This window comes from Pelobates fuscus, chromosome 7, assembly GCF_036172605.1.
Source record: "Pelobates fuscus isolate aPelFus1 chromosome 7, aPelFus1.pri, whole genome shotgun sequence".
In the NCBI taxonomy this organism is placed as follows: domain Eukaryota; kingdom Metazoa; phylum Chordata; class Amphibia; order Anura; family Pelobatidae; genus Pelobates; species Pelobates fuscus.
Window position 1 is genome coordinate 120,254,956 of NC_086323.1, and position 144,179 is coordinate 120,399,134.

A 144,179-nucleotide genomic window follows, 5' to 3' on the forward strand; every position below is an offset into this window, starting at 1 on the left:
TTAAAAAAAAATTAGATCACAGTATAATACTGTGATCTGTATTTTGATCACTGTAGGCAGTGATAGACTGGCAGGCAAGGGGTTAATTTTTATTTGGACTGGGTAAAGTCTTTTTTTACTTTTTACTTAAACGTTATTAAAACTTTTTTTTTACTTAATTTTTTAACTTTTTAAAGCTTATTTTAAAACTTTTTTTAACGTTAACCCCTAGTTAGCCTAACACTAAATCCCCCAATTCCCCACTAACTTCCACCCTCCCCAGCTAGCTAAATTTATAATTTTAAAATATTAAAATTAATTAATAAAATAAATTTAACCCCTGAGGGTTAAAAAAAAAAAATTAACCCTCAGGGGTTAAAAAAAAATCAGATCATATTAAAATGTAATCCCTGCCAATTGATCACTGTAGTCAGTGATCAATTGGCAGGGAAGGGGTTAATTTTTTATTAATATGGGTAAAGGGGGGTGGGATTTTAATTTTACTTTTTTTTTTTTTAACACCAGGGGGCAGGATCACTGAAGATCTGTCTCCCTGCACTTCACACTGAACCCGGAAGTGCAGGGAGGCGGAGGTGAGTATACAGAGCACATGTGCCCGCTCTGACATGCTGTCAGAGCGGGCACATGAGCTGGGACAATAGTTACCAAAACAGCGCGCTAAAATAATCTGCAAATATAAAATACAAATAATAGTGCAGACTGTCTGAATACACTCCTATATATTTAGAGAAATCTTAGGGAAAAAAACTCACATGTCCCAGAGCCCTATCACCCCTGGCTCTGGGTTTGCAAGGCTCTTTAGGAGAGGGGATATCCCCACACCGCTGAATCCTTCAAAGGATATGTTCACTGCCGATCCCTGCTGTGCTGTGTGTGAAAACAGAAGGGGAGGACCTCCAATTGAATAATATCTTAAGTAAGTTTATTACATAAAAAAATTAAAACCCTTACTTGGGATGTGGTGGGTATAGACTCGCAGAGTCACCCACATAAAAGCATGAACAAATATTGTAAAAACGCTTCCTGATTGCAGTCCGATCAGTCCGATCACGTGACCGTTTCCGGGTCCGCCCCTCCAGTGACGTTCGTGTGACGCGTTTCGCCCGCCTCCACAGGCTTCCTCCGACGACGTCAGAGAGTTCCAGACAGTCTTTTAAGTCCACAGAGCCTCCCCCTTCTCCTCCCATTGGCCAGGGGGCGTGAATTTTGGTCATGTTTAATGGGCAATCAATTCTGCATATGCAGACTCAAATTATTCAAATTATTCAAATTATTCTAACTAGCTGAACTCCTTTTATCAACCAAAAAGGTGTTGATTCTATTTAAACATTCACAGTCAAAAAGCAACATCTGATCATTAGAATACAATACTATTACTCAGTATGTTCCTATACACAATGGGTGTCTTATAAGCTTAATCAGATTTAAATAGATATTTGCACAGGATCAATTGCTCTTGAGCATAAGTATACACATAAACATAAAACCTAAACATAAAAACAATAGCATCCTATTTGTTATTACAATCGTATTTAAACCAACTGGTATAGATCTTTCAGTTCTTATTGAGAACACATCTATCTTTGAAACCTACTTCAGAACAGGAGAGAAATTGCAAAATAATTCAACATGAGCTGGGACAGCCCGATCCTGTGCTCCCGGTCTGCCTCTAATGCAGAGGCAGACCGGAGCACCATTAACCCCACGATCGCCGCGATTGCGGCGATCTGGGGTTAATTTTACCGCGTGACGGACGAGGTCCGTCACCCGTCGTTAAGGGCATCCCCAGGATGACGGACCTCGTCCGTCACCCGTCGTGAAGGGGTTAAAATAGCTCAAACTAAAAACTACTTCCAAAAATATTCAGCTTTGATATTAATGAGTTTTTTGGGTTCATTGAGAACATGGTTGTTGTTCAATAATAAAATTAATCCTCAAAAATACAACTTGCCTAATAATTCTGCACTCCCTGTATGGTACATATTAATGACATTTCTCTGTGTATTATGCATATATAAATGTACATTAATATATGTGTAAATATAATAGGCATAATACCAGTGGTGGATCCAGATCCTGATCCCGGGAGGGGCACTTGTAAATTATTTAAAGAAAAAAATCCATGCACAATAACCACTACTGCTCTGTGTAGTGGTTATGGTGCAAGGAGTGTCGGGACCCCTCCCAGAGTAAGTAGTCAAACCGTTTAAGAACAGTTTGACAACTTACCTGGGGTCTGCTCGGATATGGGGCTGTAGTAGGGTATAGGAGCAGTGGTGCAATGGGGGGTGCAGTGTGTGTGAACGGTTCAGTGTATGTGTGTGTGTGGGGGGTGTAGTGTGTGAATGTGTAGGGTGTGTGGGGAAATGTGTGTATGAGGGGGTTGTGTATGTGCAGCAATGTTTATATGGGGGGCTGTGTATGTGTGTGGGGGGCAATGTGTGCAGGGGGGAGTGTGTAAATGTGTAGTGTGTGTGTGTGTGTGTGTGTGTGTGTGTGTATGGGGGGGCAGTGTGTGTATGGGGGGCAGTGTGTGAATGTTTATGGTGTGTGTGTGGGGGCAGTGTGTGTATGGGGCTAGAGTTCACTCTCAACACTGTGACCACCAGGAATTCATGGTGGTCGCAGTGGTGAGAGTGAACTCTAGCCCATAGCTCCAGGGCTAGAGTTCACTCTCGTGAGAGCCGGAGCGTTGCCGTGGTAACCGCGGCAACGCTCTGTGCTCGCGCGAGAAGGACGCAGAGGAGCTGCAGGCTGAGCTCCCGGGTCCTCTCTTCCTCCCTCCCCTGCCGGCTGCCCACACGGTGCCTGTGGAATGGGGAGGGAGATCGGCTGGCAGGGGAGAGCCTTGTGGAGGGGGGAAATTGCCCTATTGCCTCCCCCCCCGGATCCACCAGTGATATATACAGCCCCTATGTGTGTCTCTTTATCTCCAGCCCCTCTGTGTGCCTTTTTGTCTCCCCCAGTCACTCTGTATGTTTCTTTCTCCCCCTCACTGCTCATCTGTGTCCATGTCTCCCCTCTCCTTCCCAGTCTCTCTCTTCCCCCTCGGCCTCTTTCTCCTCTGCCTCTTTCTCCCACTCCCCTTGTGTGTCTCTCTCCTTTCCCCCTTGTGTCTCTTTATTCCCCATCTTCCCCCTCCCATTTACCTGAGAGGAGTCAGGGGGCCAGCATTCCACGCTGGAGCCGCTGGTCTGGGTGGCAGCCTCGCTGGTCCAGCGGCACTCCTGTCAGGCTGTCTGTCACTAATGCTTACTCGCTGAGGGCTGAAGGAGGAGGGAGGAGCATGTCTCGCTACCATGCTCCCTCGCGGTTTCTGTGCTGGGAATTGTGGGAACCACCCGGCGACTCCAGCGTGAAATGTGGCCGCCGGCCGCCCCCCTCAGAGTGTGTGCCACCGGACCGGCCACCCGGTGGCACATACATGCTCCGCACAGTCCCAGATGCCGCAGCCCACCGGGAAATTTCCCGGTATAACGGTGGGCCAGTCCGGCCCTGCCAACGAGTCTCATCTTTACGAATGATTATTGCTGTTAACCGTTGTAATGATTCATGCAAAATATAATAAAATTATATTTACAAAAAAATACAAATAATCAATTCCATTCTCGGTTTTAGGACTAGGAACATGTCCTGCTTTATCACAAAAGGCTACAAGACTAGTTTGGTTGTTTCGCTGATGGTTTCTCTAATGCTAGGCTTCACATATCACCGCATAGTAATCCAGGTATGTTACTCAATCATTGCACTCCGAAAAATAATTTTACAGATGAGACAGTTTAGTCAGTATATAATTGTTTTATTGCTATTTTCCCAACAGTCTTTGAAACCTGATATTCCTCAAATATATTCAAAACACACTGCTTCATTCATGGACTCGTATGGATCCAACGTCAGTCATATTTCTGAGAAAGACTTTGAAATAAACCAGGTTTTTGAAACCATAAATAACAGTATCACAAGTGTCCCTTTTACACATTTCAATCTGACAACGAGTGCTAAAAAGAGCAGAGCAACTATATTCCATTACGGACAACAGTATTGTAACGGAGATTCTTTAACTGTCCGTGTTGATATGTTCAACTATTTGGGACAAAGGAAGACATATGGAGGAGATTTCTTAACAGCACGCATCTATTCCACCGATCTTGGAGCTGCTGCTTCTGGAAGAGTTGAAGATTTTAATAATGGATCTTATAATATCCATTTCATTCTATCTTGGGAAGGAAATGTGAAAATATCAATTATTTTATATCATCCAAGCGAGGGTGTGTCTGCTTTATGGAGAGCTAGGAATATGGGATACAAAAATATTATATTCACTGGAAAATTTCTCTATAAATCTCAGGAGATTGAGACATTTTGTGGATTTAATTTAGAATCACAAGAAGATAAATGTGTGTATGCAGATAAAAGAGATGGTGAATTTTTCTACTGCATCAAACCTCCAAATGTACCATGTGAGGCATTAATCTCAATGAAGTCTGACAACCATCATTCATATCTTACCAAATCGGAAATGGCCATTTTTACCCGGTAAGTAGTTCTTTTGGATAGATATAACATAGATATAAAAAAAAAAAAAAAAAAATCATAGTTCCTGTATGATCCTTTATACAATAATTTCTATGCCGGGGGAAACTTAAAGGAACACTCTAAGCACCATAACTACTTGATATCATTGACGTGGTTGTTGTACCTTGAGCTCTGGTAATGTCCAACTGTTCAGTGTTAAATATTTTTTATTTTTTTTTTAATCTGTTTGACACTACATGAGGGTCCCTGACAACACTTTGATTAGCCTATGCTAGGCATAGGCAACCTTCGGCACTGCAGATGTTTTGGACTACACCTCCCATGATGCTTTGCCAGTATTATGTTTGTAAGAGCATTATGGGGGATGCAGTCCACAACATCTGGAGTGCTGAAGGTTGCCTATCCCTGGCCTATGCATTAACCATGCCATCCACTTTGAGGACAGAGACATTCTACTGATCTGCAAGAGGATAGGCTCAGAGTGCTTAGCTGATGTTCCCAGCCTATCACTGCTGTTAATACCATAAGAATTAATGGGTTAAAGGACCACTCTAGTGTCAGGAAAACATACTCGTTTTCCTGGCACTAGAGTGCCCTGAGGGTGCCCCCACCCTAAGGGACCCACTCCCGCCGAGCTCTGGGGGGAGGAAGGGGTTAAACTTACCTCTTTCTCCAACGCCGGGCGGGGAGCTTTCCTCCTCCTCTCCTTCTTCCTTGCGACATCATCGGCTGAATGCGCATGCGCGGCAGGAGCCGCGCTCGCATTCAGCCGGTCGCATAGGAAAGCATTTACAATGCTTTCCTATGGACGCTTGCATGCTCTCACTGTGATTTTCACAGTGAGAAGCACGCAAGCGCCTCTAGCGGCTGTCAATGAGACAGCCACTAGAGGTTTTGAAGGCTGGATTAACCCTCAGTATAAACATAGCAGTTTCTCTGAAACTGCTATGTTTATAAAAAAAGGGTTAATCCTAGAGGGACCTGGCACCCAGACCACCTCATTAAGCTGAAGTGGTCTGGGTGCCTAGAGTGGTCCTTTAAGAATTCTCAATCAGCAGAGAGGTGGAAAGTTTTACATTGCCAGCATGAACCTAAATAATATTACTCATACTTAGTTGGTGCTAATGAAACCTGGATCCCACCTGGTTCCCCCATATAGTAGATAGTAGCAGTTAAAAAAAAAAAAACAAGCAGCAATATTTAAATCTTAGTTTAAGCTTAGTGTTATGAAATAAAATGACTATGCTGTGCCAAATCGCAATACATTTCTGGGATTTGTTTCCTTTCTGAAAGAAATCTGTCAAAGATTTTCCATTAGCTTGACCGGTGTATAGTCGCCATATGGGCTGTCGGAACCTTGGACAAAACCCCCCACATACCTAATCAAATAACACACTGACACTATGGTATATGGGAAAAATTGTCCACAGCTTTATTAAACAAATATGATAATATAACAATAGTACTGCTTAATAATAACAATCATAATAATGATAGCAATAAATTAACATATAAACATGGGTCATTGCCCCCACCTTCCACCCCTCGTATCCGTATCCTTCTTTTTAATAAGGGCAATGACCCCAACATAGCTAATACATATATATAAATAACAGTTTCCAACCTCTCCAACCTGAACCAAATAAGTGCCAACCATAAGTAACCACGGCAGGGGTATACCCGGATACCCCTGCCCCACCAGGTTCTGAGCCACCTCCAGGACTCGAAACCTACCAACCACCAGTGACCACAATTCTCCATGTTCCTGACGTTCCTCATTGAGCCTATGTCCTCTCTCTCAGCTCCCTATCCCGCCGCTGTGACAAAACGGGATAACCCCCATAGAGCATAAATACAGGGAGGGTGGGCGGGACAAACTACACCGGGTAGGAAATTAAAAGTGCACATTACAAAATGGCTACTTATTTAAATAGCCAAACCCCCAAATCCCACAACCCACCAGTCCTGTCTGTTCCTCCTAAGCCCGCCTCCTAACCCCTGTCAAGGCCCTGTTTCGCTTAAGCTGCGCTGGGGCTACATGGGGCTACATGGGGCTACATGGGGCTACATGGGGCTACATGGGGCTACATGGGGCTACATGGGGCTACATGGGGCTACATGGGGCTACATGGGGCTACATGGGGCTACATGGGGCTACATGACCGGTGTATAGTCGCCATATGGGCTGTCGGAACCTTGGACAAAAAACCCCACATACCTAACCCAATAACACACTGACACTATGGTATATGGGAAAAATTGTCCACAGCTTTATTAAACAAATATGATAATATAACAATAGTACTGCTTAATAATAACAATCATAATAATGATAGCAATAAATTAACATATAAACATGGGTCATTGCCCCCACCTTCCGCCCCTCGTATCCGTATCCTTTTTAATAAGGGCAATGACCCCAACATAGCTAATACATATATATAAATAACAGTTTCCAACCTCTCCAACTTGAACCAAATAAGTGGCAACCAATAGTAACCACGGCAGGGGTATACCCGGATACCCCTGCCCCACCAGGTTCTGAGCCACCTCCAGGACGCGAAACCTACCAACCACCAGTGACCACAATTCTCCATGTTCCTCATAGGGAGCATATGTCCTCTCTCTCAGCTACCAATTCCGCCACAAGCTCAGACCTTGACCCCTTAAGCTGTCTGAGCTCCGCCACCCCGGAGAAAGAGCGCCCTCTGCATCCCCTCCTGTAAACCCAAGTTCAGCAGGTCCCAACCCACCGCCGAAAGATGGACACCGTCCGGGCGGTAGTACCCCGACAACCCCTCTTCGAATTCCCTATGTCTCACTATCACTCCCCCCAGTTTCCTGACAAAGCTCGCCATCAGGCTGTTGACCTTACCCCTGCATCTGTCCATAGCTACCGGGTCCCGTGCATGCCGCCACCGCCACCTCGGAACGATCTCCGACCACACCAACATCACCCCAGGAAGCAGATCAACCAACCTATTGAGATCCTGCTTCATCCATTTAACTAACCTACGCTGCGGGATGAGGCCCAGGTCGTTACCGCCCGCATGCAAGACTAGCATATCCGGCCGTGCCCCGCCTGCGACCATTCGAAATATCGCCCCGCAGACGTCCCCCCAGCAGAATCCCCTATACCCCCACCAGCGCACCACAAGCTGGTCCTCCGGAAAGCCCAGCTGTTGGCCTTGAGCTCGAGCTGCAGCCCTCCTTCCGGCCCATAAAACAAAGGAATGACCCACGATCCATGCGACCCGGCCTGGGGAAGAAAGAAAAACCGTATAAAACACACTCGCACCCCAAAGCCCCCCCCCCTCCCCCCCCAAGGCCCACTCTAGTGATCCAACAGGCCCAAACGTACATAGGAGCAGAACCGAACAGACTCCCATCTCCCAATCCTCTTGACTATCTCGTCCCCCACCCAGGCGCGTGGCCTCCGTGGCCGCCCCGATACAAAAAGAATGGGTACCGTAGGTGCCTGCATCCAGTCCCATCCGACCCAGGCCCAAGCTGAAAACTTTGTTAAATTGGAAGCGAGAAAGCGACGAGCCATCCGCATGAACTAACAAGGACCCGCCAAACGCGGGTCTCCGATCCAAATACTCCGTTATCGCAGCCACTGGGCACAATATGGAACCCGGCAGGGCACCCAGCGTAACATCCCGGCCTTTTCCCTCAACATCCGTCTTGGACCTGGCCAAGTGCACCACCAGCCTCCCTCCTAGTACACGAACCCCTGACACCTGTAGCCCCCCTGCGGCAGCTCGCGTGGCGCTCACCAATTCCCCGATTCGGAATGCCAAGAGAAACGCTACCCGGAACAGGGACACCTCAAAATCGTCAAAACAAATGTCCGGTAACACCTGGATAAGCCCTCCCAGCACCCGCACCGACACCGGGCGCCTAGCACATGCACACACTGACAAAGACTGGCGTATACACACACAGCCACATACATAAATACACATGCACACACAGAGATAAAGACACTGGCACATCCACACACAGATACACACTTACACACACTGACACAGATATATACACAAATACATATGTATTTGTGTGCAGTGTTGGCGTAGGAATGCTGAGATGTATGCATTGTCACACAGATGCACTCTCACACAAACAGTGCTACACACAGGAACACAGATACACATGCAGTGGTGTATTTGTGTGCATTGTTAATGTTGGAATGCAGGGTTGTATTTGTGTGCAATGTTAGATGGGATGTATGCATTGCCACACGCACAGATACACACTTACACATACTGACACTCATACACACACAGGTACATATACACACTGACACAAAGGTACATGTACACTGACACAAACACAGCCAGATAAACACACACTGACACACAGCCAGATACACACTTACACACACAGTGTCAGATACACACACACACACACAGTCAGATACAAACACTGACACAAACACAGCCAGATACACACAGTCAGATACACACACACACACAGCAGATACACACACACACACACACACACACACACAGTGAGATACATACACACAGTGAGATACACACAGTCAGATACACACACACTCAGATACACACACACAGATACACATACACACATACAGTCAGATACACATAAACATACACATACACAGTCAGATACACACACACCCACAGTCAGATATACACACAGTGAGATATATACACACACACACACACACATACAGTCAGATACACATACACATACACAGTCAGATATACACACAGTGAGATATATATACACACACACACACACAGATACACACACACAGTCAGATACACATATACACATACACACATACAGTCAGATACACATACATACACACACACAGTGAGATATACACACACATAGTCAGATATACACACAGTGAGACACACACACACACAGTCAGATGTACACACAGTGAGATTCACACACACACAGTCACACACAGTCAGATACACACACAGTCAGATACACACCCGTACAGTCAGATAAACATACACACACAGTCAGATACACACACACACACACACACACACACACAATCAGATACAAACACACAGTCAGATATACACACATATAGTCAGATAAACATACATACATACATACACACAGTGAGATACACACACACACACACACACACACACACACACACACAGTCAGATACACATACACACACAAACATACACACACACACAGTCATATGAATTCACATAGTTTAGCCACCCTCCTTACCTTTACAGAAGTGTGGCTTCCCTGTAGTCCAGTGGGAGCTGGATGGCTGAGATTGATGGGAGTCTTCTTCTTGGTCTGTACCTCCTCCTTCTCTCCATGTATGTCTAATCCTCCCCAGCGGCACTCTGTTGACCTCACAACACTTCCTCCCAGCAGGCTGGAAGACAGGGGCTCGGTCAGGAGCTCTCTTAAACGGCCGGGGGCCCCTGATTACATCACCTGCTGCAGCCCACTGGGATATTTCTCAGTATTCCGGTGGGCTGGTCAGACCTGGCTGCGGACAGGGGGCCCACAGGGCAGCTGCTTTGGGCCCCCCAGGAGCAACTGGGCCCGGGGCAGCTGCCCTGTTTGCCCCTTGTTAAAGACGGCCCTGACGCCAAATGGCAAATGATTTAGGTAAACTAGAAAAATGGTCAGAGTTGTGGCAGCTGACATTTATAGTGGATAAGTGCAAGAAAAAAAAGGGCAGAGTACAGACTGTTTGATAGAGTCCTGACCTCTGAGGATGGGGATTTAGGGGTGATTATTTCTGATGACTTAAAGGTAGGCAGACAATGTAATAGAGCAGCAAGAAATGCTAGCAGAATGCTTGGTTGTATAGGGAGATGTATTAGCAGTAGAAAGAGTACAGAACATTGTACAGAACACTGGTGAGACCTCACTTGGAGTATTGTACGCAGTACTGGAGACCGTATCTTCAGAAGGATAAACTGGTTCATGGTTTGCAGGATAAAACTTACAAGGAAAGGTTAAAGGATCTTAACATGTATAGCTTGAAGGAAAGTGGGTGAGAGAATGGGTGAGAGAGTGAGTGGGTGAGTGGGTGAGTGAGTGAGTGACTGAGTGTGGAGGGGTGGCTGAGTGTGGGTGAGTGAGTGACTGAGTGTTGGTGAGTGAGTGACTGAGTGTGGGTGAGTGAGTGACTGAGTGTGGGTGAGTGAGTGACTGAGTGTGGGTGAGTGAGTGACTGAGTGTGGGTGAGTGAGTGAATGTGAGAGTGGGTGAGTGAGTGACTGAGTGTGGGTGAGTGAGTGAATGTGAGAGTGGGTGAGTGAATGTGAGTGAGTCAGTGTGAGTGAGTGATTGTGAGTGTGGGTGAGTGATTGTGAGTGTGGGTAGGTGAGTGATTGTGAGTGTGGGATGGATCCATCAATCCCTCTCTATCCATCCCTATATCCATCCCTCTCTATCCATCCATCTATCCATCAGTCCCTCTCTATCCATCCATCCATCCCTCCCTCTCTATCCATCCATCCCTCTATCCATCCATCCCTCTATCCATCCATCCCTCTCCCCATCCATCCATCCATCCATCCCCATTCATCCATCCCTTTCTAATTATCCCTCTCTATCTATCCATCCATCTATCTCTATCTATCAATCCATCCATCTCTTTCAATCCATCCCTCTCTATCCATTCCTCTCTATCCATCCATCTATCTATCCCTCTCTATCCATCCATACATCCATCCATCCCACCATGGATGGATAGGGATGGATAGGGATGGATGGATAGATAGGGAGGGGTTGGATGGATGGATGGGGAGGAAGGGTGTGGCGGAACCAACCTCGCCACTGGAGGAGCCTGGTTGCTTGCCTGCTCTCTTTAGATTATGGCCCCATGTTTAACACTGTTCTTTTTCCCTGCAGAAAGGCTGGTTCGTGCCTTTCTGCGGACTGTTAAAGTCACGAACACCGCTGAGCCAACGACCTCTCTTCTCCTACCTGCAGTCAATTATCCGAACACTGGTCCATTCGGTACTTTGCTGTTTAAACCATGCTAGCCCAGATAGCTATGCCATGGAGCCCAGCCGTATACTGAAAGACTGTATGAAAGACTTTGGCTCCATGGCGATTGAACTGTATGTATGTGATCTGAGCACCATCCGGTAGTAATGGGCGCTCAGATCTAAGCTATCTGTGGATAGGTAAAATGTGTTTGTGATAAATTTAACAGTATGCAATTTTATGTATTTTATTGTCCTTTGTTTGCCATGTGGTTAATGGAGTTTTGCCTCTGTCCTTGGAGATAATTGGAGTACTTCCCAATTATCTCCAGGACAGAGAGGAGGGATTGTGATGCATTGTGGGATTGTAAGCTTGTGATTGGTCAATGTCCAATATGTTTCCCAGTCTTCCATCTGGTCCCCTAGGGGAGTGCCCACCAGGTGGGAGACCTGCATAAAAGCTGGGTAGGTAGCCCCAGTAAATCAGTTCTGCTTGAGCCTCAAACAAATTGTCATCTTGTTCTTGGGGGGAATTGGATTGTATGCTGTTACAGTGCAACTGCCAACTGTTCGTATGGTTTTTCCTGTTCGGCTGTATACAGCATTCGTGTGTTTCCTGTTCATGAGTTGGAGTTTTCATGTGTTTGCAGTTCGGGAGATTGGTTAATTCATGTGTTTGCAGTTCGGGAGATTGGTGAATTTGTGTGTTTGCAGTTCGGGAGATTGGTGATTGCAGTAGCAGCCTGTGCATCTGAAAAGGGGAATATCGCCTAAACGGTTTTTAACCTCTTGTGTGCAAAACGGTCCGTTATAGAGGGATGGATGGATAGAGAGGGAGGTATGGATGGATGGATGGATGGATAGAGAGGGATGGATGGATAGGGAAGGATGGATGCAGAGAGAGTGTGTGTGTGTATGTTTGCAATTTTTTCTATTAGTGTGTTTGTATACAAACACTATATATAGAGAGATCTCTGTATATAGTGTTTCTATGCAAACACACAAAGTTTGGGCTGAGGAGGGTTGCCATAGGCGGGGGGCGGGCATAGAAAGCAAGCTGAGCTGTCAGTCAGTTCAGCTTGTGAACGCGCATACTGCGCGGTAGAGCGCTGAGTTCATTCATAGGGCGGCATTCAATGCCGCTCTATGAAGAACGCGATTGGTGCAGCGCGAAGCCGTGCATGCGCACCAGATCGCTATGACCAGGGCCGGCCTTAGGGGTGTGCGAGCTGTGCGGCCGCACAGGGCGCCATGGTGCAGGGGGCGCCCTGCGGCCGCATAGCTCACACGGCATGTCTGTTAGCCGCAATGCTAACAAGGCATTTGCCTTGGGCGGCATTTTCCAGGGGGCGGCAAAAAAAGCCGCCCCCAAATGCCCAAGTCAAATGTCTTGTTAGCCTTGCGGCTAACAGACATGCCGGGCTGCTGGGCGGTCGGGCGGCGCTGGCGGCCGGCCGGCGAGGGAGCACTTCCCCTGAGCTGTTTGCTCAGCTCGCTCGCCGGCCGCAGAGTGAGGCTGGGAGGCGGAGCCGGAATATGACGTCATATTCCGGCTCCCAGCCTCACTCTGCGGCGCGCGAGGGAGCTGAGCAAACAGCTCAGGGGAAGTGCTCCCTCGCCAGCCGCGCCGCCCGACCACCCAGCCCAGCCCAGCAGCCACTGGACCACCAGGGAGGAAGAGACCCCCCCCAGCATTCCCAAAGGTAAGGAGGCTGGGGGGTGTCTAAATAAATTTAAAAAAATGTGTTAGATTTTTTGCACAGGGCGCCCAAATGCCTAAGGCCGGCCCTGGCTATGACGTTTCTCTAAGTGAAGCTTCGTCATTTTGATGAAAAATGGGGCATGGCCTGATGGGGATCTCGGTGCTGTAACGGAGGTAAGTTTATATCATAAAAAGGAATAAAAAATTATTGTTAATAAGGGGAAGTTCATATAAAAGCAAGGAAGACGGCTAAGGAGCCTGTCTTTCTTGCTTTTATATGTAGACTATAGTGCTCCTTTAACCCCTTAAGGACACATGACATGTCTGACATGTCATGATTCCCTTTTATTCCAGAAGTTTGGTCCTTAAGGGGTTAAATGCATGTTTTTATTGGTGGTATGTCAACTAAACAACTAAATAGTGAATATATTTGTGTTATTTTCCAGTTTGGAGAATGAAGTGTCCCTTTAAAGTGTGTATTAACATCCACCCCTCCCAGGGCCGTCTTTAACAAGGGGCAAACAGGGCAGCTGCCCCGGGCCCAGTTGCTCCTGGGGGGCCCAAAGCAGCTGCCCTGTGGGCCCCCTGTCCGCAGCCAGGTCTGAACAGCCCATCGGGATACTGAGAAATATCCCAGTGGGCTGCAGCAGGTGATGTAATCAGGGCCCCCGGCCCTTTAAGAGAGCTCCTGACCGAGCCCCTGTCTTCCGGCCTGCTGGGAGGAAGTGTTGTGAGATCACTTCCTCCCATTTAACAGAGTGCCGCTGGGGAGGATTAGCCATACATGGAGAGAAGGAGGAGGTACAGACCAGGAAGAAGACTCCCATCAATCTCAGCCATCCAGCTCCCACTGGACTACAGGGAAGACACACTTCTGTAAAGGTAAGGAGGGTGGCTAAACTATGTGAATTCATATGACTGTGTGTGTGTGTGTGTGTGTGTGTGTGTGTGTGTATGTATGTGTATCTGGCTGTATGTGTGTGTATCTCACTGTGTGTATCTCACTGTGTGTGTGTGTATCTCAATGTGTGTATATCTGACTGTGTGTGTGTATCTGACTGTGTGTGTGTGTGTATGTATGTTTATCTGACTGTGTGTGTGTGTGTATCTGACTGTGTGTGTGTGTGTGTATCTGGCTGTGTGTGTATCTGACTGTGTGTGTATCTGACTGTGTGTGTGTGTATCTGACTGTGTGTGTGTGTATCTGACTGTGTGTGTATCTCACTGTGTGTGTATCTCACTGTGTGTGTATGTATGTGTATCAGACTGTATGTGTGTATGTGTATATCTGTGTGTGTGTGTGTGTATATCTCACTGTGTGTGTGTGTGTGTGTGTGTATCTGACTGTATGTGTGTATGTGTATCTGACTGTGTGTGTGTGTATCTGACTCTGTGTGTATGTGTGTGTGTGTGTGTGTGTATCTGACTGTGTGTACATCTCACTGTGTGTGTATCTCACTGTGTGTATATCTGACTATGCGTGTTTATGTGTGTATCTCACTGTGTGTGTATGTATGTGTATCTGACTGTGTGTATCTGACTGTGTGTGTGTATGTGTATCTGACTGTATGTGTGTATGTGTATCTGACTGTATGTGTGTATGTGTATCTGAGTGTGTATGTATCTGTGTGTGTGTGTATCTGAGTGTGTGTGTGTGTATCTGACTGTGTGTGTATTTGACTGTATCTCACTGTGTGTGTGTGTGTATCTCACTGTGTGTGTGTGTATCTCACTGTGTGTGTATCTGTCAGTGTTTGTATCTGACTGTGTGTGTATATCTGACACTGTGTGTGTAAGTGTGTATCTGGCTGTGTGTCGGTGTGTGTTTATCTGGCTGTGTTTGTGTCAGTGTACATGTACCTTTGTGTCAGTGTGTATATGTACCTGTGTGTGTATGAGTGACAGTATGTGTAAGTGTGTATCTGTGCATGTGGCAATGCATACATCCCATCTAACATTGCACACAAATACAACCCTGCATTCCAACATTAACAATGCACACAAATACACCACTGCATGTGTATCTGTGTTCCTGTGTGTAGCACTGTTTGTGTGAGAGTGCATCTGTGTGACAATGCATACATCTCAGCATTCCTACGCCAACACTGCACACAAATACATTTGTATTTGTGTATATATCTGTGTCAGTGTGTGTAAGTGTGTATCTGTGTGTGGATGTGCCAGTGTCTTTATCTCTGTGCGTGCACGTGTATTTATGTATGTGGCTGTGTGTGTATACGCCAGTCTTTGTCAGTGTGTCCAGATGTTTGCATGTATCAGTGTGCTAATGTGTATGTATATCTGTGAATGTATATCATTCATCAAGGCATTCAAACACAACATGCAACCACACAAACACACCCCTGAATTCAAACTCAAAAAGTATATAGAAACACATCCCTACACTTAAACACCAATACTACACCCTACATGCACACACATACTGTATACAACAACATGCTCACATTCAAATGCACAAACAAATACAGCCCTGCAAGAATGGTCAAATGGTAGATCCCCAGCTGGCATAGCATCGTGGGAATTGTACAACAGATGAGGATCTATCTTTTCTCTGCTCTTGCGCTAGAGGGAAGGCTCAAAACAATGTCTTGCACCAGGGCACTGTCTACATTAGTACTGCCACTGTGTTGGGGTGGAGGGCATGATTGCATGCCAGAGAGTGAAAGTTTCGGGGGAGGGCGAGGGATGGCAGGATCCAGGGGGCCCAAACAAATGCTTGTTCAATCAATGTTAAAGACGGCCCTGACCCCTCCTATTCCCTCACACCTTGGCTTGATACTGTTAATATCCTGTGGGATAAGGGAAAATAGTTAAAGGGACACTCCAGGCACCCAGACCACTTCTGCTCATTGGAGTGGTCTGGGTGCCAACTCCCACTACCCTTAACCCTGCAAGTGTAATTATTGCAGTTTTTCATAAACTGCAATATTTACATTGCAGGGTTAACTCCACCTCTAGTGGCTGTCTATTAGACAGCCACTAGAGGTCACCTCCTGGGTTCTAGCACAGGTTTCCTGTGCTAGAGCGTCGCTGGACGTCCTCACGCTGTGTGAGGACCTCCAGCGTCGCTCAAAACCCCATAGGAAAGCATTGAAATGATTTTTCAATGCTTTCCTATGGGGAGACGTAATGCGCATGCGCGGCATTTCCGCGCATGCGCATTAGGTCTCCTCGGCCGGTGAGCGAGATTAGTCTCGCCCACCGGCCGACGTAATCATTAGGAGGAGCGTCGCGGAGGCGGAGACAGCGGCGAGGGACATCGCCGCTGTCCCAGGTAAGTGACTGAAGGGGTTTTCACCCCTTCAGTAACCGGGGATTGGTGGGTGGGAGGGAGAGGGACCCTCCAGTGCCAGAAAAACGGATCGTTTTTCTGGCACTGGAGTTTCCCTTTAAGGACCTGCTCAATTCGATGCCATTTTGGAGTTTAATCATGTTGCTTATTCAGCCCTTTAGGCACACATATGATGCACACACATTTAAATAATTTTAACACTGCCACTTGCTTTTAGCTAGAAATACTCTGTTTTACATAAACTTGATTGGTATGCTCTAATTTTGAGTGAAGTACCTTTCTATATAGGTGTGGCGAAACCAACTTCGCCACTGTGAACTGGAGAAGCCTGGTTGCTAGCCTCCTGCCCAGTGATTATGGTCCCTGGTAGATATTGCCCTTTAAGGGACTGAATTGGGGCTTATGGACTTCTACCATAATGTACTGACCCTTTAAGAACTACTTTTGGGCAGGTGGATTGTATTATACTGTCCCTAGCTCTTTAAATACTTTGGGGAAGGATTGGTACTTTTGTATATGACACTTCGGACACAGTCGAAGCTGTCGAAGTCGTTGAAGTGGCCGGCATCGGACAAAGGACCACGTGGCGGCGGCCATTTTAACTTCGAACCCCGCCAACCCTTAACATCAACTCCACTTCAACACTTCGAATACCGGCCACACTTCGAATGGGACTTAGCCGTTTTTATGCCAGAAATTGACCGACCGCACAGCCCAAATCCATGGAACTGTTTTGGGCAAGGAAAGGTGCTTGCGGTCGGTCATAAAAGGACTTCCGTGTAACTTTTTATTTACTGAAGGGATTGGTATGATTTTTGAGAGTGTTTATGTTTAAAGTATGCTGAGTCTGAATATGTGGGTGCGATGTATGGTTTTAAAGTTATGAAAGTTGTGTAAAAGTATATTTTAAACTGTATGCATAATGGGATTATGTGTCACACTAAGGGGAGGGGATGTGTGGGATGTAACATCTATGTCATTGGTTATTTTATGCCTCCCCTGGGTGTGGCCTGTATGTGTACTCATGTAATAAAAACCAGGCTGGGTGCCCCAGCACCAGAGTTCCTGTTTAACCCTCAAAATGAAGTGTCGTCTCGTTCTTGGGGGGAATTGGATTGTAAGCTGACTGCCAGGAGTGTAAGCGGATTGTATGCTTTTCTTGTTCAGCTGTTCCAGTTCGGAGTGTTATCTTGTATCCAGTTCGGGAGTTTGGTGTTCTGCAGTAGCTGTGCCTGTCTCTCAAAAAGGGGATTATCGCCTAAACGGATTTTAACCCCTTATTTGCTGAAACGGTCCGTTACAATAGGGTTTCCGCCTTTCTTGCAAACTTGTATAATTTGTATAAATATGTATTCATCACATCAGAGAAACTGATGGAAGAGACAAAATAAGCGGCATGGAAGAGAAAATGACTAAATCACTAACAAAAAAATTCCAAGGAAACTGTAAATATCAGACCACTTGTATTCATTGAACAAAAGCTTAGCATGTCTGATAACTATCCATAATTGCAATTTATGCTGACTTCTTGAAAGACTGACAGGGGTTATTTACTAACTGAGTTAAATGCTAATTAAATCACATATTAAAAGGTAATACCCAGGCAAAAATAGCCAAGTTAGTTGTGACTATGGCTCAGTTGGAGTTGATTTGTGCAAATTCTAAATTTAGTGAATAACCTATCAGTTTTACAATAGGTTGCAATCAAAGTTGGTTGCCATACTTTGTTAGTCTGTTTTGCCATTGTCTATAATAAATAATTTTAGCTAAATATTATGATTGTGTTATGCTGTTGTGTAACTGAGCCGTCACTTTATGTTAAGAATTATATGAGCTGCCATGATTCTGCCCAGACTTATCGGATCCTCCAGCACACAGTCAGAGAAGGAAAGGGATATGATATCAATGAATTTTGTGTGATTATGCCACATCTCCATTCCAACACTCTCCTCCTGAGCGCACACCACCTGCACACAGTAGCTGTTTCGATGCCAAAATCTGGAGTTTTTAACAATGCTGCAGCAGCAGCAGCAGCAGCAGCAGGCAGCCAACAGTGTAAGGTCCAGGCAGTGAAATTAAAGGGCATGCAGGGTGTGGCAGCATCGTAATCACATTGTAAAATTAACTCAGTAAAAATATAACCGTTTCAGGCACAGCCTCTATCTGCTCAAGTCATTTTCACTATTCTCAGTGCCCCGCTGAGGACTATGATTTTATAACATGACAGGAGGATTCATATTTGCTAGAACTCCACAGCCGCAAAAAACACAGAGAGTAAACGACCAATCAGAAAACAGATAGGAAACCATATAACTCCCTTATCCACACTCTACTTCCTCTTTCTTTGCTGCTTCACACCAGTACAGGTCAGAGTACAACTGCCTCCTGCTTTGGTTGGTGGCTGTGTGAATTATTGCATATTTTCAGTGTTTGTCATACTTTATTTATCTAGAGATTTATTGATGTATGCAGCTTCATGCTATCTCTGCCTATATATTCTACTGGGGATCGTGGGGGTTTTTGTGTCCCCTCAGTCTTCCCTATCTCTGTATCTCCCTGGTTTTTCCTCCGATCCCCCCAAGCTCCGGGACCGCAGAGTACGTCTCCAGCTGGCTCAATCCACAGACCGCGTGTGTCCGACCGGGTGAAGGAGCGTGAGCTAGCTCATGCTAGGGGACCCGTCTGTTCACCGCTTGCCGGGAATCCGCTAGAGGGGTTGTTTCCCCCTCTGGGGGCCTGGGGCTACTCCAGACCACGGCCTGGGCGTACTGCCGGTCTGGTAGGGCCCTTCCCCCTGCATCAGGCCTGGTGTGTATATGTCCCACAATCTGTGTTTTTATGCATGTAGTTCTGCATGGTGGGCAGTTGGGGCGTGTTACACATATTGTGCTGCACTAAGTTATATGCAGCATGATTACAGAAGGTTGGATCCTATGCATTGGCTATTATATGCTTCTATACCAGAAGGTTTTACATTTTGACCATTTACCACAGGGTGCCCCCAGGATTTCTAATTTACATGTATAAGGAGCGCTTCCCATGCAGTGGACCTTGCTGCTATTCTACTCCGCACATATAAGTGACCTGGCCTGCTCTGTTCGTGCCCTCTGATTGGCCTGCTCTGACAGCAGGGCCGGTGCAAAGACTTTTGGGTACATAGGCGAAGATGCATTTTTACGCGCCCCCCCGCCCCAAAACATCTTCACCTGTTCCTCTTAACCTCCCTTTTGTGTTTCTTATCCCGTCTTTAAGTATCTGGCTCCCTTTAGTATATTTTATCTCCTATTTTTGCCTTTGTGTGTCTCCTATCTCTCCTCTTTGTATGACTCTTACATCCTCCCATATTTTGTGTGTCTTACTCCTCCCAGCCCCTTTGTGTCTTTTACTCTTCCCAGCTCCTTTGTGTGTGTCTTTCCTTCTCAAGCCCCGCTGTGTGTTTTTCACATCCAGCCCCTCTCCCTTAATGGTCCCCTCCCTTCTCTGACCCTTACTGTTCCAATCCCCTCTCTCCTCCTTTCCCTGTCCCTTAGTGTTCCTCTCCCCTCCCCCCTCTGTTCCCTGTTGCTTAGTGTTCCTCTCCCCCCTCCCTCCTTTTCCTGTACCTCAGGGTATCTCTCCCCTCCTCTCCCTGTCCCTTGGTGCGCCACCCACCCCCATAGTGGTCCCCTCCCCTTTCTGGTGTGTCTCCTACCTTTCTTGTAGCGTGGCTGAGTGGAGCGAATCCCGGTACAGTGAGCTTTTCCTGTCAGTCCTGCCAGGAACAGGAAACAGAAGTTCCTGTACCACGGTACACTCCGCTTGGCCACGCTACAGTCAGGGGTGTATAAACACTGACTGTCACACACACTCAATGACAAACACACAGACGTCTCTGACAGCCAGACTCACTTATCTGACACACTCATTCATTGACAGACACCCACACGCACACTGACAGACACACAAATACTGACAGACTCATTGACAAACACACACTGACAGACACACACACACACACAAACTCACAGACACACATACTCACATGCACACACACACACTGACAGACACACATACTCACACACACACTGACAGACACACATACTCACACACAAACTCAGACACAAATACTCACATGCGCACACACACACACACACTGATAGACACACACAAACTCACAGACACACAAACTCACAGACACACAAACTCACAGACACACAAACTCACAGACACACAGACACACAAACTCACAGACACACATACTCACACACACTCACATGCACACACACATACACACACTCTACCTGGAGAGCTGGCGTGGGTCTCTCATTGGTGGTCCAGTGGGGCTGCTGGGAGGCGTCCGGCTGAACTGGATTGCGAGGTGGCAAGGGAGCTCTGATCTCTCTGATCTGCTCCCTCGCAGGCTGTTTTCTGATGCCGCGGGAGCCGGAATATGACGTCATATTCCGGCTCCCGCGGCATCAGCAAAAGGCACGCGAGGGAGCAGATCAGAGAGATCAGAGCTCCCTCGCCACCTCGCAATCCAGTTCAGCCAGAAGCTGCACCGGGGATCCAGGAGATGAACTGGCAGGAGGGAGCACTTCCCTCCTGCCGGTCACTGGAATTTTGCGCCCCCAGAGTCGGTGCGCCCTAAGGCGGCCGCCTGTGCCGCCTTATGGACGCGCCGGCCCTGTCTGACAGTGCACTATGGATAAGCCGGCTTTTGTCTGTGACCAAAATCCCCTTCGGCCGCAGGCCTGGGGGACTATACTGGGAGTATTATACTAGGGGACCTCCCCAGACTGGGGACCTCCCCAGACCACACTATAGACACTAAGGTTTTGTGTGTCCGGATAAGCACTGCTCCCACATTATCTGGGGTGACACCTGTCATTTCTACCCCCAGGCTACGGTCCAGACAACTGCTATGGACGCTCCGACCCAAGGTAGCCTACAGGCAATGACCTACCTCTGTGGAGAAAGCGCTATCACGAACCCTACCCCTGGCGCCCCAAGATAGGGACAAAGCGGGGACTCCGCACACACAGGTAGAGTCCGATCCCGACTCACCAGACAGAGACCAGACGCGCACACCTAAATGCTATTGGAAGGGTGAAGGCCCTGAGGCACGTACCCGGAAGGGCCACCTTCTCACCAGCCTGACAAAGGCACTTCTCTGAAGAGGAAGAAGAATTCATTCTCCCCCCACCCCTGTCCATCCTGGATGAATGGCGGGCGGATCAATCCCCCTCGGAGGACGAAGGCGGGTGGGGTGAGGAAGACCCGGAGGATTCCGCTTCGCAGCACCTGCACTCCCCCTTAGGGGAGGACGTGTTCATGGACTTGACGGGCGAACCCCTCTTCGACCCGCGTACCATTCGGCAACCACAGGTCTCCTGAGTGGTCCCTACCCGAACATCTGGCGCAGTTTGTCCCTTATTGGATTCGCAGACCCCTCAATTGGACAGTTCAGAAGGGATTGAGGGCAGAGTGCCCCAGGCCCACCTTGCCAGACAAGGTCGCTATGACACCTGAATTCGACCCGATGGTCTCCACCTATCCTCACGATGGCGTATGAAGCTGTCTCACAGGGCTCGTCCCTGGACCCAGCGGCCATAAGAGATTGGGTGTTAAGCTCCATTTGCCTGCTGGGCAACTCCAACGTGGCGCTATGCATGGAGCGAAGGAAGGTGGTCCTTATGCGCATGGACGCAAAATTATCGAAATTGGGGTCCAAAGAACTGGGACCTTTGGCCAAAGGGCTATTGTTCGGAGAACCCTTCATTAAGGAGCTCCATAGACACGTTAATCTCTATGCTACCCTGAACAAGGCCCAATCCTCGATGAGGAGAGAGTGTTGCGCACTCACACCCCACGTGTTTTTGGCAGGGCTGCATGACAGCGGGGTCGTGCCTCCAGCCGTTTCTGGCCATCGAGCCACCGAGGTTCCCAGACACTGACTTTCTTCCCCAGCGACCATCCTGGGTCCTTCGCCTCCCAGAGGTCGGATTGTGGCAGAGGAAGCCAGGCTCGTGGAAGAGGCAGAATGCCTACAGGTGAGACATGTTACACGAAATATTTCCCCCAATCTTTTGCATGCCAGCAGGTTACGTTATTGTCTCGACTGGTGGCGGGACATTTCCTCGGACACGTGGATACTCCAGACGGTCCGGGGTTATGTTATAGATTTCCATTTTCCTCCGGCTCCGGTATCATCGAGGGAACAACAGGCTCTGGTGGACGCCGAGATACAAACCCTTTTCGACAAAGAGGAGGTTCAATGGGCGCCGGATGAGGGAGGTTTGTTCAGTTCCATATTTCTAGTCAGGAAGAAAACGGGAGATTTACGTCCAGTTAAAACCAGAGAACCCTGAACGCCTTCATAGTCTACCAACACTTCAAGATGGAGGGCATCCATCTTCTGAGAGACTTACTTTGCCTAGGGGATTGGTTCACGCGCCTGGACCTAAAGGATGCTTACCTATCTGTCCCGGTGGAATCCGGATGTCGACGTTTTCTCTGCTTTCTCCGCTTTGTTTGGAAAGCCAATGCCAATTCACCTGCCCACCCTTCGGCCTCAGCACGGCACCATGGTGCTTCACCAAGCTCCTGAAACCGGTGACGGCACGGCAATGCTCCAGGGGCATTCAATGCCATATATCTGGACGATCTGCTTCTATTCTGCAAGGACACCTCCAGCCTGAAATCTCAGACACTTTATACGGTCTCTTTGTTCGAATCTCTGGGTTTTCTAGTCAACCGAGAGAAGTCGGCTCTCACACCGACACTGGTAGTTAAATTCTTGGGATTCGAAATAGATGCGACTTAGTGCATCCTACGCCTCCCTCAGGCCAAGATCACGGCCATTCAGAAAGAAATCCGATGGATCCTAGGCCAGGAACAGATACCAATCAGGGTCCTGGCACGAGTGGTGGGCCTCTTATCTGCATCGATCCAAGCCATCTACCCAGGACCCCTTTACTACAGGGCCATGCAGTGCCCGAAAGCACGCTTCCTAAGCAGGAAACCCTCCTATGATCAGCTGATTCCCATCACGCAGGAAGTCAGGACCGAACTTCGCTGGGGGCTGCTACACATGTCGACCTGGAACGGCAGGACGATCTTCGGCGTAACTCTGGAATTCGTCCTGAAATCAGATGCGAGCCTCTGAGGCTGGGGGGAGACCTGCGCAAACACCTCTACTGGAGGCCCCTGGTCACACATGGAAGCAGAGTATCACATCAACTGCCTGGAATTCATTGCGGGCTCGTTCGCAATACGGAGCCTTGTGGGACATCTGTCGGATTGCTGCATCCTACTGAAAATGGACAATGTATCAGCGGTACAGTATATCAACCGCCTGGGGGGGCCCGCATGCGGGCACTGGCGGAAGTGATTAAGGAGATTTACAATTTCTGCCTTCAGCGCAATATCACTCTCCAGGCGGAGTGTCTCCCAGGTGTGACGAACCTGACAGCAGACTGGTTCTCCAGACATTGGAGAGATTCCTCAAAGTGGCACTCCGCAGAGGCCCATTTACAGTGGATCTGCTCGCCTCCAGGACGAACTTCCAGGTTTCAACTTATTTCAGCTGGCTCCCGGACCCGACGTGGACAGCAGTAGATGCTTTTCTTCAGGACTGGCCATCACAGGGAGCCTACGCTTTTCCACTATTCACTATGATCTCCAGGGTCCTACTTCACTTACGGCGTCAACAGGTATCATTGGTGTTGCTGATACCGCTTTGACAAGGCCAGGCTTGGTTTCCAGAATTACTGCGGCTGTCATGTCGGGACCCGCTTCTCCTTCCATCCCCGCAGATGCTCCGTTCGGATTAACGGTGCAACCATTACCCTCTCGTACTGGAAGGCCACCTCCACTTGGTGGCTTGGACTCTTTCCAGGGTACCTGGAATGTCAATGAACTATAGGGATCAGCTAGAAACCTCCTCTGGGACTCTTGGGCCTTCAGGAATGTGAAGATGTTGATTGTCCGCCTGGAACATATGGTGTCGTTGGTTCCTGGAACGGAGTATCGATCCCTTTACAGCACCTGTATCCAGCATCCTGAATTACCTCTCTCATCTCTTCCACCAAGGGAGATCATATCGTTCTGTTAACGTTGCCAGGTCGGCCATTTCAGCGGCTCATGTCCCCCTTCGAGGGACTCCCATTGGACAGGACCCCTTGGTTTGTGGACTCTTGAGAGGCATCAGACTGTCACGTCCGCCGGCACCTAAATATGCATCTCTATGGGACGTGCACCGAGTTTTGGATTTCATACAAGAATAGCCAAATAATCATGATCTATCCTTACGACAGTTGTCGGCCAAGTTTGCACTTCTTTTGTGCCTTGTATCTTTTTGTCGGGTCTCCGACATCCGTGCTTTTGACATCAACGCGTTCACTTTTTCCCCGGAATGGGTGACCTTTTCGGTGTTGAGATGTACCAAGTCCGACTCCACTGCCATTTTCTATCGATAATTCCGAGAGGCTCCTAAGCTCTGTGTGGTGTCTACTCTGTCTCGCTATGTGATCGTTACTGTTCCGCTTCGTGGTTCCCAATCGGAGCAGCTATTGGTATCTTATGTGCGTCCACATAAACCGATTTCTTCCACCTTGGCTCGCTGGATCAGATGGTTACTGTCGTTAGCCAGTGTGGACTCTTCATTTGGTGCTCATTCGGTAAGGGGCACGGCGGCGGCGGGCACCCTGGTAGGGGGCGCTTTCCTTTCGGACATCTTACGTTCAGTAGAGTGGTCTCGAGAAGACACCTTTCGGCAGTTTAATTTCAGACGGGTGGAACATGCATCGTTTGCTTTATTGGCTGAGCGTTGAAACCGCAAATATGAAGCCCCCTGTCATGTTATAAAATTGTAGATTATGCTAGCTTTAGTGTACCTATAATCTTAATTTTATTAATGACAGGAGGCAAATATTTCCTACCCTTTTTTTCTCCGACCCTTGTTTTGAGTGTGTTCTCTTATGTTTGAGTATACTAGGTAAGATATGTTGCCCTTCATATGTTTCTTATTGTTTATTAGATCACCACTCTGTTTTCATTACAGCCTAGGGCGGGGATCTGTAAATTTGGTGGTGTTAACAATTTTTTGCACTGGGTGGCTGCATGTTTTTTAATACGTACATTTTGTTGGCTAATCACATTTTTCAATTCTGTTTCTCTCGTTTCAGTGTAAAGTTTCAAGGATGATACCACGTTCGAATTTCTAATTCGGTTGAAGAGTTTGTGAGAGTCGTTATTTTCCTTCATGAGACGGACGGTTTATTGTTATATATTTTTTTCTGACTGTGTTTGTTTATCGCAGCTTGAAAGAGGAAGCAGAGTGTGGATAAGGGCATATATGGTTTTCCTTTCTGTTTTCTGATTTGTTGTTTACTCTGTGTTTTTTGCTGCTGTGGACGGAGTTCTAGCAAAGAGAGACTTAACCCCTTAAGGACACATGACATGTGTGACATGTCATGATTCCCTTTTATTCCAGAGGTTTGGTCCTTAATTAAGGGGTTTAGCAAATATTCGCCTCCTGTCATTAATAAAATTAAGATTATAGGTACACTAAAGCTAGCATAATCTACAACTATAAAATAAAACAGAATAAAACATATGTGCAATTGTCTAATTAAACAAGAAATGAGATGAGATGTGTGTTATAATATTTAATCTGTTGGTTTTTTTTTGTCTTCAAATTAAAGGTCAAATATTGGGGTAACAATTCCCATGGACACTGGAAGCATTGCTGTTGCGAGTTGTCAAAGTAAGCTTGATCTCACTTTTCTTTGTTATTTTTCTGAAAGGAACACTTCAGGCACCATAACTACTTTAGCTTGTCATAGTGCTTATGGTGCCAGGAGTGCATTGGAGCCCCCTCCATTTGTAAGTAGTCAAACTGTTTTTGACTTCTTACCTGCGATCTGCGGGCAATCGCTCCCCTCCTCTACTACTAACACCAATGGATGGCTTTGATTGATTTCTGAGAGCAATCAGCTGACAGTTTTACTGCTTACAATGGGGGTTGCCAGGGCACTCCTGACACCATAATCACAAGGGCCGTCTTTAAAGGGGGGCAAAAGGGGCAGCTGCCCTGGACCCTGTTACTCCTTGGGGGCTCAAAGTAGCTGCCCCATGCGACCCCTGCCGGCATCAAAACCCTGTGGACTGCATCACCTGATGTAATCAGGGGCCCTCAGCCCTTTAAGAGTACTCCGGTCTGGGCCCTTTTCATTTTGCCTGCTGGGAGGAAGTGAGGTTAGATCACTTCCTCCCAAGTAACAGAGTGCTGCTGGGGAGGTGGAGGAGGCATGCACCGGAGGAGAAAAGGGACTGAGGAAGTCAGACTGACATCAGCCCTGGCTGTGTATCTAGCTGTGCGTGTATCTGTCTGTGTTTGTGTCAGTGTGTGTATCTGGCTGTGATTGTGTCTGGATGTCTGTGTCAGTGTGTGTATCTGACTATATGTGTCTGCGTGTCTGTGTGTCTGTGTATGTACATCTGTGTGTGTGTGTATCTTTATGAATGTATACCTGTGTATGTATACTAGTGTGTCAAAGTGTATGTGTACCTGCGTGTGTGTGTGTGTGTGTGTGTTATTGAGAGTGTGTGCATATATGTGTGTGTGTGTCAGTATGTGTAAGTGTGTATCTATGCGTGTGGCAATGCATTCATTGTTCCAACAACATTGCACACAAATACACCACTGCATGTGTGTCTGTGTTCCTGTGTGTATCTCAGTGTTTGTGTAAGTGTGCATCTCTGTGTATGTGGCAATGCATACAACCCAGCATTCCAATGCCAACACTGCACACAAATACACCCCTGCATGTAAACCTGTGTATCTGAGTGTGTGTACATATCTGTGACAGTGTGTATCTCTGTGTGTGGATGTGCCAGTGTGTGCATCTGTGTGTGTGCACCAGTGTCTGTATCAGTGTATGTATCTGTGTGTCAAAGTGTGTATCTGATCGTGTGCATGTGCTAGTGTGTGTATATGCCAGTATATTTGTGTTAGTGTGTATCTGTGTGTTAAGATGTGTGCATGTGTCCAGGTGTGTGCATGTATCAGTGTGATTATGTGTGTATCTGTGTGTCAATTTGTATGTATATCTGTGTTAGTATGTGCATATATCCAGGCAATCAAACACACCGCTGCAAACACAATCATTACATACAAACACACCCCTGAATACAAACTCCAAAGTTGTAAACAAACACACCCTTCACTCACCAATACTATACACAAATGTTCATCTGCATTTCAAATACAACACTAGATCCAAACACACCCCTGCATGCAATTACAAACATCACATATAAACACACCCTTTTATTAAAACACTAAAATAATATTCAAACACCAGCTTAATACACAAAAGAACAACTGCATTTAAAAGCCAATACTACATACAAACACCCCTGCATTCACCCCTGCATTCAAACGCAAACACTACACACAAGTACACCGCTGCATTCCAGTGGTGACAGTACATACAAATACACCCCTACATGCACACATATACTCTATACAAACACATGCTTACATTCAAATTCACAAACACTGCTCACAAATACAACTCTACAAGAATGGCCAAATGGTAGATCCCCAGCTAGCAGAGTATCGTGGAAGTTGTACGACAGATGGGTATCTAATTTTTCTCCACTCTTTTTTTGAACTACAGCCCGTCTCTACATTAGTTCCATCAGTAGTAGGTTGGGGTGGAGGCCGTGATTGCATGCCAGGGAGCTGGGGGTTGGAGGTGGGGGCAGGGTACAGGGGGCCCAAGCAAATGCTTGCCCAGGGTCCAATCGATATTAAAGACGGCCCTGATCATCACTACAGCGAGCGGTAGTAGTTATTGTGCTTAGAGTATTCCTTTAGGATGAACATACTTTTTCCAGTGACATGATAAAAAAAAACATATTTTTTTAAATCCATTAATTTTAAGTAGAGTTCTTGTATTCTGCCATTACCACCCTCAGCTATCAACTTTTTATCAACCTCTTCTGCATCTTTTGTACCTTTGCTATTGTTTACAAACCCTGTGCTGTCACAAATCTTTTTACTCTTCCAGGCCTCTTTCTTATGTTGGTTTCATAAGTGAGAGCGTCTTCCTGCATAGTAAGTTCCAGTTCACAAATCCCTTGATAGACAAAAAGCTCTACATGTTTAAAGGGACACTCCAGGCACCCAGACCACTTCTGCCCATTGGAGTTTTTATAAACTGCAATAATTACCTTGCAGGGTTAAGTCCTCCTCTAGTGGCTGTCTATCAGACAGTCCTCCTCTAGTGGCTGTCTATCAGACAGCCACTAGAGGGACATCCGTGTTCTTAGAACGCTATGTGAGGACCTCCAGCGTCGCCTAAATCCCCATAGGAAAGCATGGCATAATGCTTTCCTATGGGGAGGTCTAATGCACGTGCGTGGCCATTGTGCTGACATCGGCAGGGGAGGAGAGTAGGGACATCGGCGCTGGACTCCGGTAAGTCACTGAAGGAGTTTTACCCCTCCAGCAACTTGGGATGGGGGGTGGGAGGGAGAGGGGCACTGCAGTGCCAGGAAAACTAATACGTTTTCCTGGCACGGGAGAATACCTTTACGTGAAATGTACCAATGGTAGCCAACAAAAAGTTAATGGTCGACAGGTGTTTCCATCTTAACCCATTTGTATCCTCACAAGCAGTAGGTGATTTTTTTGGCACCAACAAAATGAGGCCTTAACGTTCTGCACAACGTAACAGGGTAAAATATTTTCTAAAACAAATATATTAACATCTGTGAGCAAAGTTTAAAATCTAAAGAAAGATAATGTGTAATATGTATTTGTATTTGTTTATGTATATTTCAGGAAACATTACAGATGTAAAACCAAAATGTAGAATTGGGATGCCTATGCCATATCCAAGTGGATATTTCTTAAATAATGTATGGCACTCAAACTTCTGCAACCTTTCTTCTTATGAACCATTGTCCCATATTGATGAATGTTTGACTGGAAAATTGATTTATCTTATGGGAGATTCTACCCTTCGTCAGTGGATTGAATACTTCCAAAAACATATGAAGAGTAAGTGTTCACTTTATTTGTTCTTCTACATATTTATAGACACCTGCTTTGCCTACACAAAGCATCTGTGTTTTAGTACATTATTGTTCAGTTTTGATTATTGTTGTAAGCTCCCTGTACCTGTGATATTTTCTTGCTATTTAGCCCCATCTTGTATAAGTTACCTAGTGCGTGTCTTTCAGTCCCCTTTTCGGGTCTCTTTTTTCCAAACCTTTTACCCTCACTATATTATCCTAGAACACTTTCCATGTCCTTTACCACACCACTGTGAAACACCTATCACCTAAGCAATGACTCTTGGCTAGGAAAAGATGCATTTTGCAACTCCACCCACGTAACAAAAAAAAAAAAAAAAATGCATCTTCATGTGTGTTTCTCTTAACCCCTTAAAACCGGAGGGCGTACTATTACGCCCTATTCTAATCGGCTCTAAACGCCGCAGGGCGTAATAGTACGCCCTCTGTTTTTTTGTTACTTACCCGGTCGCCGGCGATCCCGCGCCGGCGATCGCGGTTGCAGGGACTCACCTGGGATCCCAGGGAGTCCCCCGCGGCAGATCCTGCCTCCTCCAGACTCTTTCCCCCCCCCGGCCATGTGAGAGTTAGGTCCTTGCCTGTAATGACAGTTAGTCCCCCTGCTGGCTGGAAATCAAATTAATGTTAAAATAAGTGTAAAAAAAATGATATACTTAGATATATATATATATATATATATATATATATATATATATATATATATATATATAATCTAAGTATGTATATACACACACACACACACTGTCTAGGTGTATTTTAATATTAATATATATATATATATAATTATATATATATATATATATATATATATATATATATATATATATATATATATATAGATATATATATATATATTAATATCAAATTACACATAGACTGATACTGATTAAATATATATATATATATATATATATATATATATATATAATTATTGTTATATATATATATATTTATATATAATATAAAAAAAATATGTAAATACGTTAAAAAATAAAATTAGTATTTATGTAACATTTTGATATATTTTGCTTTTATTTTACCATTATTGGTTATAGTGTGTTTAAAGTATGACACATGAATGTTACTATGGATAGTTACAAAGTGTGTTGACTGTGACAGTCGAATTTATCCTTTAGCAGGTCCAATCTCCACATCGAACAAACTTTGGTATCCAGAACATCAGTCACTAACTTGTATCGTTATACCACTAATTTGGAGTCGTTTTTCTAAGTATTGGACTACTGAGTGGTATATTACACAACAGATGAGACTGTACAGATTTTTTTGCGGTCACTGAATATTTTAGGTCAAATTTTGATTTTTTACTTGATATTTGATGTCTGCTGATTATTGATTGTTTAGTCAACATTCCCCTCCTATGTAAGATCACTCAGTACTTAGCTGCCATCTAGTGTTCGTTTTTCAAATTGCATTTTACCTGTCTATCAGTTTGCTATTGCCAATTCCTCTATCTGTATTGGTTTTACTTCGCTCTTTATTTCTTATGGCTATTTATTTGTATATTAGACTTCACCTTTCACATTTGAATATTCACCTAGCATTTTGTGATTTTTCTGGTTGTACATAGAGACATGCATAACTTGGATAGAGTATTTTTTAACACTTTATGCACATGTTTAGCACTTGTGGCACCTTGATTGTATAGACACTAGTCACTTTAGGGTTTCTATATCCTCACTCTCCTGCTATATAAATATTAGTGCTTTGTTTAGGCCAGGGGTAGGCAACCTTTGAGAAGCACTGTGCCGAAATAAGATTATGATGTCCCATGGCGTGACGGTCCTATTTTTTTTTTAAATTGAGGTGTGTATGTTGCCGTATTCTGCTTGTGTTATTTATACTGCAGTTGCTTTGTATCTTATTTATGCGTATATGAGCTATTATATTGTATATGTTATTGAGTAGTTTGTGGTACCTATTAATGAGGGCTGTGTATGGGGGCTGCTTGTAGAATTGTGTGTGTGGGGGTATTACATGTGAGAGGTTGCAAGTGGGGTTGTGTGCATGTATGTGGATTGTTAGTGGTGTTGCGTTGTGTTTGTGTGTGTTTGTGTGTGTGCCATGCCATTCCGAGTGAGCACCAAAACAAGGATCTACGCCTGCTAAAGAAAACAACCAGTGAATCCATCTCACCAGAGTGGTGGATGTGACTGGATGGTGCATTTAGCGAAAGAAATGAGGAGCTGGCCCGATTGTGATGCCCAGAGAGGAGTGGAGAGGTGCTATGGCATGGTACCGCCCAAAAAGAAAACATTCAAGACTAAGGAATGGTCCGTTTTTAGTCCAACGTGAGATCGAAAAGGACATGCCTTCTAGAGTGAAGGAGAAACAGTCCACTTGAGTGCCCAAACACAAGACAATTCGGAAGGAAATTAGGCACAAGAGTAGTGTCAATTTCATAGAGTGGTGGCAAAGAGAAATTCTGTATTGTCTGTCCAAACCCGAAGAAAATGAAGAACTAAATCTACATTCCAAATGTGAGAATATTTCAGAGCCGGGGGTCTGGATAACTTGATACCTCTCAAAAGATGACAGAACAAAAAAAAGAGGTGGGTACGACTGGGCCAGTTACAGTAAAGGGATCGAGGTCCTTCTCCAGACATCAGCCATTCCAAGAGTTCAATGGAGAAATGTAGCTCTGTCTAGTGCTGGGGGCCCATGAATCCCATAATAGTTCCTTAGTTGATTGCGATAATGACCTGGATCCCCTGAAAGCACCCAGGCCACTAGGTCCAAGCGTTCTGGGAGGTCTAGTGGATGCAGTTCTCTTGAGGTTTTTTTTAGAAGAAGAGAGAAGGATGTTAGAAGGAGAGGGAGATCGTGGCACAAGTTCATCAGGTCTGGCAACCACGCGTGATTCATCCAAAGGGGAGAGATGAGAAGTAGTAAAATCTTCTGGATGCGATGAGAACTCGAGAATCCAACATCGAGAATCTCGTCCAATTCTGAAGAAAAGTATCTACCGCCTCGCACTCTGGATCTGGAAGCCAGGTGAAATACCTCAGAAGTTGCCTCTTAGTCTGAGAAGCAAAGGGGTGCAGCTGAAGCTGCCTCTGACTGTCCTCAAAGTGTCGAAGAGTGAGATGTCCAGTCACCAGTAGCTGCTGTCTCTCCAATTTCAGGAGGACCAGTCCTAAGTGAGATTGTTGATCCCTGGGAGACATCCCACTTGAAGTGGAGAAGGAGAAATCAGTAGATGTCCTTTGTTGCTTCCATCAGAACTCGGGACCAGGCTACTCCTAAACAGTTTATGTACTGTACTGCTGAGATTTTGTCCATTCGGAGGAGTATGCAGCATTTGGATACAACCTTAGCTAGATTGCAAATCGCGTAAGACCCTGCAATCATTTCCAGGCAATTTATGTGTAGGTTTGTTTCCTCCTCCGCCCAGGGGCCTCCCGTGGAAGCATGCGTGCAGGGTGCTGGAAATGTAGTGTGTCTGAGTGCTCGGGATGTAGTGTGTCTGAGTGCTCGGGATGTAGTGTGTCTGAGTGCTCGGGATGTAGTGTGTCTGAGTGCTCGGGATGTAGTGTGTCTGTGTGCTCGGGATGTAGTGTGTCTGCCTGATGTATTATGTCTGTGGATGTAGTGTGTCTGTCTATGATGGAGATGCAGTGTGTCTGTGTGCTGGGGATTGGCTTCCTGTGTGTGCACAGCAGCCAGTCATGACACCTACCTTTGTTGTATCTGTAGCTGGTGAAACATCCTGGTGGCCACCCCCTGCAGGTCATCGCCCCAGGAAAATACCTTATTCGCCTAATGGTAGCCCTGGCCCTGGCAGGACCAGCACAAGTCAAACACAGCCATGGCCAATTAGCATCCCCTCATATAGATTCATTGAATCAATACATCTCTATGAGGAACGTTCAGTGTCTGCATGCAGAGGGTGTAGACACTGAATGGCAGTGCTGCTTACTCTACAGCACTGCCCAAGGAAGCAGCTTTAGCAGCCATCTAAGGAGTGGCCAGTGGAGTTATCACTAGGCCATAATGTAAACACTGCATATTCTGTGAAAAGACAGTGTTTACAGCAAAAAGCCTGCAGGGAAGGATTCTACTCACCAGAACAAATGCAATAAGCTGTAGTTGTTCTGGTAAGTCTAGTGTCCCTTTAAAAAGTATTCTGGTACATCATATAAGAACAAAAGAGCAAACACATTTTTTTTAAGGAATCAAAGGGCTTTTACGGCTGTGGAAGTAGCAAAAAACATTTTATCAAATGTTTTAACCATTTATGTAACGGGAGTAAAATATTCCCTATTAAACAAGTTATTATCTGCTATTCCAAAAAGGTGATATACCTTATTAAATGCCGATGTGGTTTGCTTTATATAAAACACACTATACGCATGTTAAATGTTAGGTTACAGGAACATATAAGAAATATAAAAAATGGGTATGATAAACACAGCCTTTCATTGCATTATACGATTTACCATAATAAAGATCCACGTAACCTACAGGGAGTGCAGAATTATTAGGCAAATGAGTATTTTGACCACATCATCCTCTTTATGCATGTTGTCTTACTCCAAGCTGTATAGGCTCGAAAGCCTACTACCAATTAAGCATATTGGGTGATGTGCATCTCTGTAATGAGAAGGGGTGTGGTCTAATGACATCAACACCCTATATCAGGTGTGCATAATTATTAGGCAACTTCCTTTCCTTTGGCAAAATGGGTCAAAAGAAGGACTTGACAGGCTCAGAAAAGTCAAAAATAGTGAGATATCTCGCAGAGCGATGCAGCACTCTTAAAATTGCAAAGCTTCTGAAGCGTGATCATCGAACAATCAAGCGTTTCATTCAAAATAGTCAACAGGGTCGCAAGAAGCGTGTGGAAAAACCAAGGCGCAAAATAACTGCCCATGAACTGAGAAAAGTCAAGCGTGCAGCTGCCAAGATGCCACTTGCCACCAGTTTGGCCATATTTCAGAGCTGCAACATCACTGGAGTGCCCAAAAGCACAAGGTGTGCAATACTCAGAGACATGGCCAAGGTAAGAAAGGCTGAAAGACGACCACCACTAAACAAGACACACAAGCTGAAACGTCAAGACTGGGCCAAGAAATATCTCAAGACTGATTTTTCTAAGGTTTTATGGACTGATGAAATGAGAGTGAGTCTTGATGGGCCAGATGGATGGGCCCGTGGCTGGATTGGTAAAGGGCAGAGAGCTCCAGTCCGACTCAGACGCCAGCAAGGTGGAGTTGGAGTACTGGTTTGGGCTGTTATCATCAAAGATGAGCTTGTGGGCCTTTTCGGGTTGAGGATGGACTCAAGCTCAACTCCCAGTCCTACTGCCAGTTTCTGGAAGACACCTTCTTCAAGCAGTGGTACAGGAAGAAGTCTGCATCCTTCAAGAAAAACATGATTTTCATGCAGGACAATGCTCCATCACACGCGTCCAAATACTCCACAGCGTGGCTGGCAAGAAAGGGTATAAAAGAAGAAAATCTAATGACATGGCCTTGTTCACCTGATCTGAACCCCATTGAGAACCTGTGGTCCATCATCAAATGGGAGATTTACAAGGAGGGAAAACAGTACACCTCTCTGAACAGTGTCTGGGAGGCTGTGGTTGCTTCTGCACGCAATGTTGATGGTGAACAGATCAAAACACTGACAGAATCCATGGATGGCAGGCTTTTGAGTGTCCTTGCAAAGAAAGGTGGCTATATTGGTCACTGATTTGTTTTTGTTTTGTTTTTGAATGTCAGAAATGTATATTTGTGAATGTTGAGATGTTATATTGGTTTCACTGGTAAAAATAAATAATTGGGTATATATTTGTTTTTTGTTAAGTTGCCTAATAATTATGCACAGTAATAGTCACCTGCACACACATATATCCCCCTAAAATAGCTAAAACTAAAAACAAACTAAAAAACTACTTCCAAAAATATTCAGCTTTGATATTAATGCGTTTTTTGGGTTCATTGAGAACATGGTTGTTGTTCAATAATAAAATTAATCCTCAAAAATACAACTTGCCTAATAATTCTGCACTCCCTGTATTTTTATAAGAATACAAAAAGTGTAGATAACCTGGAGAGGCCTCAACATGTTTAGAAAAAATCGGACAAATGGAAATATGGATTTTCAGTTTGAGTACTTTGACACCCCATGGTCTCAATAATGACTTCAAACTCTATTTCTTCTAATACATTTTTCACTTCTATATACTTTGGTTCTGGATTTTGGATTATAATACAAGATGTGTAATATTTAGTGCCATATAAATATACTGATACTCCCCTGTAATTGTATTTCCTATGTGTTCTTGGTGATGAGTGATGAAGTTAACCTCTTGCTGGGGCTTCCAGACATTCTCTGACCCTGTTGCTGTAGACGCTATATATTGATTTCCCCAGTTGCTATGAATGCTATGCATCGAATATACAAGAAGTGGTTTGGCGCAGATCCTGTCACGTAACTTCCATTTTTTTCACGATCTGAGAGAAGTAGACAGCAGCAATGCCCAGAACAGAAAAAGAGACATAGTTAGGTTATAGAGATGATGCGGGAGGGATCCTGCCATGTCACTTCTGCCCAATGAAGATAAAGAATCAATCTCACTCGAACTTTAAAAAAAAAAATGACACTTGTATATGGAGCAGATTGTACGTATTGATAAAGCAATTTATAAAGGCAAAACGTGCCTCAGAGGATTGCAGCACCTTGGACTTTGTTTGTATACATTTTTTATTGAATTGTTTTATAGCGCTTTAATTACATTTTTAATAAATATTTGCCAGACTTTATAACATTATATGTTGGGCTGAAACTTTGGAATCTGCTTCAAAGAAAGGGTGGAGTCCCACTACAGTGACACATAAGCGATTAAACCTAGAGTAAGGCTTAAAGGCTCTAGTGAAGCTGGTCAGGGGGTGTATATATATATATATATATATATATATATATACCCCCTGACCAGCTTCACTAGAGCTTTTAAGCCATACTCTAGGATTACTAGCTTATGTATATATAGATATGTATTGGTTACATAGCACTGCTAACCTTTACCAGAAGCTGTTGATTCTGTTTGTTTTGTATCCCCTTTTCTGAGTACATCTGGATAAAGACAGAAGATGGTCTGTGTCACCTGAGGACACATCTGTCTATGTAACCTTAACTTGTCCTGTTTGGCTCTGAAATCTGTGAGCATGTAATAATATACTTTATACACAGTCTTCCCAACATACTATATAGCCAATGCATTCATCAGTTGTTTGACATTCCCATATTTAGCCCACTTGCCTCATATCTTTTCATTTTATTTAATTGAAATCACAAGAGTGCTGGCAATTTATATGCATGATTTTGATTCACTCTGTCTGTAACAGGTCAACATTGGAGAGTCACGCATTTTGCACCTTACGACTGTTTTAATTTTAACTGCTGCTAATACATGACTGATTAAAGCCTTATGAAACACATAATTTATTTATCAAGTATCATCAGAGAAAAACAATTTCATGGCACGTGGTACATATATGATAAATATTTGGATGCAGTATCTACTGTGCCACCAATATGGTATTAAATGAGGACTTGTCTACCAAACACGATAAAGAGTGCCTTTCTGCATAGCACATCTCTAGCATATAGAGTAATAATAATAATAAATGTTTCCCACGGGTGTCTCAGGATGAAGTACCTGCAGGGCGATTACAAGTTGTAACATCTCTTAATGCTTCTTTGCTAATCTATCATTTCCACTTCCTAATAAGTGATTGGACAGCACTGACTGACATTTTCAAGGCTTTGGGTCTCTTTTTATATCCTTTTCCATCTTTATAAAGTTCCATTACATTTTTACGGTGGTCTTTTGACAGCTCTTTTATGCTCCCCATGGCTCAGTATCTAGCCTGCTCAATGCATCCACGTGAGAGCTAACAAACTCATTGACTATTTATACACAGACACTAATTTTAATTTAAAAAGCCACAGGTGTGGGAAACTAACCTTTCATTGCCATTTTAACACGTGTGTGTAACTTTGTGTGTCTGTAACAAGGCCAAACATTCAAGGGTATGTAAACTTTTGATCTAAAAAAAAAAGCCAAAAACTATGTGATAATAAATGGCTTCATATGATTACTATCCTATATATGTATGTGTGTATAGTGTGTACACTGATCATCCACAACATTAAAATCACCTACCTCATATTGTGTAGGTTCCCCTCATGCTAAAACACCTCTCATGCATCAAAGCATGGACCTCAGAATGTATCCTTTGGTATCTAGCACAAAGACATAATAAGTAGATGATTTTAGTCATGTAAGTTGTGAGGTGGGACCTCCGTGAATCAGATTTTCTGCTCCAGCACATCCCACTCATGCTCAATTGGATTGAGATCTGTGGAATTAGGAGGCCAAGGCAACACCTTGAACACTTTATCATGTTTCTCACATCACTCCTGAACAATTTTCACAGTGTAGCAGGGTTCATTATCCTGCTGAGAGAAGCCACTGCCATCAGGGAACATATTGACATGAAGGGGTGTATGTGGTCAGCAACAATCCCTATGTCCTAGCCACATATGCAGAAATCTGATATGCACTATGTGTTCTGACACCTTTTTTTATCATGCTAGCATTATGTTTTTTAAAAATTCGTTTAGACGAGCCAGCCATTGCTCCCCATGCGCATTAGCGTGCCTTAGGCGCCCATGATCCTGATACCGGTTTACTAGTTGTCCTTTCTTGTACAACTATTTGTAGATACTAACCACTGCATTAAAAGCAAAGGAAATGGAGGAGGAGTGGCCTGACCGTTAGACGCTAAGGTAAAGAGCTCCGTCGCTGAAGCCCGTCAGACAGCCGCAACAGCAGTGACAGCCACGCAGACCCGGAAGAGGGAGCTTCAGGTGTAGTCCCTCGAGCAGCTGCTTCTGCAATTGACATCTCACTGCTCGAAGGCATACAGCGTATCCTGGCACAGATGAAGGAGGATAGAATGTTCCCTGCTGGGGAAATAGGGAGGAATGCTCAGGAGATCAGGATGGAGATTCAGGCAATTGGAACTCGGACTGCTACTTTAGAGGTGAAGGTAGAGGCCGTAGCAAAAGCACACAATACTCTTTTTTTTTTTTTTTACAGAGCTCTGAATGGGGTACATGGCTAGATGCTTTGGAAGTGGCTTTTGAGAACCTTATAAATCAATTCAGACGAAAGAATATCAAAATTAGAGGCATACCTGAAACAAGAGATGAGGGCCCAGTGCAGAATATGGTTTTAGAGATCTTTAAACCCCTACTACCAGATATCCCTGACCCTAGGTGGGAAATTGATAGGGCACATCCATGGGCGTCCGCAGGGGCGGGGGCAAGGGATGGGGGCACTTGCCTTCCCCCTGGACTTTCCAGCTCCTGCCGGTATTCTTCTTTTGAGATTGATAATACACTGCAATACCGGTTTGTATGGAAAAAGGCAGGGATAGGAAGCTACATCCTATGCCTTAGTCTACAGAACAGGCAAGTGAGGCATGGGGGGGGGGCAGCCTACAGATCAGGGAAAGTGAGGGAAGGGGAGACATCCTACAGATCAGGTAAGTAAGGCTTGGGGGGGGCAGCATACAGATCGGGTAAGTGAGGCATGGGGGTAGCCTATAGATTAGGTAAGTAAGGCATGGGGGGCAGACTACAGATCAGGTAAGTGAGGGATGGGGGCAGCATACAGATCAGGTAAGTGAGGGATGGGGGACAGCATACAAGAATGGTCAACAAGGAGCAAGAAGGTAAAGTAGGAGAAGGAGCAGAAAGCAGAAGGAACAAAAATGAGCAGGAAGGGACATTAAGGAGCAGAAAGGGTCAGCAATGAGATGGAAAGGGCAGAAGGAGCACAAAGGTAGACTAGGAGAAGGAGCAGAAATGGACAGGAAGGGTCAGCAAGGAGCAGGAATGGTCTGCAAGGAGAATGAAGGGGCAGCAAGGAACAGGAAGGGGGCAGCAAGGAGAAGGAAGGATCTGCAAAGAGAAGAAAGGGGCAGGAAGGGACCTAAAGGGGCATGAAGGGACAGAGGGAGCACAAAGGTAAAGAAAAGAAGCAGAAATAATTAGAAGGAGCACAAAGGTAAAGTAGAAGAAGGAGCAGAAAGCAGAAGCAACAGAAATGAGCAGGAAGGGACATTAAGGAGCAGAAAGGGTCAGCAATGAGCTGGAAGGGGCAGAAGGAGAACAAAGGTAGAGTAGGAGAAGGAGCAAAAATGAGCAAGAATGGGCAGGGAGGGTCTGCAAGGAGCAGGAAGGGGCAGCAAGGAGCAGGAAGGGGCAGCAAGGAGCAGGAAGGGTCTGCAATGAGAAGGAAGGATCTGCAAGGAACAGAAAGGGCAGGAAGGGACAGAAGGAGCACAAAGGTAAAGAAGCAGAAATAATTAGAAGGAGCACAAAGGTAAAGTAGAAGAAGGAGCAGAAATGGCCAGCAATGAGCTGGAAAGGGTAGCAAGGAGTATAAAGGGGCTGGAAGGGGCAGAAGGAGTGCAAAGGTAAAGTAGGAGAAGGAGGAGAAAGGAACAGAAATTAGCAGGAAGGGACAGCAAGGAGCAGAAAGGGGCAGCGAGGAGCTGAAAGGTTCAGAAGGAGCACAAAGGTAAAGTGAGAGAAGGAGCAGAAAGGGTCTGCAAGGAGCAGAAAGGGATCAGAAAGAGAAAGGAGCAGAAGAAGCCAATGAGGAGAGAAGACGGTGTCAGAAGAAGAAGAAGACTGTGTCAAATGAAGAAGAAGAAAAGGAAATTGGAGCTCTAAGGACAAGTTAAGTGATCCCTCCACTTCATTCTGGACACCACATCATAAGGCTTTGGTACATGGGCCTGGCAGGAAAACTGTGGACCTTCTCATCTCCCCAGGTAAAAAAAAATCTCAGTGTTCATGTGTTCACTTTTATTTGCTGAGTGTCAGGAAGCACAGAGTGGGTAGGGGTGTCGCTGATTTGTTAGAGCGGTCAGCTTCCACTCTAAGCGAATCAGTAGCTCCCCATTCATAAATAAGTAAAACATTTTTGTTAACTGGGAACTAGTGATTGGCTTAGAGCGTCAGCTGACCCTAGCCAATCGGTGGCACCCATGCCTGACGTCAATCTGCACTTCGTGACACTCCGTTTCAGAACCCGAAAACCACTGAGTAACCTGGAGATCTGGAGCTGGAGGAAGTCTTTGGGCTTAAACCATTTGAGAGCGGTTTAACCCCTTAAAGGAAAGAGAGCACCCAGAGGCCTCCTTGCATCCTAGCTTTTTCATTTAGATGAAGTTGTTATGGTTACCAGAATGTTCCTTTAATTTGATTAAAGGAATATAATAGTGTCAGGAATACAAACATGTATTTCTGACACTGTAGTTGTGAACACGCTATTCACCCTGGCTTTTTGTGATAATGACTATGCCCCTCCCCTTCATGACACTTTCAAAAATGGGCAAAGCATGGATGTCATTACAATTATGCCACCCCCCCAGAAATATTCCTGCGGAGTCCCATGGGCACATCATTCAGCCAGTGCATCACGTAGAAACGATGAACGCCCCAGAGATATAATAGTAACATTCCATTACTAAAGCACTAAGGATGCAATTGTATGTAAATGCAGAGGGTGGAGGTTATATATAGGGAGAAGGCGCTTCAGATATTCCAAGATCTATCTCCCACTACTCTCTTAAAGAGACGGCAATGGAAACCAATCCCTGAACATCTGTGACTTAATCATATTTTTTTTTTCTTGAGATCATCCCTTTAAATTACTTGCCTTCCACAATTACCAAACCAGAGCTCTATTGCCATAGGGGGATCCAAGTAGATTCTTCCAAACAATGGACCTCGATACCCCAGAGGGAGTACCACTTTTATTTCAACTAAAGACCTCTATCCCCTCTACCCAGGGAATAGTATAAGGCGAGGGAGAATTAAATTCACCATGAGACGCATGGCTCTCACTTCACTAATCCATTAATTTAGTGCCCTGAATTCAACAAATGAAAGGGAAGAGGAAAATTTATGGGGGGGGGGAGGGGAAGGGTCCTGAATAGGACATTATAAGATTTTGTAATAAGGATAACATGCTATGTTAATTGGATATAGTAGCGAAATGTGTTTTGTGGTTTACCGTATATACTCGAGTATAAGCCGACCCGAATATAGACCGAGGCCCCTAATTTTACCCCCAAAAACTGGGAAAACTTATTGACTCGAGTATAAGACTAGGGTGGGAAATGCAGCAGCTACTGGTAAATTTCTAAATAAAATTAGATCCTAAAAAAAATTATATTAATTGAATATTTATTTACAGTGTGTGTATATAATGAATGCAGTGTGTGCGTATGAGTACAGTGCGTGTATGAATGCAGTGTGTGTGTATGAATGCAGTGTGTGCGTATGAGTACAGTGCGTGTATGAATGCAGTGTGTGTGTATGAATGCAGTGTGTGTGTATGAGTGCAGTGTGTGTGTATGAGTGCAGTGTGTGTGTATGAGTGCAGTGTGTGTGTATGAGTGCAGTGTGTGTGTATGAGTGCAGTGTGTGTGCAGTGTGTGTGTGTATGAGTGCAGTGTGTGCGCGTATATATTAATTGAATATTTATTTGCAGTGTGTGTGTATGAGTGCAGTGTGTATGAGTGCAGTGCGTGTATGTATGAGTGCAGTGCGTGTATGTATGAGTGCAGTGTGTATGAGTGCAGTGTGTATGAGTGCAGTGTGTGTGTATGAGTGCAGTGTGTGTGTATGAGTGCAGTGTGTGTGAGTGCAGTGTGTGTGGGTATGAATGAAGTGTGAGTGTGTGTGATGCAGTGTGTGTTTGTGTATGTGTTGGTGGGGGTGGGCATTTTGATATATTATTAATTATTTTATTAATTATTATTTTATTTTTTATTTTTTAATATTATTATATATTTTTTTTATTATTAATTATTTAACTGAATTATTAATTTTTATTTTTTTTATTATATTTTTTTTTCGTCCCCACTCCCTGCTTGATTCATAGCAGGGAGGGGGGCTCCTTCCCTGGTGGTCCAGTGTCATTGGTAGTTCAGTGGGGGGAGAGGGGGGCTGGCAGAGCTGTACTTACCTGTCCTGCAGCTCCTGTCAGCTCTCTCCTCCTCCGCGCGGTCTGTGCAGCTCCCTCTGTCAGCTCCCAGTGTAAGTCTTGCGAGAGCCGTGGCTCTCGCGAGACTTACACTGGGAGCTGACCGAGGTGCTGAACGGACGGCGCGGAGGAGGAGAGAGCTGACAGGAGCTGCAGGACAGGTAAGTACAGCTCTGCCAACCCCCCTCTCCCCCGGTCTGTATTATGGCAATGCAAATTGCCATAATACAGACTCTGACTCGAGTATAAGCCGAGTTGGTTTTTTTTCCGCACAAAAAATGCGCTGAAAAACTTGGCTTATACTCGAGTATATACGGTATATGATTTATTTAGATCATGATACGTACATGGTATAGTATGGTACGTGCATGTATATGTATGTGTATATGCATATATGTAGATGTGTGGATGTGCGTCAAGGCTCTTAGGTGGGTCCTACACTAACAATTCAGCTTGCTTCCTTCAGCTTCAGGCTAAGAAATCTCTAATGAGACAGAGAGGGGTATTTTTTTAACCTGTTCATACGTATTAATCCATAATATGGAATTTATAGGTGGGCTTTCATCTACTGGCCAACGGAATTACTAAATAACCTCCATTTATATATGTATAGGAATTTGAGCTAGTGTGCAGGTAACCCTTTTTTTTTTTTTTACTGTATGTATTGGCGCTGATGTGTGCTATGGTCGTTGCTGCCACCCAGTATTAGTGGAAGTTTGAGCGCAGGAGTTTTTGTGTATTTGTACTAACCACTGCATACCTGGAACACCCTACAAGACTTGCAATTTAAGAGATGCTCTTAGCCAGTCATCTTGCCATTACTATTTGGTCCTTTTCACTCGCTTGCTTATTTTTCTGGTTTCCAAAATATTAAATTCAAGAACCGACTATTCACTTTATGTCTACTATATCTCACCCTTGACAGGTGCCATTGTAATGATAAAATCACTGTTATTTACTTCACCTGTCAGTGGTTTTATGTTGTGGCTTTTCAGTGTATGTGTGTGTATGTTACAGTATGTATGACTTTGTTCAGGAGGATAAATGAGTAGAGAGGTAGCAGCAGTGGTGTGCCTAAAGGAAAAAAGAAGGGAAAAATTGCCTTTGTGAATTATGTTCAATCCCAGAAATTAATATGAAGGTGTAAAGGAATATTATTTGAGCTTAATCAACCCAAAATTGTGTAAAAGGTCTCCAGATTAATGATAAAAAATGCAGAAAACAGATCTAACCAAGCAATAGCAGAGTCCTCCATACTTAGAGATGTCAAAGCTCTAGGCAGAGTCAGAATAACAGGCAGAGTAGGCACTTGTGGCAAAGGAATGTACTAGTAGACAGGTGTTTACTCTGCCTAACAGGAAATCCAGCTCTGAATAATTCAAACATAATGATCAAGACCGGGGTAGGCAACCTTTGGCACTCCACATGTTTAAAACTACATATCCCATACTTCTTAAAGTCATAATACTGTCAAAGCATCATGAGAGATGTAGTCCACAACATCTCGAATGCCGAATGTTGGCTATCCATGGTCTTGATAAATCGGACAAATTTGAGTGTACAGAGGAGTTGCCAGGGATGAAGAAAAACCATATTATTAACAATGCCTGCTATAAATATAGTAATATTTCCAAAGATAATAAGTCATGCTGAAGATGCAATTTCTCAAATCACTCCATTTATCATGCATAGTTTTAAATTCTGTTGTCATTTAAAATTATTGGTGTTTTAGATTCATACTATTAAATATATAATAAGTTATTGGTACTATAACAAATTTAACAAATTGTATCTTAAAATACAGGTTTTATTGTTTTTTTTTTGCAGGCCTCAAGTTTTTTAATCTTCCTGGACATGGCTTACATAAACGATATTTAGCTCTGGATATCGATCGGAATATATATATTCAGTGGAAGAAGCATGGACATCCATTTGTCAGCACTGTTGGCTACACTGTCAAAGACTGTGCTTACATTGCCCGTGAAATTGATGAACTTCCTGGTAGTCCAAACACCATCATTGTTATTACACTTGGACAACATTTTAGAGGTTTCCCTGTACATTTGTTCATCAGAAGACTACTGAATGTTAGAAGGGCCATTGAACGTATTTTTCTACGAAGCCCCGAAACCAAGGTCTTCCTAAAAGTAGAGAATTCAAGGGATATGAACACAGATGTTGAACGAATTAGTGATTTTCATGGCTACATTCAATATTTAATTCTTAAAGACATATTTAAAAGGCATAATGTTGGAGTGATTGATGCTTGGGAAATGACAATAGCCTTTGCTTCTTACAATCTTCATCCTCCTGAGACTGTCATTAGAAACCAAATCAACACATTCTTGTCATATTTATGCTAACTTGTCATTTACTTATATAGATAGAATGAGCAGCTCAATTATCCATTGGTCATGGGCATGCTAAGGGGATAACCCTGGGTGTAAATTTATTAGATCATGAGAGGTTGCCCTGACAAAACATAATAATTTAAAAATTAACATTTAATCACAGTAATATTACAATGAATTTATTCTTAGAGAAAATATTTACATTAAAATATACAGTGAACAAGATTAACCCCTTCAGGATGGAGTCAATAGTGCGCGTTTTGATCAAAACAAAACGTAAACAAAAACTGGAACTTGCGCTATATGTCTGTTCACTCGTAGTTCCCCTCTTTCATATTAAATGCACCCACACTTATTATATATCATTTTGTTCAGGAGAAACAGGGCTTTAATTTATCATTAACTATTCATATATGGAACATAATTTATTATGAATAAAATAAAAAAAAAATGTGAGAAAATACGATTTTTTTTTAAATTTATATTTCCGTCTGACATTTTAGCTGTGAATGTCATAATACTGTTTTTCATAAACTAGGTTTTACTGCACAAAAATGCACATATTTGTAATCAGCGATGTCTCACAAGTACAACAGTACCCCCAATTAACAGGTTTTATGGTGTTTTGGAAAGCTACAGGGTCAAATATAGTACGTTCCATTTTCAAATTGAAATTTGCCAGATTAGTAATGTTACCTTTGAGACGGTGTGGTAGCCCAGGAACGAGTATTACCCCCATAATGGCATACCATTTGAAAAAGTAGACAAGCCAAGGTATTGCAAGTGTCCAGTCTTTTATAGTAGCCACTTAGTCACAAACACTGGCCAAAGTTAGCGTTCATATTTGTTTTTGTGTGAAAAAAGCAAACAAATAAATATTTGGCCAGTGTTTGTGACTAAGTGGCTACTAGAAATGACTGGACATACCCCATTTGCAATACCTTGGGTTTTCTACTTTTGCAAATGGTAAGCCATCGTGGGGGTAATTCTCATTCCTGGGCTACCATACGCTCTCAAAGGCAGCATAACCAATCTGGCAAATTTCAATGTCAAAAAAATGAAATGCAAGCCTTATATGTGACTCTCTAACTTTCAAAAACGCCATAAAACCTGTACATGGGGTGTACTGTTATTCTCGGGAGACTTCACTAAACACAAATATTAGTGTTTTAAAACAGTAAAACATATTACAACAATAATATAGTCCATAAAAGTGCTGTTCATTTGTAAAAAAATGCAAAAAACTTTTATTTAGAATATCATCCTTGTAATACAAGTTTGAAACACTAATATTTGAGTTCAGCGAAGTCTCCTGAGTAAAACATTACCCCCTATGTACAGGTTTTATGGTTTCTTGGAGAGTTACATGGTCAAATATAGTGCTTGCGAATTAAATTCTCTGCACTTTCTCCCTGTGTTGTCAGGCATGTCAATCAAATTTTAATTAATCAAATCACATAATTAGGTTAAAAGATTACTTAAATATACATGTAGAATTTTAATATATATACATATATATGTATTTAAATTCTAAGTGTATACTAATGTAATCTTTTATGTAATTATATGTATTTATCTAAATATATATATATTTGCGGTTATTTGTATTTTATAAATAGATAGATATATATAGAATGTCATTCTAAGTGTATTTTGTTACCAATATATATATATATTAATAACAAAATACAGTTAGAATAAAATTACATATGAATATATAATTTATATTAAATTTTGTTTCAATATTTTATTTATTTATTTTATTATTTTATTTATTTATTATTTTAATTATACGTATATATATATATATATATATATATATATATATATATATAATATATATGTATATCTATTATATATATATAATAATATATACATATTATATATATGTAATGTCATTCTACGTGTATTTTAACACTAATATATGTACTTATATTAATATTAAAATACACTATGTATGACGTTACATATATATAATATGTGTATATATTATATATCTATATAATATATATACATCTATTATATATGTATATATAAATACTTTTAGATTATTTTTTAACGTGTTTAATTATTTTTTTTATTCTTCCCACCAGCAGGGGAGCTGTCTGACATTTTAGACAGTCCTCCTGCTGGCAGATCCACAGCCAGCTATAGGGGGCCATGTGATCGCTCTTTGCTGGGGAGGTCTGCCTGGGCTGTCAGGCAGCCCTCCAGAAGAGGATTGCGGCGGAGGTAAGTACGCCGGACCTCCTGGGGGCTTAAGCCATTACGGCGTTCTCTGCCGCCACAACGGCTTTAAAACCCTTTTAATGTGGGACGGCATAGAACGCCGTAAGGGCGTTAAGGGGTTAAGAAGTGAAACAATAGATACAAAATAAAGTATATACAGATTCTGCGCAGGGGCGGAACTACCACAGTCACAAGGGTCCCAGCTGCGACTGGGCCCGTTACTCCAGGGGACTCGGGCGCCCAGCTGACCCCTGTGTCTGTGAGCTGCCGAAGGTGGGGATGCCTAGATGAGCCCTCTCACAGGGGGCCCAGGAGGTGGCCATCTGCCCCCCTTAGGACACCCCCGAATCGGCTCCTACGCACTGAGGTAATGTGGGCACCTTCTTACATGCATGGCTGGTGCCTACTCCGCCGATTTATACTGAAAGATGGTGGGAGGAGAGGAGGCGGGCGGCGATGGAGGCTGATCTAGCCGTTCCTCTCTCCTCCCTCTTGCGTCCTCTGTGATGCCGGGAGCGAGAGTGTAACGGATCGACGGGCACCCCGACTGGGTACCTCCGTTGATGGATGCTCCTAGCGCTTCCTGAGGACTCCAAGCACTGCAGCAGACACCACAACCACCGAACCGGAGAAGCATACAAATGCTCTCAAGCACATGAATGCTGTAAACAGCTGAACAGGAAAAGCATACAATCAGCTTACACTCCTGGCAATCAGCATACAATCCAATTCCCCCAATAACGAGACGACACTTCGTTTTGAGGACAAGCAGAACTGACTGTACTGGCACATACAGCCTCTTTTATTCCCAATCCACAAACTTAGTACTGCCCACAGGGTTTTACAGAACAACCAATCAATCCGTACAATACACACAGACACTCCCACACAAAATCCTCCCCTCTGCCTGTGATGTGATTACTGAACACAATGGTTAATATAGTTATCACAGGCAGAGAAATACAGTTTTTACCAAATATTAATAACTTCCAAAATCTACATGCCACAAACATAAAAATCACATATTCGAACTCAGCACACTTTAATTGTAAACATAGTCGCAATTCAGCCAATTCCATCCAGAGGTTAAAAAGTTAAGGGAAAGTCCAATTTGACCAAATGAAGCATGGCTTTTCTGCCCAAAATCAGTTCCACAGAGTCTTCTATCCTGGAGATAATTGGGAAGTAATCCAATTATCTCCAAGGACAGAGGCAAAACTCCATTAGCCACATGGTAGCAAAATACAATAAAATACATAAAAATATATAACTGTGCAGCTATTGCATAAAACATATACATTCAACATATCTCCAGATAGCTTAGATCTGAGTGCATATTATGACTGAATGGCGCTCAGATCACATACATACAGTTCAATTGCCATGGAGCCAAAGTCTTTCACATAGTCTTTCGTCACACGAATGGGCTCCATGGCATAGCTATCTGGGTTAACACTGCTCACATAGGGAAAGTACAGAACGACTCGTCTTTTGGGTCTTTGCAGGGGAAAATCAAGCATTTTAACATGAGGCCATAGTCACAGGGCAGGAGGCTGGCAATCAGTCTTCTCCAATGCCTAGTGGTGAGGCTGGTTTCGCCACACAGAGTATGACATCATTCCGGCCCCGGCATACTAAACAGTGCACGAGAGGAGAGAGGAAATGCCAGATTACAGCACAGCCCTACATTGGACCCCAGGTAGAGGACCCACACCAGCTCTCCAAAAGGTAGGGAGGCTGGATGGGCCTAAAAAAAAAAAAATTGTGAGAGTGTGCAAGAGTGTGTGAGTGTGTCTGAATGTGTGTATGTGTGTGTCTGTCAGTCAGTAAGTGTGTGTGTGTGTGTCTGACTGTCAGTGTGAGTGCCTGTCTGTTAGTGTGAGTGTCTGTCAGTGTGTGTCTGTTTGTTAGTGTCTGTCGATGTGTGTGTCTTTCAGTGTGAGTGTCTGTTAGTGTCAGTGTGTGTGTCTGTCCATCAGTGTGAGTGTCTGTCAGTCAGTGTGAGTGTGTCTGCGTGTCAGTGAATGCGTGTGTGTCTGTCAGTGTGTGTGTCACAAATGAATGGGGGTAGGAGAGACACAAGAAGGGGGGGAGACATATGGGGGCTTGAGGGATTGGTGTAGCGGAGAGGTAGTATAATCCACAGTATCTCCGCTGGGTAACAGGAACAGCATAAAATAATCCAGGCAAATAAATACAGCAGACAATAATCCTGGTAGCGTTGTAAGAATCCTTCCTTCCCAAGAACTAGACGACACATAGGCTGGGAGTCAACTGAGGTCTTTATTCACAGTTCCAGTATTTATGTAAGTCCCCATGCAAGGGGTTTCCATACTGACATAGCAGGGGTAATACAGTAGGGGACTACATGGGGGACTTAACATTCTGAACATTTCTACCATCAGGCACTGCTGCGCGAGAGGGATACTCCCACTGGAATATACCGTTAAGTGGATTATCCCTCTGTGCAGCAGAACCGGCATTTTACATTAAAACACATAACTTTTATAATATTCCCTTTATTTGAATGAATGGATGTTCGGTAGATAGCTGGGGTCTGAGCACACATTTCGTGAAAGTGCTGCTCAGATCCCAGCATAAATAACCGAACGCCGCACGAAACAAGTATTACATTTAAGTTACCTTCAAACTACCGATTGACTTTAGGGAACCACTTAACCGAAGGACCGGGGCTCCCGAACGGCTTGGAAGTCCAACGGTATTCGTGTCGCCGAGTAGCTGATTTTAGTTCCAGGTGTTCAACGACAAAATACCGCTGGGCTAACAAAGGATCCAAGATGGCCGACCGCCGCTTGGTCGGTAGCCGAACGGCAGCCACCCTGAATCCCTCTAATTACCAATTGCAACAATGTTGCAATCTTTAATGGGAGCCACACGACCTCCTGTGTGTGGTCTCCCTTCGGTAGTTTGGTTGTTTCACGAACAGTGTTGAAATTCACTGTTCGTGAAACTATTGTATGAATGCTGGCGTTTTTTCATGCCTTCAGCATACAAACGCTATTGTTCGCATGGAACCTATGCAGCATACACATACTTGGTTCTTAAAGGGATACACACATCTTTAGGACAATACAGTAAATAGTGGCTAATTTGCCACAATTGGTAAGAAACATGGAGGGTCTGGGCGATAATGAGACGTGTGAAGGTGCTGGCAGAGGGAGATGAGATGTGTGGAAGGGCTGGGGAGGAGGGGGGGGAAGGAAATGAGGCACATGGGGGGCCCCAGTGCAGTTTTGGCAGGGGCCTGGTTGTTTCTAGTTACGCCTCTGATTCTGCAACTAAATGGTCAGAGAGAGCTCAATGTTTTAGGCAGCTGGCCAGGTTGCCTCAAATGTTAGGATATATATATCTCAAAATATATTTGTTGTTGCTATACAATATTAGGTTAGATTATATATTGCAACAGTATGTCCAATGTTGCAATTCTCTTGAAGAAAAATTTGGCGTTTTTGGAAATAGTAGCCACTACTAAATACTAAGAGCAAGCTTTGAGATTGATAAAAAAATATTATTAATTAATATATCGGAGCTTTGTTTTCTCTGCAGATTTGTAAGGAGTGGATCTTAAATTCCTGTCATAGAATAGAGCAGAACAGTAACTTAATAATTAACAACCAGGAATAGCTGCATGCATAGTTTCAATGTACTTCACTGTGCCTTTGAGGTCACCTAATAACATGACAATATAAATAGCTACCCTCCTTGGAGCTCTAACTGGGGTTAACATGGTGTCAACCTATATGTCTTATTTGTGTAACAGGATCCCCAAACAAATAAGTTGTATTTATGATGCTGAAGGGAAAACACACTTTCCACCAGACAGGCTCTTAGATCACCAGTTAGGCTCTTAGAAATTAGCTCAGTTCATAGCTTTTCTTATTTTGGCATTAGCGCCATTAGTAATTAAAAAATGTTTTAAGTCAATAATTTTTTGTATTCATTACTGTGACATATTGTTATATTTTGTAATCTTTCAAAATATTAGCAGATTTACAATAGAATGTTAAAGTCCACTTATGTAATAAGACTTGTAGTTTTACCTACTCTTCCAATTTCCTGCTCATTTGTGTACTCATCACTTATATAAGTAATTTTGATTATTGTAATAACATTTTAAACAAAAATGTTACGTTGTCTTCATGGCCCAAATATTGTTACTGTGTTTTATTGAACGCTAAGGGCCTGAATACAGCTCAGAAATGTACACTTCTGGTAGATCAGTTATGGGCAAAGAATGTCACTGTTGAATTTATACAAGACACACACTGGAAAATTGGAAATCCAAAAATAGAAAGTTACTATTAGTGATGTACTGAACTGTCCGCCGGCGAACAGTTCCCGGCGAACTTAGCGTGTTCGCGTTCGCCGCGGCGGGCGGACACATGCGCAGTTCGATCCGCCCCCTATTCATCATCATTGGGCAAACTTTGACCCTGTGCCTCTCGGTCAGCAGACACATTCCAGCCAATCAGCAGCACTCCCTCCCTTCCACACCCTCCAACCTCCCTCCCAGCATCCATTTTCGATTCATTCTGAAGCTGCATGCTTAGTGAGAGGAGGGAAAGTTTAGCTGCTGCTGATTAGATAGGGAAATTGATAGCTAGGCTAGGGTATTCAGTGTCCACTACAATCCTGAAGGACTCATCTGATCTCTGCTGTAAGGACAGCACCCCAAAAAGCCCTTTTTAGGGCTAGAACATCAGGCTGCTTTTTTTTTTCCTGTGTAATGTAATTGCAGGTGCCTGCCTGCCAGCTTCTGTGTGAGGTTCACATTGGATACTGTGCCCACTTGCCCAGTGCCACCACTCATATCTGTTTTTACAATGGGTTAAGCTTTAGATTTAAAAGAAATAATTTTTTTTCACTGTAATAGAAGAGCAGTTGCCTGCCTGCCAGCTTCTGTGTGAGGTTCACATTGGATACTGTGCCCACTTGCCCTGTGCCACCACTCATATCTGTTTTTACAATAGGTTAAGCTTTAGATTTAAAATAAATATTTTTTTTCACTGTAATAGAAGAGCAGTTGCCTGCCTGCCAGCTTCTGTGTGAGGTTCACATTGGATACTGTGCCCACTTGCCCAGTGCCACCACTCATATCTGTTTTTACAATAGCTTAAGCTTTAGATTAAAAAAAAATATTTATGTTTCACTGTAATAGAAGAGCAGTTGCCTGCCTGCCAGCTTCTGTGTCAGGCATGATGCCTTGCCCATTTGCACAGTCAGTGCCACCACTCATATCTGTTTTTACAATAGCTTAAGCTTTAGATCCTTCAGCGTGTGCTCTGCAGACCTGTGCCAGCGTGCTTTGACAGTTGCCAATCATATCTGGTGTCTCTTTAGCGTGCTTTTACAAAGAAAAAAGGTTTCCAGTGTAAGCTAATAGCAGCCAGTCAGTGTCCTTCAAGCGGCTCTGTCAGGCCTACAGTGTGTGCTCTCCAGAACTGTTCAAGTGCACATTGCCAATCATATCTGGTGTCTCTATAGCGTGCTTTTAAAACCATATTTTTTTTTCACTGTAATAGAAGAGCAGTTGCCTGCCTGCCAGCTTCTGTGTGAGGTTCACATTGGATACTGTGCCCTCTTGCCCAGTGCCACCACTCATATCTGTTTTTACAATAGCGTAAGCTTTAGATTTAAAATAAATATATTTTTTTCACTGTAATAGAAGAGCAGTTAGTTGTCTGCAAGCGTCTGGGTGTCAGGCCTCCTTCAGCGTGTGCTCTGCAGAACTGTTACAGTTCACATTGCCAATCATATCTGGTCTCACAGTAGCTTGCACGCATAGTACCATTAATCCCCCCAAAAATGACAGGCAGAGGCAGGCCACCACGCAGGGGCCGTCGTGGTCGTGGTGCTGTGATTCCCTTTTGCCCTAGAATAATGCCCAGTTTTCAGAAGCCACGTACCGTGAACTTGAAAAGTTCTGAGGACATAGTTGACTGGCTAACACAGGACACCCAATCTTGTACAGCCTCCGCTCGGAACCTTGACGCACCATCCTCCTCCAGCTTAGCTTCAGGCACCTCTCAAGATACCACTCACCCGCCTGCCGCCACCACCAAAACTAGCACCACAGCCGCTTTACTTGGTATGTCAGAGGAGTTATTCACACACCCGTTTGAAGAAATGAGTGATGCGCAACCATTATTGCTAGAGGATGTAGATAACAGGGATATGTCTCAGGCAAGCAGCATTAAACACATGGAGGTACGGTGTGATGATGATGATGATGTTGTACCCGCTGCTGCTTCCTTTTCTTAGTTGTCAGATACAAGCAAAAAGGTTGATGATGACGATGCGTCCATGGATGTCACGTTGGTGCCCGCTCGGCAAGAAGAACAGGGCGAAAGTTCACATGGGGACACTGGGCGATACATTCGATTAAAAAAGGCCTGATGAGATGAGCTGCCTTGGGCTAAAAATGGTCCACACGCTGCTGTATTTTAGCTCTGAATGAGAAGACGCTTAGCTTAGTCAGGTTGCTACTTTGTTACTTAGAAGCTAGACTTAGGCTGGGATAGAACTTTTGATTTCCACTTTTATTTCGCGAAGTTTTCCAGCCTAGTTAGGCATCCACTTTTCTACCAATACCTAGACTTAGGCTGAGCTCGTATTTTGTTTTGTTTTTACAATACAAGGGGTTGGGAATAAGTGGGCATCTGAGTCCTGGCTGGATGGGAGACATTCCCTGCATCTGAGAGACAGGGGCAGCTCCTGTGTCTCTGGGGAAAGCTCACAAACTAGCAACTTCATACTATTGTAACTTTGTATCTTTCCCTAATAGCACTACTCTGGGACCTTAGCGTTCTATCAATAAGCACTAACAGATTGTCCCAGCTACTTTGTCCACATTATTTTCGTATAAGCAATCCACTACCTTTGTAATTTGGGGCTGACTACTACTCAGTTAAATCGAACTACTTGGGTATCTTTACATACAGGGGGAAGTTTTCCAATTCTATTATGACTTCATTGTTTTTCCCCCACACTGTATGCCTTTGATCCCGATTTATCTCACCAGTGCAGTCAGCATCCCCACGGTTTACCATATACTCCAGGGAAGGACACCCTGGGGTCTGGGGTATCCCCCCTAGAATATACAGTTGGGCTACATTTTATGCAGACACTCTGACACTATAGGGTTGATCTGTGTTCTGGTGCTTTATACATTTAGGTAGATACTCTTTTACCGTATGCTAGTATGAGCAAATAGCCTCTAGGGGTTGTGGTACAGTACTCTCTACAGTGATCTGTCCAGTACCCCCCCCCCCCCCCCTCGTCAGTACAGCCATATGGACCAACCCCCACTCCTATACCCCATGATTTTTTTTTAGTCTCTGTACGTTTTTCTATTAAAGATTTATTATTTTCCTTACTCTGTACATCTATTACTCTGCACACCAAGGGAGTGAATACCCTATTGTGGGCACACCCTCAGTCGAGTGTGTTCTGGTAGATGGATTTTGCTTTCCTCTCCGAAAACCTAAATTCTTGGGATTTATTCTATTTTCTAATACTTATTGCCCTTTAGTTGTTGCCCATTTAGTCCTTGCCTTGGCTCCAGAGCTGGACCTTTCTAGCTCTATAGCCATCTTCCTTTTCCTAATATAGCTCTGAATGACGTTTAACTTGCATGACTTATCCGCCGCCAACTAGGGTTCAAGCCGCCATGTTTTAGGGCACTTTCTGCCTGTGAAACAAACATCAATTTTTCTGGCCGCTGCTACAGCAGCGGCTGCAACAATACCAAATTTTTCAGGCATGTGTACATGCCTAATTTTTAGGCCCACTGGTGCAGCACTGTGGCTTCAAAAACCAAACCAAAAAAAAATCCTCCAAGATGGCACCAATACACCAGTGGTCTAAGCATCTTCCCACCTTGGCCTAAAAAGGGGAGGTGATTCCACAATTAAAAATCGCTGCCATTTACACGTCCACTGATAGGAGACGCGGAAGGTATTAAACTGATATGAACAATACTAAACTCACCACTCCTATCTGGTGGTACATTAGCTTGCCCGCGCAGTGCCCCAAATTTAAAGTAAGAGGACCGACCAAGCATCTTCTTCCATCTCCCTGTTACATAAATCAATGCCATATCCATAGAAATTGTACATAATATCCAGGAGAGTTTTACAGGGCCAAATCTTGTCGCCTGTTGAAAGAGGTGACCTTGCTCGGGTCCCAGGTGTGCGGTTCCTAAAATGGCTGCCATATACACGTCCACTGATAGGAGACGCGGAAGGTATTAAACTGATATGAACATTTACTAAACTCACCACTCCGAGTGCTGTTATTTATTTAATTTTTTTGTGGTGAGGCTTTACAGGACAGAGTGCTTCTCCACGGGACATGTTAACTCGCGGGCAGCTGGCTCATCAAGGAACCAGAGCAGCTTTAACGAGCAGCTTGAACGGTGTCCCAATAGCTTGCATTTAAAAACCTGTTAAATGTTATAATAACATCAGATTGCTTTGCAGCAGGATATCCTTCCAGAAGAGATGTATTTGACAAAATGTTGTAATACCTTTAGTAAAAATTAGTGAAAAAATAAATCACAAGCAGGGTACAAATGGCTAATTAAAGCTAAGGATTTCAGGATTAACCATGTTTTAGAGAAGGAGATCCCACCAAAAAAAAACAAACCCTTGTTCGATTCTAGAAACCTGGTGTGTATGGTAATCTGACCCAAGTCAATGAGGCAAAACTGCAGATGGAGGAAACATGCAAACTCACAAGTTACATTAGCACCACCACTCAAAAAACACTGAAAAAACAGACGCAGAACTGTAGCCGTCTCTATATTTTAAAGTAAATTAAGTCATACAATTCACCACCCTCATTTTCTAAAAGGGGAAAAATTACTATGGGTCACTTTACCACCAGTGAAGTTCAGCCCACCCCCGGCTCCAACCAATTGACTGAAATCCTCCAAGATGGCACCAATATACCAGTGGTCTAAGCATCTTCCCACCTTGGCCTAAAAAGGGGAGGTGATTCCACAATTAAAAATCGCTGCCATATACACGTCCACTGATAGGAGACGCAGAAGGTATTAAACTGATATGAACAATACTAAACTCACCGCTCCTATCTGTTGGCACATTAGCTTGCCAGCACAGTGCCCCAAATTTAAAGTAAGAGGACCGACCAAGCATCTTCTTCCATCTCCCTGTTACATAAATCAATGCCATATCCATAGAAATTGTAGAGAATATCCAGGATAGTTTTACAGGGCCAAATCATGTCGCCTGTTGAAAGAGGTGACCTTACTCGGGTCCCAGGTGTGCGGTTCCTAAAATGGCTGCCATATACATGTCCACTGATAGGAGACGCGGAAGGTATTAAACTGATATGAACATTTACTAAACTCACCACTCCGAGTGCTGTTATTTATTTAATTTTTTTGTGGTGAGGCTTTACAGGACAGAGTGCTTCTCCACGGGACATGTTAACTCACGGGCAGCTGGCTCATCAAGGAACCAGAGCAGCTTGAACGAGGTGACCTTGCTCGGGTCCCAGGCAGTGGTGTATCTTGGTTTTGTGCTGCCCTAGGCAGGACAAAACTCAGACACCCCCCCTCCCCCCGCGCGCGCGCGCCACCCCCACCCCACCCTTCCCCCCTGCCCCGCCTTCTAAATACACACACATTCACTGAGAGATACGCATACACTAGCTAACACACACACAGTCAGACACACACAGTCGGGGACACGCACACACTAACAAACACACACAGTCGGACACACACACTAACAAACACACACAGTCGGACACACACACACTAACAGACACACACAGTGAGACACACACACTAACAAACACACACAGTCGGACACACACACACTATCAAACACACACAGTCGGACACACACACACTAACAAACACACACAGTCGGACACACACACACAGTCAGACACACACACACTAACAAACACACACAGTCAGACACACACACTAACAAACACACACAGTCAGACACACACACTAACAAACACACACACACAGTCGGACACACACACACTAACAGACACACACACACTAACAAACACACACAGTCAGACACACACACTAACAAACACACACACTAACAAACACACACACACTAACAGACACACACACTAACAGACACACACACTAACAAACACACACAGTCTGACACACACACTAACAAACACACACAGTCGGACACACACACACAGTCAGACACACACACACTAACAAACACACACAGTCAGACACACACACTAACAAACACACACAGTCAGACACACACACTAACAAACACACACACACAGTCGGACACACACACACTAACAGACACACACACACTAACAAACACACACAGTCAGACACACACACTAACAAACACACACACTAACAAACACACACACACTAACAGACACACACACTAACAGACACACACACTAACAAACACACACAGTGAGACACACACACTAACAAACACACAGTCGGACACACACAGTCGGACACACACAGTCAGACACACACTGTCAGACACACACACTAACAGACACACACATACACACTAACACACACACACACACACTATCAGACACACACAGTCAGAGACACACACACTCACATTAACACTTTTTTTTTTTATTTACTCCCCCCCCCCGCCTCCCTACCTTTGGGAATGCTGGGGGTGGGGGGGTTCTCCCATTCCCTGGTGGTCCAGTGGCTGCAGGACGGCACTGGCGGGCAGGCTGGGCGGCCGGCGAGGGAGCTCTTCCCCTGAGCTCTCTGCTCAGCTCCCTCGCGCGCCGCCCGCAGAGTGAGGCTGGGAGGCGGAGCCGGAATATGACGTCATATTCCGGCTCCCAGTCTCACTCTGCGGGCGGCGCGCGAGGGAGCTGAGCAGAGAGCTCAAGGGAAGAGCTCCCTCGCCGGCCGCCCAGCAACCAGCCCAGCATGTCTGTTAGCCGCAAGGCTAACAAGACATTTGCCTTGGGCATTTGGGGGCGGCGTTTTTTGCCGCCCCCTGGAAAATGCCGCCCAAGGCAAATGCCTTGTTTGCCTCGCGGCTAATACGCCCCTGGTCCCAGGTGTGCGGTTCCTAAAATGGCTGCCATATACACGTCCACCGATAGGAGACGCGGAAGGTATTAAACTGATATGAACAATACTCCACTCCTATCAGTAGGTCCGTCCCATTGTGAGTTATGCCCCCCACCCGCGCAGGGATGGGGGCTGGGGGGGAGGAAAGTAGGCCCCCCCATTGTGATTTATGGCCCCCACCCACCGCGCAGGGGTGGGGGCCGAGGGGGGGAGGACAGTAGGTCCCCCCATTATGATTTATGGCACCCACCCACCGCGCAGGGGTTGGGGAGGACAGTAGCTCCCCCCAGTGTGTATCATGGGCTTTGAGGACAGGTGTCAATCCATACCTGCCAAGTGACCCTATGTAGGGGGAACAGTCTCTATTCTGCTCTGTGTCAGTGTGTATCATGGTCTCTGTGGACGGGGAACAGTCTCTATTCTGCTCTGTGTCAGTGTGTATCATGGTCTCTGTGGACAGGGAACAGTCTCTATTCTGCTCTGTGTCAGTGTGTATCAGGGGTTTTGAGGACAGGTGTCAATCCATATCTGCCAAGTGACCCTATGTAGGAGGAACAGTCCCTATTCTGCTCTGTGTCAGTGTGTATCAGGGGTTTTGAGGACAGGTGTCAATCCATATCTGCCAAGTGACCCTATGTAGGAGGAACAGTCCCTATTCTGCTCTGTGTCAGTGTGTATCATTGTCTCTGTGGACGGGGAACAGTCTCTATTCTGATCTGTGTCAGTGTGTATCATGGTCTCTGTGGACAGGGAACAGTCTCTATTCTGCTCTGTGTCAGTGTGTATCAGGGGCTTGTAGGACAGGTGTCAATCCATATCTGCCAAGTGACCCTATGTAGGAGGAAAAGTCCCTATTCTGCTCTGTGTCAGTGTGTATCAGGGGTTTTGAGGACAGGTGTCAATCAATATCTGCCAAGTGACCCTATGTAGGGGGAACAGTCTCTATTCTGCTCTGTGTCAGTGTGTATCATGGTCTCTGTGGACGGGGAACAGTCTCTATTCTGCTCTGTGTCAGTGTGTATCATGGTCTCTGTGGACAGGGAACAGTCTCTATTCTGCTCTGTGTCAGTGTGTATCAGGGGCTTTGAGGACAGGTGTCAATCCATATCTGCCAAGTGACCCTATGTAGGAGGAACAGTCCCTATTCTGCTCTGTGTCAGTGTGTATCATGGTCTCTGTGGACGGGGAACAGTCTCTATTCTGCTCTGTGTCACTGTGTATCATGGTCTCTGTGGACGGGGAACAGTCTCTATTCTGCTCTGTGTCAGTGTGTATCAGGGGCTTTGAGGACAGGTGTCAATCCATATCTGCCAAGTGACCCTATGTAGGAGGAAAAGTCCCTATTCTGCTCTGTGTCAGTGTGTATCAGGGGTTTTGAGGACAGGTGTCAATCAATATCTGCCAAGTGACCCTATGTAGGGGGAACAGTCTCTATTCTGCTCTGTGTCAGTGTGTATCATGGTCTCTGTGGACGGGGAACAGTCTCTATTCTGCTCTGTGTCAGTGTGTATCATGGTCTCTGTGGACAGGGAACAGTCTCTATTCTGCTCTGTGTCAGTGTGTATCAGGGGCTTTGAGGACAGGTGTCAATCCATATCTGCCAAGTGACCCTATGTAGGAGGAACAGTCCCTATTCTGCTCTGTGTCAGTGTGTATCATGGTCTCTGTGGACGGGGAACAGTCTCTATTCTGCTCTGTGTCAGTGTGTATCATGGTCTCTGTGGACGGGGAACAGTCTCTATTCTGCTCTGTGTCAGTGTGTATCAGGGGCTTTGAGGACAGGTGTCAATCCATATCTGCCAAGTGACCCTATGTAGGGGGAACAGTCCCTATTCTGCTCTGTGTCAGTGTGTATCAGGGGTTTTGAGGACAGGTGTCAATCCATATCTGCCAAGTGACCCTATGTAGGAGGAACAGTCCCTATTCTGCTCTGTGTCAGTGTGTATCAGGGGTTTTGAGGACAGGTGTCAATCCATATCTGCCAAGTGACCCTATGTAGGGGGAACAGTCCCTATTATGCTCTGTGTCAGTGTGTATCAGGGATCATTAGGATAGGTGTCAATCCATATCTGCCAAGTGACCCTATGTAGGGGGAACAGTCCCTATTCTGCTCTGTGTGAGGAGGAGGAACGGGAAATGAGTAGCTCGGCAGCCAACCTTGTGCAAATGGGGTCTTTCATGCTGTCGTGCCTGTTGAGGGACCCTCGTATAAAAAGGCTGAAGGAGAACAACCTGTGCTGGGTGTCCACGCTACTAGACCCCCGGTCTCTATTCTGCTCTGTGTCAGTGTGTATCAGGGGTTTTGAGGACAGGTGTCAATCCATATCTGCCAAGTGACCCTATGTAAGAGGAACAGTCCCTATTCTGCTCTGTGTCAGTGTGTATCATGGTCTCTGTGGACAGGGAACAGTCTGCATTCTGCTCTGTGTCAGTGTGTATCAGGAGTTTTGAGGACAGGTGTCAATCCATATCTGCCAAGTGACCCTATGTAGGGGGAACAGTCTCTATTCTGCTCTGTGTCAGTGTGTATCAGGGATCATTAGGATAGGTGTCAATCCATATCTGCCAAGTGACCCTATGTAGGGGGAACAGTCCCTATTCTGCTCTGTGTCAGTGTGTATCAGGGGTTTTGAGGACAGGTGTCAATCCATATCTGCCAAGTGACCCTATGTAGGGGGAACAGTCTCTATTCTGCTCTGTGTCAGTTTGTATCATGGTCTCTGTGGACGGGGAACAGTCTCTATTCTGCTCTGTGTCAGTGTGTATCATGGTCTCTGTGGACAGGGAACAGTCTGTATTCTGCTCTGTGTCAGTGTGTATCAGGGGTTTTGAGGACAGGTGTCAATCCATATCTGCCAAGTGACCCTATGTAGGGGGAACAGTCTCTATTCTGCTCTGTGTCAGTGTGTATCAGGGATCATTAGGATAGGTGTCAATCCATATCTGCCAAGTGACCCTATGTAGGGGGAACAGTCCCTATTCTGCTCTGTGTCAGTGTGTATCAGGGGTTTTGAGGACAGGTGTCAATCCATATCTGCCAAGTGACCCTATGTAGGGGGAACAGTCTCTATTCTGCTCTGTGTCAGTTTGTATCATGGTCTCTGTGGACGGGGAACAGTCTCTATTCTGCTCTGTGTCAGTGTGTATCATGGTCTCTGTGGACAGGGAACAGTCTGTATTCTGCTCTGTGTCAGTGTGTATCAGGGGTTTTGAGGACAGGTGTCAATCCATATCTGCCAAGTGACCCTATGTAGGGGGAACAGTCTCTATTCTGCTCTGTGTCAGTGTGTATCAGGGATCATTAGGATAGGTGTCAATCCATATCTGCCAAGTGACCCTATGTAGGGGGAACAGTCCCTATTCTGCTCTGTGTCAGTGTGTATCAGGGACTTGACTATCTTTATTCAGATTCAAAAATTACAATTCCAGGAAAAATTTAACAAACATTTACAAGAACATGTTATGCACATCATAGAAACAACGTGTACCTCTTTAAAGCCACAAACTTAAGACAAAAAATACATACACACAATGTGTAAGGGTTTGAAAGAATATTCTGAAATCTTACATGTTTACTTTATCATTTGTTTGATTTTTGTGAACCATATATAAACTACAAGCAGCGTGAAAACTATAAAAACTCAAGTGGCCATGCTGATCAAATTAAAAAGTATGCTTTACACAGCGTATAAGGGTGATGTCACAGCACAACGGGAATCTAACAGGGGAAGAGGTGAAAGTCATCCTCCCCCCTCCCACGACCCCGCCATAGCTGCCAAGTGACCCTATGTAGGGGGAACAGTCTCTATTCTGCTCTGTGTCAGTGTGTATCAGGGGTTTTGAGGACAGGTGTCAATCCATATCTGCCAAGTGACCCTATGTAGGGGGAACAGTCCCTATTATGCTCTGTGTCAGTGTGTATCAGGGGTTTTGAGGACAGGTGTCAAATCAATCCATACCTGCCAAATGACCCTATGTAGGTGTAACAGTCTCTATTCTGCTCTGTGTCAGTGTGTATCATGGTCTCTGTGGACGGGGAACAGTCTCTATTCTGCTCTGTGTCAGTGTGTATCAGGGGTTTTGAGGACAGGTGTCAATCCATATCTGCCAAGTGACCCTATGTAGGGGGAACAGTCTCTATTCTGCTCTGTGTCAGTGTGTATCAGGGGTTTTGAGGACAGGTGTCAATCCATATCTGCCAAGTGACCCTATGTAGGGGGAACAGTCCCTATTCTGCTCTGTGTGAGAAATAGGAACGGGAAATGAGTAGCTCGGCATCCAACCTTGTGCAAATGGGGTCTTTCATGCTGTCGTGCCTGTTGAGGGACCCTCGTATAAAAAGGCTGAAGGAGAACGACCTGTGCTGGGTGTCCACGCTACTAGACCCCCGGTCTCTATTCTGCTCTGTGTCAGTGTGTATCATGGTCTCTGAGGACGGGGAACAGTCTCTATTCTGCTCTGTGTCAGTGTATCAGGGGCTTTGAGGACAAGTGTCAATGTTAGGTGATTTCTGCCCTTTATGGATTAAAAGCAGACTCTGCATCAACTGTGTAATTTTCCATGGGAGTTTTGCCATGGATCCCCCTCCGGCATGCCACAGTCCAGGTGTTAGTCCCCTTGAAACAACTTTTCCATCACTTTTGTGGCCAGAAAGAGTCCCTGTTGGTTTTAAAATTCGCCTGCCCATTGAAGTCAATGGCGGTTCGCGCGGTTCGCCGGTTCGCAAACAAATTTTCGGGTTTGCGACAACACTAGTTACTATTATCCAACTCTTGTCACCTCAGACCATAGCTTGAAAAAGAGAGGAGTCACAATTTTAATTTTAAAAAAATTCACATATAAAGAACTATGCAGATAAGTAGACAAGAACAGCAGAAATCTATTCTTGATCTGCGACCTACAGGGCAAACTCTTCTCATTACTCAACATATATCCTCCAAATAAACAACCTGAAAATTTTCAAAATAACATATTAAGTGTGGCGAAAATGACCTCGCCAATGGTTTTTGGAGGGGTCTGCTTGCTATAGCCCCTGTGTTAAACTGTGCTCCAGGGCTGTAAAAAGGCTTGCTCGTGCCTTTTTTCTCCATGGGGTTCGATAAATATAGTTTACCTAACAAACCGACGAACAGCCGACCACCCTGCATGTGGAGTGTGCAGCTCGTTGACCCCCCCAGAAGCTGTGGTTATCCGCAGCTTAATTGGCAAACGGCTAGGTGGTTGGCGTTCATATGAACCAACACGTGGCAGTGGCCATTTTGTTTAGCAGAACGCGCCCAGCGGTGTTTTGTCGTCAAACGCCTGGAACAATTTTCGGCTACTATTTCCACAAACACCGCTGAGACTTCTACCTTCCGTGCGTTTGGCTAAATCCATCTGAACGGAGCGCTTTTCTATGGAATAAACTAACGAACGAAATGATTTCAATTAAGTTATGCACGAATGGATCCATTCGTGCAAATGGTACCTGTCAAACCTCCTCGCGGTCCACGCTGCTCCGGTCCCGTCGTCCATCCTGCTCAGCCTGGCTCTACTGACATCCGGTCGATGTCGCACGCGTGCACGGGATACGCATACACGCCCTAGGGCCGTACGGCTTGTTCCTAAAATCTTAAAGCTACAGTACCACTCTTTCATGTGAACTGGTACTCTTTTTATATTATTCCCTAGCCTATCAGATCCATCTTAGCCCTATTTATACCTCCCTCCTGCATCACTTCCTTGTCCTGTCATGGTCTATTGTAGCCCGAGAGTGCGTTCTGTCTACTTGTGTTTTCTTGGTATCTGACTTTGGCTTGTCTCTGGTTATCCGTATTTCTGGCTTCCCTGACCCTTGGCTTGGTTTATCGTTTGTTCTTCCTTCTCTTATGCTGACCTTGGCTCGTCTGATTATTCTGTTTACTCTCCTTACTACTTCATGTTAAGTAAGGCCACTTTAAGGACTGGTAATTCTGTAACGGACACCTTCCATTAATGGACGCTTCCTAGCTTACGCCAAGGACCACAAGCACCACACTGGACACCACAACCACCGCAGACTCCACAACCGCCGTAGCTTAACTGGAGCCTTGTCATCTTCCGTCCACCCTAGATCAGCTTCTGTCCTCCAGGACTGTGTGGGGAATACCTCTCCTCCAGGAGAGCGTATCAGGAACAAGAGCTAAGTGATTAAAGCTCAAGGGAGTATGCAGAGCATAGCAATCCCCAGTGTGATATAGCAGTTCCCTCCAATAACGAGACAAGTCCACGTATTGAGGGTCAAGAAGATCTGAGGTTTAATGACACACACTGCTTTTATGCAATTCTCCCCTGCAAGGGAGACGCCCACAGACAATTATACATTACCCAATCACACAATGGTTACATCCCACACATCTCCTCCCCTTAGCCTGAGAGGTAACCCAATTATCCGTACAGTTTAAAACATACTTTTTATCCAACTTTCATAACTCCAAAACTATTTATCCAATATTATTATACATATTATTAATTAGCACATTCCAAATACAAACATACCCAAAAATCATTCGAATCCGTTCAGCCATTCAGGAGATAGGTATAAGTCACTTTTGACCGACCGCAAGCACATTTTCATGCCCAAAACATTTCCATGGATTGTGCTGTGCGGTTCCTTAAAGGGCAATACATCCCAGGGCCATAGTCGCAGGGCAGGAGGCTAGCAATCAGTCCTCTCCAACTCCCAGTGGCAAATGGCAGTTTGTCACATATCTCCCCTTTGGGGAGAAGACTAACCAGGCACCTGACCTTCTGTCGGTCAGTGCCTACATTAGTCAATCCACCAACCCGCAATAAACAAGTGCCAGAGCAGCCCACCCACAACAACCAGCTACTGCGCCTGGGTATCCCTCTGGGACTTGAGGGGCAGAGGCCTTGAGGGGCAGTGGGGACTTGAGGGGCAGAGGCCAGCGGCGCTCTGCCCTGATGCCAGCGCTTCTGCTGGGATGAGGGGAGTGCAGGCCAGTCCTGTAACAAGGGGGTCGGTAGGGCAGAGGCCAGCGGCGCTCTGCCCTGATGCCAGCTTTTCTGCTGGTATAGCCTGCAGGACATCAGGCTCTGGACCAGGGATAAAGGGAGGGCAGAGGCCGACTGCACTCTGCCCAGCTGCCAGCTCTTCTTCTGGGGTGCTGGGGACATATTCCGGCTCAGTATTCAGGGGAACGTGGGGGTCAGTGGGGTTTAACATTTCCTCTGTTAACCCTGGGGCCAAGTTAGGAGTTAGCTGGGGAGGGGAACTCGTACTTACCGCCTCCTCCTGTTGTCCCTGTGAGGGTAGTTGGGGATCTGGACAGGCTGTCCAGCAATCCTGTAGGTCAGGCACAGAGACCATGGTCCCATCTGCGCCGTCTGGGAGATTGGTGTCTCCCCTTGTTAGGGTAAGCTGCCGCTGAGGAGAGAGGGTGCTGTGCTCCTCTCCCTGAAACACAGACTGGAGAGGGAAACCGACTGTCTCCACTCCCATAACATTGTCCTGCTGCTGGGGAGAGAAACCAACTTTCTCTGCTCCCTGTAGGACACACTGCTGCTGGGGGGGGGGGGGGAGGACGACACCTTCGGCCCCCTGTAACTCACACTGCCGCTGGGGAGGAAGGACGACACCTTCGGCTCTCTCAGGGTACCTGAGGTCTCTACCTCCGAAAGAGGTAGAGACTTAGCCGTTCATCCATCCGGACGGTTTGATTTCCCTCTTCCTCGCGGTCCATCCGGTCATGCAAAGCCGGCCGCGAGGGAGTGACTCCCTTTTATAGCATGACGTCCGGAAGTCGACGTCAGGACGTCAACCCGGAACGACCTGTTACTCAATTGGTTCAGGACCAATCAGGACGCCTCGGAGGCGTGGTTACTTATCTGAACAGGGCATTTAACAGTGCTTCTTTCGTTAGCTCATTGGTTCTAGCTTGCTCTAGTCACTCAGTGCTCGTGTATTCTAGTTATCTCTTTTGGTTTTGACCCGGCTTGTGTGCTCTACTCTGCTTATCTCTCTTACCCTTGATTCGGCTTGTCTCTCGCTTACCTGTCTTCTGTTACCCTCGACCTCGGCTTGTCTTTGACCATTCTCTACTGTACTACTTACGTTAGTCCGGCCATTCTAAGGTCCGGTATACGTATCTGGCTACTGTTTGTACTCTGCGTGTTGGATCCCTGTCCCGATCCTGACATTACGACAGGGCCAATGGATCCTGCAATTACAAACAGTCAGCTTGCTTCTCCTGATCCTAGGTTTGAAGCCATGGATCACAGAATGGATCAGATGGCGCTAGCGCTACAGGCGTTATCTCGTGCCAATAACCCACCAGAGGAGATACGTGCTACTCCTATCTCTCCGGTAAATTCAGGCCTGGAGGTAGCCACAGTAGGTGCTTCTTCTCGCATTACCCCACCAGTACGTTATGGTGGGGCTCCTGAGAAGTGTCGTGGTTTTTTAAACCAAATTAGTATCCACTTTGAATTGCAACCTCGCTCCTATCCTACAGATAGGGCAAAGGTAGGATTTATTATCACCTTACTCATTGAGAAGGCTCTGAGATGGGCCAACCCACTATGGGAGAACGATAACCCGTTAGTATATAACTATAACGCATTTGTAGCTGCATTTAGAAGAACGTTTGACCCTCCAGGTAGAAAGGTTAATGCAGCCAGATCACTGTTGCGCCTGAGACAGGAAAACCGAACACTTGTGGATTATGCACTAAAGTTCAGGTCTCTGGCGTCAGAAGTCAAGTGGAATGAGCAGGCGTATATGGATGTATTTTTGAATGGGCTATCAGATGTAATCCTTGACGAGGTTGCTACTAGAGAACTTCCTGAAAATTTAGAGGATTTAATTTCGTTCATTTCTCGTATAGATGAACGTTTAAGAGAGAGACAGAACACTCGAGAGAGGAACCGGAGACCTTCCTTTAGGTTAGCTCCCGCATTTCCAAGCCCTGACTCCACGGTCTCACTGCTTCCTGAACCTATGCAGATAGGCTATACCCGCCTCTCTGAAGAGGAGAGACAGTACAGGAGAAGGGAGGGGTTATGTATGTATTGTGGAGCCAGAGGTCATTTACTCTCAAACTGTTCTAACCGCCCGGGAAACGCTTGCACCTAAGTTTCTCTAGAGGACAGGCCTTGGGTGTTTCTATTTTGTCCTCTAGTCCTAATTATAAAGATCACAGGCTTCTGCTACCAGTTTCCTTAACTTGGGAGAAGGAAGTAGTAAAGGCTATGGCTTTGATAGATTCCGGAGCTGCTGAGAATTTTATCGACCAAGCCTTTGCCACTAAACACAATTTCCCATCCCAGTTAAGGGAGACACCCTTGGCCGTTGAGGCCATAAATGGTAGACCACTACTGGATCCTGTTATCTTTCGTGAGACCATACCCATTAATTTAAATGTTGGTATCCTACATGTGGAGAATTTATCTCTTATGCTCATTTCGTCCCCTTCTGTCCCCATAGTTCTGGGGTATCCATGGTTGAAGAGACATAACCCTATTATCGATTGGGAATTAGGGGAGATACTCTCGTGGGGCCAGAGCTGCCAGGAGAGTTGTTTACGCAAAGTTTCTCCATTGGCTAATATTAACACACCTGGTAGTCCTACTCAGTCCACAGAAAAACAGATACCGTTCCTGTACCAAGACTTAAAGGCAGTATTCGACAAGAAGAATGCTGATTCTTTACCTCCACACAGGTCATTTGATTGTAAAATTAAGCTTCTACCTGGGACTATGCCCCCGAGGGGTAATGTATATCCTTTATCTGTTCAGGAGAACTCTGTTCTAGAGGAATATATTCGTGAGAATTTAGAGAGGATTCATTAGGAGGTCTTCTTCTCCTTCTGGGGCTGGGTTTTTTTTCGTTAAGAAAAAGGATGGCACGCTGAGACCTTGTATTGATTACCGAGGTTTGAATAAAATAACTATCAGAAATGCCTATCCTATTCCATTGATTACCGAGTTGTTTGATCGTCTTAAGGGCTCCAAAATCTTCACCAAGTTAGATCTCAGAGGGGCATATAATTTGGTGAGAATCCAGCATGGACACGAGTGGATCACGGCGTTCAATACCCGGTATGGCCACTATGAATACACAGTTATGCCATTTGGATTTTGCAATGCTCCTGCTGTATTTCAAGATTTGATTAATGAGGTACTTAGGGAGTTTCAACATGATTGTGTTATTGTCTACCTGGACGACATTCTGATACACTCTAGGGAGATTGAGACTCACCATAGACAAGTCAGAAAGGTATTACACAAACTTCTGCAACATTGCCTATACTGTAAATTGGAGAAATGCAGCTTTGACCAGTCTCAGATAGACTTTCTTGGTTATGTGATTTCTGGGGAAGGTTTTAAAATGGATCCTGACAAACTCCAATCTATTTTAGATTGGCCTTTGCCCAAAGGACTCAAGGCTATTCAGAGGTTTATTGGTTTTTCCAACTACTATAGGCGCTTTATTAAGGGATACTTTTCTATCATTGCGCCTATTACCAATATGACCAAACAAGGGGCTGATACTAAGACCTGGTCTACGGAGGCTCTTGATGCTTTCAAGACTCTCAAAGAACTTTTTGCTTCTGCTCCCATTCTAGTCCATCCTGATACGACTCTGCCGTTCTTACTCGAGGTCGATGCCTCTGAGACGGGAGTTGGGGCTGTCCTGTCTCAAAGGTTAGGGGTGGACAAACCGTTACACCCTTGTGGGTTCTTCTCTAAGAAATTATCTGGGCCTGAAAGCAGATATGACATCGGCGACAGGGAACTGTTAGCGGTCATTAAGGCTTTAAAGGAGTGGAGACATTTACTAGAAGGGACATTACACCCTGTTACTATTTTAACGGATCATAAGAACTTGTCTTATATTGGGGAGGCTAAGCGCTTGTCCGCCAGGCAGGCTCGTTGGTCCTTGTTCCTCACTCATTTTAATTATGTACTTACTTATAGACCTGGTTCTAAAAACTCTAAAGCCGATGCTTTGTCTTGTCAATATGAACCGTTCACTATAACTGAGCCAGTCCTTTCCTCCATAGTTCCCAAGGGTAATATCATCGCTAACACGAATCTCAGGATTCACTCTCCGTTGCTTGCCGAGATCATGAAATTACAGCATCTTGCGCCCAAACAGACTCCTGGGGATCGATACTTCGTTCCTGCCACTCTCCAACTAGAAGTGTTACGCTGTTTCCACAACAGCAAGGTGGCTGGGCATCCTGGCATTCGCAAGACGTATGCTTTGATCTCTAAAGATTTCTGGTGGCCTGAGTTACGTAAAGATATTAAAGAGTTCATCGGGGCATGTGAGATTTGTACCAAGACCAAGCAACCCCATTCGCTCCCATGTGGATTTCTGCACCCTTTAGAGGTTCCTGAAAAGCCATGGTCCTGTTTGGCTATGGACTTCATTGTTGATTTACCTATCTCTAAAAAACAGACTGTTATCCTCACTGTGGTGGACAGATTTACTAAGATGGCTCACTTCATTCCCTTACCTAAACTCCCATCTTCGCCCGAATTAGCGGAGATATTCGCTAGGGAGATTTTCCGTTTACATGGGATACCTTCCCAAATTGTATCTGACAGAGGTTCCCAATTTGTTTCCCGTTTTTGGAAATCCTTCTGCTCTCAACTAGGCATCAAATTGAATTTCTCTTCTGCCTACCATCCTCAGTCCAATGGAGCTGCGGAACGTACCAACCAAAAGGTTGAACAATATTTACGTTGTTTCGTTTCTGAACACCAGGACGATTGGGTCGGTTTGATTCCTTGGGCGGAGTTTGCACACAACAATCTCGTTTGTGATTCTACGCATTCTAGCCCCTTCTTCACGAATTATGGCTTTCATCCTTCCATTCTTCCTTCGGAGCCTTCTTCCCAAGGGGTACCGTCGGTGGATGTCCATGTTGCCAATTTAAGGAAGTTATGGGACCAGACTCGACAAATTCTTCTGCACAATTCTATGCTGGTTAAAAAACACGCTGACAAACGTAGAAGGGCAGCACCGGTGTTTGTTCCAGGCGATAGAGTATGGTTAAGTACTAGAAACATTCGGTTAAAGGTGCCTTCCATGAAGTTCGCTCCTCGGTATATTGGACCTTACAGGGTACTGACTCAAATTAACCCAGTTGCGTATCGTCTAGCTTTACCTACTGCCTTACGCATTCCTAACTCATTTCATGTTTCATTGCTAAAACCACTAATATGTAACAGATTCTCCTCCACGATCGCCCCTCCTCGCTCTGTTCAGGTGGAGGGTCAGGAGGAGTATGAGGTCAATTCCATCGTCGATTCTCGAATCTCCCGGGGGAGAGTACAATATCTTGTCGATTGGAAAGGATATGGTCCTGAGGAGAGAAGTTGGGTACCCCAGGAGGATGTTCATGCTCCCCGTCTCCGCAGGGCATTTCACTCTCGCTTCCCTTCTCGTCCTGGTGCCTTCCGCCCGGTGGGCGTATCTGAGAGGGGGGGTACTGTCAGGGTACCTGAGGTCTCTACCTCCGAAAGAGGTAGAGACTTAGCCGTTCATCCATCCGGACGGTCTGATTTCCCTCTTCCTCGCGGTCCATCCGGTCATGCAAAGCCGGCCGCGAGGGAGTGACTCCCTTTTATAGCATGACGTCCGGAAGTCGACGTCAGGACGTCAACCCGGAACGACCTGTCACTCAATTGGTTCAGGACCAATCAGGACGCCTCGGAGGCGTGGTTACTTATCTGAACAGGGCATTTAACAGTGCTTCTTTCGTTAGCTCATTGCCCTGTCGTGGTTCTAGCTTGCTCTAGTCACTCAGTGCTCGTGTATTCTAGTTATCCCTTTTGGTTTTGACCCGGCTTGTGTGCTCTACTCTGCTTATCTCTCTTACCCTTGATTCGGTTTGTCTCTCGCTTACCTGTCTTCTGTTACCCTCGACCTCGGCTTGTCTTTACCATTCTCTACTGTACTAAGGTCCGGTATACGTATCTGGCTACTGTTTGTACTCTGCGTGTTGGATCCAGATACGTATACCGGACTCTAAGGTCCGGTATACGTATCTGGCTACTGTTTGTACTCTGCGTGTTGGATCCCTGTCCCGATCCTGACAGGCTCTCTGTAACTCGCACTGCCGCTGGGGAGGAAGGACGACACCTTCGGCTCCCTGGGACCCATACTGCCGCTGGGGAGGAAGGACGACACCTTCGGCTCCCTGGAACTTGCACTGCCGCTGGGGAGGAAGGACGACACCTTCGGCTCCCTGTAACTCGCACTGCTGCTGGGGAAGAAGGATACGCTGTTGTTGGGGCGCAGGGACAGAATACTTCGCCATCTCTGCCCAATATTCTGCTTCCTTCTGCAGACCCTCGTCCAGTTCTCTCCTCATTCTCTGTACATGTTCCTCCATTGGGTTGGGCCCGTAGAGATCACACCGCCCCTTCAGTATAGCGTCAAACCATACGTGACTATACCAATACTCCAGGCTTGCTTGGTGTTCCCAGGATGCCCCATCTTAGTTCCATAAAGGGCAATACATCCCAGGGCCATAGTCGCAGGGCAGGAGGCTAGCAATCAGTCCTCTCCAATGCCCAGTGGCAAATGGCAGTTTGTCACAAATACGTCTAGCTTGAGTTGCCTGTTTAGTCCTATAGTTAGCGTGCTGGGGGAACGTAACCTTGACATTACGACAGGGCCATGGACCTTGCAAACTTGGGACAACAAATGGCAGCTTGTGACAGTAGAATGGAGGGTTTGGATCATAGAATGGATCAGTTTGCTCAAGCGTTGCAAACTATAATAACAAGAACAGCATGACTCCAGCAGGAAGGGGAAGGGGCTAGCACACAAAGCACTGTGTCTTTACCATCCACGCCTAATTCTAATCCGTCCATTTGCTTAACCCTTCCTCCCTGTTACTCCGGGGATCCGTCTTTGTGCAGAGACTTCTTGAACCAAGTGGGAGTACATTTCGAGATGGCTTCCAATTCTTTTCCTACCGATAGATCCAAAATAGCATTTATTATGAATCTGTTAGATGATAAACAAAGCTCCAGGGCCTGACAATATCCATCCATGTGTACTTAAGGAACTAAGTGTAGAAATAAGTGAACCTCTGTTTTTAATCTTTCAAGATTCTTTTCTTTCAGGAAGTGTTCCGGAGGATTGGAGGAAGGCAGATGTGGTTCCTATATTCAAAAAGGGTTCAAAATCCTTGCCTGGAAATTATAGACCTGTGAGCTTAACTTCTGTGGCTGGTAAAATATTTGAAAGGTTATTAAGGGATTATATTCAAGAATTCCTTGAGAAGAACATGGTTATCAGCAAAAATCAGCACGGTTTTATGAAGCACAGGTCGTGTCAAACTAACTTGATTGCATTCTACGAAGAAGTAAGTAGAAGTATAGATCAGGGTGTTGCAGTGGATGTTATCTATGTGGACTTTGCCAAGGCATTTGATACAGTTCCACACAGAAGATTAGTGTTCAAACTCAAGGAAATCGGTCTAGATGAAAATGCTTGTTCTTGGGTAGAACATTGGCTTAAAAACAGAGTACAAAGAGTTGTCGTTAATGGTAAATTTTCAAGCTGGACAGAGGTGGCAAGTGGTGTCCCTCAGGGGTCTGTTCTGGGACCCCTTCTATTTAACATGTTTATAAATGATCTTGAAGACCGCATTGAAAGTCATGTTTCAGTGTTTGCAGATGACACAAAACTTTGTAAAATAATACAATGTGAGCAAGATATTACCTTGCTGCAGAGGGATTTAGATAGACTGGAGGACTGGGCACTCAAATGGCAGATGAAATTTAATGTTGAAAAATGCAAAGTTATGCACTTCGGCATAAAGAATACACAAGCAACGTGTACCCTTAATGGAAGCGAATTGGGGATAACAACACACGAAAAGGACTTGGGAATTGTTATAGACAACAAACTATGCAACAATGTGCAATGTCAATCAGCAGTGGCCAAGGCCAGTAGGGTATTGTCATGCATGAAAAAGGGCATTCATTCTCGGGACGAGAATATCATTTTGCCTCTTTATAAATCACTGGTAAGACCACACATTGAATATGCTGTGCAATTTTGGGCACCTGTTCTAAAGAAGGATATTATGGCACTAGAAAAAGTGCAGAGGCGGGCTACAAAATTAATAAAAGGAATGGAACATATCAGCTATGAAGAAAGGTTAACAAATTTAAACCTATTTAGTTTAGAAAAACGTCACCTGAGGGGATATGATAACATTATACAAATATATTCGAGGCCAATACAAACCATTGTGTGGAAATCTATTCACAAACCGGACTTTACATAGGACACGAGGTCATGCGTTTAGACTAGAAGAAAGAAGATTTCATCTAAGGCAAAGGAAAGTTTTTTTACTGTAAGAACAATCAGGATGTGGAATTCTCTGCCTGAAGAAGTGGTTTTATCAGAGTCCATACAGATGTTCAAACAGCTACTAGATGCATTCTTGCAAAAACAGAATATTCAAGGATATAATCTTTCAATGTAGGGTAATAACTGCTTGATCCAAGGATAAATCTGACTGCCATTCTGGGGTCAAGAAGGATTTTTTTTCCTAGCTTGTTGCAAAATTGGAAGTGCTTCAAACTGGGTTTTTTTTGTCTTCTTTTGGATCAACAGCAAAAAACATATGTGAGGAAGGCTGAACTTGATGGACGCAAGTCTCTTTTCAGCTATGTAACTATGTAACTATGTAACTATGTAAAGCCTTAGCTTGGATAAATTCTTTATGGAAGAGGGATGATGCTATTGTATGTAATCTTGATCTATTCCTAAGAACTTTCAGGAATGTATTCAACCCTCCAGGCAGGAAAAGACTAGCCGCAAAGGCCTGATTGAGAATAAAACAGGGTTTCAGATCAGTGGCCGACTACGCCATTGAATTCCGTACCTTAGCGTCTGAAGGTACCTGGAATAATAGTGCCCTGACCGATGTCTTCTTTGAGGGACTTACAGAATTACAGATGAGGTGGCAGCCAGAGATCTACCAGAAACCCTTGAAGAGTTAATACAATATATGTCGGATATTGACACAAGAGTTAGACAGAAACTTCTCCATCTAGAGAGGCAAAGAAGGGTTCTAGGAAGAATCACTCCTGCCCTAGGCTAACTGAACTCCCTGCTTTACCCACAACTGAACCAGATCCTGAACCTATGCTCTGACTTTCTGAGGCTGAAAAAACTTACCGAAGGAGGGAGGGGTTGAGCCTATACTGTAGAAAGAAGGGGCATCTACGTAATAACTGCCCACCTAACTCCACCGCCTAAGTTCAATCAGGGGACCGGCCTTGGGTGTAATGTCTTTGTCCCCTAAACCTCCTACACAAAGGTGTCTTATGCCTGTAACCCTTTCTTGGGGAAAGGTTTGTCATCAAGCTATGGCCCTCATTGATTCTGGTTTTCTGACAACTTTATTGACCAGACTTACTTGTCATCTATTTATCTTCCTTTTGAGAAGAGAGAAACACCCTTGGCTGCTGAGGCCATAGATGGTAGACCTTTATCAGTCCCGTATGTGACACACCAAACTAAGACTGTTATCTTGTTAGTAGGGGTTATGCATCAAGAGAACATAATATTCCAAGTCATTTCTTCTCCTTCTTGCCCTCTAGTTCTTGGTCTAACTTGGTTACAGAAACACAACCCTGTTATAGACTGGAACGAACGACAGGTATTATCTTGGAGCCCTTCTTGTATGCATACATGCATTAACCAGGTTAAAACACTCTGTTCTCTTAATACTCCTCCCTCTCCTCCACTCCCTACTGTCGAACCTTCCCAATATATCTATCTCAAGAGAGTATTTGAAAAAAGTGGAGGCTGATCGTCTACCTCCTCACAGGCTTTACGATTGTGCCATCAAATTCCTTCCAGGTACTATACCACCTAAGGGAAGAGTTTACCCTCTATCTCAAATTCAGAATAAAGTAATGGAAGAATATATACAAGAATCCTTAAGAAAAGGATTTATTAGACATTCTTCCTCCCCAGCAGAGGCCGGTTTCTTTTTTGTTTTTGAAAAAAGAGGAGGATCTTCGCCCCTGCATAGATTATAGGGGACTAAACAGAATTACTATGAAGAATGCTTATCCCATACCATTGATAACAGAGCTTTTTGACCGTCTTTGTGGTTCTAAGATTTTTACTAAGTTGGATCTCAGAGGTACATATAATCTTGTTCTCATCAAAGAAGGAGATGAATGGATGACGGCATTCAACACACTAAGCGGTCATTACGAATATGCCGTAATACCCTTCGGTTTGTGTAACGCTCCTGCCGTCTTCCAAGATCTCATTAATAATGTCTTAAGAGACTATTTACACACATGTGCCATGGTATACCTAGATGATATACTCATTCACTCTCCTGATATTCAAACTCATCACAGACAAGTCAGAAAAATACTACAGACACTTCTTGCCAACGGTTTATTTTGTAAACTTGAAAAATGTTTATTCGATCAAACCTCCATACATTTCTTGGGTTACGTGATCTCTGCTAAGGGTTTTCAAATGGATCCTAAAAAACTCTCCTCGATTATTGAATGGCCTTTACCCCTCGGATTAAAATCTATACAAAGATTTATTAGGTTCACCAATTATTATAGACAGTTTATTAAAAACCTTTCTCAGATCATAGCTCCTGTAACCGCTATGACCAAAAAAGGAGCTAATCATGTCAATTAGTCTCATGAAGCAAAAACTTCCTTCACTCGTTTAAAGGAAGCTTTTGTATCAGCTCCAGTCTTGGTGCATCCTAATCCCTCTAGACCCTTCATCCTAGAAGTAGATGCCTCCGAAACCTGGAGACTGGCCGTCCTATCCCAGAGGGCATCTCCTACGGCTATGTTGCATCCATGCAGGTTCTTTTCTCATAAATTGACACCTGCAGAAAAGAATTATGATATAGGTAATAGAAAATCATTGGCTATAATTCTTGCACTTAAAAAATGGCGTCACTTACTGGAAGTTTCCTCTGTACCCCTCATGATTCTCACTGATCATAAGAACGTATCATATCTAAGTGACGCTAAAATGTTTTCTTTTAGACAGGCACGCTGGGCTCTCTTTCTCTCCCGTTTCAACTATCTGATTTCATATTGACCAGGAAATCGTAATACTAAAGCTGACTCACTGTCCAGACAATTTGCCACTCTTGATAAGTAGTGATGTACCGAACTGTCCGCCGGCGAACAGTTCCCGGCGAACTTAGCGTGTTCGCGTTCGCCGCGGCGGGCGGACACATGCGCAGTTTGATCTGCCCCCTATTCGTCATCATTGGGCAAACTTTGACCCTGTGCCTCTCGGTCAGCAGACACATTCCAGCCAATCAGCAGCACTCCCTCCCTTCCACACCCTCCAACCTCCCTCCCAGCATCCATTTTCGATTCATTAGGAAGATGCATGCTTAGTGGGAGGAGGGAAAGTTTAGCTGCTGCTGATTAGATAGGGAAATTGATAGCTAGGCTAGGGTATTCAGTGTCCACTACAATCCTGAAGGACTCATCTGATCTCTGCTGTAAGGACAGCACCCCAAAAAGCCCTTTTTAGGGCTATAACATCAGGCTGCTTTTTTTTTTTTTTTCCTGTGTAATGTAATTGCAGGTGCCTGCCTGCCAGCTTCTGTGTGAGGTTCACATTGGATACTGTGCCTATTTGCCCAGTGCCACCACTCATATCTGTTTTAACAATTGGTTAAGCTTTACATTTAAAATAAATATTGTTTTTTCACTGTAATAGAAGAGCAGTTGCCTGCCTGCCAGCTTCTGTGTGAGGTTGGATGCCTTGCCCATTTGCACAGTCAGTGCCACCACTCATATCTGTTTTAACAATTGGTTAAGCTTTAGATTTTAAATAAATCATTTTTTTCACTGTAATAGAAGATCAGTTGCCTGCCTGCCAGCTTCTGTGTGAGGTTCACATTGGATACTGTGCCCACTAGCCCAGTGCCACCACTCATATCTGTTTTAACAATTGGTTAAGCTTTAGATTTAAAATAAATATTTTTTTTTCACTGTAATAGAAGAGCAGTTAGTTGTCTGCAAGCGTCTGTGTTTCAGGCCTACTTCAGCGTGTGCTCTGCAGACCTGTGCCAGCGTGCTTTGACAGTTGCCACTCATATCTTGTGTCTCTATAGCGTGCTTTTACAACCAAAATTTTGTTTCCACTGTAATAGAAGAGCAGTTGCCTGCCTGCCAGCTTCTGTGTGAGGTTCACATTGGATACTGTGCCCACTAGCCCAGTGCCACCACTCATATCTGTTTTAACAATTGGTTAAGCTTTAGATTTAAAATAAATATTTTTTTTTCACTGTAATAGAAGAGCAGTTAGTTGTCTGCAAGCGTCTGGGTGTCAGGCCTACTTCAGCGTGTGCTCTGCAGACCTGTGCCAGCATGCTTTGACAGTTGCCAATCATATCTGGTGTCTCTTTAGCGTGCTTTTACAAAGAAAAAAGGTTTCCAGTGTAAGCTAATAGCAGACAGTCAGTGTCCTTCAAGCGGCTCTGTCAGGCCTTCCTTCAGCGTGTGCCCTGCACAACCCTGCCAGCGTGCTTTGACAGTTGCCACTCATATCTTGTGTCTCTATAGCGTGATTTTACAACCAAAATTTTGTTTCCACTGTAATAGAAGAGCAGTTGCCTGCCTGCCAGCTTCTGTGTGAGGTTCACATTGGATACTGTGCCCACTAGCCCAGTGCCACCACTCTTATCTGTTTTAACAATTGGTTAAGCTTTACATTTAAAATAAATATTTTTTTTTCACTGTAATAGAAGAGCAGTTAGTTGTCTGCAAGCGTCTGTGTTTCAGGCCTACTTCAGCGTGTGCTCTGTAGACCTGTTCCAGCGTGCTTTGACAGTTGCCAATCATATTTGGTGTCTCTATAGCGTGCTTTTAAAACCAAAATTTGTTTTTCACTGTTATAGATTGAATAGCAGTTACTTGTCTTCAAGCGGGTGTCTCAGGCCTACAGTGTGTGCTCTGCAGAACTGTTCCAGTGCACATTGCCAATCATATCTGGTGTCTCTATAGCGTGCTTTTAAAACCAAAATTTGTTTTTCACTGTTATAGATTGAATAGCAGTTACTTGTCTTCAAGCGGCTCTGTCAGTCCTTCCTTCAGCGTGTGCTCTGCAGAACTGTTCCAGTGCACATTGCCAATCATATCTGGTCTCACAGTAGCTTGCACGCATAGTACCACTAATCCCCAAAAAAATGACAGGCAGAGGCAGGCCACCCCGCAGGGGCCGTCGTGGTCGTGGTGCTGTGATTCCCTTTTGCCCTAGAATAATGCCCAGTTTTCAGAAGCCACGTACCCTGAACTTGAAAAGTTCTGAGGACTTAGTTGACTGGCTAACACAGGACACCCAATCTTGTACAGCCTCCGCTCGGAACCTTGACGCACCATCCTCCTCCAGCTTAGCTTCAGGCACCTCTCAAGATATCAGTAGGCCCCCCCATTGTGATTTATGCCCCCCACCCACCGCGCAGGGGTGGGGGCCGAGGGGGGGAGGACAGTAGGTCACCCCATTGTGATTTATGGCCCCCACCCACCACGCAGTGGTTGGGGAGGACAGTAGCTCCCACCAGTGTGTATCAGGGGCTTTGAGGACAGGTGTCAATCCATACCTGCCAAGTGACCCTATGTAGGGGGAACAGTCCCTATTCTGCTCTGTGTCAGTGTGTATCAGGGGTTTTGAGGACAGGTGTCAATCCATATCTGCCAAGTGACCCTATGTAGGGGGAACAGTCCCTATTCTGCTCTGTGTCAGTGTGTATCAGGGGTTTGGAGGACAGGTGTCAATCCATATCTGCCAAGTGACCCTATGTAGGGGGAACAGTCTCTATTCTGCTCTGTGTCAGTGTGTATCAGGGATCATTAGGATAGGTGTCAATCCATATCTGCCAAGTGACCCTATGTAGGGGGAACAGTCCCTATTCTGCTCTGTGTCAGTGTGTATCAGGGGTTTTGAGGACAGGTGTCAATCCATATCTGCCAAGTGACCCTATGTAGGGGGAACAGTCTCTATTCTGCTCTGTGTCAGTGTGTATCAGGGGTTTTGAGGACAGGTGTCAATCCATATCTGCCAAGTGACCCTATGTAGGGGGAACAGTCTCTATTCTGCTCTGTGTCAGTGTGTATCAGGGGTTTTGAGGACAGGTGTCAATCCATATCTGCCAAGTGACCCTATGTAGGGGGAACAGTCTCTATTCTGCTCTATGTCAGTGTGTATCAGGGGTTTTGAGGACAGGTGTCAATCCATATCTGCCAAGTGACCCTATGTAGGGGGAACAGTCTCTATTCTGCTCTGTGTCAGTGTGTATCAGGGGTTTTGAGGACAGGTGTCAATCCATATCTGCCAAGTGACCCTATGTAGGGGGAACAGTCTCTATTCTGCTCTGTGTCAGTGTGTATCAGGGGTTTTGAGGACAGGTGTCAATCCATATCTGCCAAGTGACCCTATGTAGGGGGAACATTCCCTATTCTGCTCTGTGTCAGTGTGTATCAGGGGTTTTGAGGACAGGTGTCAATCCATATCTGCCAAGTGACCCTATGTATGGGGAACAGTCTCTATTCTGCTCTGTGTCAGTGTGTATCAGGGCTGGGCTTTGAGGACAGGTGTCAATGTTAGGTGATTTCTGCCCTTTATGGATTAAAAGCAGACTCTGCATCAACTGTTCAATTTTCCATGGGAGTTTTGCCATGGATCCCCCTCTGGCATGCCACAGTCCAGGTGTTAGTCCCCTTGAAACAACTTTTCCATCACTATTGTGGCCAGAAAGAGTCCCTGTTGGTTTTAAAATTCGCCTGCCCATTGAAGTCAATGGCGGTTCGCGCGGTTCGCGCGGTTCGCCGGTTCGCGAACATTTGCGGAAGTTCGCGTTCGCCGTTCGCGAACCGAAAATTTCGGGTTCGCGACACACTATTGATAAGGAGGAAGACATAACCGAACCTGTTATACCTCCTGAGAGGGTTATTGCTGTGACTAGAACAAGAGTCTCATCTCCTCTTTTGCACAAAATCCAAAATGCTCAAGAAGGAGCATCTAGGGAGAAAACCTGCAGGGAGATATTTCATAACACCTAAACTAAGAGATGAAGTATTTCATGACTATCATGATAGTAAAATGGCTGGACACATGGGAGTGTCCAAGACTATTGAATTAATTTCTGGCTGATGGAGAGGGGAACAGAGAACGGTAGAGATTACCTTGCCTTGTGATGACACTTAATATTGTCTCATGGAATGTTCAGGGGCTGAACTCACCCCAAAAGAGGGGGGCCGTATATAAATTTCTAAATGAAAATCAAATAGATATTGTATTTATCCAAGAGTCTCACTGGGTTAATCCGTCAGATAGGTTGTGGAAATGTAAGAAATATCCTTGGGTATTTGCTTCAAATTTAGAGGGGAAGAAAAAGAAAAGAGGTACTGCTATTATCATTTCTAATAGTCATATAGTTGAAACTATACACTTCGCTTCTGACCCAATGGGTAGATATGTTCTCCTAGTGGTTAAAATAGATGGTACAATTTATACCTTGGTTAATATTTATGCCCCAAATCGCAATCCAGAAATACTACTTGATCAAATCATGGAAACATTAGATGAGACAGCTAGTGGTAACATATTAATGGAAGGTGATTTCACTAGTGTCATGGATCCAAGAAAAGATAGAAGTCACAAACAAACAGGAAACTCCAAGTTATTAAATAGTTACCCATATAATTTAGCAGATTTTATTGCCAAAATACTCTTTATGACTGTTGGAGAATATGTAATCCAAATGAAAGGGACTATACTTTCTTTTCTCATGTCCACCAGACATATTCACGTATTGACATGTTTTTTTGTAAAAGTAGGCTTTTTGGATTCTATTGTTAAAGCAAATATTGGTTCTATAATATTATCGGTTCATGCTCCTATATTCTTGAAAATTAAATCTAAAGATAATTCTAGACCTAGGACAAGGTGGAGACTTAATGAAAGTCTACTGAAAGTTGACCATATCAGGGAATCTATTATAATGGAAATTGAGAACTTTTTAAATATTAACAACAATGGAGAAGTCTCGGCTCCTATGGTGTGGTGTACTCTGAAAAGTTTTATTAGAGGATTATTAATTAAATATGGTTCTGAACTTAAAAGAAAGAAGGGTGATACTCATCAAAAATTAAGAATTAAATTGGCTGAGAAAGAATATTTAAATAAAAAAGCGACAACTAAAGAGCTAACTGAAGAAATAATTGAATTGAAATTATCTATCAAAGACAAAATATATGATTTAGTAAATAAGAACCTTACGTTCCTTAAACAAAGATGGTACCACAATAGTAACAAAATAAATAGAGACCTCTCAAACTTAAAAACTATAATAAAGATAAATCTATAAAAAAAAATAATTTCAAGAGACTCCCATTTAATTCTACCAAATGATATTGCTAAGGCATTTGTGGACTACTATAGTTCTCTGTATAATTTGGATGAAGTTAAAGCTACTGATCTAGAAATTGATAGATTCCTAAGTAGCCTCAAACTCCCTAGAATAAAAACTTCAAATCTATAAAGACTTAACGCTCCAATTCTATTAACGGAGATTATTGCGGCAATAAACAACTTAAAACCTAATAAAGCGCCTGGCCCTGATGGGTACCCGGCAATATTTTATAAAACCTCCCTTAATCCTATTTCTTCTATTTTATTGGAAATGTTTACAAAGGTATCTATAAACTCTCCCTTCCCAAAAGAAATGATGATAGCTTCAATTATACCTATTCCAAAGCCCGACAAAGATCCTACTCTAATCACTAATTATAGATCAATCTCGTTGATCAATACGGATATAAAAATATTTTCTAGTATATTGTCTAATCGACTTAAAGATACCATAAATTATGTAATTGGAGTAGACCAGTCGGGTTTTGTAAAGGGAAGAAGTACTACTGATAATACTCGTAGGATTTTTAATTTAATACATAGAATGGATGAAAATAGATTGGGTTCGGTGGTTATGGCCCTCAATGCCGAAAAGGCCTTTGACAGGGTCAATTGGAGATTCCTTGACTCTGTCATGGGTCGGTTCGGTATCGTGGGCCAATTTAGGAGTAAGACTATGACACTATACAAGAACGCTTCAGCAAAAATTAGTAATCCTTTTTTTGATTCAGATACCTTTGAAATTAATAATGGTACTAGGCAAGGCTGTCCTTTGGCCCCGCTACTATTCATATTGTCAATAGAACCACTGGCTGCCCTGATCAGGCAAAACATCAATATAAAAGGAGTAGAAATGCAAGATAGAGATGTTAAAATAACCCTGTTTGCAGATGATATTATTCTTACTTTAGTTAACCCCCAGATATCAATTGCACATCTATTAGGAGATATAGCCATATATAGTTATTTTTCTAATTACAAAATCAATATGAAAAAAACTCAAATTCTATCTCATATGCTAAGCGATGTTAAAAAAGAAATAATAGCTAAACAGTTTCATTTAGTCTGGACTAAAGATGTTATTTATGGCAGTCATAACTGGGGGACGAACCTGGCCTCATACCATTGATATATCGATGATATATTTTTTATATGGAAAGGTACACAATCGGACTTAGAGTTCTTTTTATCAAGTATTAATTCTAATGAGTGGGGTCTACATTTTAGAAGTTCTTTTAGTAGCCAGAATATTAATTTCCTAGATTTAGAAATCTATGAGGAAGCTGGTATTTTAAAAACAAAAAATTATTTTAAGAAAGTTGATGCCAATAGTTATGTACTATACAATAGTGGGCACTACACTCCGTGGTTAAATAATATTCCAAAAGGCCAACTACAAAGAATAAAAAGAAACTGCACCGAACAGAGTATTTTTGAGGAACAAGCTAAAATAGTGGTAGACAAATTTTCACAAAAACATTATCCCACTGATATATTAAATAGGGCATACGATGAAATAAAAAGTTTGGACCAAAATTAATTAGTTTTTAAACAAAGTAATTTCAACAGAGGACAAGAAAAATTTGAGAAAGTACCTTTGGTTTTAGATTTTAATCAGGATTTTAAAAAGGTTAAATCTATTATTAATAAACATTGGCACCTTTTAAAAAAAGACAGAGAACTATCGACAATTATTCCAGATAAGCCTTTTATCACTTTTAGAGGTGCAGCTAGTTTAAAGCAGATTCTGACATTTAACCACCCAAGAAAAGAAGTGCCAGAAACATTCTTAAGTGTAAATAGAAAAGGTTTTTATTCACCTACTCTTTCTGCTAGTAGGTGTACTTATATATTTTTATTGTTGAATGTTTCTCTTGGACCAAATGTGTTTTTTAAAATATATATATATATATATATATATATATATATATATAGATATTTTTTTTTAAATAATATATATACATGTCTATATCTCTTCTTAAAAATAATATATATACCTTCTGATTACTGTTATGAACTACTTTTTTAAAATATAGTTTTATATTATCTTTTGCTGTTGTTTTTTTTTTTTTGTGCCATTTTTTCCAATTCTATATGGACTGTGGGATTCCCCTTTTAGACATTTAGTGGACTTACCCCGTTTTCATTATAAAAAAAGACTATGGGAATGCACCCAATGAACTAATAGATTCCACGCCCCCAACATGGGCTTTAAAAGGCAGGACCAGCTACATCAGGACGTGATCTGAGGAAGCCGATTGGGCGAAACGCGTCATCACGTCATTACGTCATTACGTCATCACGCCATCACGTGATCGGACGAAACTCTGAGTTCCAGGAAGTGCAGTGAAGTGCTGAAGTTTCGTATGGGAGTGGTAGATATCCCTCATACAAACACTGATACATGATTGTTTTACTTCCATATGGGAACGGTGATATTGGATTTTACTTATAAAATAAAGTGTTTTTTACTACTGATCGAGCTGGTACCCTGCTATTTTATACTACCATCCAAGTCCTGATGTGTGGACTTATAAGCTGGACAAGTTAGAGCAGACTTTTACTGCTCTATCTTTGTGAGTAATATTCCTATTTGGGTTTATTTTATATACCTGTTTATCAAACAATATTATACTATGTTTTTTCCTCTCTGTATTTTTTTATATATGTTTTAACTTGATTGGAGCATCTAAGGAGACATATTTTTTATTGTAAGCTATTATTTTATTACTTACCACCATTCACTTGCAACTTTGCACATAAGCTTATTTGAGTGTGACTATATTGGACACACACTCCTTTTTGCACTAATTATATGCATATACGCGCACCTTAAATTTTTAAAGGTATAGCGCACCTTTTTTATTTATATTGTTTGTATGGTGTTTTGTGAGCTTGTACACATTTAGGTGCTGCTTTACCTTTTCACTTTAATATTTACACCTAAATTTATACACTTAGCGCCTTTTTTGCTTGTTTATCTTTTTTTTTTAAAGATGAGATTGACTACCTGGGGATAAAGATCTCTCTTGACATTGCTAGTGTAATTCAATCGAACTATGAAAATCTATTTAGAAATTTACAACATCAAATTATAAAATGGAAACGACTAGAACCCTCTTGGATTGGTAGAATAAACATGGTTAAAGCATTTTTGATACCGAAACTTCTATATCTTTTTAGGGCAATTCCATTTAGAATTAAGTTAGAAATGCTTAGCTGGTTTCAAAGTTTATTCTCCAACTACATATGGGCTAACAAACCCCCTAGGATTGCATTTGAAATACTGCATAGAAGCTACCCGAAAGGGGGTATAGCTTTTCCGGAGGTTTATAGGACCCATGAAGCCTGTAAAGCATCTCAGTTATTGATGTTGATGAATACGGATCAAGACATCTCACCATGGTTTAGTATAGAACAAGAAAGTAGTCCCAAGTATAAATTACCTATTCTTGTGTGGATAGGCTTACTAGATTTATTTGTACTGGAGAAAAATCTCTTTTCCAATAATATTCTAAATGATATGGTTATAACTTCAAAAATACTTATGAAGAAACTTAATTTGAAAGATAGAATATTCTATGATACCCCAGTAGAAGTTTTACGATATACATTGATAGATTTAGATATTAAACCCTGGCTCCAAATAGGGATAAGTAAGATTTCAGATTTATGTGAAGGATATAAATTGATTTCACTCAACCAATTACAATTAAAATATAACATACCTACAAGTGATATATTTAAATATCTAAGATTAAATATTTTTTTAATGTCTAAATTAGTATGTAAAGAGCATTATATAACCTTCCAAATTGCTAATAGTAAAAAAAAAAAGTGAGCATCGCTAGATTTTCTAGACTATTCGATCTAATGGACCAGGATTTTCAAATCCCTTCCTTTAACAAATGGGAAATTGATATTGGCAAATCTTTACCATTCGTAGAGTGGACTAGAGGTATTCAACTAGTAAAACAATCTATTCATAATGTATCACTACTGGAAACTCACTTTAAATTAATTTATAGTTGGTATCTTGTCCCAGTTAGAATGCATAAGATCGATCCTACTCATAGTAAAATATGTTGGAGGTGTGGATTAGAAGATGGTACTATATATCATATATGGTGGAAATGTTCTAGACTAAACAATTTAAAAATACAGATGTTTGATTTGGTAAAATCCTTATGCCATGACATAAATGAAATTAGTCCACAAATGTTTCTATTTAATCTCGGCCTCCCTGCACAGGATAATAATCTAAGTAGACTTCTGACCCATGTTTGCTCTGCAGTCAAAATTAACATCGCTAGATGTTGGAAATCTCCTACACCTCCTGACTGGATAGAAATTATGGCTCAAATTGAATTTCAGCATTAAATGGAGACAAATTATTTTTTTAACTCGCTACCTAGGAAAAATGAAAAAGTTTGGTCCCTCTGGACTTCCAAATATTCTAGTAGGACTTAACTATATCTCTGGACTGTTTTATCCTCTCTCCACCGGCCAAAGGGAACATTTTAAGTTTTGAATTTAGAATTTAGAATTTAGAATTTTGAATTTAAGCTTGTACTTGTATTCATGCTTGTTATATATGTTGTGTTTTTTTTTTCTTTCTTTGTTCGTTTTGTTTTAATGTTTCTATGTAATCTAAATATTTGAACTAAATATTTGAATTATTATATAATATTATATAATATAATATAATAATTATATAATAATTCGACAGGTATTATCACCTATATTGTATGTGTATATAAATATATGACGTCTTTATCTATTGTTACAGTTTTGATACACTTGGATTGATGAGGTTATATGGGATAAGCAAATGTGCTTTTTATGTACTTGTTGAAATTTTTTATTGAATAAATATGATAAATACAAAATAGATAACTCTTTAAATGAAGTGTTTAAGAAGGCTGTGTGTGGCAAAAGTAACCTCGCCACTGTTTTTTGGAGGGGCCTGTTTGCCAGCCTCCTGCCCTGCGACTATGGCCCTGGGATGTATTGCCCTTCTAGGAACTGATTTGGGCATATTGTATTTTATCATGCTGCTGCTGGCCCTTTAAGAACCATCTGAGGATATACTGTGGAGTTACTGGGTTGCCACCATTTCATGTATCAGAGGCACATGGTGAGAACAATGGATGAAGCACATGGTGAGAACAATGGATGGCGGCCATTTTAACTCACACTGTTGTGACTTTTCTACACGGTGCCATCTCGCCGGTATTTGGTGCACAAAGACATTGTGCAGTAGTTTTAAACTATGCAACAGGGGACACATTTAACAGTAATTATTTTCCATATAGCCTGTATATGTTCTGCGGAATCTGCATTAAACCGTATCTTTCAAACTACTGAACGGATCTGGGTGAATTTTGGATATGTGGTTCACCCAGATACCCCGGTTCCGAGGATATATTTTTATGGGGTTATTGCATGTCTTGGGGTCCCTATGATATGTTTTAGAATACTGTATTTTTCTGCCTGTGATAATTAAGTTAGTCTATTGTCTGGAGAAAATTGTATCACAGACAGAGGGGAGAATTTCTGCTGGGAATGGTTTACTTTATTGTACGTGTTGTAATGTTTTTATTGGTTCTTCTGAAAAACCCTGTGGGCGGTCCTGTATGTGTAAGACCTCCATAAAAGAAGGCCCTTTGGTGCTAATTAGAAACAGTTCTTCTTTACCCTTCAAAACGTAGCCTTGTCTCGTTATTGGAGGGAACTGCTATAATCACACTGGGGATTGCTATGCTCTGCATGCTCTCTTGAGCTTTAATCACTTAGCTCTTTTAAGAGCTTGTTCCTGATACGCTCTCCTGGAGGAGAGGTCTTCCCCACACGGTCCTGGAGGACAGAAGCTGATCCAGGGTGGACAGAAGACGGCGAGACTCCAGGTAAGCTACGGCGGTTGGGGAGTCTGTGGTGGTTGTAGTGTCCGGTGCGGTGCTTGTGGTTCTCGGCGCAAGCTAGGAACCGTCCATCAATGGAAGGTACTCGGTCGGAGTATGGGGAGCTCCGTTACAGTTACTATAATGGAGTATTGCGCTCTGTCTTTTGATATTTCATCATTTCTTTTAATATAGACTAAGCTAGTCTCATGTTTCCATACAGGAAGGTTAATTTGACCTGTTCTCTTTGAAATGTAAAATAAAGATTTTCTAAATGACTGGTCGAGTTCAAGCAAAGTATAGTCAAGGCAGCTTTGCAAATGAAGAGGAGGAATGGAAGCATTGTTTAATTTATCTTTTTTCTGATTTCTCTTTGCTGACTGCCAACTGTAAAGAACTGAGTTTATAACAATGAAGGACAGGGTGCTTAGAAAGAGGAACCCATTTGCTGCATAAAACGTTGTGCATTTCTACATTTAATATATTTTTATCTACCATCACAAATACATATTTGCAAAACTTAGGGGGTAATATAAAAAGTCCTAGGACATGACAGTCCCTTTTAATAAAATGTACATACCTGTTTACTTTGATGTGCATAAAAGGAAAAAACACAAATTTATGTTTTCTTACAAATGTTTAGTGCTTTATTGTTTGTTGATGTGAATATATATTATTGATTTTTCCTTTTAAGAAATCTTCGCTAACAGGGTTTTTTACTAAAGTGAAAATGCAAGGGGAATTCAAAGTGAATTTCAAATTTAAGACCAAAGTAGCTAAACTAAAAACATAGCTGACTTAGAGGGATTTTCCACCACAGCTATTTGAAACTTAAATTTGAAGTCCACTTTGAATTCACCTTGAATTGTCACTGTAGCAAATAACCCTGTGATTGATTTGTTGTTATGCATGCAGATGTCTTGCATTCAGATGTTTATCTGTGAGTGGCTTTTTGACACAAGCATGTAAGGTAGTTCTGTGCTTTTTTTATTTTTTTTTGTAAATCAAATGTTATTATGGCTTTGCTTTTTGTAGTAAGTCGCTTTTGGGTGTCCTTTATGGACTCAACAATGGTACACGCAGGTACCGGTACTGGTAAATTTGCATTTCACTGTGCTCGTAGGTAACAAGGTAACAACAGAGTAAGTCGGTACACACAGGTACCCATGTAGAAAATAACTAAGCTGGGATGCACAGATCCCTTCAAGCTGATGCAGATAGGTGTAAAACCCGTCTCAGTAGCATACAAATAGTGCATACGTCCTTTTGCCGAGCACTGATGGGAAACTTAAATGTGTCCGTGTCGCGTTGGTCCAGGGAGGGAGCATCCTCCCGGCTCTCTTGTCCATCCTCCTAGTTTTCCAGGGCATTGGGGGGGGGGGGGGGGGTGGGAGGCAAAGGGAAGAAGAATTGGAGGGGAGAGGGCTAGTGCTCGGCTCAGGTTTGGGGGCTGGCAGTGTGGGCATGCTGGTTACCCTCTCGGCGTACTCTTCAGTCTGACCTCCCTCTGTTAATTATTGACATAAGGAGCGGAAATCATCAGAGTCTACCATCAGGATTCATTGGGTCCAGATTGCCGTTGCCATGTATATCTGTGTTTTACCTTCCACTAGCATAACGAACTCCTCCATAGTGCATAGCTCTTTCATGCTCTGAAGCCAAGTGGCCATGGCGGGGGGGGAGGGGGGGCTCTCCTTTTTCCAGTAAAGGGGGATGAGGCTTTTAGCTACATTGAGAATTCTGATAGTGAGTGATTTCTTATAGATCGACGTACAAAGTTTGATGTGGTGTAGGAGTAGTGGTGCTGGTTTCAGGGGTGGGGGGCACCTGAGATTTTCCATATAATTCTGTGGATTGTGGCCAAGTACGGTTTTACCAGGTGGCAATCCCACCAGATATGCAGCAGCTTGCACGTGGCCTGTGTGCATCTCCAGCAGCGGTCAGTGACCGAGGAGTCTATTGCATGTAGTAGTATGGGTGTCCTATATCAGTAGGCTAGCAGCTTGCTGTTTCAATAAGCTAATTCCTGGCACTGGGAGCCCTATAGATGTGTAAGTTTTTGTGGTGCCAGTCCGGACACCTAACCCTACCCCTACCCATAACCCTACTCCTAACCCTCCCCTAACCCTTCCCCTAACCCTACCCAAACCCTACCCCTATCCCCTACCCCTAACCCTGCCCCTACCCTAAACCTGTCACAACCCTAACCCTACTCTAACCCTAACCCTACTCTAACCCTATCCCTACTCTAACCCTACTGACCCTACTCCTTACCCTAACCCTACCCCTAACCATACCCCTACCCTAACCTTAACCCTAACCCTACCCTAGCCCTAACACTACCCTTAACCCTAATCCTACCCATAACCCTACCTCTAACCCTACCCCTAACCTTCGGCAATTCAGACATCTGTAAGCATTCCTCTCTTGCCACCTCAACCACTTACACATCTGTAGGGCTCCCTAACCCCTAACCCTAGGGGTATGGGTATGGTTAGGGGTTAGGGAGCCCTACAGATGTGTAAGTGGTTGAGGTGGCAAGAGAGGAATGCTTCCAGATGTCTGAATTGCCGAAGTCCCAAATTGCCGAAGTTCCGAATTTCAGAAGTGCCGAACCGAACCAAAGTGCCGAATTGCTGAAGTCCCGAATTGCGATAGTCCCAAATTGCCCACGTGCCGAACCAAACCGAACCAAACCAATTTTTTTGCCCATGCACATCCCTAATGTGCTGGGAGAGATGAGTGGAGGAAGTTGCAGCTCCTGGAGTCTGGTAAGTTGTTGCAGCTTCTGGAGTTGTTGGGGAAGCAGGGATACCTTCCTGCTTCCCCCTTCCTGTACAGTCTCCATGGCACTTTTAACTCTGCCCCACTGCAATTTTATCTCCGCCGCAATTGGTCAAAAAGCCCCACCCAGCATCTCGATTAGCCTGCCTACATTATGTTATTATTATTTTTTTTTTATAGCCCTGGGTGGAGAATAATGAATACCTCCTGCATTAGAAACCACTTCACACCCAGCGATGTGTGAGTTTTGTCGGTCGAATGTGTCGCCCCATGCTGCCATGGCACCCTGTGCGGCCACACAGCCGCACACCCTTAGGCTGCATCCATTTTTTTTATAACCCCTCTCCTACCTCCACTACATTTTATTATCTTCCTAATCACCCCCAAATACCCCTAGACCCCGCCTTTTCCTTTTTTAACACTTTATTTCATGGCCGGAACTAGGACATAGACGCCACCATCTTTGTGTTGGCAGATGAAGGCAATGCGGGACACGTCATCTGCCCACACTAGATAGCACTGGTAAATTCCCGCGCATCCCCCATTAAACACTTAGAAAGACGAATTAATGAATGGAAATTTGAAATGATTGACGGAAGACGAGCTTTGGTCTTTGTTTATCTAGTTAATTACAAGGAGGGAGCTACTGGCTCACAGTTCCCTCCTTGTAATATGTGAAAATAGAAATAGCAGGGCCCCCAATTGCAGCTCATGGGTGGGGGCCTGGTGGGTAGACAATAGATCACCCCAAGTAATTTTTACTTAGTATTAGAAAAGTTGGTTGAAAGACCAATTTTGGTCTTTCAGCTTTTTAGTAGATAGCTCCTCAATACTAAGGGAATTTAGGGGACAATCTACTAAGAAGCTGCAATATGCAGGCGCGGCACTGACGTATCAAAAGTAGTCCATACTTTGTCTTATGTTTTAAAGAAAACTAGATTAGATAGGAAGGCAAGAAGAAAAGATTCTGAGAGAGGAAGAGAAGATGAATCAATAGGAGACAGGTAAGTTTGCGGTGACAGTGCTGCTTTAAATTTCTGTTTAATAGCAGCTGGATAATAGACAGTTACTTTGCTGTTGTAATTGGAATCTTGACAATAAAGCCTGGTGAAACATTTGACACATTGTTTATCCTGCAATACGCTGTTGCTAATGTGTATAAAAAAACATTCAACTCTTTATCTTAACCATAAAATGAATAGCTGCCTTGTCACTGTGTGTCTTAAATCATTACCAGATTTTATATCCCCTAGTGGGAGACTTTTCTACTTGTTCTCGTGTGTGAGACAAACAAACTCACACAGCTACAAAAGAAGCCTCCCTCACATACAAATACAACAAATAGTCCACACGCATAGCTTTGCAAGCAGCTTCTAGACACACAATACAATTGACAACACAAATACACACATACACACACACACAGACGCAAAAGCAGCATCTTCCATGCAATACCCCAAGCAGCCCAACACACCTACACACAACACCACACACACAAATTGATAGACAGCTCACACACAATCCTACAAGCAACCTCAAAACATAGTCGACATTCAACAGCAAACATACATAACCCACAGTACTACAAACTGCTCATACATAGACCAATGATTCAGCAAGTAGAATGATTCAAAGGGTACCTGTCATGAAAAATACATATTAATCTTAAATGAAAGAAAATCAAATTTCGGCTATACATTTTTCTAGCAGGATTGCCAGGAGATGTCTAGATTTCTCTAAAATCAGAGGTTAAAGGGACACTATAGTCATCTGAACAATTTCAGCTTAATGAAGCAGTTTTGGTGTATAGAACATGCCCCTGCAGCCTCACTGCTCAATCCTCTGCCATTTAGGAGTTAAATCCCTTTGTTTATAAACCCTAGTCACACCTCCCTGCATGTGACTTGCACAGCCTTCCATAAACACTTCCTGTAAAGAGAGCCCTTTATTGCATGTTCTGTTTAATTAAGATGTTCTTATCCCCTGCTATGTTAAGAGCTTGCTAGACCCTGCAAGAGCCTCCTGTATGTGATTAAAGTTCAATTTAGAGACTGAGATACAATTATTTAACCCCTTAAGGACGCGGGACGGTTCAGGACCGTCATCGGCATTTTCCCATTGCCGACCGACGACGGTCCTGAACCGTCCTTAATTTAAAATGTACTTACCCGATCGCCGTCGTTCCCCCGGCGGCGATCGGCGGTGCTCCCGGTGTGGGGAGACTGCCTGCAGCCCAGACAGTCTCCCCATGGCGAATTAGGACCCCTGTGGCCATGTGATCGCCCAACAGGGCGACCACATGGTCACAATAGGTGTCCTAATCTCTGCCTGCAGGGGGACTGTCTGTGCTGACAGGCAGTCTCCCTGCTGCTGTAAAATCATTAAAAAAATTAAAGTGAAAGTTAATAAAAAAAAATATTATTATATATGTGTATATATATATGATATATAGACATATTATACCTATATAATATATGTCTATATATCATATATATAATGTCATGCTAAGTGTATTTTTATATTAATATGTACATATATTAATATAAAAATACACTTATTATTAAATTACACACGTGTATATATATAATATATATAATAACTATATATATTGTATATATATATTATTATAAAATACAAATAATAAGTAAATTAAATTAAATAAAAAAAATTAAAAATAATAATAAAAAATTTAAAAAAAATTATATATCTATACGAAATTTTATTCTAACTGTATTTTGATATTAATATATATATATATATATATATATTTATATCAAAATACACTTAGAATGAAATTGTATATATATCTATGTATATATAAATAAATAAAAAGAATACAAACTATTCATATGTCCATATAAAAAATTACATAAATAATTATATAAATATACACGTAGACTTCAAATATATAAATATGCATATATATTTAAATTCTACGTGCCTATTTATGTAATATTTTTACATAATGAAGTTATTTTATTGATTGCAATTTAAGGGACCTGCCTGCCAACCCAGGCCGAAAGTCCAGAGAATTTAATTTGCTATCACTGTATTTTACCCTGTAACGTTCTACGACACCCTAAAACCTGTACATGGGGGGTACTGTTTTACTCGGGAGACTTCGCTGAACACAAATATTAGTGATTCAAAACAGTAAAACATATCACAGCGATGATATTGTCAGTGAAAGTGACTTTTTTTGCATTTTTCACACACAAACAGCACTTTTACTGATGATATAATTGTTGTGATACATTTTCCAGTTTTGAAACACTAATATTTGTGTTCAGCAAAGTCTCCTGAGTATAACAGTACCCCCCATGTACAGGTTTTATAGCGTTTTTGAAAGTTACAGGGTCAAATATATGGGTCAAATATTTTTACATTGAAAATGGCCAGGTTGGTTACGTGCCTTTGAGAGCGTATGGTAGCCCAGGAATGAGAATTACCCCCATGATGGCATACCATTTGCAAAAGAAGACAACCCAAGGTATTGCAAATGGGGTATGTCCAGTCTTTTTTAGTAACCACTTAGTCACAAACACTGGTCAAAATTAGCGTTCAATTTAGTTTTTTACTTTTTTCACACACAAACAAATATGAACGCTAACTTTGGCCAGTGTTTGCGACTAAGTGGCTACTAAAAAAGTCTGGACATACCCCATATTGAATACCCTGGGTTGTCTACTTTAAAAAAATATGTACATGTGGGATGTTATTCAGAGATTTATGACAGATAATAGTGTTACAATGTCACTATTGATACATTTTAAAAATGTATGTTTTGAAACCGCAATATCCTACTTGTACTTATAGCCCTATGACATGCAAAAAAATAGCAAAAAGCATGTAAACACTGGGTATTTTTAAACTCAGGACAAGATTTTGAATCTATTTAGCAGTTTTTTTCATTCGCTTTTGTAGATGAATAAAAGATTTTTCACATAAAAGTCAAAAAACATGTATTTTTTTCAATTTTTCATCATATTTTTTCATTTTTTAAAAATTAAATTACATGAGATTATACAAATAATGGTATGTAAAGAAAGCCCCTTTTGTCCTGAAAAAAAACAATATATAATTTGTATGGGAACAGTAAATGAGAGAGCGGAAAATTACAGCTAAACACAAACACCACAAAAGTGTAAAAAGATGCCTGGTCGCAAATGTACAACATCGCTAAAAAAGTCCGGTCCTTAAGGGGTTAAGGTAAATTACATCTGTTTGAAAGTAAAACCAGTTTTTTTTTTTTTTTTCATGCAGGCTCTGTCAATCATATCCAGGGGAGGTGTGGCTAGGGCTGCATAAACATAAACAAAGTGATTTAACTCCTAAATGACAGTGAATTGAGCAGTGAAAATGCAGGGGAATGATTTATACACTAAAACTGCTTTATTTAGCTAAAGTAATTTAGGTGACTATAGTGTTCCTTTAAAAAACAGCCATTTCCCACTCTTGATAGTCAATTTAGTCTGCCCCAAGTCTGTGTGGATCAGCCTAAAGATAAGAATGCTGTGCTTTTATCCTCTGAGCATCTCTCCTGCATGAATTTAGCCTAACAGAAAGCAATGCCAGCAAGAGGAAGTATGGATGAGGGGCAGTGGCAAGGAGAGAAACGTCAAGAATGATATAGTGATGTTGATTTTTGGACAGGCAATCTGAGAATAGTGAGTGGAAACAGATACGTTTTATTTGCGCAAAGCCATCATGAAGTGTTAGGGGCTTTTTTTTATTTTTTTTAAATTCTTTATTTTGGCAGTCAACATTATATAGACATTGCGTGTGGTACATTCGATAAGGCATATCATTACTTTTAACCATTCGCTTGCATTTGGTAAGTGATCGATGTTGCCTGCAGTTTTTATTATTTAAAGTGATGTGGCTTGATACCGCCATAATCCTGCCTCGGGCAGTGGTTGTAGTGGGAGTAAGTGTTAAGGTCAGGTATGACTGTGTAGGGGTAGGTGGTCCTTAAGGAGCTAGTGTTCCCGGTCTGGGCCCATTTCGGCCTGGGAGGTGATGGCGATGGGTATAGTTTTTCCCCATTGTCGGTATACGCCGTGGTTTGTAGCATGTTGTCTGCGTGGTGTGTGAAACATAAACATACGGGTATACAATATAAACGGTATTGCATTAGAACAATATTACGTAGATATATATAACATATACTTTGTCTACTGCATATTTGCGTGAGGCTGGCCCTGTGTGGTGCCTGTGCCTTGAAAACAGGAGAAGCAAGTTTTTAAATAAAAATACATAACAGAAAAGGAACTTGTGAATTGCTAGAGTCAGGTAGTTGCCCGGCTGGGTACGCTCCGGGTTGCCGGAATAAACGGGACAGTGTTAGCCGGGTCCCAAGTTGTCGGTGCAGGCGTTGCGGTGTGGTCCAGGCCCAGGGTGGTCAGGGTTGCCGCTATCTCCGATGACTCCGCCACCTTGATCTCCATGTTCTGGTGCTGTATAATCAGCGCTCGTGGTGGACCCCAGCGATGTTTGATTCCTTTTGCTGATAGTATGGATGTGAGTGGTCGTAGTGTCTTCCGCCACTGTAGGGTCGGGCGGGAGAGATCTGAGTAGAAGGTAATGTCCATTTCCTCGAAGCAGAGTGGAGGTTTCCCCCTCACTGCATTCATGAGGGCTGCTTTATCTTGGCCATTTTGGAACTTGACCAGTAGGTCGCTAATGTTAGAGGCTGCTGCTGCAGCAGGCTTAGGGAGCCGAAACACCCCCTCCAGGATAATGCCCTTCGCTTGTTTGAGAGAGAGCAGGGCTGTGAAGAGCCTGCGCAGGCAGTGTGGTAGTTCTGCCTGTGTGATAGTATCTGAGAGGCCTCTTATTTTCAAGTGTTTCCACCTTCTTTTGTCCTCCATTGCTGCAATCTGGTGGCTCAGAGTGGTGTGAGCTGTAGTGAGGGTGCCTATCTGGTTCTGCAGCTCCTGAATGTGGGCTGCATGTGTTGTAGTGATCTGTTCTATTGCGCTTAGGCGCCCATTGAACCCCTCGAGGTCTTCCCTCACCTGTGAGATTTAAGGAGGATAAGCTTTGACGGAGGTTTGCCAGGAGGCTGGTAAGTATGCCTGTGGTGAGCGGTTCTGACCTTGTGGTGCTGACTGGGCAGGCTGGGCAGGTTTCAGAGACTTCATGCTTGGCTCCTCTGTAGTGAGGAGGGAATAATCCTCTGAGTCGTTGGAGCTATCTCCTAGTTGCGCCGCCATTTCTGATCTCCCCGCGCCATGCGGCCCTCTCAGGAGGTCGCCAATATCGGCACAGAACCTGGGTCGATCTGGACGGGGTTTCTTGTTCTTTCTCCCCATCATTTGCAGGGCTGTCCGGTGCTTATTGGGGGGTGATATCCCCGGTATTTGAGTGGTTTTCGGGCTTTTTTGTTCCCGTTTGTCGGAGCTCAAAGGATGTGCGTCCGAAGCCGTTGAGAGGTAGTTCCACCCCTCCAAGTGTTAGGGGCTTTTAACCTGTTATGGGAAGCAAATCTGTGTTTCTCAAAAAGTGATGTGCAGGAGAGGTATTGATAACAGCCACTGAACACATGCTTGATGCTCTCCACTGGAGACAGTTATAATAGAATTAAAGGGACACTATAGTCACCAAAACAACTTTAGCTTAAATAATCAATTTTTGTGTATAGATCATGCCTACGCAGTTTCAGTGCTCAATTCACAGACATTTAGGAGTTAAATCACTTTAGTGTCTTTTTATGCAGCCCTAGTCACACCTCCCCTAACTGTGGCTGACACAGCCTGCACGAAAACAAAATGGATTCATTTTTAATCAGCTGTTAACTTACTTTAAAAGTTTTTACCCCTTGCTTTGTACATTTAACTTTAATTACATACAGGAAGCACCTGCAGAGTCTAGCATGTTTGCAATAAAGGAAGTGTAAGCATTAGATAACTCTTTACATGAAGTGTTTAGGAAGGCTTTGTAATTCACATGCAGGGAGGTGTGCTTAGAGCTGCATACACACAGCAATTTACTCCTAAATGACAGAGAATTGAGCAGTGAGACTGCGGGGGCATGGTCTGCACACCGCCATTACTTCATTAAGCTAAAGTGTTTTGGTGACTTTAGTGTCCCTTTAAATAAAATATGAACTTTTAAAGCAAGAAACAATTATATAACAAGGGTCAAGCCATATGGTAGACTGTAAATTAATATCTGTCATGACGTGTGTACTTTAAACTAATGAACCAGGAAGTTTACTTAACATTTATAAGGAACAGAACAGAGATTATGGATTGCTCTTCTCTCTGATCTGGCTACCTCCTTGAACGTAAGTCACATTTGAGAAATAGCTGAAGTCATATTTGCAGAACATACGCAAAATAAACCCCATCTAGAACATTGGATTGATTTTTCAAGAGAAGATACACATATCAGGCCTTGAAAACATCAGGACCCCCAGGTATGCCATCCCACTTCAACCCTAAACAGAAACAAGATCAAGAGACAGAGTCACATCAGGCAACAAGATCCTTTCCTAAGAAACTGCAGTATATCTGATATAAATCATATACATTATTTTAAAAACTATTTGCTTTTTATAAGCAAGATAACATATTCGAGCATAGAATTGTACAGTAAATGAAAAGTATATTTAAATGCTTCCGATAAGGGTATTTTGACAGGAAGTAAAAGTTTTAAATTGTTTTGGTCATTTCTAAAATTTGTATTTTTTTTAAAGTAAAATGTTACTGGTGATTTATAAAAGTAGTTAGGTTTAATAACATATTATGTCTGAGTTTTTAATGCATGTTCTTTTTTTATTAATATTATTTTTAATAATCTGTGTAGAAGCTAGTGACATACCTACACCTAAACATGTTTCTGATTAATGGTGCTGCAGCTTTTCATAGCCAGGTAGCACATTAGCCATTCTTGTTGTCACAATGACCTGTGTGTAAATTTGCAGGTCAAGACTAGTGATGTACCGAACGGTTCGCTGGCTAATAGTTACTGGCGAACATAGCGTGTTCGCGTTCGCCACGGCGGGGGAACATATGCGCGGTTTGATCCGCCCCCTATTTGTCATCATTGAGTAAACTTTAACCCTGTGCCTCACAGTCAGCAGACACATTCCAGCCAATCAGCAGCACACCCTCCCTAGCAGACCCTCCCACCTACTGGACAGCATCCATTTTAGATTCATTCTGAAGCTGCATTCTTAGTGAGAGGAGGGAAAGTGAGGCTGCTGTTGATTTGATAGGGAAATGGATAGCTAGGCTAGTGTATTCCGTGTCCACTACAGTCCCGAAGGACTCATCTGATCTCTGCTGTAAGGACAGCACCCCAAAAAGCCCTTTTTAGGGCTAGAACATCAGTCTGCTTTTTTATTTTATTTTCTGTGTAATGTAATTGCAGTTGCCTGCCTGCCAGCTTCTGTGTCAGGCTCACAGTGGATACTGTGCCCACACTTGCCCAGTGCCACCACTCATATCTGGTGTCACAATAGCTTGCATTTAAAAAAACAAAACATTTTTTTCACTGTAATAGATTGAATAGCAGTTAGTTGTCTGCAAGCGTCTGTGTGTCAGGCCTACAGCGTGTACTCTGCCAACCTCTGCCAGTTCACAGTGCCACTCATATCTGGTGTCACAATAGCGTGCAGGGTTTTTTACTAAAGTGAAAAGGCAAGGGGAATTCAAAGTGAATTTCAAATTTAAGACCAAAGTAGTTAAACTAAAAACATAGCTAACTTAGAGGGATTTTCCACCACTGCTATTTGAAACTTAAATTTGAAGACCACTTTGACTTCACCTTGAATTGTCACTGTAGCAAATAACCCTGTGATTGATTTGTTGTTATGCATGCAGATGTCTTGCATTCAGATGTTTATCTGTGAGTCGCTTTTTTACACAAACATGTAAGGTAGTTCTGTGTTTTTTTTTGTAAATCAAATGTTATTATGGTTTTGCTTTTTGTAGTAAGTCGCTTTTGGGTGTCCTTTATGGACTCAACAATGGTACACGCAGGTACCGGTACTGGCAGGGCCGGACTGGGAATTAAAAGCAGCCCTGGAAAAAAATTATTTACCAGCCCCATAATGCGTCACGCCAGCATAATGTGCAAATACAGCGTTAGAAAAGATAATTTAAGATTAAAAATTATTACTCCAATGTAAAAAAAAAAAAAGCACATATAGGCTTCAAAAAAACCAAGAGTGCAGATTTATTTTAAGCAGACGTGCCTTTGCATATAACCAATGTTTCAGTCCAACTACCATGATATATTAAGGAAAGCTTGGTCATGGGACTGAAATGGTAAATGTATGTAGCGCACAACTGTAAAAAATGACGGTATCTTGTTTAGTTTAAAGTCCTGTGGGTGCGCTCTTCACTTTAAATATGTTATTGTGCTGGAGTATGCACCTAGCAACAAGACTTGGCCAATATCTGCTCATTACATATGGTACATATCAATTACATTTCTCTGTGTATTACGTATATATATATATATATATATATATATATATATATATGTACATTAATATATGTGTAAATATAATAGGCATAATTATATATATATATATATAAAACTAATACACACATTAATATACGATAGATAGATATAGATATATATATACACCCACACCAGTGGCGGATCCAGAGCCTGATCTCGGGAGGGGCACTTATAGATTTAAAGAAATAATCCATGCACAATAACCACTACTGCTCTGTGTAGTGGTTATGGTGCCAGGAGTGCCCGGACCCGCTCCCAGAGTAAGTAGTCAAACCGTTTAAGAACAGTTTGACAACTTACCTGGGGTCTGCTGGGATATGGGGCTGTAGTAGGGTATAGGAGCAGTGGTGCAATGTGTGAGGGGTGCAGTTTGTGTGAAAGGTTCAGTGTGTAGGGTGTGTGGGGCAATGTGTGTTTGGGTGCCTGTGTGTGTGTGTGTGGGGCAATGTGTGTATGGGGGGGTCTAGGTGTGTGTATGGGGCTAGAGGTCGCAGTGGTGAGAGTGAACTCTAGCCCGTTGCTCCAGCGCTAGAGTTCACTCTCGCGAGAGCTGGAGCGTTGCCACTGTAACCGCTGCAACGCTCTGTACTCGCGCAAGAAGGACCCGGAGGAGCTGCAGGCTGAGCTCCCGGGTCCTCTCTTCCTCCCTCCCTTGCCGGCTGCCTGCATGGTGCCTCCAGAACAGGGAGGGAGACCTCTGATCTCCCCTCCGGTCTGTGAAGGCACATGGTGCTTGGACAGTGCCAGCCTGGGGGGGAAAGGGCAATTGCCCGTTGCCCCCCCTGGATCACACACACACATCTATGTTTCTTTCTCCCCCTCACTGCTCCTCTGTGTCCATGTCTCCCCTCTCCTTCCCAGTCACTCTCTTCCCCCTCTGCCTCTTTCGCCCCTCCCCTTGTGTATCTCTCTTCCCCTCTGTTTCTTTTTCCCCCTTTTCCCTGTCTCTCTCTCCCTCTCTAACATCTCTTTCTCCCCTTGTGTCTCACTCTCCCTCCCTCTCTGTCTCTCTCTATTCTCCCACTGTCTCTTTCTTCCCTATCTCTGTTTTATTCCCCCCCTCCCCTTGTGTCTCTATATTACAACCCTTGTGTCTCTATATTACCCCCCCTTGTGTCTCTATATTACACCCCCCCTTGTGCCCCTATATTCCCCCCCTTGTGCCCCTATATTACCCCCCCTTGTGCCCCTATATTACCCTACCCCCCTTGTGCCCCTATATTGCCCCCCTTGTGCCCCAATATTACCCCCCTTGTGCCCCAATATTACCCCCTCCCCCCTTGTGCCCCAATATTACCCCCCTCCCCCTTGTGCCCCAATATTACCCCCCCTCCCCCTTGTGCCCCAATATTACCCCCCTCCCCCCTTGTGCCCCAATATTACCCCCTCCCCCTTGTGCCCCAATATTACCCCCCTCCCCCGTGTGCCCCAATATTACCCCCCCCCGTGTGCCCCAATATTACCCCCCCTCCCCCGTGTGCCCCAATATTACCCCCCCTCCCCCCTTGTGCCCCAATATTACCCCCCCTTGTGCCCCAATATTACCCCCCCTCCCCCCGTGTGCCCCAATATTACCCCCTCCCCCCTTGTGCCCCAATATTACCCCCCCTCCTCCCTTGTGCCCCAATATTACCCCCCTCCCCCCTTGTGCCCCATCCCCTCCATTTACCTGAGAGTAGTCAGAGGGGGCCGGCCGCTTTCTAGGCTGGTGCCGTCGGGCCGGGTGGCAGCCTCGCCGGTCCGGCGGCACTTCTAATGCTGAGGACGGAGGAGCATGAAGGAGGAGGGAGGAGCATGTCTCTGTACCATGCTCCCTCGCGGTTCCTGTGCTGGGAATTGTGGGAACCGCGAGGGAGCATGGTACAGAGACATGCTCCTCCCTCCTCCTTCATGCTCCTCCGTCCTCAGCATTAGAAGTGCCGCCGGACCGGCGAGGCTGCCACCCGGCCCGACGGCACCAGCCTAGAAAGCGGCCGGCCCCCTCTGAGTGTGCCACCGGACCGGCCACCCGGTGGCACATACCTCTGCAGCCCCCAGGTGCCGCGGCCCACCGGGAAATTTCCCGGTATCCCGGTGGGCCAGTCCGGCCCTGGGTACTGGTAAATTTGCATTGCACCATGCTCGTAGGTAACAAGGTAACAACTGAGTAAGTCGGTACACGCAGGTACCCATGTAGAAAATAACTAAGCTGGGATGCACAGATCCCTTCGAGCTGATGCAGATGGGTGTAAAACCCGTCTCAGTAGCATACAAATAGTGCATACGTCCTTTTGCCGAGCACTGATGGGAACCTTAAATGTGTCGCGTTGGTCCAAGGAGGGAGCATCCTCCCGGCTATCTTGTCCATTCTCCTAGTTTCCCAGGGCATTGGGTGGGGGGGGGGGGGAGTTGGGAGGCAAAGGGAAGAAGAATTGGAGGGGGAGAGGGCTAGTGCTCAGCTCAGGTGTGGGGGCTGGCAGTGCAGGCATGCTGGTTACCCTCTTGGCGTACTCTTCAGTCTGACCTCCCTCTGTTAATTATTGATGTAACGGACACCTTCCGTTGACGGATGCTCCTAGCGCTTCCTGAGGACTCCCAGCACCGCAGACGACACCACAACCACCGCAGACTCCACAACCGCCGTAGCTTAACTGGAGCTGCGCCGTCTTCCTTCCACCCTGAATGAACCTCCAGCATTCAGGACCGTGTGGGAAAGACCTCTCCTCCAGGAAAGGGTATCAGGAACAAGAGTTAAGTGATTAAAGCTCAAGGGCGTATGCAGAGCATAGCAATCCCCAGTGTGATATAGCAGTTCCCTCCAATAACGAGACAAGGCTACGTATTGAGGGTCAAGAAGAAGTCTGATTTAATTACACACACTCTGCTTTTATGCAGTGCTCCCCTGCAAGGGAGACGCCCACATCAAATTAAGCATTACCGAACCATACAATGGTTACCTCCCACAGATTCCCTCCCCTTAGCCTGAGAGGTAACCCAATTATAACATACAGTTTAAACATACATTTTCATACATTTCTATAACTCTAAAACTATGCATACAATCTTCATAAAAATCAGGCTGTGCGGTCGGTCTATTTCTGCCCTGAAAAGTTACAAAGTCCCATCCGAAGGCGCCGTTCGAATCGTCGAACTCACTTCGACTTTTGTCGAAGTGTCGAAGTGAAACCGGGGTTGTTTCCATGGTGTTATATTGTCTACCAGAGGTCTGTTTTACACCCAGAAATGACAAAGTCCCGTTCGAACGTGTGTTTGAATCTTCGAATGGGACTCAGTCTCCAGCCGCAGTGTCGAAGGGTAGGGGAAGGTACAGCTCACCGCGTTCGACTGGATTAAAATGGCCGCCGCCACGTGTTCAACTGTAATGGCGGCCACTTCGATGGCTTCGGCACTTCGACGGCTTCGGCACTTCGACGGCTTCGGCACTTCGACTGCATTCGAAGTGCCAGTTCAAAAGTTGGAACACTGCTCCCAAGTATTTGAAGGGCCAGGAACAGCATACAAACATCCATTGGGCCCAAATACAAGTCTTAAAGAGCAATACCTTCCAGGGCCATAGTCGCAGGGAAGGAGGCTAGCATAAGTCCTCTCCAATGCCCAGTGGCAAATGGCAGTTTGTCACAATTGACATAAGGAGAAATCATCAGAGTCTACAGTCAGGATCCATTGGGTCCAGATTGCCGTTGCCATGTATGGCTGTGTTTCCTTCCACCAGCATAATGAACTCCTCCATAGTGCATAGCTCTTCCATGCTCTGAAGCCAAGTGGCCATTGGGGGTGGGGGGAAGCTCTCCTGTTTCCAGTAAAGGGGGATGAGGCTTTTAGCTACATTGAGAATTCTGATAGTGAGTGATTTCTTATAGATCGACGTACAAAGTTTGGTGTGGTGTAGGAGTAGTGGTGATGGTTTCAGGGGTGGGGGGCACCTGAGATTTTCCATATAATTCTGTGGATTGTGGCCCAGTAGGGTTTTATCAGGTGGCAATCCCACCAGATATGCAGCAGCTTTCCCGTGGCCTGTTTGCATCTCCAGCAGTGGCCAGTGACCGTGGAGTCTATTGCATGTAGTAGTAAAGGTGTCCTATAACAGTAGGCTAGCAGCTTGCTGTTTCTTGTGTCCCTCTGGATAGTGCACACTGTGTGTGCTGCGGCGTGAGTGTAATCTCTAGGGCGGGCTCCCATTTCCCCATGAAGCTCAGGGTGGGCAGTCTCCTGCGTTGCATGAGAAATTGATATAGGAACAAGAGTCCTCTCTCCATGGACTCTATGCATAGTGCCTCAAACTCTGTGGGTTCCCTCAATACTAAGTGTGTTTGTGGTATAGAAGTGACAAATTGTGTTAGCTGTCTGTATCAGAAGTGGTGCATAAAGTTCAGTGTGAAAGGATTTGGGAGGTAAGTCATGGGTTTGATGGTGCCGTCTCGTGTCACATGTCTGAGTTGGGGGAGGCTGTGTCCTAGTAGTGTTTTGAACACTGGGGGGGAATGTTGTGTTGTGTACTTTTGGGTATAATGGGGAGGGGAAGGATGTAAGTTCCAGTACGGTTGCCAAGAGGTTCCATACATGTATTGTGACTTTAATAAGTGGATGCAGGGCTGCTATTCCAGAGCAGTGGAGTGGGTCATCCGCCATCTGTGACAGGAAGGCGGGCAGTGACCGCGAGAAGCGGTCACGTGTCCCGCCTGACTCTAAGAGCGCGCCGCGGGTATCGGGCGCGCTCTTAAAGGGACAGTGGGAGCCTAAATTGGCAAAGTTTAATTAGGTGAAAGCCTGGTATAAAGGTAAAGTATCGAGGCAGTGAAGGGGTTAACCTAAATACGTGTGTGGTTGAAGAGAAAGGAGAAAGAACACTGCCTAAACAGATATGCTCTAAAATATAACTTTTAATAGTGAAAGAAATACAAAGTGATCTTTTACACATATAATCTTGGTGCGTCTAGATATGTGTATACCAAGACGTAAAGAGATAATGTGAGAAAGATAAGATTTAAAAACCTAACAGACAGTATCTAAATATCAGAGGCGTGGTTAGCAGTGTCTGGATGGCCTAAGGTATCTGGCTCTGAAATAGAAAATGTCTAATGGTTGTCTGCTTATTGCAACTTGACAGGAGTACTCTATTACAAATAATCAGGCTTTGCAAATATAGATCGTTTGCTGCTGTATTTTGTAAAGAATACTCTGTTTGCAAATAAATTAAATTAAGACACTCAAATAATATTTCAGACAGTATCAAAATAGCAGAGGCGTAATTATCAATATCTCAATAGGCTTTAATGTCTGGCTCTGAGAATAAACTGTCTGATGGTTGCAGGAGTACTCTATACCAGTTAATTTAGCTCTGCAAATAAAGATTGTTTTGCTGCTGTAGTTGGTAAAGAATGCCGGTACTTTGTTGCAAACTGATCATAGGTAAAATTATGATACTAAAATGGTGTAACAGATAGTATCTAAAAGCCCTTGATCAGTATCCACTTTAAAAGGTGTTATAGCCTCAGATAATTTGAGCGGCTAAATCCCTTATGATCTGAGTACTCTATTATAATTAATCAAAAATTGCAAAGAAAGATCATTTGTTAATATACTTTATAAAGGGTACTCTGTTGAAAAAAATGGTCATAAACGAAATTATACACTAGAATAGTATAACAGCCCAGGAATATTCGTTTGATACGATTCTTAAACGATAGGCTGTGGTCTAGGTGTTCACAAAATAGTGTTAACAGAACCTGTGCGTGAGACAGCACCTTCTGGGAGTAATCTGTTGTATAGACCCCAATATAGATAGAAACAGAAGGTGAAAATATAACTGTGCCTTCAAGGGCACCTATCAGATAGAAGAACTAGCTGTAAATATGTATGTAAGTGCCCAGAGGCGGCTCTCTAATTAGGCGGTTTAGGCGGCCGCCTAAGGCCTCGCGCTGGCTGGGGCCTCGCGGCCGCCTAAACCGCCTGTGGGCAGAGTGTGTCAGGTCCTCGGTCAGTGACCGAGGACCTGACACCAGGAGGGGGCCCGGCGGCTTGCCCGGTATGCCGCCGGGTGCGAGGCCCCTCCTGGCTGCCCGGCCACCATCGCAGACACTGGTCTGCAGCTCCGCAGTGTGCAGAGCTGCAGACCATGTGACTTGCGAGAATTGGCCAATCAGAGCGTTGCCGCGGGTTACCACGGCAACGCTCTGAAATCTCGCGAGATTACACGGTCTGCAGCTCTGAGGAGCTGCAGACCGTGAGCAGTGGCCACCGGACCACCAGGGAAAGGTAGGCTCTCCCTCCCCATCACCCCCCACCACCATCACCCCCACCACCCTCAGCCTCACCCCCCACGACCACCATCACCCCCCACCACCCTCAGCCTCACCCCCCACGACCACCATCACCCCCACCACCCTCAGCCTCACCCCCCACGACCACCATCACCCCCCACCACCATCACCCCCCACCACCCTCAGCCTCAACCCCACTACCACCATCACCCCCCACCACCCTCAGCCTCAACCCCACTACCACCATCACCCCCACCACCCTCAGCCTCACCCCCATCACCCCACCACCCTCAGCCTCACCCCCCACCACCACCACCATCACCCCCCACCACCCTCAGCCTCACCCCCACCACCATCACCACCATCACCCCCACCACCCTCAGCCTCACCCCCCCCACCACCATCACCCACCACCACCATCACCCCCACCACCATCACCCCCACCACCCTCAGCCTCACCCCACCACAACCATCACCCCCACCACCCTCAGCCTCACCCCCCACCACCATCACCCCCACCACCCTCAGCTTCACCCCCCACCACCATCACCCCCACCACCCTCAGCATCACCCCCCACCACCACCCCCCACCACCATCAGCCTCACCCCCACCACCACCATCACCCCCCTCAGCCTCACTCCCCACCACCATCACCCTCAGCTTCACCCCCCACCACCATCACCCCCACCACCCTCAGCCTCACCCCCACCACCCTCAGCCTCACCCCCACCACCCTCAGCCTCATCCCCCACCACCCTCAGCTTCACCCCCCACCACCATCACCCCTCACCACCCTCACCATCACCCCTCCCCACCATCACCCCCCACCACCCTCAGCTTCACCCCACCACCATCACCCCTCCCCACCCTCAGCCTCACCCCCACCACCCTCAGCCTCACCATCCCCATAACCCCTCCCCACCCTCAGCCTCACCCCCCACCACCCTCAGCCTCACCATCCCCCATAACCCCTCCCCACCTTCAGCCTCACCCCCACCACCCTCACCATTACCCCTTCACCCTCAGCCTCACCCCCCCACCACCCTCAGCCTCACCATCCCCCATAACCCCCACCACCCTCAGCCTCACCCCCCCACCACCATCACCCCCCACCACCCTAAGCTTCACCCCCCACCACCATCACCCCCCACCACCCTAAGCTTCACCCCCCACCACCATCACCCCCACCACCCTCAGCATCACCCCCCACCACCACCATCACCCCCCACCACCATCAGCCTCACACCACCACCATCACCCCCCTCAGCCTCACTCCCCACCACCATCACCCTCATCTTCACCCCCCACCACCATCACCCCCACCACCCTCAGCTTCACCCCCCACCACCATCACCCCTCACCACCCTCACCATCACCCCTCCCCACCCTCAGCTTCACCCCAGCAACATGACCCCTCCCCACCCTCAGCCTCACGCCTCACCATCCCCATAACCCCTCCCCACCCTCAGCCTCACCCCCCACCACCCTCAGCCTCACCCTCCCCCATAACCCCTCCCCACCTTCAGCCTCACCCCCACCACCCTCACCATTACCCCTTAACCCTCAGCCTCACCCCCCACCACCCTCAGCCTCACCATCCCCCATAACCCCCACCACCCTCAGCATCACCCCTCACCACCCTCAGCTTCACCACCCACCACCACCCTCAACATCACCACCCTCAGCATCACCCCCTCAGCATCACCCCCTCAGCATCACCCCCTCAGCATCACCCCCCTCAGCCTCACCCCCCACCACCCTCAGCATCACCACCCTCAGCATCACGCCTCACCACCCTCAGCATCGCCCCTCACCACCCTCAGCATTACCCCCCACCACCCTCAGCGTCACCACCCTCAGCCTCCCCCACTCACCATCACCCCCTCCTTCTCACATCACCCCCCTCTCACTCTCACATTACCCCCTCTCACTCTCAAATTACTATCACCCCCCGCTCCCTCTCACATTACCATCACCCCCCGCTCCCTCTCACATTACCATCACCCCCCGCTCCCTCTCACATTACCATCACCCCCCGCTCCCTCTCACATTACCATCAACCCCCCGCTCCCTCTCACATTACCATCAACCCCCCGCTCCCTCTCACCATCACACCCCCCCGCTCCCTCTCACCATCACACCCCCCCGCTCCCTCTCACCATCACACCCCCCGCTTCCTCTCACCATCAGCTACCCCATACACATAGGGTCTCAGAAAAAAACGCAAACATGCTCACAGAGACATACATTCGCACACACAAGGATACTCTCTGTCAGACACACTCTCAGGCACATACACAGGTAGACAGTGCATCAATGTGTATATGTGACACTTTTTTGTTAGTGGGGCCTCATGTTTGCGTTTCGCCTAAGGCCTCATAAAGTCTAGAGCCGCCTCTGTAAGTGCCTTAAAGGACACCTCTCTTCTAGGTACAATAGTCAAATAAACTAGCTATCTTCAAATGTCTAAAACCTTAATCGGTATCCTGTGATCTGATACTCTAGTGTTAATACGCTGTGAGTGTTGTAGCCGCAAATTAACTAAACGGCTAAATTCTTAGAATCCATTAGACAGTTTCTATTTCAGAGCCAGATACCTTAGGTCATCCAGACACTGCTAACCACGCCTCTGATATTTAGATACTGTCTGTTAGGTTTTTAAATCTTATCTTTCTCACATTATCTCTTTACGTCTTGGTATACACATATCTAGACGCACCAACATTATATGTGTAAAAGATCACTTTGTATTTCTTTCACTATTAAAAGTTATATTTTAGAGCATATCTGTTTAGGCAGTGTTCTTTCTCCTTTCTTTTCAACCACACACGTATTCAGGGTTAACCCCTTCACTGCCTCGATACTTTACCTTTATACCAGGCTTTCACCTCATTAAACTTTCCTAAAAATCAGGTTTTAATACCTATCTCCACGAAAGCCACTTTCTAAGTGCCAATTTAAATGACTGACCTTTTGGAGAAACTGTCAGACCCTGCTATCAATCAAGATGATATTCAAAATGTTTTCTCTATAAATCCTTTGACGAATGGTCCTAACAACACCGATATTAATGATGCATTTTTTGAAATACAGAAACTGTATCAACGACACATCAGAAGTTTCTGGGAACTAACACACTTACATCAATACATAGCACAGAAATTAGTTCCTAGAGGCCTCCGACCAGACATCCTTGTACCAGACAAAATTCAAACAGAGGAACAACAGAATGAATGGAATTCCATCTTACTGGATTGTTCCGCTAGACTAATGACTTTCTTAGTGAAATTAGAAACCACACACCTAGAGGAAACTAACACCAAACTACAAAATGAGATCACACAAATAAAAAGATTTAAAAAAGACAATCTGTTCTCATCTATGGAAACAAAATTACAAAAAAAACATTGAACATTTTAGACACAATCTAAAACTAAAAAAACATACCAAATTTCAAAGAGATTTCAACGACTTTAAAGAGGGGGAAATCTTTCGCAAAAAACGCAAATTCCGTAAACACACTAGCAGTCAGAGAGGTTCTACATCTGCAGACAGTGAATGGTCGGATTCAGATACAGGTCGCTCGAGGTCTAGACAAAGGCAATATAATAGGAATACACGGAATAACGATCCAATCCCAAATCATTCACCCACTAGGGGCATTCTGAAAAGCACTGACAAATCTGCTGCATTCTTGGATGCCCAAATTACCTCTGATAGTACAAACCCAACTGTCTCTAAGACTTTTTTAGGACAGGATCTCCCTCGAGAACAGAGGGGGCGACTGAGGGACAGGGATCGCTGGGCCTACAAAAGACAGGGACGGGGACAGAGATTTTAATATCCAACAAAATCATTAATCTGTCAAATTTCCCACTACAACCACGCCACATCTCCCTTTTAAGTAAAGGCCTTACATTTGTACCCACTCCAGGATACAAGAAGTTTGATTGGTCAAAGGATATAAACCTTTTCGCCAGGAAACTTGCATTAAATCTTATGCATTCCAAAAGGGATCTATTAATGGCAAATAGTGATGTACCGAACTGTCCGCCGGCGAACAGTTCCTGGCGAACTTAGCGTGCTCGCGTTCGCCGCCGCGGGCGAACACATGGGCGGTTCAATCCGCCCCCTATTCGTCATCATTGGGCAAACTTTGACCCTGTGCCTCTCGGTCAGCAGACACATTCCAGACAATCAGCAGCACTCCCTCCCTTCAACACCCTCCAACCTCCCTCCCAGCATCCATTTTCGATTCATTCGGAAGATGCATGCTTAGTGAGAGGAGGGAAAGTTTAGCTGCTGCTGATTAGATAGGGAAATTGATAGCTAGGCTAGGGTATTCAGTGTCCACTACAATCCTGAAGGACTCATCTGATCTCTGCTGTAAGGACAGCACCCCAAAAAGCCCTTTTTAGGGCTAGAACATCAGGCTGCTTTTTTTTTTTTTCTGTGTAATGTAATTGCAGGTGCCTGCCTGCCAGCTTCTGTGTGAGGTTCACAGTGGATACTGTGCCCACTTGCCCAGTGCCACCACTCATATCTGTTTTTACAATAGCTTAAGCTTTAGATTAAAAAAAAAAAATTCACTGTAATAGAAGAGCAGTTAAATGTCTGCAAGCGTCTGGGTGTCAGGCCTCCTTCAGCGTGTGCTCTGCAGACCTGTACCAGCGTACTTTGACAGTTGCCACTAATATCTGGTGTCTCTGTAGCGTGCTTTTACAAAGAAAAAAGGTTTCCAGTGTAGCTAATAGCAGCCAGTCAGTGTCCTTCAAGCGGCTCTGTCAGGCCTACAGTGTGTGCTCTCCAGAACTGTTCCAGTGCACATTGCCAATCATATCTGGTGTCTCTATAGCGTGCTTTTAAAACCAATTTTGTTTCCACTGTAATAGAAGAGCAGTTGCCTGCCTGCCAGCTTCTGTGTGAGGTTCACAGTGGATACTGTGCCCACTTGCCCAGTGCCACCACTCATATCTGTTTTTACAATAGCTTAAGCTTTAGATTAAAAAAAAAATGTTTTTTCACTATAATAGAAGAGCAGTTGCCTGCCTGCCAGCTTCTGTGTCAGGCTGGATGCCTTGCCCATTTGCACAGTCAGTGCCACCACTCATATCTGTTTTTACAATAGCTTAAGCTTTAGATAAAAAAAAACAATTCAACTGTAATAGAAGAGCAGTTGCCTGCCTGCCAGCTTCTGTGTGAGGTTCACAGTGGATACTGTGCCCACTTGCCCAGTGCCACCACTCATATCTGTTTTTACAATAGCTTAAGCTTTAGATTTAAAAAAATATATTTTTTTTCCACTGTAATAAAAGAGCAGTTAGTTGTCTGCAAGCGTCTGGGTGTCAGGCCTCCTTCAGCGTGTGCTCTGCAGACCTGTGCCAGCGTACTTTGACAGTTGCCACTCATATCTGGTGTCTCTGTAGCGTGCTTTTACAATGAAAAAAGGTTTCCAGTGTAAGCTAATAGCAGCCAGTCAGTGTCCTTCAAGCGGCTCTGTCCGGCCTACAGTGTGTGCTCTCCAGAACTGTTCCAGTGCACATTGCCAATCATATCTGGTGTCTCTATAGCGTGCTTTTACAAAGAAAAAAGGTTTCCATTGTAAGCTAATAGCAGCCAGTCAGTGTCCTTCAAGCGGCTCTGTCAGTCCTTCCTTCAGCGTGTGCTTTCCAGAACTGTTACAGTGCACATTGCCAATCATATCTGGTGTCTCTATAGCGTGCTTTTACAAAGAAAAAAGGTTTCTATTGTAAGCTAATAGCAGCCAGTCAGTGTCCTTCAAGCGGCTCTGTCAGGCCTACAGTGTGTGCTCTCCAGAACTGTTCCAGTGCACATTGCCAATCATATCTGGTCTCACAGTAGCTTGCATGCATCGTACCACTAATCCCCCAAAAAATGACAGGCAGAGGCAGGCCACCCCGCAGGGGCCGTCGTGGTCGTGGTGCTGTGATTCCCTTTTGCCCTAGAATAATGCCCAGTTTTCAGAAGCCACGTACCCTGAACTTGAAAAGTCGTGAGGACATAGTTGACTGGCTAACACAGGACACCCAATCTTCTACAGCCTCCGCTCGGAACCTTGACGCACCATCCTCCTCCAGCTTAACTTCAGATAATACTCTCAAGATACCACTCACCCGCCTGCCGCCACCACCAAAACTAGCACCACAGACGCTTTACTTGGTATGTCAGAGGAGTTATTCACACACCCGTTTGAAGAAATGAGTGATGCGCAACCATTATTGCTAGAGGATGTAGATAACAGGGATATGTCTCAGGCAGGCATCATTAAACACATGGAGGTACGGTGTGATGATGATGATGTTGTACCCACTGCTGCTTCCTTTTCTGAGTTGTCAGATACAAGCAAAGCAGTTGATGATGACGATGCGTCCATGGATGTCACGTGGGTGCCCGCTCGGCAAGAAGAAGAACAGGGCGAAAGTTCAGATGGGGAGACAGAGAGGAGGAGGAGACGAGTTGGAAGCAGGGGGGGTCGTCGCAGGGGGGATGCATCGGCACCCGGGGTCAGCCCGACAGCACGCCAATCAACGCATGCTGTGTCCACCACCAGAATGCCTTCATTGCAGAGCTCAGCAGTGTGGATTTTTTTTTGTGTGTCTGCCTCTGACAACAGCGATGCCATTTGCAACCTGTGCCAAAGGAAACTGAGTCGTGGGAGGTCCAACACCCACCTTGGTACAACTGCTTTGCGTAGGCACATGATCTCACATCACAAACGCCTATGGGATCAACACATGAGTACAAGCAGCACGCCTACTCTAAGCCGCCATCCTCCTCCTGGTCCAGCATCTTCAGCCACGTCAACCACTGCTGTCCTCCTTGCCCCCTCTCAACCATCCGCCACTCCATCTCCCGCCTTGAGCAGTTCCCGCTCATCTGCCCACAGTCATGTGTCTGTCAAGGACATGTTTGAGCATAAGAAGCCAATGTCACCAAGTCACCCCCTTGCCCAGCGTCTGACAGCTGGCTTGTCCGAACTATTAGCCCGCCAGCTTTTACCATACAATCTGGTTGAGTCTGAGGCGTTCAAAAAAATTGTAGCTATTGGGACACCGCAGTGGAAGGTACCCGGCCGGAATTTCTTTTCACAAAAGGCAATCCCCAACCTGTACTCAATTGTGCAAAAGGAAGTCATGGCATGTCTGGCACACAGTGTTGGGGCAAGAGTCCATCTGACCACTGATACCTGATCTGCAAAGCATGGTCAGGGCAGGTATATCACCTACACTGCGCATTGGGTAAACCTGCTGACGGCTGACAAGCATGGAATGCGTGGCTCTGCAGATGAGTTGGTGACACCGCCACGACTTGCAGGCAGTCCTGCTGCCACCTCCTCTACTCCTCCTACTCCATCCTCTTCCATAACCTCCTCGGCTGAGTCCTCTTCTGCTGCTGCGTCTTGCTCCACATCAACGGCACCCCCCCAGCTCCCCAGGTACTATTCCACATCCCGGATACGGCAGTGTCACGCCATCTTGGTTTGACTTGCTTGAAAGCAGAGAGTCACACCGGACAAGCACTCCTGTCCGCCCTGAACGCACAGGTGGAAAAGTGGCTGATTCTGCCCTGCGAAGAGTGCTGGATCAGGCCGTAGATGAGCGTGAAGAGGAAGAGGAAGAGTTGTGGTCACCATCACCACCAGAAACAACCTTATCAGCATCGCTTGCTGGACCTGCGGCAACGCTGGAAGAGGATTGTGAGGAAGAGGAGTCAGAGGAGCAATGTGGCTTTGAGGAGGAGGAGGAGCAAGACCAAACACAACAGGCATCCCAGGGTGCTCGTTGTCACCTATCTGGTACCCGTGGTGTTGTACGTGGCTGGGGGGAAGAACATACCTTCAATGACATCAGTGAGGAGGAGGAACGAGAAATGAGTAGCTCGGCATCCAACCTTGTGCAAATGAGGTATTTCATGCTGTCCTGCCTGTTGAGGGACCCTCGTATAAAAAAGGCTGAAGGAGAACGACCTGTACTGGGTGTCCACGCTACTAGACCCCCAGTATAAGCAGAAAGTGGCGGAAATGTTACCGAATTACAACAAGTCGGAAAGGATGCAGCATTTGCAAAATAAATTAAAAAGTATGCTTTACACAGCGTATAAGGGTGATGTCACAGCACAACGGGAATCTAACAGGGGGAGAGGTGGAAGTCATCCTCCTCCTCCCACGACCACGCCGGCAAGGACAGGACGCTTTAAAGACGTGTTGTTGATGGAGGACATGCGGACCTTTTTCAGACCTACGCATCGCCACAGCCCTTCGGGATCCACCTTCAGAGAGCGACTCGACCGACAGGTATCAGACTACCTCGCCTTAACTGCAGATATCGACACTCTGAGGAGCGATGAACCCCTTGACTACTGGGTGTGCAGGCTTGACCTGTGGCCTGAGCTATCCCAATTTGCGATAGAACTTCTGGCCTGCCCCGCTTCAAGTGTCCTGTCAGAAAGGACCTTCAGTGCAGCAGGAGGTATTGTCACTGAGAAGAGAAGTCGCCTAGGTCAAAAAAGTCTAGATTACCTCACCTTTATTAAGATGAATGAGGGATGGATCCCGAAGGGACTGACACTGGGCGATACATTCGATTAAAAAAGGCCTGATGAGGGGGGGCGGGGCCTGACCGCTGAGCAGACTGGTCGCACTGAACAGGAGCTCCGTGAGAAAGCCCTGCAAACAAGCGACTTTTAACCACAAACTCACGGTGAACCTCATAAACAGGCACAGCAGACCAACGGTGACACCCGGGGACTTACCTGACCGGTTCATTAGACCCAAAGTGGCACTCTGAATCAGAAACGGACCTGCGGCCTACCAGCGCGGCCGACCTCCCCGCCAATGGACCAGCGGGAAGACACTGCAACGCTACAGATCCCGATTACCCTCCCCCTGCCGGTGAGGGATATCCCGGCACACGCAACCGACCAAACGATGAACACATTAATAAACCCCATATGGGGATGAATAAACCTACGACCAAATGAGACCTACTGGGCCCAAACAAAATGGCGGCGTGGACGCAGCACAGGTCCAGGCCCACACTAATTGAACCGCCCAAGCACGCACTGGAATACATCAACCGTCTCAGTACCTACTTGTGGGCAAGATTCAAGACCCAGAGACTGGTATACCACGCAGCTATGAGAGAGGTGACGGCATGGCTCAGACCGGCCACCCGGCGGAGTATGCAAGGGACCCCACACCGGGCCCCAAGAGCGGCCTCCAGAATGAAGCGGAGCCGAAACTCTAAAGGGCGGGCTCAAGCAACGGGTCTCCCCCACGGAGCAACAGAAGATTTCGACCAACGCAACAAGAACCAAGTGGCCCAGCACTCAGTGGCCCCAACGACAAGTAACCAACACCTAGCAGCGGTACAGCCACTCATCCCTGCAGAAAGCAGTCCGCAACGGGATCTCACCGGCTTAGGACGAATCCGTACTCACAAGCCGCCCGATCGAATGGCATATCCCTGGTGGCAACGCTCACGAGCACCAGAAATACCGAGAAACCCGGGTCCGGTTAAGAGACTTTGCTATTTGACCGTGGAGGAGATGCAGGAGCATGCAGGCAAGCAAAGATGGCGGCGACGCCGTGCTATGAAAGGCGGACTTACGAGATCTAGGACTGGCAGCCTGCCACCCTTGGGTATCGGCTAGGCAAGCCCAAGAGCGGGACTATTCAATGCATAGTATGTTAACCTTAGCATCAATAGAAACCCTGCTATTAGAACGCATCACAATATGCCAGACAAATTTCAAAGCGTTATTGCTCTGTTTTCTTTATCTTTTTTTCTTATGGTATTTTAATTTAAAGCGTATTTTAAGCTTGCTTAGGCAATACTATGCACATTATACTAGGATGCAACGGTTAGGGGCAATTACGTATGGTAATAGCACAGTCGATTTACAACGTACAATCTGTGCCCGTCATGAAAACCGACCCATCTTGTAACATACGCGCTAGAATCCAAAACCTGTGTAAAATGCTTGTCAATCTTACTCACTACTATTAAGCGTATGATCTCTAGCCCTAGCCTATGGGACTTATTCATAGCTGTGTTTTAAAGCCTCATAGCCAGTTTATTAAGCTATATGTTGAACGCGACGCGCTGAATTACTATATAATAACTACTTACTCATAATTTGAAAAGCATGTTTACTATGTATAAACTCGTGACCTCTTAATTTGAATAGCATGTTTAATATGTACAAACCCGTGACCTCTTAATTTGAATAGCATGCTTAATACGTATAAACTCGTGACCTCTTAATTTGAATAGCATGTTTACTATGTGTAAACTCGTGACCTCTTAATGCGAATAGCATGCTTACTATATATAAACTCGAGACTCCTTAACTTGAATAGCATGTTTACTAGATATACACTCGTGACCTATCTTCTTGTATCTAAATATATATATAAAATTGTGCATTGTTCCTATATACCCCATTGTAACCTATGTTTCGAATTGTGCAAGTGGACTGCCTTTGGGGCACCACATGCCTGTATGTTATCTTAATATGCACTGCAAAAAAAAAAAAAAATGGCCTGATGAGATGAGCTGCCTTGGGCTAAAAATGGTCCAAACGCTGCTGTATTTTAGCTCTGAATGACGTTTGACTTGCGTGACTTATCCGCCACCAACTAGGGTTCAAGCCGCCATGTTTTAGGGCACTTTCTGCCTGTGAAACAAACATCAATTTTTCTGGCGGCTGCAACAATACCAAATTTTTCAGGCATGTGTACATGCCTAATTTTTAGGCCCACTGGTGCAGCACTGTGGCTTCAAAAACCAAACCAAAAAAAAATCCTCCAAGATGGCACCAATATACCAGTGGTCTAAGCATCTTCCAACCTTGGCCTAAAAAGGGGAGGTGATTCCACAATTAAAAATCGCTGCCATATACACGTCCACTGATAGGAGACGCGGAAGGTATTAAACTGATCAGAACAATACTAAACTCACCACTCCTATCTGGTGGCACATTAGCTTGCCCGCGCAGTGCCCCAAATTTCAAGTAAGAGGACCGACCAAGCATCTTCTTCCATCTCCCTGTTACATAAATCACTGCCATATCCATAGAAATTGTAAATAATATCCAGGAGAGTTTTACAGGGCCAAATCTTGTCGCCTGTTGAAAGAGGTGACCTTGCTCGGGTCCCAGGTGTGCGGTTCCAAAAATGGCTGCCATATACACGTCCACTGATAGGAGACGCGGAAGGTATTAAACTGATCAGAACAATACTAAACTAACCACTCCTATCTGGTGGCACATTAGCTTGCCCGCGCAGTGCCCCAAATTTCAAGTAAGAGGACCGACCAAGCATCTTCTTCCATCTCCCTGTTACATAAATCACTGCCATATCCATAGAAATTGTACATAGTATCCAGGAGAGTTTTACAGGGCCAAATCTTGTCGCCTGTTGAAAGAGGTGACCTTGCTCGGGTCCCAGGTGTGCGGTTCCAAAAATGGCTGCCATATACACGTCCACTGATAGGAGACGCGGAAGGTATTAAACTGATATGAACATTTACTAAACTCACCACTTCGAGTGCTGTTATTTATTTTATTTTTTTGTGGTGAGGCTTTACAGGACAGAGTGCTTCTCCACGGGACATGTTAACTCACGGGCAGCTGGCTCATCAAGGAACCAGAGCAGCTTGAACGAGGTGACCTTGCTCGGGTCCCAGGTGTGCGGTTCCTAAAATGGCTGCCATATACACGTCCACTGATAGGAGACGCGGAAGGTATTAAACTGATATGAACAATACTCCACTCCTATCAGTAGGTCCCCCCATTGTGATTTATGCCCCCACCCACCGCGCATGGGTGGGGGCCGGGGGCGAGGAAAGTAGGTCCCCCCATTGTGATTTATGGCCCCTACCCACTGCGCAGGGGTGGGGGCCGGGGGGGGGGAGGACAGTAGGTCCCCCATTGTGATTTATGCCCCCCACCCACCGCGCAGGGGTGGGGGCCGAGGGGGGGGAGGACAGTAGGTCCCCCCATTGTGATTTATGGCCCCCACCCACCGCGCAGGGGTGGGGGAGGACAGTAGCTCCCCCCAGTGTGTATCAGGGGTTTTGAGGACAGGTGTCAATCCATATCTGCCAAGTGACCCTATGTAGGGGGAACAGCCTCTATTCTGCTCTGTGTGAGGAGGAGGAACGGGAAATGAGTAGCTCGGCATCCAACCTTGTGCAAATGGGGTCTTTCATGCTGTCGTGCCTGTTGAGGGACCCTCGTATAAAAAGGCTGAAGGAGAACAACCTGTGCTGGGTGTCCACGCTACTAGACCCCCGGTCTCTATTCTGCTCTGTGTCAGTGTGTATCATGGTCTCTGAGGACAGGTGTCAATCCATATCTGCCAATTGACCCTATGTAGGGGGAACAGTCTCTATTCTGCTCTGTGTCAGTGTGTATCATGGGCTCTGAGGACAGGTGTCAATCCATATCTGCCAAGTGAGCCTATGTAGGGATAACAGTCTCTATTCTGCTCTGTGTCAGTGTGTATCAGGGGCTTTGAGGACAGGTGTCAATCCATATCTGCCAAGTGACCCTATGTAGGGGCAGGGGAGGGCTGGCAGCCTTAGGCCTGGGGGGCAAAACCAGTCAAGTGGCCCATTGCGCCACCAAATCAGTTCACCATCCATGCCCACCTTTTTCTGGTTTTATAACGGATATTGATGTAATGCTAAGCAGTAGCTCTTTGCCATACCCGCTCCTTCACGGCTCTGACTTTCAATGTTGTCAGAGCACAGGCTGAGAAACTCTGAGCCTGTGCTCTGACTCAGTAACTGAGCGCCGGAACCACGAGGGAGAGGATATGATCTGACTGCACCTACTGCTGGTGCGCACCAGTGGACCACCAGCGAATCGTTTAAATTAAATATGCTGGTGTACCCAACTTGTGAGCTGTGTTGGCCGCCGGGCGCCTCTGTGGTCATGGCACCCTGCGTGACCGCACAGCTTGCCCACCCCAACGGCTGGCCCTGCTGACACACACTGATGTTACTACTTAGACATCCCTCAATATTAATACAGAGATGAGAGTAAACACAAATAAACTGTGGAAACTAGAGCTGATCCCCCCCAAATTTATAAAGGTTTGCTTAGAGGATTTATTCAAGATTAAATCATGCCTCCTCCTCTCTCCCCCATGCGCTGTTCTGTAGGCTGGGAGGAAATGAAGAGTAATCACAGTCTCCCAGCACAACGCCACCTGTGGCTGCATGGGGAACAGCTGTTTAATGTAATGCTTGCAGGACGGCCAGCTGCCGCAGAACCTCTTTGTTTCCGTCTCTGCAAAGGGCTCCAGGCACTGCTTGTTGTGAGTGTGAGCCACTGTAAATTAGGGGCAGAGGGCACTTGCACTGCGGTCAAGACGGGTCTGGGCAGGAGGAGAGTGCAGTGCAATCAGTGCACTCCCCTCCTGTGGGTCACCAGTAGACTGGTGCACCTGCCCAGGATCAGAGCCGGTGCAAGGATTTTTGCCGCCCTAGACAAAATATTAATTTGCCCCCCCCCCCCATGTGACATCACAATGCCCCACCCGTATGATCTGCCATATGAACTAACGCCAGTGCTGCACACAGTGTGTGTTTACATTAAAAAGCCTGCAGGGACCAGCTATAGACACCAGAACCACTTCATTAAGCTATAGTGTCCCTTTAATGTGAGGTAAATTATAGATTAGTGTCACTAATAATATACTAGATTGCCTACTTACAATTAGATGAGGATGATGATGGGCTGCAGTTTGGCTCCACTGGTCTGGTGTAGAACAGGACCTCTGGAGGCTGTTTGCAACTGTGGTCACAAAATTCAACGTTCTGGGAGAATTGGAAGCAGCTCCATTTTTTGGGGGCCTCTTACACAGCTCAAGGTCTGGGCTCCAGTGCCTGACGGTGAGTATGCCCATAAGGCCCACTCATAAGTCCACTTGTATGTTCCACCCACCCATGAGCTCGCTCACAGGGAGTGGAGTGTGTAGGGGATGTGTTATGTGTTATCTAATATGTGTGCTTATGGTATGTAGTGTATAGGGATACCAGTTTGTGCAGGTGATGCAGTGTGTTTGTGTGTAGTGGAAGCAGTGTGTATTTGTGTATAAGGGATGTATTATGTGTTTCTGGTTGTGTGTGAGGGATGCATTGTGTGAATCTGTGTTTGTATGCATAAGGGATGCAAGGTGTGTGTCTGTATGTGTGTGCATTGAGTGTAAGAGATGCATTGTGTTTCTGTGTGTATGTAAGAAAAACAGTGTGTGTGTTTGCATGTGTGTGTAAGGGTTTGCATTGTATGTTTCTGTGTATGTGTGCAAATGATGCATTGTCTTTGTGTGTAAGGGTTGCATTGTGTGTGTGTGTGTGTAATGGATGCATTGTGTGTTTCTCTGTGTGTAAGGGAAGCATGTTCTGTTTCTGTGTATGTATAGGGATGCATTGTGTGTTTCTGTGTATGTATAGGGATGCATTGTGTTTCTGTGTATGTATAGGGATGCATTGTGTGTGTGTGTGTGTGTGTGTGCACGTAGTGTTAAAGAGCTCCCTGTTTTGCCCCCTGTCCTATAGAGCTGTCCCTTCTGTCCCTTAGAGCTCTCCTCTGCCCCTTAGTGGTCTCTCCTCTCCCCCACCCTCCCCTAGCGGTCTCTTCTCACACTCACCCACCCTCCCTGTGCTCTTCTCATCCCCCCTCCACCCTCCCTGTGTTCTTCTCACTCCTCCCTCTGTGTGTTCTCACCCCCCGTGTTCTTCTTACCCCCCCCCCTCCCTGTGTTCTTCTTACTCCCCCCCTTGTTCTTCTTACCCCTTCTTCTTATTACTCCCCCTTCTTCTTACCCTCCTCCTTCTTCCCCCTTCTTCTTCTTCTTACCCCCTTCTTCTTCTTACCCCCTTCTTCTTCTTACCCCCTTCTTCTTCTTACCCCCCTCTTCTTCTTACTCCCCCCTCTTCTTCTTACTCCCCCCTCTTCTTCTTACTCCCCCCTCTGTTCTTCTTACCCCCTTCTTCTTATTACTCCCCCTTCTTCTTACCCTTTCCTTCTTCTTCTTACCCCCCTTCTTCTTCTTACCCCCTTCTTCTTCTTACTCCCCCCTCTTCTTCTTACTCCCCCTTCTTCTTCTTACCCCCCTCTTCTTCTTACCCCCCTCTTCTTCTTACCCCCCTCTTTTTCTTATCTCCCCTTCTTCTTACTCCCCCCTCTTATTATCCCCCTCCCCTCTTCTTACTCTCTCTCTTCCCTCTTCTTACTCCCCCCGCCCTTCTTACTCCTCCCTCCCCTCTTCTTACTCCTCCCTCCCCTCTTCTTACTCCTCCCTCCCCTCTTCTTACTCCCCCCTTCTTCTTACTCTCCCCCTCCCCTTTTCTTACTCTCCCCCCTCCCCTTTTCTTACTCTCCCCCCCTCCCCTCTTTTTACTCTCCCCCCTCCCCTCTTTATACTCTCCCCCCTCCCCTCTTTATACTCTCCCCCCCTCGGCCCTCCCCTTTTCTTACTCTCCCCCCTCCCCTCTTTTTACTCTCCCCCCTTCCCTCTTTTTACTCTCCCCCCTTCCCTCTTTTTACTCTCCCCCCTTCCCTCTTTTTACTCTCCCCCCTCTTTTTACTCTCCCCCCTTCCCTCTTTTTACTTTCCCCCCTCCCCTCTTTTTACTCTTCCCCCCTCCCCTCTTTTTACTCTTCCCCCTCCCCCCTTCTTCTTACTCTCCCTCCCTCCCCTCTTCTTACTCTCCCCCCCTCTCCTCTTTTTACTCTCCCCCCCTCCCCTCTTTTTACTCTCCCCCCTCCCCTCTTTTTACTCTCCCCCCCTCCCCTCTTTTTACTCTCCCCCCTCCCCTCTTTTTACTCTCCCCCCCCTCTTTTTACTCTCCCCCCCCCTCTTTTTACTCTCCCCCCTCCCCTCTTTTTACTCTCACCCCCTCCCCTCTTCTTACTCACACCCCCTCCCCTCTTCTTACTCTTACCCCCTCCCCTCTTCTTACTCTCACCCCCTCCCCTCTTTTTACTCTTACCCCCTCCCCTCTTTTTACTCTTACCCCCTCCCCTCTTTTTACTCTTACCCCCTCCCCTCTTCTTACTCTTACCCCCTCCCCTCTTCTTACTCTTCCCCCCTCCTTCTTCTTACCCCCCCTCCTTCTTACCCCCCCCCTCCTTCTTACCCCCCCCCCCTCCTTCTTACCCCCCCCCCCTCCTTCTTACCCCCCCCTCCTTCTTACCCCCCCCCCTCCTTCTAACCCCCCCCCCCCTCCTTCTTACCCCCACCCCTCCTTCTTACCCCCCCCCCCTTCCTTCTTACCCCCCCTCCCTCCTTCTTACCCCCCCTCCTGTAGGTGGCCGAGCTGCACTCCGGTCCGCACCTGTCCGCAGTGTGCACCTTCCTGTCAGTCCGGCCGGGTACAGGAAACAGAAACTCCTGTTCCGCGCGTCACAGGGGTTTCTGTTTCCTGTACCCGGCCGGACTGACAGGAAGTGCACACTCAGTGCACTTTCCTATCACTCCGGCCGGGACCGCGGACCGGAGACCAGCTCGGCCACCTACAAGGGAGGGGAGGGAGGGGAGAATCTGTTCTGCATCCGCCTGAGCGCTCTTTACAAAGCGCTCGGCGGCTGCAGCATTTAAAGGGCCGGCCCGCCGCGGCCGGTCCTAAAAGAATTTCGGGCGGCCTGGGGGGCAATTGCCTCCCTGCCCCCCGGCCCAGCCCGCCCCTGTGTAGGGGGAACAGTCTCTATTCAACTCTGTGTGAGGAGGAGGAACGGGAAATGAGTAGCTCGGCATCCAACCTTGTGCAAATGGGGTCTTTCATGCTGTCGTGCCTGTTGAGGGACCCTTGTATAAAAAGGCTGAAGGAGAACGCCCTATTCTGGGTGTCCACGCTACTAGACCCCCGGTATAAGCAGACAATGGCAGAAATGTTACCGAATTACAAGTCGGAAAGGATGCAGCATTTGCAAAATAAATTAAAAAGTATGCTTTACACAGCGTATAAGGGTGATGTCACAGCACAACAGGAATCTAACAGGGGAAGAGGTGAAAGTGATCCTCCTCCTCCTCCCACGACCACGCCATATCTGCCAAGTGACCCTATGTAGGGGGAACAGTCCCTATTCTGCTCTGTGTCCGTGTGCATCAGGGTCTCTGAGGACAGGTGTCAATCCATATGTCAAGGTGTCAATATGTCATATGTCAGGTGTAAATCCATATCCATTGTGATTTAGGAATGTTAGGTGATTTCTGCCCTTTATGGATTAAAAGCAGACTCTGCATCAACTGTGTAATTTTCCATGGGAGTTTTGCCATGGATCCCCCTCCGGCATGCCACAGTCCAGGTGTTAGTCCCCTTGAAACAACTTTTCCATCACTTTTGTGGCCAGAAAGAGTCCCTGTTGGTTTTAAAATTCGCCTGCCCATTGAAGTCAATGGCGGTTCGCCGGTTCGCAAACATTTGAGGAAGTTCGCGTTCGCCGTTCGCGAACCGAAAATTTCGGGTTCGCAACAACACTAATGGCAAATGAATTGGGAATAAGCTTAGAGGATTTTGAATTCTCCAAAATACTGACAGAACAAATACTTGATGAACAGAACCCGTCAAAGCCCCTAACAAAATTAAAGCCCCAGAGTTGGTTTACCCCTAACCTAAAGGACACTCCACATGTGGATCTTTTTGTCGAAATGACCACCAGCGACTTGTCAAAAATGCACCTTGAACGTCCACTAAATAACAACTTGACTACCAATGAACGTAGAGCTCTTAAAGAATTGAAATCACTAGACAACGTTATCATAAAACCAGCTTACAAAGGCGGTAACATTGTCTTACTAAATCGGGACATGTACATTGATATGTGCATGGCACATCTTAGTGATGCATCCAACTATAGTGTTCTCCCCTCGGATCCTACGGAGACATATATTAGAGATTTTGAAGCCTTGCTTACCACAGCATTGCAACAAAAAATTATCAACATGGAGGAATTCAAGTACTTCTTACCACATAAACATCCTACTGTAGCCACCCTCTATTGCTTGCCGAAAGTGCATAAAAGCATCACAACACCCCGTGGGAGACCAATTGTCTCAGGCAATAACTGTCTGACTGAAACAGCCAGCAAGTTTGTCAATTAAATCCTTCATCCGCACATCATGGACCTACCCTCCTATATACAGGACACAAAGTCCACTTTACTGATCCTAGAAGGGCTTCAAGTACCACCATATACTTTACTAGCAAGCCTTGATGTTGTGTCACTGTATAGTAACATTCCGCATGAAGCAGGTATACAAGCATGCCGCTCATTTCTAGAAACAGCCTCGTATGAGGAGGCACAGATCTCTTTCATCATGTCCCTGTTGGAATACATTCTGACCCACAATTACCTAATATTCAATGGCAAATACTACCTGCAAGAGACCGGGACCGCGATGGGTACAACTTGTGCCCCTACCTATGCAAATCTCTTTTTAGGATGGTGGGAGGACCAAATGTGGAGAGATCCTAAGTGCAATCTGTACCACAAGTACATCTTAAAGTGGTACAGATACATCGATGACATGTTAATACTGTGGACAGGATCGGTACAAACTTTTGAAGAATTTGTCAAAGTGTTGAACAACAACAAAATAAATCTAACACTTACTCATGTCATCGATGACAAAGAACTAATTTTTCTAGACCTAAAGATCCTCCTAATGGAGGGTGGGAGCATTAGTACTGAACTTTTTAGAAAGTCGACCTCAACCAATAGCCTCCTCCATTGGGAGAGCCACCACCCGTATAGGCTGAAGGCCTCGATCCCGTATGGACAATACCTAAGAGCAAGGAGGAATTGCTCTGAGGACTCAGCATACTACCAAGAGTGTCAACTTTTGAAACTTCGTTTCAAAGCTCTGGGGTATCCCAATAGAGTTCTTAAAAAAGCATATCAACGAGCTAGCAGGACAAACAGACTGGAGAGCCTGAAGACTACATGTCTGAAGTCAAGTTCCTTGACTCCAAGATGCATCATCATGTTTGATAGCGGCTGGGAGAAAATGGCACAAACACTCTCCACTCATTGTCCTATTCTTCTACATTGGCCATCTATCACGGCTCGAAGATCTAAGAATCTTAAAGATCTTTTGGTCCATAGTTTCCTGGCCTCCACTCCAGCAGAACCTAACTGGCTTACTAACACAAAGGGAACGTACAGATGTGGCCATTGTAAAGCCTGCCAGTTCATTTCTCGCTCCCAATCAACAACCTCTACCCAATCAAAAATTACCATCAAAACTAACGCCCTGGTCAACTGTAGCACCACTCGGTTAGTGTATCTAATCACGTGCAAATGTGGGATCCAATATATCGGTAAGACCATTCAACCCTTTCGTCGAAGGATCCTCCAACACATCAATTCGAAAAAAAATACCATAACCCCTACACCTGTAGCAAGACATATCATGAATTTTCATCATGGCAATGCTGACAACCTGAGATTTCAGGCTATTCAGAACCCTTCAGGCTATTCAGAACCCTATTCAGGCTATTCAGAACATTTAACCCTAGAAAAGCTACTTCAAAAGGAATCCAAATGGATATACTCATTCAGGACCCTCACTCCACAGGGACTTAACGAGGAATTCAATTATACACCGTTTATACACTAACACTTTTTGAACTTAGGTTTTAACAGGTTAACAACTTTTGCATCTTTTGTTAATTTATGGCACTTTTTGAGTATAATATAATTATATGTACATAATGATACCTTTAGACCAACAGCCCATACTGATTTTGAATTTTTTACAACTATTAACAATTCATAACTTTGGATACAAGACACTACAGAGATAATTATCATTTATAGCGCCCCCCTGCTGTGGTTTTAAGCAGCAATGGGTCCCATATCTCATATTCATCGAGATATTGTTTCCATTCTATTGATCGTTTGGAGATCAAAAGGCAATACCATTAAAAATAAAAATAATAATAAAACCTTTTTAAAAATTCCTACACTATACGTTAAATACAGTGTGTATCCGCATAATACCTTTATCCAATCTACGAATGCATAACCCTGCACTTTTAAATGATGCATCCCCTTCTATAACTATATAGGAGCCACATATAAAAGGCAACATAATTGCTGGATTGGATCTAATAACATCAATATGTATCATTGAGAGACCTATCCCAGGGGCAGAGTGCTTAGCTCCTTATATGGCACCTGCCTATCATGAATAATACATATGTATTTACATTACATTAATGCAATCTATCTATCTATCAACAATACATGTAGTAGGCAATAAGGGTAATAGTAAAACAATTATGATACACTCGTTTATTATGTAGGTCGCACTGAATTCATACCGCCTATCACATACTCTTTATATCTCCTCCACTTATCTCCAAATATGGGAGCATAATATTCAACTTTGAATAAAGTTAAATGGTCCTTTCCGACCACCGTCTGACGTCAGTCACATGTGATGATGTTTACATTCTCAGGACTCCAATCAAATCTTTGGGCGCCCTATTTAAAAGCCTAACCGGCTGTGACCATGTTCCCCTTGAAAAGCCGCCTTACCGGCGAAACGCGCGTCGGGGTTTTTTTTTTTTTCGATTCCTCCTTAGACTAAACCCTCTGTATTTACAGCAGTCAGTCTTTGGATAATTGTATCTCGGTTAAGAGTCATTTTGACTTGGGGCATGTCGGGAGGGATTCTAAGAATTTAGCCGTTTACTTAATTTGCGGCTACAATGCTCACAGCGTATTAACACTAGAGTATCAGATCACAGGATACCGATTAAGGTTTTAGACATTTGAAGATAGCTAGTTTATTTGACTATTGTACCTAGAAGAGAGGTGTCCTTGAAAGCACTGTTACATACTGAGGATTTTCTCTCTCTCCTCTTCTTTTCCTCACTATTTACAGCTAGTTCTTCTATCTGATAGGTGCCCTTTAAGGCACAGTTACATTTTCACCTTCTGTTTCTATGTATATTGGGGTCTATACAACAGATTACTCCCAGAAGGTGCTGTCTCACGCACAGGTTCTGTTCACACTATTTTGTGAACACCTAGACAGCAGCCTATTGTTTAAGAATCGTATCAAACAAATATTCCTGGGCTGTTATACTATTCTAGTGTATAATTTCGTTTATGACCATTTTTTTCAACAGAGTAACCTTTATAAAGTATATTAACAAATGATCTTTCTTTGCAATTTTTGATTAATTATAATAGAGTACTCAGATCATAAGGGATTTAGCCGCTCAAATTATCTGAGGCTAGAACACCTTTTAAAGTGGATACTGATCAAGGGCTTTTAGATACGATCTGTTACACCATTTTAGTATCATAATTTTACCTATGATCAGTTTGCAACAAAGTATTCTTTACCAACTACAGCAGCAAAATGATCTTTATTTGCAGAGCTAAATTAACTGGTATAGAGTACTCCTGCAACCATCAGACAGTTTATTCTTAGAGCCAGACATTAAAGCCTATTGAGATATTGATAATTACACCTCTGATATATATATATATATATATATATATATATATATATATATATTTTTTTTTTTTTTTTATAGAGTAGTTTATTGGGTTTTATATAGATAGTACATATGTGATACCTCAGAGGTACGATAGTGGTACGTCAGTAAACAGGTAATAGGCAAATATATACAGTTGGTGTTACACTTGCTGAGCACTGTGCAGAACAATTGATACACTTTATGATGCAGTTTCTTCCGTGTTCATGAGCTTGTTGTAATCATTTAGGTTTGCAATAAGAAATTATCAACATCATTAACAACAGTACCAATAAAATTTTTAGGATATCATGCACTCCTCATTATAGTATGTTGCTTACATTTGTTGGTCCTCTACGGCTCTTTAATGTATTATGAAGATAATGCCCAGTGTCATTTTTGCCTCACTATGGAGCTGCCTCATATGTCGACATTCCGATGCAACCATCACACCTCCCCAATAATTGAGATAATATATGTAAGGAATATAAGAACAATAGAAGGAGGGGATGGGGAGGGGAAACAAAACCGGAAGAGGAAAGAGGAAGGAGGGAGGGGAAGGGGTTTGAAGGTCAGTCCTGTTAGTCCCATCGTTGCAGTTCTGCACGACGGTTGGATAGTAATGAAGGTTAGGTTGGCCAGTGATGGCAGTCTGTGTGTACCACTTATCCCATGACTCCCATGCCATCACCCAGTATTGTTGTGGTGGTCTTAACTTCCTAGCTTCTGTTTCGTATCTTTTGGTCATTTGTATTGCACTTATGCATTGCATTAGGTCTGGAGGCTGTGTTTTTAGCCACTTTTTGCTGATGGCTGCCAGAGCGGCAACAATCACGTGATACATTAAATATTGTTCTGTTTTTGTGTAAGTGAGTGGCATTATTATTAGTAGGTACGTTTCAGGTCTATGTGGGGGCGTTTTCCCTATCAGTTCAGAGATAATGGTTGAGATTTCTCCCCAAAATGTTTGGATGAGAGGACAAGCCCACCAAATGTGGATCATTGTCCCTTTGTCCTGTAGGCATCTCCAGCATACTTCTGGTTTGGTTTGGTCCATTTTATGTAGCCTAGAGGGTACCATGTGCCATCGGTATAGTATTTTCCTACATGTTTCCACATGGGCTGTGTTGAGTGTGAGGTGCTTGTGTGCTCGTAGTAGGCCACGTCTCAGTGGGTATGGTGCATTTCATGTCTGTTTCCCATGCCGTCATAAATTTCAGTGTTCCTATTTTATCTCCGTTCATGAGTGTATTATATAGGAAGGATAAACTCTTTTGTGGTGGTTTTGGTGCCAGGCATGCTTTCTCTAGTGCAGCTATAATGTCGTCATGTGAGGGTTTGTTATTTCGTCTAGCCCATTTTGCCACCCAGGAGCTCATCTGTAGATATGAGAAGTAGGAGTGGGAGGGGAGGTGGAATTTTTGTGTCAAAAGACTCAAAAGAGTCAATATTATCTCTGATCATCACGTTGGACAGGGAGGTAGCTCCTCGTGTATGCCATATGCCCCAGTTAAAGCCCGGGATCAGAAGCCCCAAAGCCTGGATTCGCAACGCTGGTGATGTGTATGGTGCCGGGCAATGTTTTTTTATTAGTTTGTCCCATGCTTGGAGGGACGCCTCCGTTGTTGGACACATATCTTTAAATTTCGGTCTTTGGTGTTTCGGTAGCCAAGCTAAGGCAGCGAGTGGAAAGCCACCCGTCTGATCAGTTTCTATGTGGCTCCATGGAGGTGTTGTTGTGTGATGAAAGGATGCAATAATTGGGCTGATCATGGCCACTATATGGTATTTTGATATGCAATTTATGTAATATCATCATTTTTACCGCAGCTATCCTGCCTGTCCAGGATATGTATTTGCCCTTCCAGCTATGTATTTGTTGATGGATTTCTTTGAGCAGCTTTACATAATTGGTTTTGTAGAGCTTATGTGGTTTACATGTGAGGTGTACGCCCAAAAATGTAAGATGGTCATATCATATGAATATTCCTTCCATAGTGAGTCCTGTTGTGTTTTGGTTAGATGAAAGCCCATAGCCTGTGTCTTTGCTACATTCAGTTTATAGTATGTACTGTCGCTAAATCTTTTGATTATGTTTTGTAATGTGGGTATGGATATTTCTGGTTTTGACAATGTTAGCATCACATCGTCCGCGAACATGGTGATTTTGTGTGGGTGTCCCCCTACTTCTATGCCATATATGTTCTGACTTTCTCTAATCTTCTGTGCTAGCGGTTCTAAAGCGAGGATGTATAGCAGTGGGGAGAGTGGGCAGCCCTGCCTGGAACCATTTGTTATTTTGAACAGCTTAGAAACGAATCCGCCATTTGCTATTCTTGCTGTCGGATTTTTGTATAAACTCGAGACTAGGGAGATGAAACTTTGGGGAAATCCGAATTTCTGTAACACTGTTTTGAGGTATCCCCAGTGCAGCCTGTCAAACGCTTTTTCAGCATCTAGTGACAATACCACACTGGGGCACCCTTGCTTTTGGATCTTGTGGAAGATATTTAGTACTTTCCTAGTTCCATCTGAGCCCTGTCGTCCCCGCACGAATCCAACCTGGTCATTACAGATGAGCGTTGGCAGAATGTTCCCCAGCCTATTAGCGTATATTTTTGCTAACATTTTCAGGTCTGTGTTTAATAGTGATATGGGGAGTAGGTTTTGGCATTTGTTTGGCGGTTTGCCTGGTTTAGGTAGTGTCGTTATATGCGCTGACAGCATCTCTTTTGGGATGTCACCTGTGCCGACAATATGGTTATATAGCTGTTCCAGTCTGGGTATTACTATGTGTGCGTAGGTCTTATAATATATATTTGTATAGCCATCAGGCCCTGGCGACTTTCCTTTTGGTAAGTTGTTTATTGTGTTAGCTATTTCTGCCTGTGTAATTTTCTCTTCCAATACTTGACGATCCCTATGGGAGAGTGTGGGTAAGCTGGTTCCTTCCAGGAAGCTGGCAATGTCAGCTGGTTGTGGCTGGTGGGTGTGGGTGTCATTTTGTAGGTTATATAACGAGTCATAATACTCTGCCATCATATCATGAATGTCTTGGGGATTGTAGGTTTTGATCCCCTGTGCGTTTATGAGGTATGGTATTTTTGCATTTTGCCTTTTGTGTCGCAATTGTGATGCTAGAGTCTTCCCTGCCCTATTCCCTTGGGTGTATGTGTTTAGTTTTAACTTGTGGGTTATGTTCGCTCTAGTTTGTAATTGTATGTCGTTAAGTTTTCCTTTTAATGAATCTATTATGGATTGCGTTGTGGGCGAGGGATGCAGAATCTGTTTGTTTGTCTTGTCTCTAAGGGACTTTAGGAGTTCCGTATATTCCTGTTTTGCCCTCTTATTGAGATAGGATTGTCTACTGATTGCTATGCCTCTTATGACTGCCTTGTGGGCCTCCCACAGGATAGTCGGTGTAATCGTAGGTGTATCGTTATCGCGGAAGTAAAAAGCTATGTCCTCTGCTAGCTTATCTTGGAATTGTTTGTTGTATAGTAGTGTGTCGTTAAGGTGCCATGGTGGTTTCCCTCTAGAGGTGAAAGTATCCCGTAGCGTCATTTGTACTGGGGCATGGTCCCACCATACAATATTACCTATTTCGCTCCGAATCACATTGGGCAGGAGATCTCCCGAGACGAATACGTAATCTATTCTAGTGTATGTGCCATGTACTTGAGAGTAAAATGTGAATTCCCTGTCGTTGGGGTGTAGTGTTCTCCATGTGTCGTAGAGGTTATGTTCTACTAGTAACTTTGTTATTTCCTTGGCCTGTTTTCTTAAAATTTTGGTTCGTGGGGAGTCTGCCGAGACCGTGGTATCTAGTCTTGTTTGTAGTATATGATTAAGGTCCCCACAGAGAATTTTGCGAGTGTGTTGTTCAGTGGGGAGTTTTGCTAACACTTTGTGTAGAAAATTCAGTTGATTTTGATTAGGGCCGTATATGCCTACGATGGTGTAGATTGCATCATTGAGTGTGCAATGTATGATCAGGTATCTACCCTGCAAATCTTTCTTGAGCTGTAGGAGGTCGAAAGATAGCGACTTGTGTATTAAAATTGTGACACCCCTCGCTTTGGAGGAGTAAGTGGAGTGGTATTGTGTGGGATAGTCTTTTGTCGCGAGGGCAGGTACCTTATTGTGTGTGAAGTGTGTTTCCTGAATGCATACTATGTCTGCTTTAGATTGTTTTGCTTCTTCCGTTAGGAGTCGCCTCTTGTGTGGTGTGTTTAATCCTTTTGCGTTAATGGTTATTATTTTCATATTCTATGGGTAGTTCCTGGAATTTGCTTGATATTGCACCGTTTTGTTCGTTTTTTGGCCCCTATAAGGGTTAATTGAGTTGAGCGACAGGAGTGATACTCTTGTGAGCAGTGATATAGCGTCAGTATAGTAATATGGTATTGTTGATCCATATCTGACCTTACGTGGTAAAAGTTCGGAGGGGAGTAACTAGGGTAGGGTGGGGGAGGAGGAACTATATACAAGATGTCTCTTCCAGAGACAGTACGTGGGAAATCCACTGTACGAGGGTTAGAAGAGAATATTATCTCCATTACGTGGCTATTGGGCTGAAAGTGCTGGAAGAAAAAAAAGAAAGCCACCGTCCCCAGAGTCCTAGTTGTGTGATGCTTCCGGGCCAGGCTGAGTAGTTTAACATAATGGTTTTTTTTTGTTTGTTTTTTTCTCTTGTAAAATTTTGGGTTGAAACTAATTGGTTTGTGAGATCTGTTCTGATTGTCAGGGACCGTGCATTCCCCCCCCCCCCCCCTTTTGACCTGCATTGCCTGTTATCGTCTTCCCCCCCACCCGGAAGTTCCCATCCGCGGCAGACGCAGCACATACCTCCCGTCTCACCGCAAATGGGAACCCACCAAACGTCACTCTCGACACTTCCTCCCCACCGTCATGTCACATGTAGTTGGTTTAGTCGAAGCCTGTCCGCCCACCCTCCATGTGGTTCGTTTCTTAGAATTGGTACTTCCAATGAATTAAGAGGAATCTGGGGCGGCGGCCTGATGAGGGGCCCCATCCCAGCCTCTCTTTACCAAACCGAGGCCCCCGCCAACCGCCACTGCTCTGCGTGTGCTTCGTAGCAGGGGGAGGCTAGGCCCCGGCCCAGCGCCGCGCCATCGCGGTCCGCTGGAAGTTGAGTCCCCCCACGGCCGCCCAGTCCCCGCCCTCTGGTTATGGAGGCTGTGTGGTATCCCAGTCCCTGAGTGCCCGTCACGGTTGCCCCGGGGCAGCAGGTCTGCGAGGTCCGCACCAGTCGCCATGGGCTAGGTGTCTCCCTGTCCCTATTGGGGAACAGGGTCTGCCCCGTTTCTCCACCCCGCCCAGCGTTGCACATCTGTATTAGCAGAACGTAAGCCCCATTTCATGCCAGAAATAGGAGGACACACCGTACATTTCCGATAGTCTCTCTGCCTCTTCACCTCCCATATATGCATTTGGGTCTGTTTCTCAAACTTTCAAGATCCCCTGTGTTTCGCTGTGTAAGGTGGGCCCTCCCCACCGGGCTGTGGGAAAGCACTAGACGGCGTCTGGCCTAAAGGCCTCACCCCAGCCGCGCACACACCCGACCAAGGCCCCCGCATGACGCCACTGCTCTGCGCACGCTTCGTTGCAGGGCGCAGCTACTCCCCGGCCCGGTGCCGCGCGGCCCCGGGTTAGCGGATGTCTGGGTCATAGTAAGCCACTAGGTGTCTATGTTTTTGAGAGGAAGGTTTCTCGAAGTACTGGCACACATCTACCTGTCTCAATTCCCCCCTAGCCAGCGAACCTTTGGAGCCCGAGGGGCTTGTGGCATTTTTCAGGGATTATGGGATTCTCAATCTCTTACGGTATACAGTGACCGCCATATTCCTACCCCCCACCCGGCATTGCATATCTGTAGCAGCTATATCATCAACCCCACACTGAATCGTAGACAGGAAGACATATATCATACATGCCCATTCCTCCCGCCACCCCTTCATACCACATTTAGTTAGTTAGGTTAATGTCCATCCGCCACAGTCCTGAGTGATCCATTATGGGGAGTTTGTGTTTTCATTTGGCATGGGGGAGATCCCGGGCGGCAGCTGACCATGAGGCTTTGTCCCTCTCCGGCCACGCTCGCGCAGGGCCGAGGCCCCCGCTGGCCGCCACTGCTCTGCGCATTACAGGGGGCCACTGCACAGCCGCGGGTCCATGGAAGTCCTGACACTGTTGGGGTCACGTAACTGCTTCAGGGGAGGAGGGCTATACAGGTCCCCGATCCATATTAAATTGTCCCGGTTACCTTTAAGCCAGTGAGTCAACTGACTTAGTGTCTCTTTTGCTGTTTTTTCTTCCAATCAGTAGGGAGCTGTCCAGGAGATGAGGCCGCCGAGGCTGGTTTGTTTTCAGCGATTCCCCAGGCTTGTAATTTCTTAAGGCCTTCTCCCGGTGAATATAATACGGTGGTTTCTCCATCCCTGGTAACGATGATCTTGGTGGGGAAGCCCCACCTATAGCGCACTCCATCGGTTCTCAGCGCACTTGTGACCTGCTGGAATTCCCTCAGTTTTTGGAGGGTCGCAGAGGAGAGATCAGCATATATCTTAACTGTAGGGTAGTCGTCCGGCGGGGTAGTTCGCAGCCTGTTGCTCCTCAGCACATGTTCTTTAATATGGTGGTAGTGAGCGCAGAGGAGTATGTCCCTTGGTACCGCTTGCGGAAGATGGCGCGGTTTCGGGACACGGTGTGCGCGGTCCACCAGCAGCATGTCCGTAGGAACCTCTGGGACGTAGGCATGTAAGAGGCCTAGGACGTAAGCAGGTAGGTCCTTGTTTGTGATCTCCTCCGGGACCCCCCTAAGTCGCAAGTTGTTTCGGCGGGACCGGTCCTCTAAATCCGCCATCTTCTCCTCCATCAGGTGAACTTTGTTAGCCAATTGTTCCACGTGCGTGGCTAAGTCGTTGTGGGCTGTGGCGAATTCATCGCACTTGTCTTCCACATGCGACGTTCTTTTGCCCAATTCTTGTAGATCCTTTCTCAAGGAGTCCGCTGTATGTTGCCACGTAGATATCAGTTTGCTTGAAAGTTTTTCCAGGGCTTTGGTGATTTGCGAGGTTTCTGTGGGAGTTCCCGGCCCGCAGCTCGGTATGCCGTCGTCGGAGTCTTGGACACTCGAGGCCTTTGCGGCCTGCACCTTCGTGGCATTGGGAGGTTGTTTAGAGCAGAAAAAAATGCTTTTATCTGGCTTTGCCGTGGTCTTGGTGCTTTTACGTTGTGACATTTTGCTGTTCTGGGGTCCGATGCAGCTTTCTTGTTAGTTGATTAAATCGGATTAGGAGTCCATGTGCCAGAGCAAGAGTTCTAAGCGTCCATCTTGCTCCGTTGGTAGCCACGCCCTCACGCCTCTGATATTTTGATACTGTCTGAAATATTATTTGAGTGTCTTAATTTTGTTTATTTGCAAACAGAGTATTCTTTACAAAATACAGCAGCAAACGATCTATATTTGTAAAGCCTGATTAATTGTAATAGAGTACTCCTGTCAAGTTGCAATAAGCAGACAACCATTAGACAGTTTCTATTTCAGAGCCAGATACCTTAGGCCATCCAGACACTGCTAACCATGCCTCTGATATTTAGATACTGTCTGCTAGGTTTTTAAATCTTATCTTTCTCACATTATCTCTTTACGTCTTGGTATACACATATCTAGACGCACCAAGATTATATGTGTAAAAGATCACTTTGTATTTCTTTCACTATTAAAAGTTATATTGTAGAGCATATCTGTTTAGGCAGTGTTCTTTCTCCTTTCTCTTCAACCTAAATTGGCAAAGGCCTCCCATTGGTCCCTGTCATGCCACACATACACTTACCTTTTCGGGGCGTGGATATGACAGGGGCCAATCAAAATAGATGTTAAGGTATATATACTCAACTTTTTCCCTTAGTTTCTTGCCCTATTGTGGTTTCTGTTTCAGTTCCCTTTAGCGCTTGTTGTGTTCAGTTGTGTTCCTTCGTACTTGACCTTGGCTTTGTTTCTGACTACGTTATCTCATTATCCTTATCTGTTCTGTTTGCCGGCTTGCTGTTTACTGTGTACCAGACCCCGGCTAGTCCTAGTTTACGCTGTGTCTTTGTGCCCTTGACCTCGGATCGCTCCTGACTCTGTACTCCTCTCATATACGTCGAGTCCGGACATTCTAAGGTCCCGTAGACTTATCTCCCCTCTGTGTTGTCTTCTGTTGTGTTGAATCCTGCGCGTTGGGGTATATTTTCGTTACAGCGTCCCACTATTGCTGTCTCTACAGACCTCCAGAGTTTAGATACTCCTTGCTTGGTCCATTCCGTTATTTTATGGACATGTGTCGCCAGGTAATATTGTCTAAAGTCAGGCAGGGCCAGTCCACCCTCTGCCTTCGGGCATGTGAGGGTGTCGTGGCTAATCCTGACTTTGGTTTTGTTCAAGATAAGTTTTAGTACCAGTGTGCTGAGGGAAGTGAAGTAAGCTTCAGGGATAGTGATGGGTAATGTCTGGAATAAGTAGAGTATTTGAGGTAGAAGAGTCATCTTCACTGTCCCTATCCTACCGAACCAGGATATGCCAGGCCTGGACCAGTCCTCTAGGTCCCTATACACCCTGGTTAGGATGGAGTGAAAGTTCGCTTTGTAGAGTTCTGTGAGATCCTTAGTTTTTCAAGGAGGACTCTGCCCATTTGAAGGGGTGTTTGTAGCGCAACTCTTTCTCTAACTTTCGGGTTATGGAGATATTCAGGATGGTTGATTTTGTGTAATTTATTTTGAGATTTGAGATGTTGCCGTATGTTTCGAATTCTGTCATGATTGTGGGGAGAGATACCACAGGCTTCATCACAAAGAATAGTAAGTCATCGGCTCATGGAGCTCATGTATCTGGGGATTTTGTCGCACTGCATTAATGAAGGGTTCAAGGGCCAGGACAAAGAGCAGTGAGAGGGAGGTGTCAGGATCGGGACAGGGATCCAACACGCAGAGTACAAACAGTAGCCAGATACGTATACCGGACCTTAGAATGGCCGGACTAACGTAAGTAGTACCGTATAGAATGGTCAAAGACAAGCCGAGGTCGAGGGTAACAGAAGACAGGTAAGCGAGAGACAAGCCGAATCAAGGGTAACAGAGATAAGCAGAGTAAGGTAAACAAGCCGGGTCAAAACCAAAAGGGATAATAGAATACACAAGCACTGAGTGACTAGAACAAGCTAGAACCACGACAGGGCAATGAGCTAATGAAGGAAGCTCTGTTAAATACCCTGTTCAGAGCAGTAACCACACATCCGAGACGTCCTGATTGGTCCTGCAGCAATTGACTGACAGGTCGATCCGGGGGAGTGTCCTGATGATGACTTCCTGCCTAGATGGTGTAAAAGGCAGTCACTCCTTCGCGGCCGGCCTTGCATGACTGGATAGACCGCGGGGAAGGGAGTCATCAGACCGTCTGGATGGTGGAACAGCTAAGTCTCTACCTCCTTTGGAGGTAGAGACCACAGGTACCCTGACAGTACCCCCCCTCTCAGATACGCCCACCGGGCGGAATGAACCGGGACGAGATGGGAAGCGAGAGTGATACGCCCTGCGGAGACGGGGAGCATGAACATCCTCATGAGGTACCCAACTCCTCTCCTCAGGACCATATCCCTTCCAATCAACCAGATATTGTACTCTCCCCCGGGAGATTCGAGAATCAATAATAGAGTTGACCTCATACTCCTCCTGACCCTCCACCTGAATGGAGCGAGGAGGGGCTATTGTGGAGGAAAATCTGTTACATATGAGTGGTTTCAGCAATGAAACGTGAAACGAGTTCGGAATGCGTAAGGTATTAGGAAGAGCTAGACGATACGCAACCGGATTGATACGGGTCAGCACCCTGTAGGGTCCAATATAACGAGGAGCGAACTTCATGGAGGGCACTTTTAAACGGATGTTCCTCGTGCTCAGCCATACCCTATCACCTGGAACAAAGACCGGAGCCGCCCTTCTACGTTTATCAGCGTGTTTCTTGACCAACATAGAGTTGTGCACAAGCATTTGTCGAGTTTGATCCCACAACTTCCTCAAATTGGCAACATGAACATCAACCGACGGCACCCCCTGGGAAGGAGAATCCGAAGGAAGAATAGACGGATGAAAACCATAATTCCTGAAGAAGGGGCTTGAATGAGTAGAATCGCAAACGAGATTGTTGTGTGCAAACTCCGCCCAAGGAATCAAACCAACCCAATCATCCTGGTGTTCAGAAACAAAGCATCGTAAATATTGTTCAATTTTCTGGTTGGTACGTTCAGCAGCTCCGTTAGACTGAGGATGATAGGCAGAAGAAAAGTTTAATTTAATACCAAGTTGAGAGCAGAAGGACCTCCAAAAGCGGGAAACAAATTTGGAGCCTCTGTCCGATACAATTTGAGAGGGTATCCCATGTAGGCGAAAAATCTCCTTGGCGAATATCTCTGCCAATTCAGGAGAAGACGGAAGTTTAGGCAGGGGAATGAAGTGTGCCATCCTAGTAAACCTGTCAACCACGGTGAGGATAACAGTCTGTCTTTTAGAGATAGGTAGATCGACAATAAAGTCCATGGCCAAACAGGACCATGGTCTCTCTGGAACCTCCAAGGGTTGCAGGAGTCCACATGGAAGCGTATGGGGTTGTTTGGTTTTAGTACAAACTTCACATGCAGCGATGAACTCCTCAACATCCCTCCGTAAAGTAGACCATCAGAAGTCCTTAGAGATCAAGGCGTAAGTTTTGTGAATACCAGGATGTCCCGCCATCTTGCTATTATGTAAACACTGTAAAAGTTCCAGTTGAAAAGCAGGAGGAACGAAATGACGACCCGCAGGGGTCTGTTTAGGTGCGAGATGTTGCAACTTAATGATCTCGGCCAGTAATGGAGAATGAATCCTGAGATTCGTATTAGCAATGATATTGCACTTCGGAACTATAGAAGAAAGAACTGGTTCAGGTACAGTAGAAGGTTCATATTGGCGAGATAATGCATCGGCTTTAGAGTTTTTAGAACCAGGTCTGAAAGTCAGTACATAATTGAAGTGAGTCAGGAATAAGGACCAACGAGCTTGTCTAGAGGATAAGCGCTTAGCCTCCCCAATATATGACAAGTTTTTGTGGTCTGTCAAAATCGTAATAGGGTGTAGGGTCCCCTCCAACAAATGTCTCCACTCCTTTAAGGCTTTAATGACTGCTAACAGTTCCCTGTCTCCGATGTCATATCTGCTCTCAGCCCCAGAAAGTTTCCTGGAAAAAAAACCACACGGGTGTAATGGTTTATCTACCGCTAATCTTTGTGACAGAACCGCACCTACTCCTGTCTCAGAGGCATCGACCTCGAGTAGAAACGGCAAAGTCGTATCAGGATGGACTAATATTGGAGCAGAAGCAAAAAGTTCTTTGAGCCTCTTGAAAGCAGCGAGAGCTTCAGGAGACCACGTCTTAGTTTCTGCCCCCTGTTTGGTCATATTGGTAATGGGCGCAATAATAGACGAGTAACCCTTAATGAAGCGCCTATAATAATTGGAGAAACCAATAAACCTCTGAATAGCCTTGAGTCCCTTAGGTAATGGCCAATCTAAAATAGACTGGAGTTTGTCAGGGTCCATCTTAAAACCTTCCCCAGAAATCACGTAACCAAGAAAATCTATCTGAGACTGATCAAAGCTGCATTTTTCCAATTTACAGTATAGACCATGTTGCAGAAGTTTCTGTAATACCGCTCTGACCTGTCTATGGTGAGTTTCAATCTCCCTAGAGTGTATCAGTATGTCGTCTAGGTAGACAATGACACAATCATGTTGAAACTCCCTAAGTACCTCATTAATCAGATCCTGAAATACTGCAGGAGCATTGCAAAGTCCAAACGGCATAACTGTGTATTCATAGTGACCGTACCGAGTATTGAACGCCGTCATCCACTCGTGTCCCTGCTGGACTCTCACCAAATTATATGCCCCTCTGAGATCTAACTTGGTGAAGATTTTGGAGCCCTTAAGACGATCAAATAACTCGGTAATAAGTGGAATAGGATAGGCATTTCTGACAGTTATTTTATTCAAGCCTCGGTAATCGATACAAGGTCTCAGCGTGCCATCCTTTTTCTTAACGAAAAAGAACCCAGCCCCGGCCGGGGAAGAAGACCCCCTAATGAATCCCTTTTCTAAATTCTCCCGAATATACTCCTCTAGAACCAAGTTTTCCTGAACAGACAAAGGATATACATGGCCCCTCGGAGGCATAGTCCCAGGTAGAAGCTTAATTTTACAATCAAATGGCCTGTGTGGCGGCAAAGAATCGGCATTCTTCTTGTCAAATACTGCCTTTAAGTCTAGGTAAAGGTCTGGTATCTGTCTTTCTGTGGACTGAATAGGAGTCTCAGGTATGTTAACATTAGCTAATGGAGAAACTTTGCATAAACACCTATCCTGGCAACCCTGGCCCCACGAGAGTATCTCCCCTAACTCCCAATCGATAATAGGGTTATGTTTCTTCAACCATGGGTACCCCAGAACTATGGGAACGGAAGGGGATGAAATGAGCAAAAGAGATAAATTCTCCACGTGTAGGATACCAACATTTAAACTAATGGGTATGGTTTCACGAAAGATAACAGGGTCTAGTAGTGGTCTACCATCTATGGCCTCAACGGCCAAGGGTTAGCTGGGATGGGAAATTGTTCTTAATAGCAAAGGCTTGGTCGATAAAATTCTCAGCAGCACCGGAATCTATCAATGCCATAGCCCTTACTACTTCCTTCTCCCAAGTTAAGGAAACTGGTAGCAGAAGCCTGTGATCTTTATAATTAGGAGTAGAGGACAAAATAGAAACACCCAAGGCTTGTCCTCTAGAGAGACTTAGATGCGAGCGTTTCCCGGACGGTTAGGACAGTTCGAGAGTAAATGACCCTTGGCTCCACAATACATACACAAACCCTCTCTTCTCCTGTACTGTCTTTCCTCCTCAGAGAGGCGGGTATAACCTATCTGCATAGGTTCAGGAAGCAAAGATACCGTGGAGTCAGGACTTGGAAAAGCGGGGTCTAACCTTTTGCTATCTTGCAGGTGTATCCATGCTGTGGTTTTTACTAGAAATGTCTTTAAAAAGCTGTACATTGTACTGGTTATCACTAGTGATGTACCGAACTGTTCGCTGGCGAATAGTTCCTGGCGAACAAAGCGTGTTCGCGTTCGCCGCCGCAGGCGAACACATGCGCGGTTCGATCCGCCCCCTATTCGTCATCATTGAGCAAACTTTGACCCTGTGCCTCACGGTCAGCAGACACATTCCAGCAAATTAGCAGCTGGACCCTCCCACCGCCCTCCCAGCATCCATTTTAGATTCATTCTGAAGCTGCATTCTTAGTGAGAGGAGGGAAAGTGTAGCTGCTGCTCATTAGATAGGGAAATTGATAGCTAGGCTAGGGTATTCAGTGTCCACTACAGTCCTGAAGGACTCATCTGATCTCTGCTGTAAGAACAGCACCCCAAAAAGCCCTTTTTAGGGCTAGAACATCAGTCTGCTTTTTTTTTTCTGTGTAATATAATTGCAGTTGCCTGCCTGCCAGCTTCTGTGTCAGGCTCACAGTGGATACTGTGCCCATTTGCCCAGTGCCACCACTCATATATGGTGTCACAATAGCAAAAGCATGACATTTAAAAAGAAACAAATTTTTTTCACTGTAATAGTTTGAAGAGCAGTTAGTTGCCTGCCAGCTTCTGTGTCAGGCTCAGTGGATACTGTGCCCATTTGCCCAGTGCCACCACTCATATCTGGTGTCACAATATCTTAAGCTTGACATTTAAAAATAAAACATTTTTCTTCACTGTAATAGATTGAAGAGCAGTTAGTTGCCTGCCAGCTTCTGTGTCAGGCTCACAGTGGATACTGTGCCCATTTGCCCAGTGCCACCACACATATCTGGTGTCACAATAGCAAAAGCTTGACATTTAAAAAGAAAAAAAAATGTTCACTGTAATAGATTGAAGAGTTGCCTGCCAGCTTCTGTGTCAGGCTCAGTGGATACTGTGCCCATTTGCCCAGTGCCACCACTCATATCTGGTGTCACAATATCTTAAGTTTGACATTTAAAAATAAAAACATTTTTTCACTGTAATAGATTGAAGAGCAGTTAGTTGCCTGCCAGCTTCTGTGTCAGGCTACCGGTGGATACTGTGCCCATTTGCCCAGTGCCACCACTCATATCTGGTGTGACTATAGCAAGCCTTTAAAAACAAAAAAAATGTTTCACTGTAAGCTAATAGCAGTTAGTTGACTGCAAGTGTCTGGGTGTCAGGCCTTCAGCGTGTGCTCTGCCAACTTCAGCAAGTGTACTTTGCCACTCATATCTGGTGTCTCTATAGCGTGCCTTTACAAAGAAAAAACTGTTTTCACTGTTATAGATTGAATAGCATTAAGTTGTCTTCAAGCGGGTGTGTCAGGCCTACAGCGTGTACTCTGCAGACCTCTGCCATTGCACATTGCCACTCATATCTGGTGTCACAATAGCGTGCATTTAAAACCAAAAAACTTTTTTTCACAGTTATAGATTGAATAGCAGTTAGTTGTCTTCAAGCGGGTGTGTCAGGCCTACAGTGTGTACTCTGCAGACCTCTGCCATTGCACATTGCCACTCATATCTGTTGTCACAATAGCGTGCATTTAAAACCAAAAAATTTTTTTCACTGTTATAGATTGAATAGCAGTTAGTTGTCTTCAAGCGAGTGTGTCAGGCCTACAGCCACTGCACAGTGCCACTCATATCTGGTCTATGTCTCAGGCAGGCAGCATTACACACATGGACGTACGGTGTGATGATGATGATGTTGTACCCGCTGCTGCTTTCTTTGCTGAGTTGTCAGATACAAGTGAAACGGTTGATGATGACGATGTGTCCATGGATGTCACGTGGGTGCCCGCTAGAAGAGAAGAAGAACAGGGGGAAAGTTCAGATGGGAAGACAGAGAGGAGGAGGAAACTTGTTGGAAGCAGGGGGTGGTCGTCGCAAGGAGCTAGTGGCATAGTCAGACAGCATGCATCGGCACCCGGGGTCAGCCCGACAGCAGGCCAATCAACGCATGTTGTGTCCACCACCAGAAATCCGTCATTGCAGAGCTCAGCAGTGTGGCATTTTTTTGTGTGTCTGCCTGTGACAACAGCGATGCCATTTGCAACCTGTGCCAAAAGAAACTGAGTCGTGGGAAGTCCAACACCCACCTAGGCAGGTGCGGACTGACCGGTCGGGCACTTTGGACATGGTCCGAGGGCCCGGCCGGGAGGGGGGCCCGCCATCAGGGGGCCCGGCCGCCCCTTTAAATGCTGCAGCCGCCTGAGCGCTCTGTTAAGAGCCTCAGGCGGCTGCAGCTTCTCACCTCCCCTGTAGCGTGGCCGAGCTGCTCTCCGGTCCGCGGTGCCCGGCCGGAGTGATAGGAAGGTGCACACTTGTGCATCTTCCTGTCAGTCCGGCCGGGTACAGGAAACAGAAACTCCTGTTCCGCGCGGAACAGGAGTTTCTGTTTCCTGTACCCGGCCGGACTGACAGGAAGGTGCACACTCAGTGTGCACCTTCCTATCACTCCGGCCGGGCACCGCGGACCGGAGAGCAGCTCGGCCACACTACAGGGGAGGGGGTAAAAGAAAGAGGGAGGGAGGGGGGGGAGGGGGTGGTGTAAGAAGAAAGAGGGAGGGGGGTGTAAGAAGAAAGAGGGAGGGGGGTGTAAGAAGAAAGAGGGAGGGGGGTGTAAGAAGAAAGAGGGAGGGGGGTGTAAGAAGAAAGAGGGAGGGGGAGGGGGGTGTAAGAAGAAAGAGGGAGGGGGAGGGGGGTGTAAGAAGAAAGAGGGAGGGGGAGGGGGGTGTGAGAAGAAAGAGGGAGGGGGGGTGTAAGAAGAAAGAGGGGGGTGTAAGAAGAAAGAGGGAGGGAGGGAGGGGGGTGTAAGAAGAAAGAGGGAGGGGAGGGGGTAAGAATAAAGAGGGAGGGGGTAAGAAGAAAGAGGGAGGGGGTAAGAAGAAAGAGGGAGGGGGTTAAGAAGAAAGAGGGAGGGCAGGGGGGGTAAGAAGAAAGAGGGGGTGTAAGAAGAAAGAGGGAGGGAGGGGGTAAGAAGAAAGAGGGAGGGGGTAAGAAGAAAGAGTGAGGGGGTAAGAAGAAAGAGGGAGGGGATGGGGGGTAAGAAGAAAGAGGGAGGGGGGTAAGAAGAAAGAGTGAGGGGGGTAAGAAGAAAGAGGGAGGGGATGGGAGGTAAGAAGAAAGAGTGAGGGGGTAAGAAGAAAGAGGGAGGGGAGGGGGGGTAAGAAGAAAGAGGGGGGTAAGAAGAAAGAAGGAGGAGAGGGGGGTAAGAAGAAAGAGGGAGGGGAGGGGGGTAAGAAGAAAGAGGGATGGGGTAAGAAGAAG

The 144,179-nt window shown here is 45.0% G+C and overlaps 1 protein-coding gene across 1 annotated transcript; it reads left to right on the forward strand.

The window, feature by feature from the left end:
• The first annotated feature begins 3,628 nt into the window (after window positions 1-3,628).
• On the forward strand, window positions 3,629-45,083 carry LOC134569199 (NXPE family member 2-like). The gene is made up of 5 exons (XM_063428113.1): window positions 3,629-3,727; window positions 3,821-4,536; window positions 26,197-26,258; window positions 29,346-29,564; window positions 44,520-45,083. The coding sequence occupies exons 1-5, from the start codon at window positions 3,629-3,631 to the stop codon at window positions 45,053-45,055; spliced, it is 1,632 nt and encodes a 543-aa protein (XP_063284183.1). The 3' UTR covers window positions 45,056-45,083.
• The last annotated feature ends 99,096 nt before the right edge of the window (window positions 45,084-144,179 follow it).

Bases quoted from the DNA above. Each gene is read 5' to 3' on its own strand.
- LOC134569199 (XM_063428113.1), top strand. From the start codon at position 3,629: ATGTCCTGCTTTATCACAAAAGGCTACAAGACTAGTTTGGTTGTTTCG. The intron at 4,537-26,196 runs GTAAGTAGTTCT...TTCAAATTAAAG, and splicing joins GAAATGGCCATTTTTACCCG to GTCAAATATTGGGGTAACAA. The intron at 26,259-29,345 runs GTAAGCTTGATC...TGTATATTTCAG, and splicing joins TGCTGTTGCGAGTTGTCAAA to GAAACATTACAGATGTAAAA.